The 142,984-nt window shown below is 40.0% G+C and overlaps 3 protein-coding genes across 8 annotated transcripts; 1 reads left to right on the top strand and 2 right to left on the bottom strand.

Annotated features, from left to right (window-relative positions):
- Positions 1-2,748: 2,748 nt before the first annotated feature.
- ELOVL7 (ELOVL fatty acid elongase 7) lies at positions 2,749-28,321 on the bottom strand. Of its 2 annotated transcripts, XM_061351156.1 has the most exons (8): positions 28,113-28,321; positions 16,482-16,571; positions 13,908-14,098; positions 11,392-11,472; positions 10,925-10,981; positions 8,698-8,803; positions 5,802-5,938; positions 2,749-4,527 (listed from the first exon to the last, which is right to left on the bottom strand). In XM_061351156.1, exons 2-8 carry the CDS (start codon positions 16,543-16,545, stop codon positions 4,324-4,326), a joined length of 840 nt encoding a protein of 279 aa, XP_061207140.1. In that variant the 5' UTR covers positions 16,546-16,571; positions 28,113-28,321; the 3' UTR covers positions 2,749-4,323. The 2 variants fall into 2 exon arrangements, with proteins under 2 accessions (XP_061207140.1, XP_061207138.1); XM_061351154.1 differs by lacking the exon at positions 28,113-28,321 and having other exon boundaries at positions 16,482-16,844.
- A 30,158-nt stretch (positions 28,322-58,479) lies between these two features.
- On the bottom strand, positions 58,480-89,698 carry ERCC8 (ERCC excision repair 8, CSA ubiquitin ligase complex subunit). Of its 5 annotated transcripts, none has more exons than XM_061351147.1 (12): positions 89,547-89,698; positions 87,229-87,324; positions 86,980-87,081; positions 81,398-81,521; positions 80,269-80,350; positions 79,618-79,686; positions 77,537-77,603; positions 74,588-74,691; positions 70,197-70,321; positions 66,228-66,425; positions 60,454-60,540; positions 58,480-58,754 (listed from the first exon to the last, which is right to left on the bottom strand). In XM_061351147.1, exons 1-12 carry the CDS (start codon positions 89,621-89,623, stop codon positions 58,686-58,688), a joined length of 1,200 nt encoding a protein of 399 aa, XP_061207131.1. In that variant the 5' UTR covers positions 89,624-89,698; the 3' UTR covers positions 58,480-58,685. The 5 variants fall into 5 exon arrangements, with proteins under 5 accessions (XP_061207131.1, XP_061207132.1, XP_061207133.1 ...); XM_061351148.1 differs by having other exon boundaries at positions 74,588-74,686; positions 79,667-79,686; XM_061351149.1 differs by lacking the exons at positions 86,980-87,081; positions 87,229-87,324; positions 89,547-89,698 and adding an exon at positions 81,732-82,105.
- A 125-nt stretch (positions 89,699-89,823) lies between these two features.
- NDUFAF2 (NADH:ubiquinone oxidoreductase complex assembly factor 2) lies at positions 89,824-142,236 on the top strand. Its single transcript, XM_061351146.1, has 3 exons — positions 89,824-90,010; positions 132,091-132,180; positions 142,129-142,236. The coding sequence occupies exons 1-3, from the start codon at positions 89,884-89,886 to the stop codon at positions 142,191-142,193; spliced, it is 282 nt and encodes a 93-aa protein (XP_061207130.1). The 5' UTR covers positions 89,824-89,883; the 3' UTR covers positions 142,194-142,236.
- Positions 142,237-142,984: the final 748 nt, after the last annotated feature.

Genomic DNA, 142,984 nt, shown 5'->3' with positions numbered 1-142,984 from the left:
TTACTTGTTAAACGAACATTAACTGCCCTCTGTTGTTTGCACTTCCTCAGCCAGTAAATGGCTCCGAACAGGGGCCTGGGTTTGGAAAGCAGTCAGCCCACAACAGCGAAACACTTTTTTGGTGAATTGCCACCTGGACACAGAGAATACAGCCTTTTCGTTAATTTGGAATACAAATAAAAGAAAGAAAACCACACCAATTTACAGGACTCGATTTATTAAGAGAGGAGTAGCTAGCAAGAGCAGTGCTTCTCCTCCACCAAATCCAGGGGGTACAGAATTTCAATCCAATTCCCCTCACTGTCATTAACATTCACTGTAACATAACGGTTTTGCTGACTGCTGCACCCCTCTCTCTAGCATAACTCAAATGTATAACTATCATTCAGCATGCAAGGTGCACAACTGTTAGGCAGGGAAAAAATGTGACTATCCACATCAAGACTGCACTATTCTCACCGACTGCAACATTGTGCGTTTACTAACATCAGAGGAGAGGAGAGTTTAGTACCATTCTGTATTGATATCACTAGCACAGTTACATAGTTACGCTGCATGAAACCTTTTAGGATACATCCACACAGCTCCCTGAAACAATGCATCCATACAACTAGATAAAACAACTCTCTTTCTCCAAATGCCTCGTAACTCACAGAAAACTAAACCAGAGCGCAGGAAATTATGCAGTCGGAATCTGAAATGGCACTTGCTGACAGCCCACAGAATGATCAGCATCTACAGTTTATGCTCCTGATTACTAATTTTTAGTCTCAGACAACTGCCTTCGGAGGCAGTTGGCTAACTGTACAACTGCTGGACTGTTTTTCCTGGCTCTTTTCTGTTCAGCACCTGCCCATGTGCAGAGATCCTTCCTTCTGACTGTATTTATTCTCAGCTTCTACTTAAGCCAAAGTGATCCTGAGCAATCAGTTGCAGATCTAGGTCCCAAACCGCACATCCGGGCCCCCACACCCAGCTGCAGGATGCACTCCTCCCTGTAGCAGTGTGGGGTGGAGGAGGGGTGGGAAACTGCAAATCAGAGACCAGAATTAGGACTTCCCCTGCCAGCATGGGAGTCATCTGTAAGAATAAGGAGCATTGTCTGCTTCCATCTTGTATTGGGTTTGCATGGCAAGGTTTTGGTATTGGGGGGCTACAGAAGCTTCTGCCATGTTCAATAGAGCCAATGTCAGCTGGCTCCAAGATGGACCCACCACTGGCCAAGGCCAAACCAGTGACAGGGGCAGCATCTCTGGGGCAACATAGGAAGTGGAAAAAGTTCCTGTGCAGGAGCAACTGCAGCCAGAGAGAAGTGACAATGTGTGTGAGAAAGAGCTCTGCAGCCACCAAAGCCAGTGCTGAAGGAGGGGAGGAGGTGCTCCAGTGCCAGAGAGCAGGGATTCCTCTGCAGCACCATGGTGCAGCCCATGGAGGAGCAGATCTCCACCTGCACCATGGGGGACCCTGTGCCAGGGTAGAGGGGTGGCCAAAGGAGGCTGCAACCCTGTGGGAAGCCTGTGCTGGAGCAGGCTCCTGGCAGGAGCTGTGGCCCTGTGGAGAGAGGAGCCCACACTGGAGCAGATTTGCGACCCCATGGAAGGAACCTACACTGAAGCAGTCTGCTCCTGAAGGGCAGCACTGGTGGAAGGGACCAACACTGGAGCAGTTTATGAAGACCTGCAGCTGTGAAAAGGACTGGCAATTTCATGGAGAACTGATTCCCTGTGAGATGAACCCCACAGTGGAGCAGGGGAGGAGTGTGAGGAGCCCTCTCCTGAGGAGGAAGGAGCAGCAGAGACAAGGTGTGATGAACTGATCACAGTCCCATTCCTCATCCTCCTGCTGTGGGGGAGAGGAGGTAGAACAAATTGGAAGTGAAGTCCAGGAAGAAGGGAGAGGTGGGGAAAGGTATTTTAAAGATTTGGTTTTATTTCTCATTACCCTACTCTGATTTGAGTGGTAATAAATTCAACTGATTTCCCCAGGTCAAGCCTATTTTGCCCATGATAGTTAACTGCTGAGTGATCTCCCCCTCTCTCCCTTCCTTGTCTCCACCCATAAGCCTTTCATTGTATTTCTCCCCCTGTCCAGCTGAGGAAGGGGAGTGATAACGTGGTTTTGGTGGGCAGCTGGCACCCAGCCAGGGTCAACCCACCACACACCTCCAGAGGCAGCAGTGGAGCATCATCCATGCTACAATGCACAGCAGCTATTACAGCCTTTCAGTTGAAAGCCCTGCATTTCCCAGGTATGTTTGAACCCACAGGCTCAAGAAGGCCTAAAGGAACCAAACTGTCCCACTTTTTTCATTAGTACTGAGTTAACAAATTATATTAAAAAAAAAAAAAAGCAGCATTCAAGCTTTAAAAATACATCACGAAAACTCTTTCAGACTGCTTTAAAAAACAGCACTAGGTCTCCATCCTAAGATCACCCCCTACTTTGGAAGCCACAGGCATATACACAGGGTGGAGGCTGGTAGGCTTTGAGACTTGGAGTCGGTTATGGCATTTGCCATTGAAACCATGTGTGGCCCCTGATCAGCACCTTAGCTGACCTGGATTCTGTGCTAAAGCACCTCTTCGCATGCACTGACAGGGAGCCTAAACTCTGCGCTGAGAATTCTGGGATCAAGCATCTAAAATTCAGGGGTCAAAATACACATCCCCTGCTATCCAAATCCTTTCTGGGATTTAATTTCAATCTGCCATGACAGCTGATAGCTACATTGATTAAATACTGGAAAGCTAAAATATAAATTATTTTTTATTTGTTTTATAAAGACAACTTGTATATAATGTCATAATAAATCATTTGCAACTCATGTCCAAGACAAAATTTAAATCATTTTAGCATTAACAGTGCACCATAAATGGCAGTATCCCCATAAAAGTATCCAGGTAACAAAACCTACTTTCTTGGAATTGTACAACACACCGGCAATTAAAACCTGACCCAAAGTTTTGGGTGTTTGAATATTCCACAAATAGAACAGGCACAGAACAAGCTTCTTTTCTGTTTTTAGTGAACAGAATAGAAAACAGTACTTTTAAACACTTCAACTCCACATTTGCAGGTCTGTTGCATGCACCAATTCCTTAATAAATTTATACAGTACAAAGGCAACTTGCATACAAATAGCTAGGTCCTTTGATTTCTATACATGTGTAACCCTGACAAGCTGCTTAAGCATGGAAAACAACATACTGGTTAATTCTACAGAGACTGGAGTCATGCCCAGCCACTACTGCCTGTCTCACTCTCAGTAGCCCAAAGAATGACACATATGTTTTTGCCTAGTTCTGCACAAGGTAACTGGTGCTATTAACAGAGAAACTTTGACCTTGAGTGCTTAAAACCAAACAATAACAACAAAAAAAAAAGACCAGCAAAAATCTTTCTAGGCATGTATTTCAATAGATAATGGAAATGGAAGAAAGTAGACACAGTACAAATCATACTAGGTGATACTCAGGCTTCAATCAAAAGTACTTTTTTTAAACTTACTTGACAACTAAGATTTTAGCTACTGAATGACAAGATTATTCCCCCCCCCAAACAGCCTAAGCTCCCAGTATCAAAATATATCCATAGATACATTGAACAGTAAGTACATTAGGCTACTCTGGAGAACAAGTCAGTAAGATTTTTTGATTATCACACTATAAGACACTTCAGATAATCTTCAAATCAGCAGGTTTCCAATATTCAGAACAATATATTTGTGAGTACAACATTAGGTGAATTAAGTTACCTTAGACAGTATATCCAAAAATCTATGATGTTCAGATGAAACGCCACACCTTGACAGATTAACATACAATCCTTCCTTTAAAGTTATACAGTTTGTAAACAGATGTAGCAACGTTTATGTATTAACTTTATTAATAATAAGCTTGAGATTCTGTAAAAGGTACTTACTGAAGGTTTATTCTTTTAATAAAAAGCAGCTGACAGTCTCAGCATCTCACAACATTTAAGATGAAGCAATACCTTTCTCTCAGTGTTCAAAGTACTCAGTACTCATCATACACAGTTTTCCCAGTGAACATAGTTATTTTCAAGCATCTTCTAGAGATCATCTATCCATTGATTTCTTACACAACAGACATGAACAAGCTGTTGAAAAAAATCCTTTAGAGATCCCCACGGCTTTCCTCATCCCCCAAATTCTGAATCCCAAATAACTTATGGTAAAAATACAAATTCTGTTTTGGACGAAAACATACAAAATATACACTCTGTAGTGTGTGCACCCAAATATCTCGATTGTCAAGCAGTTTGACGAATATGCTTTCTTGATGTTAGAGATGAGAGTGTGTTTCACTGATCTTTGCTGATCCCATTTTTTGCCATCTTTGGTAGTCGTTTTCCCTTTGTATAAGCGTGGTACCAGAAGTGGAGAAACAAGACCAAAAACAAAGAGCCATACACCCAGATAATAAACATGAAAATTGGATACTGGTATGGACAATCATCCATGAAGTAGATTTGTACAATATGGCCTGTAATCAAAACAAACTGGACCTGGAGGAAAAAAGTGAAGAAAATAAATACTTTTTAAATAAATATCAGCCTTACTACAGAAGCACAACTTGCCTACTCTCCCTCCTGGGGGAGAGCTCTTTTTAAAACTGACAGAGATGAACCTTTAAAGCCCCTCTTCCAAATGTTACTTTACTGAAAAACACTTCCATATAGAAAAAAAACAGAAGTCCTGAGACAAACTGAATTATAAGCAGCACTGAGAAACCCATACTAGGCAAATGGGAGTCTGCCCTGGCCAGTTCTGAAGACAAGAGATGGGAGATACTGTTTGACTAGTGGAGAATGGGAGGCTCCTTTAGAAAAACTAGCCAGAAAAACCCCACCTGACCAAAGAAAACCACACACATGGAAATACAACAATTACAGGATTACAGAACATGAATTCCCACCTAGCCCACATACTAGCATGTGACATGGAATACTTCAGGTCCCAAACAACAATTTAATGGACAATTACAAATAAAAGTTTCCAAATGAACTCAAAGTTAATAATCCACTGGTAGTTTTTCTGAGACAAAAATACTAAGCTATAAATATTCAAGCTAAATAGTTCAGTTTCACCTGGTTATATGAGCTATTCCATTAACACCAGACCTGGTGCAAGCAGCCAGCCATGACTGCTTCTCCCTGCTCCTTTCCCTCCTCCATCAGTATCCTTGCTCAGGCCAAACTAATGGTTAAGCTGGAAGCTAAATTTTGAAAATTCAGCTGTTAAAAAGGCCAGGCATGACAAAGCACCCAGAGTGGTAACCTTCTGAATGTGATCCAAGGCTAACAAAACACTTACTGTAATTACTGCAAGGGAGAGTTTTAATGCTCTGAAGTTAGAGAGAAGCAAGTTCTCTAATCACACATTTTCTATAAAAGAACAGACATGAAATTCTGAAGAAATACTTCTTTTTCCCTTTTGTTACTACTAGCCATATGTAGTCTGTACATCAGTTTTGTTTCCTTGGTGTAACCTACATTCTAATCATTTCCATAGAGGCAATGAGATTTGTAAATATATTTACCAAGTGCTGCATACCTGAAAAGCTCATGTGTCTAAATCTGTGATTATAGTGAATACTGAAGTCAGCAGATTTAAGTATATAACTGAGGAGAGCTCACTCTCATTTCACTCAAACTCAGGTAAACCTTGTACCAATTGTAAGCTACACACCTGAACATAACTAAAGTACAAATGTACTGCATTAATTATGTGTTAGCTACAATCAGCTTTGAGAGGTGTTTATATCAAACAAATTACTCACAAGTTGCAAAGTGGTCATGTATTTTTTCCACCACAAATATTTATAATAGGCTGGTCCCAAAGAACAGATTCCATAATATGTGTACATGACAACATGGACAATACAGTTTAGCAGTGCATGAAATGTTCCCAAACCACCTGCAATAAAAACAAACACAGTACCAGTATTATTGCACCAGGTATTTAAAAAGCTACCTCAGGTCCTAGTGCTTTGTTTTGGGGTAGAAAAACCATGTACCATAAACCCTATAGGCTTTGATTAACCCACAAGGTATTTAACCTGAATTGAGTTGACACCAATTCCGTGGGATCATATCAGTTTCTGAGCATTTCCAAAACAACAAGAAAACCAAGGTGATTGAATTACCTGTAAAAGATTTTAGTGGAATTTTTTGTTCTTTTGGTTCACTTTTTAAATTGTTTTTTATTAAAACATATACATGATGGAGATTCAGAGAATATAGTAGAAACAGTGTTACTCCTGTTTTACACCTGTTTGCTAGACATCACACTGAACTTTGCAGAACTCTAAAGGATAACTAATAATTCTTTCCCCAACACAGATTTCCAGATTCCCAGGGAAAGAATCACAATTTTACATAGTAAGTTTTTGGAATCTTGACCTAAGTGAGGATCTCACAAATCCATCATCCACCACAAATTATTCTTAGAGCAAAAAGGAAATGTAAGACCAAGTAGCCCTATTTATGGCAAACTCATGACTGAAACAGGTAAGATACAAACATTTCACAAAGGAAGTAAAGAAATACTTTTCCTTTTCCATTGGATCAACTATGGAGTTAAATGATCCTGCTCAAAATTGTGTTAATTTAATGAACACCAGAAATTATAGGTAATAATGATCCAATAAGTGGCAGCCAGCAAAGTATTTTTAAAAGAAACATGAACATGAAAATACCAAGCATCAGAAGAAAGCGAGATGAAAGAAAAACAGACATTTAGAGAGAGGGGAAAGAAAAAAAAATAAGCCAATTTTCCATTAAGTACCACTCAAGTTAAAAAGAAAACATCTCTTGTGATTTTAGTAGCTCACACTTATCTTCCATCTTGATAGACCATAACTCCCCCTGCCGTGACTGTAAACTTTCTTTGAAACTTAGCTATTTATATTTTTAAAAATAATTCAAGTGTTCTTACAATTCAAATATATGTACTTCTTTTGGCTTGCACAGTGAATATGGAGGAAAAAAAAAAAACAACAAATAGTTAAATCAGAACAAAAGGAAAGAACACCCAACTAACAGTACAAAAATATGCCTCAAAAAGCACCACCATATATAAGCTCCATTTTATAATCCTCTTGTTTGAATCAGAGAAAAAAAGGAGGAAAAAAAAAAAAATAAATCGAAATCTCTATCCAAACCCATTGTTTTTTTTACCAGGTTGAGTATTTGATCAGTGCCACCATTTAGAAGGACAGATAGTGATGAAACTGAATACATGATAATCATCAGCAGGACGGAAATTTTTGGAAAGAAAATTAAGGTATCAAACAGAACAATATTTGGAAAGATTAGTGTAAAGATAAGCAATACAGCTGTAGGAACAAACACAGCTCTGCATATATACGAATGACTATTATTAGCAGAGAACAAAATGGTTCTTGCATACTTTGCTGAAAGTATTTGTCAAATTATCATATGGGAAATCTGAACCTGATGCAAAATCAGAAGCCTGTAGCTGGTATATTGATCTGATGCCTAGATAAAAGGCAGAAAGTTAATCACCTATAAATGGAAACTTTTTTGAGATTGAAGAGGAGGGATTGTTAGTTGTTTGTGCTTTTTTGTGTTTTCCAAACACACTTAACTGTATGCTGAGAAAAATACTCACAATTTCATCATTAACGAATTGAAATACCAGTTACTCAGCAAATTTGAAAAAGACATGATCAAAACACCAGATTCCTATTAACAATAACTCAATAAATCTAGCAGAAATGTATTCTTCTATATACTAGGAAAATCTGCACACCAGATATGTTCAAGAGTCCATCTACCAATTCTATGGACTGCTTCCACTTGTTTCTTTTGTATTCATGACAGATCAGATTTAATAAGCAATGGTTCTCTTCATCAATTTGTCACCCATTTTCTGGGGGGAAAAAAAAAACCTCACAAAAACCCAAATGTGCCAGAGAACATGAGTGAAGAAACATGTAAAACCCTTCTTTTTCAGGGGCAACCCCCCCCCCCAAAAAAAAACTAAAAACAAACCCACAGCCTCACAGAGACAGATTGCTAAATGACTGCATTTCTCCACTCAGTGCTTATCAGGCTAATCTCACGGCAACCTTTGTTTATTAATGGTGCACACTAATATTACAGCACAGGAAGATGTATGCATAGACATATAGAGCAGGAAAGGAGAAAGTGAAGATAAGATGGGAGTAGACAAATACTTTCAATTCAGTACAATTCAAATAAGTTTCTGTAGTCAGCAAGATCCATAAAAATGTTTCTGTGGTTTTGTGAAAGTCAAAGTATGGGATGTAAATATGCCCAAATTACACTACCTGAAACCAGCAAAAATAGCTACAAAGGGGGACAAATGGCTCTGATGTCATTTCAACAGTCACCTGCCTCATGTCTTCCTTAGCACTTCTGATTTTGCAGTCATGTCTCTGCATATGTTAAGTTCTCTTTCCTTCTGCACCCTTCACCCCCCCAAGAAAAAACAACACTGCCCAAAATACTGTCAAACAGGAAAACTGAGTATTCCCCACCCATTTAAATAATTATGGTGATCTCAGATGCTTCATGAAATACCACAGACATCTAAATTTTAAAACATCAATGTTTGCAAGGTTTTTTTGTCTAGCATAGTTAACTTTTACTATCAGAAGATATGTACAACTTCAACTCTCTCTCCACTACCTGCAGCAAATTTGACTCCAAACCACCAGGTCCATGGCATGATGGAATGATGAAAGACATGCAGGAATGTAACTTGGTTGTTTTTCTTACGCAGCACAAAAAAAATCTGAAACAGATTTTTAATGAACAGAATGTTACAGTAGATAATCAAGCTGAACATACTTAGAGAAAACTATGCATTAGTGCTAGCTGCCCACTACTATACATTTAGCAATTCTTCAGTCAGTCTTGGAAGAAGAGGAGAAACTGAGGCTCAGAAGATGCAGACTAGTTTCCAAAAGTAATTAAATTCGCATGTAAAATTCAGCTATGGCATCTCAAAAGCCAGAGCAATGTTTGAAAGCAAATGTCCAAGGTTGAACCATCACTTACGTGTGCAACAGACAGCATAAGATGGACTTGCTTAGATTGAGAAGTATCTAGAAGCACCAGATTTTAAGTCCCCTGAGCTACTAATGCAAGGCCATTTGGGAAAATTAGCCAAAGGCCTAGCACCAGACACAGAAAGCAGAAAATATCTGGTTAGAAAAAAAGCACTTTTTTTATGAACACTGACTTGGTTATCCTTGGAAAAAGACAAAGTTGAACTGAATATATGCACATCTTCTAGTTATATTGATGGGACACATTTTAAAGGACAGACATTGAGGGAAGTGTAAACGGAAGACAGGGCAAGAAAACTGTGTATGAAGTCAGGTCATGCAAAGGGGAGTATCAGATGGCAAGCAAATATATACAGAAGAAAAGAAGTCTGGTGTGTCAGGGAAAACATTTGGGAACAACTGACTTAAATACAGCTAAGAAATTATTTTTGCAATAAATTCAAAATGCTGCTGAGAAAAAAAGTACCTGATTGGGTAGATTAAAACAAAACAAATTAAAAAAAAAAAAAAAAGATATTTCAGGCCCAGGACTAACTAAAAAGGAACAGTCTAACCAGTGGGTAGGTAAGTAAACAGAGGACTAAACTTGTCAGGCTTTTCCAGTTTTAGCATTCCTGGCCCTTCCATTACCATTCCATTTGGCTCAGTCACTTAAGATCTTCCAGCACTGAATCATGAGTATTTGCAGATGAAAGTTAGATGGCTAACTTTGCTCACAGGATGTGTAATATCCTAACTGCTCATGAGACAGCTCCTGAATCACCACTGCTGTGCCCCACAGAAATTAAATCAGAGCTGATTCCAACACTCTGAAGCTGGCTTGAGAACAGCTAAGCCAACCCTATTACAGAATCAAAGAATCACGGAAGAGTTAGGATTGGAAAGGACCTTAAAATCATCAAGTTCCAACCCCCCTGCCATGGGCAGGCACACCTCACACTAAACCATGTCACCCAAGGCTCTGTCAAACCTGGCCTTGAACACCGCCAGGGATGGAGCATTCACAACTTCCCTGGGCAACCCATTCCAGTGCCTCACCACCCTCACAGTAAAGAGCTTCCTCCTTATAGCCAAACTTCCCCTGCTTAAGTTTGAACCCGTTACCCCTTGTCCTATCACTACAGTCCCTAATGAAGAGTCCCTCCCCAGCATCCCTATAGGCCCCCTTCAGATACTGGAAGGCTTCTATGAGGTCTCAACGCAGCCTTCTCTTCTCCAGGCTGAACAACCCCAACTGTTAGGTGTTGGTCTCAGGGAGAGGGGAAGCAGATGCTTGCTGGTGGCAAGTGAGGTCTGCAGGCTGTTTCAATGCATTGCTGCTCAGACTTAAAAAACGGGTTAGAGTGCCAGCCTGACACCAAACACATCTATAGTCATGACCTTCAAGATATACACAGGAATTTAAAGCAGGTATGTATGGCAAATTTATGCTGCATCCAGAGCTGCTGATGCAAATATCCTGAATGTGGAAGAAAAAATGTGAAGATGACATGGAAAAGATTCACCATGATAGATGTTCTTTTATCTGCAGTGTTGAGACAGCACTGCCATAGCACAACAGGTTAGTGTACTCGGCTGTTAAACAGCCAAGTTATCATGGCTCCCTAAGTTTTTAAAGGTGTGTTCCATTATTAACATTTTTCCTGACAATCAATAAATGACAGTGTAATGGGACAATAAGATGAGAACAGACAGTAAGGGTAAACACCTTGACAGTATTCCACTGATTGAAGACTGAAGTCCTAAATAAAAATCAGGTTATGCTTCTCAGTCCCAACAGCACCTGTTCTTCTACTGTGAAAAGGAAACATCAATACTTCTTTTATTAGGCTATAAATACTTACAGTGTCCAATAATTCAATGAACTTGGAAAAGTAGTAAAGCCAGCAAGTTCGTACCATCTGCAAGAGTAAAAGCCAAAAATTGTTAAATTGTAAGAGTCATAAATAAAACTAAGCAGCTGCATAAAAAAATAAAGTATATAAAGAAAAGTAGTGGATGAGTAAGCGGTATCACAAGGAATGCACTAAATGTTTAAATATACAGTTTGTTTGTTTTTTCTTTAAAAACACAAAACATTTAATCCTGAAGGAATTTTAAAACCAGGAGAAACAAGCCAACAAATACATTGACTTTTTCTTTCTACCAAACAATGAACCCCTCCAGTTAATTCACATTCTCCACATTATGCAAGAGGCTATTTCCATTTAGTGCATTCCACTCTACTGCAATGCATTTGGTTGTACAAAACCCATTTCTAAACATAAAGTCAGTGTAGCATAACAATTAAGCTTTGTGTTTAGCGACTTACTCTCAGAGCTGTAGGTGACCTCGAGTAGTCAACAATATCACACCGGAATGAGTACCCTGTGGCCCAACCCGACATAAGAAACTGAAGCAAAAAAAAGGGAAAAAAATTAAAAATTTAATTACTTCAGGATTAGTTTCGCAATCACTAAGCAGAAGCAGAAAACAATATTAAAAACTTGTTGAATTCACACCCATGTCCATCACCTACCTCTGTGTGGGCTAGCTACCCACTAATCCTTCGCTGTTGCAAATTAATCAATTTCTAACCCCAGGACCACACCTATAGACAAGAACTTTCCTCCTACACCCATAATTTCAGCACTAGTAACTGAAGAGGAGAAATAGCTGCATCTCAAAACCAGTGCTAAAAAGGCAACTTACTGTATAAATCAGACCACAAAAACAAAGCAAACATTTTGATAGTTTTTGAAAATTGCTATCACAGTCAACCACCTTAATACCAAAAAGAAACTAGCACAGCATCTTAATGCTGTAAGAAAACCAGCACAACAGAAAAATATGGCTTGATATTATGAAAGACAAGGAACTGTATATTTTGTATCATAGTTTTAAAATTTTCCTTAGTTAAACAGCATGATTCATTTAGTCTTTCACCGATATAAGCAATGAGAATTAGGGGTTTATAATCAAGAGCATATGCATGACCAAAGGACTGTCTGTAACAAATATAACTTAATCTTTTCTCTTGGAATAAATTAAAGCTTGGCATCCACTAGGACTACTCTATCTATTCGTAAAGTGTTTCTCATCCATTGATCATCATCGTCCACTCATGCATGATAGCAGGGAGGTTCAGCTCTCTTAAGAGATGGATGGGTTTAGTCCATTTAACTTCCTAGAAGAATCAGTTGCTTAAATAAAACAAGATTTGAAACACCACCCAGACAGCACAATACTAAAGCACCCACCAAATGGCTTAGTTCCAAAATCAGCTTTCTGCTGAGCACCAGACAATAGCAGAAATTCAATCCATCAACACTCTATCCAAGCATTCTTTCATGAAATGGTAACATGGAACTCTGTACAGCAGACTAACTGAATTCTGTGTCAGTACCAGACATTAACAGAAGCTTACTACTGTTTTTCGGTCTTGAGGGTTATACCAAAACCAACCTGGCACTAAATCACAAAAGCTCAGTGATTTTTCAAGACAAAGTCTAAAGAGCAAACATGGACATCTTGCCTACCAGTTTCTCCAAAACAACCATGACACAAAGCAGCTGCTCCTGCACTGCCTTTAAAGTGCTGTTAAAAGAAATGTCACATAGTTCATTGTTAAATCATGATGAAATTTATGCAAATTGAGCTAACAGAAAGGTATCCTGCCAATTTGGTGCAATCTGACAACTTTTCATTACTAGTTTGCCAAACCTGAAATAGCCACACAGACATATTTAACACAGAGGGTCAGTACTAGCGATGCTTCACCAAAGAAATGTATGAGACTATCATCATTCACACTATTCCTAAATAGCTGCACTTTAAATACCAAGCAATCAAAAAAAAAATATGCCAACAAAAAAAAAACCCAACCAAAACATCAACAACCAGCCAAAAAAAAAAACAACCAACAAAAAAAAATAAACTCCCAAATATTCACCCACAAACACCAAAACAAAAGAACCCAACCAACCACCAAAAAACCCCAACCCAACCAAGCAGAAAACTCAGCAGACATTAGCTGTCTTAAGGATTAAGGCTGCAAATTAAAGATTCTACCTAAGTTGTACCTTCAGTCTACACCAAAGATTCTTAAGTCATTCAATCCATAACACTATACAACTCATTAGGATTTCCAAAGTCTAATATTTTGCTTGAGCAATGAACTACAGCAAATCTCAATTCCTTTTTAGACAACAGCATTTGCTAGATTTGGGTAAGGAAAAATTAATGTTAAAGACTTTCTATGTTTGGGTTTTGGGGACAGGGGTGTTGTTCTTTTGGTTTTTGTTTGGTTTGGGGTTTTTTTCTTGTTTTGGTGGAGTTTTGGAATTTTTTATTTTTGGGGGGTTGTTTGGTTGTTTTGGTTTGTTTTTTAAGATGAAGACTAGATTTTGTTAACTTCTGTCATTTAAAGGGCAGATCCATCTGAAAATTATTTGATAGCAAATATACCCCATACAGTGTTTGAAAAACAGTCTTGATTATGATGCGGTAGGACAAAAATAGTTACAACAGACTAAGGAAAACATTAATCTGCTTTACCTATTACAGCCCAGGGAAATTAAGTAAGTTATGAGAATTTTTAATTTTTTAAATTACATATAATGACACATAAGATATTTTACAATCTTTCCTTCTAGGTATGACTTATTCCCCTTTTTCAAGTATCACCTGAACTAGTGTAGTATATTGCTTGGAGAAATATAATTACAGCAATCAGAATAATAGCTTTTTGAGAAGTGCAGAGTGGGAATTTTGTTAATAAATTTAAGAGACGTTAGTAGTTAGCAACACAAAACATATAAATACATTACAAATAAAAGTAATACTTACTTCATAAGTCATATATAGGGAGAGGGCCACCACACTAAAATTATAAAACGCCATTATCTGCCTCAGTTCAAAAGGTTTCTTATTTTCCATGATTCTGGGTCCCAAAGAAGTGACAAAATAAATGTAGGTTACGACGATAAAGGTTGTTGGAAAAGGTGAAGACATGAGTGGCCATCCTTCCAGCCTTGGATCTATAGGAGGGGAAGAAGAAAAAAAAAGACAAAAGTCAGATCTTTCCAGGACTTACTAAATCCTAAACCAGCTACAGAAAGGTAATTAATTCTTAATAGCTTTTTATTTTCACTGATCATGTTATTTTATTGTAACTGATCATGTTTCATTGTCCATCCATCTCAAATCCATACTGACTGGATAACAAGATTTAGCACCTGTAGGATTCAACACTTCTCTGCATCAACTCCTCACATACAGAAGAAACAGAATCATGAGTGGCATGACTAGGGCTCTCCATGAAAATGCTGTGCTTTCACAAATGAATGGGGCTCAGAGGGCAGCGTAAGAAGGCAGTGTACAAGCAGATCACCGAGGCTGCTTTTCCATGTGAGAATTCGTTCTAGAAAAGCACGAACCTTATTTCATGGGTTCAAGTCACAGGGAGCAGCCACGCTTTTCAAGATCCTTGAGCTTTAGAAGCCGCATGATGTTAAAAATAGTAAGCAAAAAGATTTTAAAGTTCAAAGACCTTCTGTTCCATAAATTGGTATTCATAGTTTAGTATTTGAGGTTTTGTGCCTTTCACTGCAGACACGTCGTCACTTTACAGCACCATAAAACACACTTTCATATTACAAGCCTCCAAACAGCAAAAATGTTGCCAGCTTCTGTCCAGTTATCCCAGACAGAAGTATTGCAGAGTCCTCCTCCTATGCACATCCCACTCCCTCTCCCTGCAGCTGAGGCTGGCAGGCACTCCTAAGCTTCACCACAACACCAGTGCACCCTATTGTGGCCCATCACTGGGTTCCAGCTCAGCAAAGACTTCCATATTTCTCCATAAGCAGGAGAACGGATATGTGCTTCGTGTTCTTTTAAAAAAAAAAAAAAAATATATTAGTTTTAGTTTTTAAAAACCAACTTTTGGAATATTAATTTCTGAATGACCCCAAACTTAACACATCATAGAATGGTTTGGGTCTGAAGGGACCTTCAACAGTCATTGGGTTCAACCCCCAGTGATTCAGTAAACTGATGCTTTCATTTTGTAGCTGTATTTTGGGGGTGAAATTATACCATTGCAATTTTCGTTAAGTGCTTAATTCATCGCCAAATGTCCGAAGTCTGTGATTGTTCAACCTACAGCATTCAAGCAACATACCACCTAAGATACCTTCTGATTTTGTTTACAGCCACTGGAAGTTTTAAAACAGGTTGAGGAAGAAAGCACATATTATAATGCAGCTCAGTCTGTCATGTGCCCAGCGATGCTGCCCACAGACCAACAAGGATTGTGAAACACATCACTAGGCTCCTGTATGTGTTGAACTGCAAGAGAATCACCAGCTCTTCACAGCTGACTGCTTTTTGTGCATCCACCCCTTCCACTACTACTACCAAGATTATCCCAGTGGTCTTCCCAGCTTGATCCTGACGAAACAACCTCCCAACAGTTTGCCATGAAAAGCCAAACAGAAGCACTGCTAGGCAGGGGGATAAGGAACTCAAATTCTGAAGTCATGTACACTGCAGCAGAAATGCTCCACTATCCAGCTCTATCCCAATCCACTTCACCCCAGGAGTCACACTGATAGAACTCCCTTCTCACTTGTATGCTGTGGCTCTGCAGAACAGGACAAATGGTTCTCAGCTGTACTGGAAAAGATAAAATTGTAATTTTATTGAGCAAACCTTAACTGCTTCTCAGGTTTTCCCCAGGAGTCAGCTAATCCCTGTCACTATGTGCCTAGCACAGTGAGGAACATGTCTCTTCTACTGTGACAGATGATCTCAAGTCTGGGGTTAAGACCCATCTTCATCTTTTTTTGGCAAGTATTCAAACTACAGAACAACAACATTAAAGCACAGTTTCATATCTGTTACCAGCTGCAATAAAAGACTTTTTCAAAACAGAATTGTGTCAGAGTTAATTACTTTGAGGATTAATTTTTGAGATACTGTGACTTAGCAAGGTTTTTATTTATTTTTTTTTTACTTTGCAAAAGCAAAATACCACACACCTAGCTCAATTAAGTGAAAAACACCATTATTTGGTAATGAAGAAGAATTAAACCTTTGCATTCAGAAGCACAGAAAAAAATGTAAATTGTACAATTCAGGTAAGCCAGAAATTATTACAGAAGAATCACTGTCTGCGCTTAATTCAGTCTAAGGTTAAACCCATAAACTTGATGGGTTTCGAGTTTTTTTTCTTTTTTTAAATGCACAAAGTAGCCTGTTCTCCATAGTTCAGAATGTCAATAGGTAACTCGGTAATTCTTAGAAATATTTACAGGAAGACAAAGCTACTTTAAGTTGATAAACACTATACCTGGAACATCCACGCACTGCTATTCAGAATTATTGAAAGTTAATAAGTTTAAGACTTAAATGACTCACCGGCATCTTTAATCCATTCATCATAGAGTAGCACAGCCTTTGATGTCAGATTGCTAAAGGCCATTTTCACTTAAGATTTTATGATGCTGCCTGCAGGAAAACAAACCAAAACAGAAATACGGATTTTTATTTTTTTTTTAATCAATAAAATAAAGGTCAATAAAGCGGTTTGGAAAGGATATTCAGAAAACAGAAAGGAAAAAATATAGGGGGCCAACAGAGCACCATATGTGAAATACAGATCAGGGAGCTTTTACTCACCACGTCACACTATGCTTACAGCTAATTTATAGCTGAGCTGTTAGGTACAACAATATGACTTTGTAATCTCTACATACCAAACAAGATGGTTCCATGCTCTAAAGTGTTATCTCAAGAAACCATGCTGTGTTAACTATTACAGTTAAGGGGTAAATATAAAAAGCAGCTGCTTAAGTTCAGTTTTATTACATCTCCACTTGACAGACCAAGTCACTGTTATGAGATCAAGTTCAGCTTTCCAACATTTAGTGTTGAAAATGTTAATATTTCTAACCAAGAAGTATTTCTAAGGTAGGTGGGAAGGAAGAAAGGTGCCAATATGTCTGCATACTCCTTTTAAACACAGGAGCTATGCTACAATTTGCATGCAAATCACACCCTGATGAATCAACTGTTTCCACACCAGGATCATGAAGTGTCATGGTACCACTGGTAATATCATTAACTCAAGAGAATTATCTAGCATATCCAGTTTGCCTGCAGCACCACCTACATATGTAAAACTTTTCAGAGAAGTATGTTTATATGAATGCTGATTTTTCCTCCAAAATCAAATACTAATCAGCCCTGCCCTTGCCTCATTCCACTTTTCAAAAATCCCAAAACATTTGAAGAGTGTCTCTCCTATTCCCACTCAGGATCTCACTTTGCCATATGACTTCCCTCTATACCCCTGTGTAATCCTCACACTATTTAGTCACACCTTTGTTAGTCCAGGCTGCAGCACACCTTGATAACCAGCTCCTTTGCTCACACTGCCCTTCTGCATCTCCTTCAGACTAAGGCAGATGGAGGTTTGGAGAACCAGTTCTAACCTCATGATGGTAATGCATATCTCCTCATATCTCCCCACTGTCATCTTCTTACTTATCCTTACCTTAACACTCCAGAAGAACAATTTCACCCTTATCTCCATGTCTATAAGCACCCTCCTGTTCACTGCCACTTCACAGGAGTTTTAGGTGCCTCAAAAGTACACAACACCCACCCTTCATCACAAGATGCAACACAGACAAGCTTCTCTTCATTAGAGTTCATCTGACCTACCTTTTCCCAGTTCTCACTTTGCCAGCAACCAGTTCTGCTTGCACCTCCTGTGTGTCTGCTGAACATCTGAAACCACCACCAATTTTGTGTCCAGAAAAATATTCCCTCTCTTAGTCTTTTTAAAGTTCACATTTTCCAGAAATACCATCCTCCAGTATCAGCATTTCCCAACTCAATGTCAATGCCTTTATGCTGACCATTTTCACATGCCCTATGTTTATATTACAATGTTTGCTACAAAGCTCTATATTTATGAAGGTGCTGACAAAATAAGAAGCAGCATGGGATATCCTCTTCCTTTTCTAATGGAAACTTAAGTGGCCCTCTTCCTTTTGGGACCAGCAATCACATGACACAAAAGATTTTATGGTTAAAGACAAATTAAAAATATCCCTGCCATTTTGCTCCATAAACGAAATTATAAATTACATCAAGCATATGTAAAACCAATCCTGTTTTGTACACAAGTATTTCAGACTGCCCAACTACGACAGCCAGGCATCTCAGCTGTAACTGGTGCTGAGGGAAGTGTTACAAAATCTGTACTTTGTAAATACTTATTTCAGTAATTACATTGATTTCAATAAGTTATCTTTAAAATCCAGTATTGTCATTTCAGTCTCATGAGAACAGTCTATCAAGAGACAAGAAATGGCAAATAGAAGGTACCTTGTTGAGGAGTTATGAGAATATTCTACCAAAGTCTACAGGCACCCTGTGCAGAGCATGGCTCAATATTTATTAAATATATGCACTGAATACAAACATTATATTTAATCAATTCTTCAATAATAAAAATAGTTCACTGATTTCACTGCCAGTCAGTTTTCTCACTCTCATCTGATGGTGTTACTGGAACCCAGTCAGACCAGCTAGCTCAACATGCTGACCAAAACCTAAATGAAAGAAATAACCTACTGCTTCAAAACATGCTTCCAAAAATCCAGAACATTCTGTATGAATGCTGGCTCAAAAAGAATTGCCATTTATTATGTGCTTTGGGCATTGATTGACTTTTTCTCCCTTTTACAGTACAAACCTCTCATCCTGAAAACTGCAACCTCACAATTAGACAGTTCTTTACATTTATCACTTGACTTGTTGACATCATTTTATTTTTGCATTAGAAGTCCGATTAATGTTCTGTCAGTGTTTAAACAGAAACTCTTATGACTGCAAGGGACTGGGACCTAATGCAAGCTTTTTACTCAGAACCAGCCTACTTCCAACAGATTGCTTCTGCTGCAGGCAGCAGGTGAAAATAGCAAATCTTCACATTTCCCAGCCCCTGCTATGCTGATGGAGAGGCATTTGTCCCACCTCCCCTGACTCCAGCATTTGTAGTTCTTCCCCCTTTAAAACATTTCACAAGAGCTAAGACATCCTTCAAGGCTCTCAGCCTTCAAGATTTCTTTTCTGTTCATAACCAAGCAAGGAAGCTCCACAGCAGATGCTAAACTTTTTCTGGAAGTTTCTGCAGTTTAGTTACTATCCTAGAAAGAACCATGCACCAGTCAGAAAGCAGCCACAGCCTCAACACAGACTGACTGATCAATTACCTTGAATCTGAAGGTAAACAAACTACAATAAGGTAAAACTATTTTAAGAGTAGGGGTAATGTCTGCCAGAAACGCAGTGCTCTTCAGAACTTTTCTACAGTTAAAAGATTCATTTTAAATCAACTTTCATACATAACACTACTACTTTGCTTTCAATGTGCTTTACAATTCTACTTGTTTTCTTAATTAGGTACCTAGTTTTCCCTTGGAAGCCCATTTCTATGAACAGATGTTTGCATTACACTGCTAGCATTTCAGGATTCTTTCTTTGTTAACTATCGACAAGTAGGGTTGATTGCAGCATGAAAAGTATTTTGTCTTATCCTGTTACACTTAGTTCACAAATTCATATGTACTGGAAAGTAATCGTTTAAGGCTTGTTTGTTTTTTTTAATAGATGCATAAAAAACCCCCACATGCCACACATAAGATAAGCAATTAGCTTGTGCTTCAACAAAAAACCCACAACCTTTTATAACAACTGCTTTTTTACAGTACAACACATTGTTAAGGAGTAACCTGCTAACACTTTGACCATAATGCAATTTTCCATAACACTTAGCAGTTTTGAAGTCTACAGACCCTATCCTCTAATATGAGACTGGAAATATTTGGCCTGTAGGGTAAAGACTTTGGGGCAGAGAAGGACACTTGATAAATATACAACTTTAGCTCTTCATTACGTAAACTCACCTGAACATTAATCGTTTGTATAACCACAGTTTCATTAGGAAAATAAATATTTAGTTTTCATACCTTTTAATGTACTTACAGAATCAGCACATCAGCATTTTTATTTCCAATATTCCACTTTCTGTTTTTAACAAAATTAAAAAATGCAACTAAAATGCACTAACACTAGGGAATTTTATTCTTAAAATAGAGTGTCTAGAAAGTTCACATTCTCAGAATTAGGGAAGTCACAAACCAGATTCATTTTCAAAATCAGGTTCTTTTAAATGACATATTGGAAGAAATTTACATAAACTTAAAAAAATGCACTCATGTAACTTCGGTCTGCTTAGCTTGAAAAGTTCTTTAGAACACAGATGCAGTTCTCTCAAGGATATGCATTTGGAAAACAAGCCCTGAAATCACCCCAAAAGCATATGCAATGTACTCAGCTCTTACAAATAAATTAGGGCTATTTTTCTTTTCTATATTTTTATTTTAAAATGCCATTGGAATAGTAATATTGTTCACCTAGGTTCAAGCCTGCTGCACTAACATAATTTCTGAAGGCGTCTTTAAACAACTGTATCCTTACCATTATAAAAATAGGGAATGTAAGTGAGGCAAAGGAGAGAAATGCTAAAAGACCAAAGTAATTTGCTGGACTCTGGTCCCCTGCAGCTCAGCAGACAGCTGAAAGAGACCACTAACTGCAGTTAAGGCATCCAGCTCGGCAGTACCAGTTTCAAGTGGCACTACTACTTTTACTGAGGAGGCAAAGGTAGCTGATAAGATCATTTACACAGCCAAAAATGCCACAGATACCACACCAAACTATATGTGAATGTCTCATGATGACAAGTAGTATGTAACAAGTTGCTGGAAGTGCTCAAGTTCAGCTAGCACACAAAACTACTAGTGATTCCTGTTATGGGAATTACTGGTATGCCTCAAACATTCCTTATTTTAAATGAGAACATGAAGTTTCTCACATTCCTTTGCTTAGCCCACACGACAGATATTTGCCATTCTTGATGCTCATTTATTCCCCCTACATATTTTTTAAATATTAAAACAGATACCAAGATTTGCTTTTAAATAATAATTCTACAAGTGTTTTGTGTTGATGGCTACTGAACAAAACAAGCAAACAAAGGAACTTGTCAAAAAACCCAAGTAAAGTGAAACAATATAATGTAAGCTCTGTCACTTCAGAAAACAAATTCCAAAACTCAGCAGGAACTTAAGAATTTGCACTACAACTTGCAAAGCTAATCACGAGAAAGACAAAAAAGCTACCTTTACAGGGACCCCTATATAACAATACAGTTCAAACTTCAATGAAATAATTTCCACGCAAGGCAGACCCCACAAGCAAAGGTTCTGGAGAATTTGAAAAGCAGGCAAGCAGGTAATGATGGGGGCACCCTCCACCCCAGAGAGCCCACTGGAAGACGGGGAGAGTCTGTAGGAAGCATTGACTTACACAGGTCTGATTTCAAAATGTTAGCTTAAGAAATGACAGTAATACTGGCTTACATATTCAGGCACAGTTATGAAACTTCCATGTTTCAGAATCACTTGGCATACTTTTGTTAATTCTGCTCTTGAAGTTCAGAGGGTAATTAAATCAAGACATTTCACAGATGGTATCTTAAGCTTTACCTGGGAAATACCAGCTCTGCCCTTCCTATTTCCCACGGCTGTGTGCCTACATAATTGCTGTTACTCTAGCTACATTACTCCCATATGCCATTTGGCAAACAAATACAAACTGCCTTACATTAGACGGGTTACTCACCTATATTCTGCAACAAAGTTTTATACTTAGCTGGATGCCTCCTGTTGTTGGAGATTTCATTCAGAGAAGTTTCTATTATCTTCCCCATCCTTCATGCCTTCTGTCGACCACCCTTTTGAAAAATTCATCTCTTAGGCAAATTGGTTACATCCTGCTCAGCATTTGGTGGCCTTTTCTTCTTTGCTAATGTTGCCGTTTAACACTGTTGTTCCTGTCAGATGGCAGTTCTGCCCAAGTAAGTGACAAAAGACGGCAAGATGACTCTATACTGCAGAGGTACTTTGAGAAACTTCCAAATTTTGAGAGAGGTACTAGTTGCTACCTTCATTAAATTTCAAATTCGGTTTCTGAAGCCAGTCCGTTTTAAAACACCAACCTTAATTCCTCCGAAAATGCATCAACAATCTCTGCACGTACGTTTTAGAGTAGACATGAGGGAGAGAACAGCAGATTTTAAGACAAATATAATTTCCTTTTTTAAAAAAGTGGACATCCTAAAAACAGGTTAAAGAGTTTTAGAAACTATATTGGAACATCTACTTGTAAAATCACTCATTGGCAGTATTCAGTAACAGATCAACACATTTCTGTAGACATCCTTACTGAATTATTTACACAGTATCTCTTTAATGATCTGCTTTTTAAACTAGCATCAACTCTCTCATTCACTTATGTGAATCGTCTGTTAGCAGCAGAACTAGTGAAAACACGTTTCATTTCAATCACACTTCCGACTGGTTTTCTGCCAGACTAATGGATTTCCTATTCTGATCTTGCACAAAATAAAGCCCAGTTTGTATTTCTTTCCACACCTGCCTATAAACTGTTAAAAGAACTGACACTGTAGACTTCATAGCAAAGCTGAACATTGGCAACAGGGACAAAAAAGCTGCTTCCTGTGAGAAAACTTTCAGGAGTACAGCCTCATTTTGTGCCCAATGCTCAGCCAGAATCATAACAGCATTCCCCTGGTTCACATACACTGATCAATCACCAGCAATAGCTGAATGGGGAAGCTTCAGTGTGCAGTCCGACAACATCACTGCTGGCAAGTCTGGCAGCTGCAGGATGTGTCACAGCAGCTCAAAGCTTAGTCTTCTGGAAAAATAAGCTATTTTTCAGCCAACCTGCACCCAAAAGCATTGAGGTTCACACAAAGTAAACACTGAGGTAAAAGAAATGCAATGCTGTAGGCATCGAGAAAGGTGACACTAACAATCCTGTCTTAGATCCCTTTAAGCTGATAGTGAAATCATGTAGGAAAGACACAGGATTATCATGTCCAGTCCTGCTTACTCATAGACAATCATGTACTAGATCTGTTGAAGCTTACACACTGTACCACAACAACTCATCACTCTGTCCATCACAAGCCACATGGGACACTACAACATGACAGCCACAGCCACAAAAATTACATTGGGCTACAGCAAGGCAGAAAAAGATCTGGCATCACCAGCATCTTAAATGCAACACTAGGTGTTGCAGTGACACATGCAAAAATGATCTCAGGGATTGATGTCCTACATCACATAGAAAGACACATCAAGTCCAAACAGTCCCTGCAATCATAGCCTGGAAGAAAGTTTCTTTATAAGTGAGAACCCAGTTCAAGACCTGAATGCAAGTTACCAGTTTAACTCAAATATGAGAAAATCTCTGGGCAGGCCCCTGAAAAGATTCCCAGTGTCAGTTGGGACATGAACACCATGAAATTAAGTGTATCTTCCCCAGTTTTCTCTCCCTCACCATGTTCCCAATGTTTTAGAGGAAGGCAAAAAGATAAGCAGGCAGAAAAAGCTCCTTGACTTTTAATATATTACTAGTGCTCCCCTGTCTTTACAAAAACTCTTTACTTCAGCATTTCCATATCAGACATCTTGCAGCCAACTAGTCTCACCTGCCTACTCCTGTGCTGCAGTGAGTGGCTCCTTATCCTGGGTTCAGCAGTAGCAGTAGTTTTTTCTCCTTCTTAGTAGCTGGTGCAGTGCTATGGTTTTGACTTTCAGCCTGGGAACAGTGCTGATAACACCAATGTTTTTAGTTGTTGCTCAGTAATGATTACTCCAACCAAGGACTTTCTGAGTCTCATGCTCTGCCAGGAAGGGAAGCTGGGAGGAAGCAGAGACAGGACACCTGACCCAAATGAGCCAAAGAGGTATTCCATACCACAGCACGTCATGCCCAGTATATAAATTGCGGGCAGTTACCCGCAAGGGCTAGATTGCTGCTCAGGTCAGGCTGCGTATCGGTCGGTGGGTGGTATACAGAGCGGCTGTATTCTCTTTCCTTGTCATTATTATTATTGGTGGTAGCAGCAGTGGTTTGTGTTATACCTTAGTTACTGGGCTGTTCTTATCTCAACCCGTGGGAGTTACATTCTTCCAATTCTTCTCTCCATCCTTGCAGGAGCCGGGGGAGGAAGAAAGGAGGGAGTGAGCAAGCGACTGCATGGTTCTGAGTTACCGGCTGGGCTTAAACCATGACACTCCTGCACCCAGCCAAGGGCAGAAGCTCTTCTCGCTGGTCCCACAGTGCATGATTTGCACTCCTTTGATTCCTGCTCAGTGACGCCAGCTCAGGAAGTGAGCCCTGTGGCACATATCACACGACAACTTTCACCTATGAGTCAAAATAAGGTTCACATAGGATGTAATTATTTTTATTAATGCAACTTCCATTAGCTACCGATACATCATACCCTTACCAAATACCTTAGGGAAAGTACTCATTCAGTAACTGGTCATATCTGACCCAGGTTAATCATCTCCTTACCTAAAGGTCTTGAATAGATTCTCCTTATCCCTATTTGCTTACTATGTAACTAGAAAACTTTGTGCAGCATTTCAATCTTTCTTTCAAGACCAGATCAACTAAGGCTTGGGTCACTTCAAACAGGTTTTCACAAAATGAGAAGCAGGGGCTAGACAGCAGTAACACAATCTAGTATTTTCAGCTGTGATACACAACCATGTTAACTCCTACATCCAGTACTCCCCATTCATTCCTACAAGCCAGCATCTTCATAATAAGGTGAGCTTTACCCATTCTGGGTTTTATTTTCCCTCTACAGTAGAGACAGCTCTAATTTAAGACTTGTTTACAGCTGTGGTGTTTCTAAAGTACATACACATGGTTAGTAACAAAGCAAACCAGAATATAAAGCTCTGAAGTAGAAGATAAGGAGTGGAACTCACCTGCTCTGCAATGATAGCGCAGCCTAAACTTTTAAGACAACTTACAGGTAAGCCCTAAAAAGGCAGAGGGAGTGCAAATGATAACGAAATACTTTGAATGAAAGGTCTCAAAGATGGCTGATAACATCAAAGGTTTGTGTTTTATGAGACTAAAAATGAAGGGGCACCCACAAACTAGGTCTAATGACATTTAATTTCTTCTCACTGTGGTGGTAAAGATTACTTGTTTTGAGTACATGCTGTAGTTACTTGTATGTTCTGGTAAGACTCTTCAACATTCTACAAGACAGATAAAAGCATTCTCGTATCAGTTATAGAATCATAGAATCATAGAACAGTTAGGGTTGGAAAGGACCTCAAGATCACCAAGTTCCAACCCCCCTGCCATGGGCAGGGACACCTCGCTCTAAACCATATCACCCAAGGCCTCATCCAACCTGGCCTTGAAAACTGCCAGGGATGAAGCATTCACAACCTCCCTGGGCAACCTATTCCAGTGCCTCACTACCCTAACAGGAAAGAATTTCCTCCTTACATCCAATCTAAACTTCCCCTGTTTAAGTTTGAACACATTACCCCTTGTGCTAGCACTACAGTCCCTAATGAAGAGTCCAAATCAATACCATATCAATACCTTCCCAGTACACCCGACAAAGCAGGCCACAAGCAACACAATCTCAGCTAATGTTGCCAAGGTCTGTGATCAGTCTAAAGCTCTCTCTCTTTACTTCTTGCTGCTACCACTAACCAAAGTCTGTATCATTGCTGAACCTCTGGGCAGGATGGCTTAGAATTGATTCTGGTTATTAGCAATATTGCTTATAGCTATCTGCCTGATTAAATTCACTCATGTCAAAATACAAAGGGACATGAGTAAGACCGTCCCCTTCCTTCAGGAGCAAGCTGAATCACTGAGTTGGCTCTGTCATCTATCCTCATTAACAGTTAAGAGTTACTGCATACGACTTAACTTCATATGAGAAACTCGTATATCCCATTAATTACAGTAGAAGTAGTTTGCTACGAAGGACCCATAAAGAACTTAGTTTGTGTTTATCCATCACTTAACAGAACAGTGACATAAATTGTCATTAAATAACTAGAAGCAGGGGCTAGACAGCACTCCATAGAAGTTAAGTAGAAAGAGATATGCAGAGCTAGACTTCACCCTCCAGAAAAGAATTCTTAAAACAAATGGAAACAAGACTTGTTACAAAGGTAACATCTTGACAATCTACAGGAATGGAAAAAACCACACAAGCCTTATTTCCAAAGGCACCTTAGAATCATAGAATAGTTAGGGTTGGAAAGGACCTTAAGATCATCAAGTTCCAACCCCCCTGCAATGGGCAGGGAAACCTCGCTCTAAACCATATCACCCAAGGCCTCGTCCAACCTGGCCTTGAACACTGCCAGGGATGAAGCATTCACAACCTCCCTGGCAACCTATTCCAGTGCCTCACTACCCTCACAGGAAAGATTTCCTCCTTATATCCAATCTAAACTTCCCCTGTTTAAGTTTTAACCCATTACCCCTTGTCCTACCACTACAGTCCCTAATGAAGAGTCCATCCCCAGCATCCCTATATGCCCCCTTCAGATACTGGAAGGCTGCTATGAGGTCTCTACACAGCCTTCTCTTCTCCAGGCTGAACAGCCCCAACTTTCTCAGCTGATCTTCATATGGGAGGTGTTCCAGTCCCCTGATCATCCTCGTGGCCCTCCTCTGGACTTGTTCCAACAGCTCCATGTCCTTTTTATGTTGAGGACACCAGAACTGCACACAATACTCCAAGTGAGGTCTCACGAGAGCAGAATAAAGGGGCAGGATCACCTCCTTCGACCTGCTGGTCACACTCCTTTTGATGCAGCCCAGGATACGGTTGGCTTTCTGGGCTGCAAGCACACACTGCTGGCTCATGTTCATTTTCTCATCAACCAACACCCCCAAGTCCTTCTCTGCAGGGCTGCTCTGAATCTCTTCTCTGCCCAGCCTGTAGCTGTGTCCAGGATTACCCCAACCCAGGTGTAGGACTTTGCACTTGGCATGGTTAAACTTCATGAGGTTGGCATCAGCCCACCTCACAAGCGTGGCAAGGTCCCTCTGGATGGCATTCCTTCCCTCCAGCGTATCAACTGAACCACACAGCTTGGTGTCATCGGCAAACTTGCTGAGGGCGCACTCAATCCCACTGTCCATGTCAGCGACGAAGATGTTAAACAAGACCGGTCCCAACACCGATCCCTGAGGGACACCACTCATTACTGGTCTCTAGCTGGACATTGAGCCATTGACCACAACTCTTTGTGTGCAGCCATCCAGCCAGTTCTTTATCCACCGAGTGGTCCATTCATCAAATTGATGTCTCTCCAATTTAGAGACATCAGGATGTCGTGGGACAGTGTCAAACCCTTTACACAAGTCCAGGTAGATGACATCAACTGCTTTACCGCTGTCCATCAGTTCTGTAGCCCCATCACAGAAGGTCACCAAATTGGTCAGGCAGGATTTCCCCTTGGTGAAGCCATGCTGGCTGTCACCAAGCACCTTGTTGTTTTTCATGTGCCTCAGCATGCCTTCCAGGAGAATCTGCTCCAAGATTTTGCCAGGCACAGAGGTGAGACTGACTGGTCTGTAATTGCCTGGGTCATCCATTTTCCCCTTCTTGAAAATGGGGGTTATATTTCCCTTTTTCCAGTCATCGGAAACTTCACTTGACTGCCATGATTTTTCAAATATGATGGCCAGTGGCTTAGCAACTTCATTCGCCAGCTCCTTCAGGACCCGCAGATGGATTTCATCAGGTCCCATGGACTTGTGCATGTTCAGATTTTTAAGATGGTCTCGAACCAGTTCCTCTCCTACAGTGGGCCCAAGGTCTCCATTCTCACAGTCCCTGCGTCTGCCTTCCAAGAGTTGGGTGGTGCGGTCAGAGCCTTTGCTAGAGAAGACCGAGGCAAAGAAGTCATTCAGAACCTCAGCCTTCTCCAAATCCTGTGTAGCTAGTTCACCCGAGAGCTTCCTGAGGGGGCCTACGTTCTCCCTAATCTGTTTTTTATTTACCTTCTAAGTAAGTAATCAATGGCAACATACCTGTAGCTATCCAGCACTGCAGAAAAATAAATACAGAAAAATCAGACCATAAATTTCCACCTGTGGCAGACAAAGCCAGACAGACATTGTCGTCTTTTGTAACAGGAAAACACAGCAGAAAGGAGTTTCATAGGAAGGGGAGACAAAAAAAATACAAAATTACCTTAAGAACACAATACCTTAAGAAAGAAGGGATGTGCAAGTAAATTGAAAAAAATCCACCATTTCCAAGAAAAGAAGTATTTTTCTACACTCCCATCTTGCCTATAGCATACACTTAGCTACTGTCACTGCAGCTGCCATGACAAAATGACATTGCAAAGTCAAAGTCATTTACAGAACTTTTACTGGATCATCTGTAGTCTTGCTGGATTCAGATTACTGGTAAATAGTAATGCTGGTAACACCGCTGTGGAGTTCCAAAATACTATTTTGTTCACTCTTTAATGCAGCAGCTTACAAAAGCTGAATTGCTCCCACACTGCTTTTATGCTGATGTGGACTGATTTCCTTTACCATTGTTTCCCACTGCCTTGTACTTGCTCCACCTACCCACCCTCTGGGTCCTAGGCTGATATCCTAAGCAGCAAAATAACGCATTCTTTCTGCTCCAATTTTGATTGTGTTGCATTAGGCAGGCATAAATTTTAAAGGCAGCTGACATAGACCTGACATCCTCCCTTACTAGCACCTCCCTTTTCTTTAAGCTACCATGCAACATAGCAGACATGCTGTTGAACACTGTATACATCAGCAACTGCACCCTCCCTAGGAGGCTCTTCCAAAAGAAAGCTGGAACCAGCTGTGCCAGCACCTTCTGCAATGACCCGCACAGGACAACCATGAACTTTGGGAAGCTTGACACAGGCGAAGGCTGCACAGAGGGGAGATGGCTGAGCTTTAGGGTGATAAAAGCCATTTTAAAGGAAATCTCTGCTAAGTGTTTTTAAACTAGTCTCAGAACACTCTCCCCACCCAAGGAAATGTGTTGACAGTATCATAAAAAAAGCTGCTGCTCCCAAGTTCAATCTTGGCACATTAAATACCGTTACAAATGTGCTTTTTGGCCTGTTCCAGGAAGCTACTGCACTGCCACATCCTAAATCTTTCCAGTCCAATCGGTACAGCTGCAGTTGGAGGTTCCAAATCACTGAAGGATACGCAATGAGATATAAAGGCCTTAGGTTTGGGGAGGTTTTGTTGTTTAAATCAACATTCTTCAGCATGATGAAAAGTCCAGTTAATCACTACAAAACATACTCCTATGAGTATCAGTGTCAGACAACCCACAAAAGTACGTCATACTGTTGTTTGGAGACTCAGGCCTCTCAGCCAGAACAACTAAACACAGCAGTAAGAACATGAACAGCCTTCAAATTTCTCCTGACACTCCTGTTTTTTCTCCTGCATTCCAAAGATGATCTCTTAAAAAAAAAAGAGAAATAATCAGTTTATACTTGACCAGAGTTACTGCAGAATTGAAATACGGTTTAAGAAATCTAGGTGAGATGGAAAAGCCAGGTGTTTTCTAACTAAGTGTCAGCTGCACTCTGTACTCAAGGGAGGGATCACAGAGGAATGCAGGACAGACAGCAAAGAGACATCTGAATGTTAGGGACACTGGGAGGAAATGACCCTGCAGACTCATTCTGTAGTCAAAGCCGCGTGTAAAGGTTGCATTTTGCTTATACTTTGAGTTTAGGGATGAATGCATGGAAATCAGTGTATTACAAAATCCCAGCTGATTCTATCTGAAATTTGAGTAAGCTTTTGGGTAGCTGTCTTGGATGCTGTTTACACTACTTCATGGCCAGTAACTTTCCACAGCACTTTCCCCTTTCGAGGTGACTGCACCTCTTGGATGGTGACCCAGTTTGACAGAGGTCAGGCACACAGCAGGAACACAAGAATGGGAGCACCCTTGCCTTGACTCTGTATCAATAGCACTTCCAGAAATGCTCTTTTCCACTTGTTGTGAAGGTACCCTTCTAAGGATCATAGAAGTGTTGGACTTCCAGACGGTTCACATGGAAGCCCTGGGGGTCAGGACTCAACAATCAGCATGGCATAGGAATAATTGTAGCTGCCTACAAGCACTAGAAAGATGACACATCCAGTGAAGGTGATTCAAGGACAGTCAAAGGCCTATGGAGACAAAAGAAAAAGGTTGCTCCACTGGCAAAACAATGCCCCCCCGGACAGTATTCAGATGACAGTACACCCCCAAAGCTCACATGAAAACAAAACTCTAAAGACTGCTACTCTAAGACCATTCACTGACTTGGTAAGCAAAAGTGTCTCACAACATTTCTTAAACCAGACCTTGATACAAAAAAATCCAACTTTAAAAATGTATCAGTTCTTTGCTCGGTTTCCCAGCAATCAACAGGCAGGAGTTTGCATAACAGAAAATGCAAAGTAGAGGCTGATACTATGAGAAAAATATATTAATGACATTACACAGCTGTGAAGGTTTTTTCTTCTGCTGCAGATCTAGTCAGCTACAACTTAATTCCTTCGCTAAGAGGAATTTTTAGAAGTCTTCATTGTTTCGCATTTTCAGGAAGCTCAAGAACAGTGTATAAAGCAGCATTATGGAGGCTGTGCATTTGTAACTGTAGAGCCTTTTAAAATCAACTTAAAACATCAAATTATGTTCATTCTTCACAGAAGAACAGAATGAAACCCTATGTAGGCGTGTTAATCACAGGTATGTTGTAAGGATTTTAAATCTTCTCTGGGTATTTTCCACTACTACAATAGAATGTAGTTTCTGCCAGCTTTCCAAACATTCAGAGACCACTCAGCACCACAAGACAGCTTCGTGGTTTAAAATAGATCAGCATGTAGGAATAAACCAGCTACATCTGGCCAAGTCAACTGCACTTGTTTTTTTCTTCTCTTTCCAATCCTGAAAGATTGCCAGATACAAATAGCTCAAAAAAAAAAATGTATCCCATCAACAAAGTGCATTAGGCAATGGATGTGCCACATCAGAATAACACGAGACAATAATATACTTCCAGTGCAGCAGCTTGGCAAGCAGCATAGTACTCAGCCTAATACTAATGTTCCTGTAAAACACCAGTATACAAGAAACAGACAAGTGTCTAATAGTCTACTCAGCATGCAACAGCAGTAGAAAAGAAGAAAACTGGACCGTCTCCAGAACAAAGTAAGATTAGGCTTATATATCACTGTGCATTTAAATTATCAAAAAAAGTCTTAGATAGCATTTTTTCACGTACAGGTCTCAGTGCCCTGCAGAAGAGGTCAGCATGTTTAGTTCACTCTCTACGTGGAACACTCAGCCACCAAAGGAAAAAAGGCACCTTTTCCACCTGTCAGCACTGTAAAGGTGTGAACAAAATCAAAACGTTGGGTACCAGTTCAGTATTCCCGTCACTGTGCAAAACTATCAGGCCACGCACCGCTTTCTGAACCTAAAGTTACTTTCCCACTGACTGGAACGGAGGACTGAGCCTCTTCCCAGTGCTGTGGTCTCAACAAGTGAACCAAGCTCACATAATTTCAATTAAGTTTTGTCTAATGCTCCAGTACCTTGGATGAAAGCAACCGATGGCATGCAATCATACCTCACAAGGATATACATAAAGTCTCCGCAAGTACACCAAACTGCACAATTCCCACAGCTCCAGAGGCAATTTTCTATCCCGTATTTTTAAATGTAGTTCAGAGGGGGTATCTAAGCTGTTTGGTTTTAATATACAGTAGCAGTCTTACTTGAGATTGGGAAAAACTCCAGATCAAACCAGAACTTGGAATGGTTCAGGCCATGCTCATGAAACCTTTTTCTGCAACTTTCAGATGTTTCACAATTGATCAGGTTATCACTGATAACTTGATCACTGATGACTTTGGTTTATGAGAAGCAGTTCCAAGATAATCTGAAATTCAGCTGGGGGATTTTTCACCAAGTAAGATTTCAAGCAGTCATTAAAGGACCTGCTGAAGGGAGGCACAGAGAGCTCTATCTAGCAGCTTCTATGTTTTGTCTCCAAAATGTCAAGAGGCATGTTAATGGTTGGAAGTTAGAATGAGCAAACTTCCTGAACACCAAAGCTACGCGTAAAGTTATTTAGAGCCTTGCCTTACAGTTTTATCACTCCTTTGCGTAAAACAAAACTCAAGCAGACTCCTTTTTAACAATCTAAGCTGGTACAGAACAAAAGGTGCTTCAGAAACAATGTTGCTAGCACAATAGTAATAATTTAAGTGATCAAAGGAATAAATACATGTGACAAAGCTTCTGAGGAACACAGGTCAGAAGGAGTTTTGTGAAAGGTTTAATTTCAAAGATGATGGTGAACACTGAGCTTACTCCATTAGACCATTGTCTTCTGTACAGTGTCTTCTATACATCTCAGCCACAAAAGACAAGGGTGGACAGGGCATCTCTAAATGGCAAATTAAGCTTGCTAGACCCATTCTGTACAATTAGACTTTCAAGAGTGAATCTTTTGTATCAGTACTGGAAAGACAAGCCACAGAATGCCAACTACAAAAGTGACTGAAGAATGTATTTAACCCAGATATTTTCAACTGTACATCTAAACAAACAAAAAAGAGATTGTAATGAATGCTGTAAGTGCAAATGTTGTAAAATACACTACAGCATTCATTTACATCTGAATTACACCTGAATCCAAGTAGTTTTCACCTGCACTGAAGGTGGCAACATTACCAGCTACTACTTCTCTGAACAGACTACAGGTGTTTCCATGCTGCCCACCCCCATGTGATACAGTAAAGAAATACCACAGTATTTACTTAACAGTAAATAAGCACATCTGACCAATTATCCTGATACTCTACAGCCTAAACCTTTTCATTGAAAAGAATGCAAAAACCATTTCACCAAAAGAAAACCATTTTCAGGCACTTTATATTTTAAAGAGATAAAAAAAAAAAAAGAACAAGAAAAAACCCCCCACAAAAACAGAACAACAAAACCAATCCCAACAAAACCAAAAAAAGAAACCCACTACTTGTCACCTCAAACAACTTTCCTGAAAGAAAGGGCACGGTACCAATGTGAACCATACCCTTACTGTAAAAGCATAGAGAAAAGCACTGAATCAGTTTTTTGTGACTTTGTTTTAAGCCATTTCAGGACTAATGATACAATGCAAATTATTTCCAAATCAACAAGCTGATCTTTGTGCTTCAGACTCCAACGAGAGTTGTCCCCTTCTTTTGTTAGAAAACAAAGAATAAAAGGCATGGAGTTATTCTTAGTAAGCCATATTTTCATCTTGGACATACTCATAAACCCAGAATACTGTCACAGGGATAGGAGCATTCTCTTGGATTCCAGTCCAGAAGATGCCTGTAGAAACTCAACTTTGTTCACTGTATATTCTGCTCCTCCGTACAGGTTTTTGCAGGCACAACACAAAGTTATGCTCATTCACACACTTTTGGTTAAGTACTGCTTTTAAGAAAAAAAAAAAAAAAAAAAAAGAGGCTTTGAATAGAGGCTCCAGGCATGGGGCCCAGTGTGCAAGGCACCATATCAGTATGAAAGATAATCCAAACTACAAAGAATCCACAAGGAAATTAAACGCACGCAGGCGGCGTATAGGAATTCAAAAAGCTTCTACAAGCAGCTTCTCTTGTGCACAGCCTGCTCACTCAGAGCAAGTCTGTTTACAGAGTAAATCTGCAATTATAAGTGCACTTTTAATGGTAGCAATGTCATTTTAATCAACCTCTCCCCCCATTACTCATATCTGCTCCTATTTCAACCTTGACTTGTGCTGGAACAACCATTTTTCTGGCTGCATAATAAAATAGATTAGGAAACATGTCCAGGGTGGGGGAGGCAGCCTCACAGGAAAGGAAAGGGTATTTTTAACCCAGACCAGTTCCTCAGTGCTTTTCAGCACCAGCCTTCACCGAGGGTTATATCAGCACAACAGAAAGGTGACACAAGGGCAAAAGCACTCGGGATAAAAGAAATGCTGGTGAAACTACAACATCAGGCTAAGCTGGTAACATGAGTGGAGATAAGAGTCAGAGTTCACTGCTTTTACCATGATGAGTAATACAGCCCTGACACAGCTAAGAGGGGCAATTTGAATTACTCCTGGCAAGTAAGATGATTCATAGAGTTTATTGCCACCTATATTTGTTCTTGTGACATCTGTGCCATTCTGCAGATGGAATCCAGAGCTTACTTTGGGCTGGATAGGGTTTACAAGTAGTTTTTAAGAGATTAGTTTTGTACACTAGCTCAAGATTTCAAAGTTAAAAATGCTACTGAAATTCAGTTCCTCAGATTCTCATCCAGAACCAAGATAATAACCATGTAACTTTTTAACGTGTGCTGTTCTAAACTGCGTATTCTTCTCACATGACTGAATTTACGAGCTACTTACAGGTATTTTCTAGTCAACATCTTTAGTGATGTTTCATGTAACCATAAGCAGACAGAACAAAATACGTGCAAAAAATAAAAATCAAGACTTGCATCAACAGGTACATGGAAAGCGTTTTACTACATAGATTAAGCAAAAAAAAAAAAAAAACAAAAAAACAACAACCCACAAAAAAGAACCCCACAAACAAACCCAAAACTGTTCAACACTTCCAGTTCAGTGGTCAGCATTAAACACTGAAACCAAAGAGAAGAGACACTTAACTTGTTCTGGTGTGTCCTATAAGCATAAAGTTAGATAATTAATTTGAAATAATGTTTTTTTGCTTTTTGGATCTCAACTAAGTATCAAAAGGATAGAAATAAAAAAACCTTTATTACGGCACCTGCAGTTTTGGAAAACTTGTAAATTGAACACCAACAACAGGCTACAGAAAATAAAACTACTGCATGACCCTCAGAAACATCTCACCTTTTAAAGGAACTGCATTTTAAAAAGTACAATCAGGCTTACCAAATCAATTCTTTTGTTAATGCTATGATTTTGTTCAAATAATCTGATATTTTCAAGGAGTGAAAGGTTTACTTTTCACCATTTAGGCTGTATTTGCCCTCTAGATGCAGCACTGAGCCTGGGTACAGAAGATAGGCCCTTGGGCATGCATCTGGGACCTACTCCCTAGCAATGTTCAACAATGCAGTGTAACTACCCCATTTCTAATTAACATGCGAAGTAATTTTAACTGAGCAGAAAGATAACAAAATTAAACCTAAAACAACTGCAAAGTTTTTGTAACATGCTGTAAACCTATTTCATGGCAACAACTCTTCCAAGTGCTGGAACAGCTTCTCTTCGAGTTTCCCATTGCTTAGCTACCACCCCTTTCCAAATCAGGGACAGCTTCCAAGCACAGGTCAGCTTCCTCCTAAATATTCAGAAAGGCTGACCAGAACTGCTGTTTGAAACATCCATAAATTGCAGGAGATGAAAACATAATCAAATTTGTCAGTTCTCACCTTTAGTATGTACTTGGGCAATGGGGAAACTGATAAAAACAGTGCACACGTGTGTGTCACCTGCTGTGACTTCAGGAAAGAAAACCAGAGCAGTAAGAGCTGCGGCGAGGAACAGGGGAATAGCATGTTAGGTTACATGTCTTCAGCTATCCAGGCTTTGGGAAGTAGCTTAAAGCTTCAAACATCCACTAGCCTGAAGTCAAGTGAGTATTGGACTATAAATCATTTTTATCAAGTCATGCCATGCCACTGAAGATGACACCACCTCATGTATTCATCTGTGCCTATGTACCATAGCTCTACTACCCATATTTTACAAACTGTCCTTAATCCACTTAGACAAAGCAAGCAGACAGTCAACACTAAATCATCTCATTTTGGCTCAGGGCAGACCAGGAGCTCACACCAGCCTTCATTAGGAGAGTTAGACTGCCCGTCTCCAAGAGCCATGTCAAGGCCGAGATGCATCAGGAAGGGACAGACAAACCTGAAGCCTACCAAGTTAGAACCAGAATATGACAAACACGACTTTACAAGCAGCTAATGAAGATCCAGGGAGGGATCCTTGCTCCCCTCCACCTCCTGCACCCAGCTCAGAGGAGACATTCTCCCACCTTCGCCTCCACACACTGTCGGTCCCACATACCGCTCACCCCACTGCCTTGCTCAGCATCTGCCTGCACCTCCCAAAGTCTCTGTGCTAAGCAATCGGACAGGGTGGGCAGGGGAAGAGATAAGCGTTAGACCAGAAACACTGTGCAGAAGTAGGCTCAAGAGGAAGCGCAGGAGCCCAAGGTGAGTGGAGGAAAAGAAAACAAGTTTCCCGATTTAATGCAGTGGAGTGAAACAAAGCCCGGAAGTGCACAGCATGGCAAAGGGAGCAGCACACTCAGCAAAGGCCACCGAGTCATGTCAGGATACAGAAATGTACCTCATTAGTTCCTTTACAGGTATGCAATTAGTTGATAGGCATTTCATGGTATTCAGTGAGCTTCATAACTAGTTAAATCTTATTTGGCATGTATTACTTGACTAATGCCATGGCATCTTTCCCGACACATTCCATGAATATTGCTTCCTGTACCATAATCTGCCTCACTCCACTGGTAAATAAACACTATTTAATAGAAAGTTGGTTGACACATTGCAATGAGATTGCAAAGTTACGGAATTGTAAAGCTATGTTATTCCCCACACTTGCAACAGAGATGCTACCTAGGAAGACTAAAAGCCTACGCCTGGCTAGGGTTTCGTATCTTAGGTCTCTGCACTTTATCTTCAAGCAAACGTGCAATTACAAGCACTCCCTTTCCTCAGTGAGGCGTTCTGAGGGAACATCCACACTGCCTAACACCATGCTGATAAACAATGACGCTACCTCCACCCGAGGCAGATCCAAGGCAACCTGAACGCTTCCCGGGCGGCATCCCAGATGCTGAGCAGCAGAATAAGCCAGGCAGCACGCTGTTCCCAGCCTGCTCCCCACAACCAGAAAAACTCGTTCAAACTTCTCCCACATGGCAACACTCGGTGTGGACCTACACACAGGTCTGGGAAGGACTGAGTTTCAATGGAGCAAGGTTTATGGTTTGCCCAAACAGCTTTTGTTAACTTATCTTGATTTCCTACGCAAGCAACCAAAGAAATCAGTAAAAGTTGGTCTGCAGCCTCGCTATGCATTTTCAAGCATCACACAATTCTGTCTGCAGAGACACCCGAAACCCAACCAAAGTATAAATGTACTTAAAACGCACCTACAAATCAAGTAACAACATACTTCCAATGTTTGAACAACACACACAACACGCTGCAGAGGGCAAGGCCAAAAGACTGGCCCAATGCAGCCATGTCAGCCACATGAGCTAGCACCCACCTGCCTCTTCAGCTCATGGCACTACTTTCGCAGCCAGTCCCAAAGGACAGACTCACCAAGCATGGAAGCAGAGGAGGCCTCTCTGCAAGGAGGAAAGAGGCAGCAAGCCAGACAGTCACCGTCTCAACCGGCCAGACAACACCTGACTAGACATGGTCTCTCCAGCCGCATATTTTAATACCACCATCTGAAGAACGTGGGCCACACCTCTCCCCTGGCTGCCTCCAACCTTTTGCCCCTCCACTTCTTGATTCCTGGGACCGCTCTTCTCTCTGGGAGGTGAGGGGGCAAGAGGAGGTATTTTACAAAAACAAAACCCCCGGTGCAGCCTCCTGTGCAAGCTAGACGCTATCCCCATGCTTCATCCTTGGTGCAACTTGCTCTCCTGCACTGAAAGATAAGCTCAGTGCATGTGGGGCTTAACTAAAGGGCTTCGAGGGACAGGCAGCACTGGGTGTGGGACACAGCGCGTCTGGGGGAACAGCAACCGCGAAGTTGGAAGCGCAGACAGAAACCCTGGGGGCCAATCACGGCAGGAAGGCTGGGGAATAGGCATGGCGGGACACGGCTCGAGGGCCTGGGGGTAAGGAGCAGCAGGGACAGAGACCGGGGATGCGGCTGCAGCCGGTGGACGAAGGCGTGGAGGGAAAAGGCACAGCCGGGAGTCCGCGGGAGAGACGCGAAGGATGCGATCGCAACCAAGGAGGTTAGGAGGTAAGGTGTGCAGGACGCACCCCAGGGCCCAACCCCAACCCCAATCCCACCGCGCCCAGCCCTGCACAACCAAGCGCGGGGCAAACCTCGCGGCAGGACGCCGGGGCTCCCTTCCCTCCCTCCCGCACCACACGGCCGCGACCCGGTGCGCGGCCCGCTCCCGCCGGGCGCACTCACTCACGCACTCAGCTCCTGCAGGCAGCGCAGGGAACCCTCACCTGTCCCCGCAGCCGCCGGCCAGCAACTGCGCGGCGGGACGGCGCGCGCTGAGGGAGAGCGCGCCGTGGGGGCGGTAACTGCCCCGCCCTCCCCCGCGGGCGGCCCCGCCCCCCCGGCGGCCCCGCCCCTCGCCGCGCGCCCCCCCGGGCCCGCGGCCCTGAGTCACCGGCCCTGGCGCTGCCGCCCGCTCCGAGCCGAGCCGAGCCGAGCCGAGCCGAGGGGCTTCGGGCGCCCCTGGCCAGCCGGGACCCGCCTGTTGAGCTGCGGCTGCACCGGGACCCCTCTTTCCGTGCGGAGCGCGCAGCGGGGCAGCCCAGGATCGGTGGCAGCCGGGGGTGAGCCGCGGCAGCACCGGGGAGACGTAGTAACTGTTTCGAAAAGTGAAAGCATGGCTGGTCAGCTTCAGGTCGGTGCTTTGCGGCATACCCCAGAACGACTGCAGTACTCTTCTCTTAGAAGCTGTTGAGGATGAAGATAACACCCCAACGACCCCGGTCTAGAGAAGTATGGGGCACACAGAAAGGTGTTGGTGGGTTCGTAGAGTGTAAATAAGTGCTGTGTTTTTGTCTCTTTAGTCCACAAAAAGTTAGAAATAACAGCTTTCGAGATGTTTAACATGGAGGCAATAGTTCGAGTCAAAAGAAAAAACCTAAGGAGCAGGGAGAGGGCATGAAGGCAATCTGAACAGGCAAACTCCTTTTATGATGTGCAAGAAAGCACAAGACAAAGGGACTGTAAGCTGATGCTGTGAAATGAATACATAGCCAACATGCAGGCGCAGAAAGGGCCTCTGAGTTGGAGAACATAGGGAAGCTCAAACCCAGATTTGGAAATCACAAGAGGCAGAACCAGTATAGAAAGCTTGTTATGAGTGTGGAAATACTATGAGGCTGAAAAAACAGGTGGTGGCATGGAGATGGGTAAACACTGCACTTGTAACAGGGATTGTGCAGAAACTCCACATCAGTGAGTGATTGATTAGGCTGGAGACTGGGAGGAGGACCGTAACATTCTGGATTTGCTTCATCTTCCTATTGGAGTTGCTGGGATTATGACAGGTGAAGAAATCCTGGCGCTTTTGAAAGAGCATCTTAATAAGATCACTGGGTTTGGTCAAAAGGGATACATAGAAATATGATAATCCATTGAGCAATACTGTATGTCTCACCTAGGAGGGAGAATATCACAAAATAAAATTAAAACATTCCCCCACTTCTTAACTTTTGGAAGTCAGAGCCTTTTCTTTGATTTCTTGGTTTGAAACCATTTTTTCTAAGGCATCAGCCATGAAAAACTACAAACAGACCTTAGGAACCAGTAGACCCCTGCTCAGATTTCTTGGGAGCCTTAAGGCTAATAAGTCCTGACTTGTCCAGAGGGATGCAGCTATGTGGCTGAGCAAGCAACTAATATTCCTCATGTGCTGTAAAATCTATTTTGCCATGCCTGATAGGGCTGCCTTGGTCGAGACAAAATGGGACACTGGGGAGCATAACAACAAAAACTAAGTAGGTCACCTGTAGACTTCAAAATGCAAGGCTGTTGTCATTAATGGAAGAAAATAACAATTACCAGATGCAGCTAACAGCTCTAGCACATTTGATGCCAACGGTGTTAGCAACAACATTTCTGCTCTCTTTGGAGCCCCATAAAGAGAGTAAATGGCCTCACCTTCCATGTGCTTCAGGAGCAAAGGTAATTTGAATCATCAAACAAGCCTGGGTTGTTGAGAGAGGACAGAAATAATGGTTGACCTGCTCATGGCAAGTAAATGATTAACATGCAGGAGGGGAAAGGCAGCATAAAGGAGAGACGGTTGTGCCCTGCATGCACAGCGAAAGCAGAGTCACACAGGAAGTCAGAGATGTAAATTGTAAAAACAGACAGCTGGCAGCAACTCAGGTTTTTTCAGTGCTTAGCACATGAAATCTGCACATGAGATTTATTGTAAGTAATCTTTCAAGTTCCCCACATTCACCATTGCAAGAACAGAACAAGAGGGAAATGAATGTAGATACTGGAGACAGCTCTCCAGATTTTACAAGATGATGAAGGCTTAACTCCTGATCCATGCTGGATGGAGAACTGTGCTTGTTGCCTTTGTTGCCCTACTGGAATCCACATAGCTCAGACACTGCTTCTCTACTGACTAAAGGATGTTTAGATTGTCATGATGTTGGAAAGGTTCGTGTTTTAAGAGGCTCTTAGAGATGAGTGCTCTCTAGGACTATATCTGAAGCCTGAAGGGCTGATCACCAGGAGAATCTCAGGAACCACTCCCTTGTGCACCAACTGTGCTGGGAGCTTTTGCTGAAAGAGTTCTAACCAAGCAAGATAGTCACCTTAAGAACAGCAACAGGTATCTGCACATCAGTCTTCAAGAGATGCAAACACTACCCAAATCTTGTTTGCCAGCTTTGCTTTGCTTTCCTGGAGAACATCTGGTTTGCCTGTGGACCTGTGCTGGGGTTGAGTCACAGCTGACAAATCTGTCCCAGGCAGGCTCTGTTGCAAGTGGCCCACATCCCATGTCTGTAACAGCACAGTGTGTTGCTGTGTTTGGCAGCTGGACTGGAGACAGAAGGGCTTTCCTGATCCTTCTAATTTTCCAGATAGAGTTACTTTCAAACTTTGCTTACTCTTTACTGCAGAAAAGAATTGCTTTTACTACCTAATCCCCTGAGCCAGAACAGCGTCCTTTGAGGCATTCTAAACTTTTCCCTACTGAGGTCTGTTACAGAGAGCCAGGCATGGGTCCTTGTGATGGTGGTGGTGATCTTTCAAGAGCAATTTCCAAACGGCAGAGAGATGCCTCTTCACACATGTATCATCACCTTTGCTGAGGCACAAGGTGGGAACTTGGCACAGTCCTGCTCATCTATCTAAGGATGATCTGAGGTGTGCAAGGAGGTTTTCCTCCCTCTGTGGACGTACACTGCAGGTAACTGTGCAGAAGTGAGTAGCTGTTGCTGGATTTGCATGGTTTCTTGGCACCATAAACTTACCACAAGCCACTGCAGTATTGTGAAGTCAGATCTGTTTCAACAGTTACACATTTACCTACATGCTGAGCTCCAGTTTTGCCATTTAACAATGGTGAAATTCAATAAATTCTCACAACTGTGACAAAGCTATTCAGATAGGGAACTTTCCTCAGGAAGCCACTTATTTCAAGTGACAGTATTAAAGTCATTAGGTTCTTACCATGAAAAATGGTTTTACTATTTATGCAGCTGAGACTGGTAGTAGGCAGGAGTGAACAAAGGTTCTCCAAAAGAAAAATGGCTATTGCAAAAGCAGAAGCAATCGTAAGTGTATGTAAAATATCTTTAAAGGGGATGTTTAACAGAGGTAGTGTCATGCTGTCATATATTTATGATACAAATAATTGATACACATATATACTACATTCTGCATTATATGTATATATTTTAAAGTTTATGTATAATGTGTATATGGTACATACACATTATATACATAATACACAGGTATCAATTATTGTATATATAAATACACTTACAATACATATGCACACACAGTCTATAATACAGATTATTACATAAACACTATGCTTCTGAAATGAAAACTGATAGTGACACACCTCCTCAGAGTGTATTGCTTAAATGCAGGTTGATTGCAGCTCAGTCTATATTAGAAGGACAAATTAAGTCAGCTGCAAAATGTGCATTGCAGTCAGCCAAAGAAGTCTACTTAATGCAATGAGACAACCAAAGCCACAACAGTTGGCCAGACTATTCCCCAAAATCATAAACTTGCATCACCAGATTTTCCATTTTACCCTATCCCATCTCTGGAAACGATATGTGAAAAAAAAAAGCCAACCTCACTAACATTGTGAATATAATCTCCAATTTAAAAATGTATAAATATGAAGATTTAAAAGCTTGTTGTGTAGCATAGATAATCTTCAAATGAACACTCACTCCAAGCACATTCCATAGTACTACAGACAGTGGCTGTTTTGGAGCCACATCATCTTACAGCTTCTCATAGCTGAGAATTCTAATTCACATGCTCTCTGTCAACTCTTTTTTTATATAAAATTTATAGCTAAATCTTTCATAAGTCTGATTTTGTCTGTGTGTGTTATGGGCAGTGATGGGAGCAAATGTTTTACTCTGTAGAAACTCACACAGACAAAGCTAAAGGAAGTAGTAATCTTTTCAGGTGCTGGAGGGTTGTGAAGTCTGTTGTACCTAGGCCACAACATTATGCCATAATCACAGCCTCATCCAAGACCTGGGTGCATAAACATGTCTGGAAAAATAAGTTCCTTTTACAGAGCAGTGCTTTATGACTGAAAAATCATTCTAACATGTATCAAGAAAAAAGTGTTGATCAGCTGAAGGATAGAGAGGCTCTGCAGAGGGATTTGCACAGGTGTGCTGGCTCTGTCACAGCTGTGCTGTGGACAATGGTATGAGGTTCAACAAGGCAAAGTGCTGGGTCCTGCACTTGGGTCACAACAACCCCATGCAATGCTACAGGCTTGGGGCAGAGTGGCTGGAAAGGTGTTCTGCAGAAAAGGACCTGAGGGTGCTGGTTGATGGAGCTGAACATGATCCAGCTTGTGCCCAGGCAGCCAAGAAGACCAACAGCATCCTGGCCTGTATCAACAATATTGTGGCCAGCAGGGCCAGGGCAGTGATCATTCCCCTGTACTGGGCACTGGTGAGGCTGCACCTCTAATCCTGTGTTCAGTTCTGGGCCCCTCACTACAAGAGAGACACTGAGGTGCTGGAGGGGGTCCAGAGAAGGGCAACAAAGCTGGTGAAGTGTGTGGAGCACAAGTGTGATGGGGAACGGCTGAGGGACCTGAGGGTGTTTAGTCTGGAGAAAGCTGAGGGGAGACCTTATTGCTCTCTAGAACTGCATGACAGGAGGTTGTAGTGAGGTGGGGTCGGTCTCTTCTCCCCAGTAACAAGCAATAGGACAAGAAGTAACCGCCTCAAACTGCACCAGGGGAGGTTTAGATCGGATATTAGGAACAATCCCTTCCCCAGAGAGGGTCCTCAGGCATTGGAACAGGCTGCTTAGGGAATGGTGGAATCACTGTCCCTGGAAGTGTTCACAAACTGTGTAGATGAGGCCCTCAGTGACATGGGTTAGTGGTGGTCTTGGCCACCACTATGGGATAGTTGTTGAACTTGATCTTTCAGGTTTTTTCCAACCTAGTTGATTCTGTGATTCTCAATGGTAAGCACAGGCAAAAGGGTATCCAGCACCATTTCTGTGAATATATTACAGCTTTCTCTGTTTGGGGTTCCTGTCTGATTTCAGACAAATCAGGTTATTTTTGTCCCCATTCTCGCCATGACAGTAATGTCACTTGTGCTTGGTAGAGGCTACAGATTACTAAGTTACCTTGAATCCAAAGATACCAACTCATGCTCAAGGAGAGGTAAACCGTGGAAAAACAGCCTTGTGGCAGACATTTTTTTCAAGGATTCAGAAAAGGAGCTACAGGCAAGATACATTTTAAATGGGTTAAAGTAAGTACTGTCACTTTCCTAATAAGGGTTCCAATAAACTCAGAAGAAACCAACCTATTAAGTGTAAGAACTTGCTGATTTAGATTAATTTTTAATTGTAGGCTGGGAAGTTCAAGAAATTTTTAATCTTGCAGCATGATAGAGGAGTATTTGTAGTTCATACTGTGTCGTCACAGCTAGGATACATACATAAGCAAGCTGGATCTGAAACAGCTTCTTCACTGGCAATATAAGACCTGTGGGATGACCCTGAGAAGAATCTTTTCTGAGAAAAAGAAATCCCATAAGCTAATTACCAATAAATCAAAGTAATCTGAATTACGTTTCACAGTTAATTACACTTCTTCTGTGGTCTCTCATACCTATAGTACTAGCACAGACGAGGTATTTTAAATTAGGTTTTTGAAATTAAGAAAAAAAACAAATGACAAGACCAAAATAAGAACCAACAGAAAACACAAACACCCAAAGAACAAAAAAAATCTTCATTTATGTATTTGTTTTCCTAAAATATTTACAAGACGCATTAAGGACATTTTCCATTACCATACATAAAAATATGGAAATCCAACAGCTTTCTTTTATGAAAGGATGCACTGTGCAGGTCTGTAGTTACCTCCATAACCTGTTAAGAGTCACAAAAGCAGTCTCACAGGGCATGTTCAGATATATTCAGGTAGTGCAAGTGTGCTGCAGAGGAGCAGTGGCAGTCATAAAGAGAATACTGGAGTCACAGATGTGTTCTAATCTGAAGAGTGAGGGAGGACTGCCTGCAACTCTCTGCAGAAAGGCTGGTGATGTTTCTCTTTGGAGGGAAGTAGACACCGACCAAAGCAGCTAAATCAACCACCTACGTGTTTTTTACAAGGACCAACCTGCAGCATCCTAGAGATGCTTTTCCCTGGGACAGGTTGCAATGTTCCAGTCCCTACAAATAATGAGCTGAAATTAGGGGAAAATAGTGATGAATGCAGGTCAATTATAAAATTAAAATAACATTTAAATGCCAGGTTTTCAAGATAACTATTTTGTACCAATTTTAATGAACAAATGCTCTAAGTGTGGGAACTATTAAGTTGCTTCTTCATAAAAAAAGTATTGCACTGGGTCCAAGTGAGCTAAGAAGCAGCTAATGTTATTCCAGAAACTGCATGTGTATGTTAACCTAGGGTTATGAAAAAGCTAATGAAGCCTCCCTTCCATTTTCCTTATTTTGTGGGTACAGTCCCGCTCTAACATAGCCAAATGGCTTTCAGATCAAAGCTCTCATGTTCTTCTGCTCAAAACACTACCTGAACTGGCAAACAAAAGTATGCAGCTAGGCACGTAGCTATGCCAACGAATGGAAATGGGAAAGGGAGGAGAGGCCTGAGGTCTGCCTAGAGAGGTTGGGAGATATTTCAAAAGCAAACAAAACTACCAGTTTTAAGCAGAAGATCTTGATGAATAATATTGAATAAGCAAAAGTTTGAGGAGTTCAGTGTAGAGACAGGCTAGGATAAAGTCCTGGCTTGGAGAGCTGTGTGTGGAAGAAGGAGCAGTGTGAAAGCCATTGCCCTCACAACTCCTGCACACTGGCCCACGTGGAGCAGCACCTTCAGCTCAGGTTTCAGGAGATTAGGACTCCACAGAAGTGAGCACTGGCTTTGATGATGTATCACTGCTGCATGGAGGATTTCTGGACATACACACTGTGTGTGTCCTGGGGAACAAGCTGGGCTCTTCCTTTCACTCTATCAACTGGAATGGCTCCTTCATTTATTTCCTCCATGTGCTGGTTTGGCTGCAGTTAATTTTCTTCATAGTAGCTGGTATGGGGCTATGCTTCGGACTTGTGCTGGAAACTGTATGGATAATTCAAGGATGTTTTCATTATTGCTGAGCAGTGCTTATACATAGCCAAGACCTTTTCTGCTTTTCACACTACTCCACCAGTGAGTGGGCTGGGGATGCACAAGAAGCTGGGAGAGGAATAGCGAGGACAGCCAATCCCAACTGACCACAGGAATATTCCATACTATATGGCATTGTGCTCAACAATAAAACTAAGAGGAAAGTGAGCAGGGGGGCCACTGCTTGGGGACTGGCTGCGTATCAGTCTGTTGGTGGTAAGCAACTGTTTTCATTTGCATCACTTTTCTTTCTTGGGTTTTATTTCCCTTTATTTTCCTTTTCATTACATTTTTATTATTATTTCAATTATTAAACTATTCTTATCTCAGCCCATGAATTTTCTTGCTTTTATCCTTCCAGTTCTCTTCCCTCAGCCTGCTGGAGGAGTGAGTGAGTGGCTGCACCATGCTTAGTTGCTGGCTGCAGTTAAATTACAGTACACTGTCTTCATAGTTCTTGTGCCTGTACATCTTAATACTTGAGTAGCCTTGTGAACTACTGAATGACTTTACACCTTTTGACTGGCATTTCTTTTCTCTCTGGCAGGAAAAAAAACTTTGCTGGCACAGTTTTCAAGCCACTGGAATATATAATAAGCCTTCCTCCGATATAAGAGGTACTAGTGAGACCTTACACATGCTTAAGACACACAGAGCAAGCCTCCTAAAGTACTGAAACCCATAATACAACACAGGAGTTCTGATAAGCAGCAGTATAGTTCTTATACACCACAGTTCTGCATGTCTCAAAGGTATTTACATTTAATATAGTAGCCCATCACTGAGTTGTATTTAAATTACTTTGATATACTTCATTAGTAAACCTAAACCTGAATAGTTACCAATAGTGGCAGAACCGGATGAAGCAGCTGTTTCAAACTTTCATTTAGGCCTTCAGGTGTGTTAGCTGTCTGCAAAACAATTAGATATTCTGGAAACTTTCTTTATAAAGAATGAAAAATAGCATTCAGATGGCAAAGTTCCATGCAACTCTAGAGATGCATTTTTTTTTTTCCTTGGGAAACAATTTATGCTCTGCGCTGAGAATACACAATATACTCCAAGCAAGTGCCAAACGTGACCATTTCCCACAGAAGACGTGCAGAAGAACTGCTCAGTATAAGGCATCTGTTGAATTAGTGGCAGTGCAAAACCATGGAACAGCATTGGACCAATTGGATACACAGGATGCTTCAACATAGGCTATACTGCATGACTTGGGTACAAAAATAGTCTCTGGGACATATACTTCACCTGGAAGACCTAGTGATGGGCAAAAGAAAAAGAACTTCATTCAAATACACTATTTTATAAAGTCCCAAACCTTTTCTTTTTTTTTTTTTTTTCGTGTTTGCTAGCATGAGAAACATAATCAGCTGGTTTCCTGAGGTGTGAGGGAACAGTGTAGGAGGCGATAGCAACAGTAATTAACTGTTGAGCAACAGGAGACACTCCCTACTGACTGCCACAAAACATGAGAACTTGATACTCTTACCATACACCTACTCTTTGGTGCATCTTTTATCACAGCAAACATGGGCACTCCAGACTGCTGCATTCATTGTGCCCTGTTTATCTACATAAAATAGGAAAAAAACATATTAATACAGCAACAAAGTAGTCCAGCCATGGCAGTATTAAACTCCATATAGTTTAACTGATGTAGGTGAACTGATGCAGCATGCCAGCAAGATACACTAGCTTGTGCTGTGGTTGCTCACATAAGCTGAAGTTAACAGCTCTGTATTACATTGCAGAACAGATGTAACCTAAGTTAGAGAAGGATTCTGTTTTTCCTTCCTTTTCCCCAGGCTACTCCCCTTTCTTAAAATGGCACTGACAGGCTAAATATCTATCACACAGACCAAGACGCATTTGTGTGGATGAAAAGTAAACATTGCAGGCAGGCATTAATAACTACAGTTCCTTCAGAGGCCATCCTGAACTACTAACAGGGAAGATTAAGAGTCAGCTTTAAATTTTAAATACAGGTGGAACTGGCTGGCTACCAAATGTAAGTTTATTGTTGCCAATGATCTCCGGCAAGACCGTAATATATTTATTCATGTATTATGAATAACTTTTTGAGCTAACTTTTCTAAAAATATGATTCCAAATTTTCTTAGGTTGTTTTAATAATTCTGTTGGAGGCTAAGACCTGTAACTAATACAAAGCAAGTATCCTGTTAAAGAAATACTTTGCAGTCAATGGAAAAGTAAAATGCTCAGAATCTTTCAAAAGTGGCCACTGAGAACAGCAAAAAAAAGTTTTAAGAAACCCCCTTTCTTTGTTCCCCACGTTAAACTATTTCGTATTAAACAAAGACATAATATTTTTGTTGCTGAATAAATTATCCCATTCTTGTTTAAGCATGTTGCTCTAGATTACAAAGATGTGGCTGTAAAAATAACTGGTTGGACTGATTTAAACTGCTGATTTTAATCTCTGATTTGGCATGAGGAAATTTGCTCTAAACCTGTTAGGATTGCAGATGCACCTCTGTGCCATAGCTGTAAGGCGGATTTGTAATCTTCCAAGTGTACAGATCTCAGTGACTGACTGAAAGTCTCTTATTTGGTCAAAAGCTAAAATGCATAACTAAAAATACCCTAGTTTCTTTCTGCCTGAGTTTGAAAACAAATGGTCATAAAATTGAAATTAGAAGCAAAGCTGTAAGCCTATGCAATTAAAAAATTCTTTCATATGTAAATAGAAAGCTGTCTTAAAAGCCCCAAATATTTTTGTCCACTCTCCTGGGCTTGGTGGAATTTGGCAGGACTAGGCGTGGGTAAGGGTTGTCAGCATGGTGGATTACATTGGTTAGCTGCTATCTGGTCAGAATGTGTGGGCTGCTGGTTAAGGTTACCTATGCAGCACATAGATATGATTAGAAGGGATGAAGCTGTGTCATTATGCACCTGCCTGAATTCATGGCCACTTTTTATCCTCCATTCACACTGCTTTTATAGCTAAAAAGCATGGGAGGGTGGAAGAGGCATGTCCATTTCATAACTCAATTCTAAACACACAAAAGGACTTTATTGATATGTTTTACATACTTTGGTTTGTTGGGTATTAGAAGCATGAACTGTGGTCCTCTGAAACCAGTATACTGCCTTCAAGAACATCTCCCCTGTGCCAACACCTTAGCACACATCTTAGAGTCTAAGCACATGGCCTATACTGAAGCTCTCTTTCTTTATGGACTACTTTAACCATGTTAGTTCCTAAGTTCTATGTGCCAAAAATGTGTATCTGGGCAGTTCCAGTGGTCTAATTTATATGCCTATAACTTGACTATGTATCACAAACTTTACTTGTAGACTTACCTATTCATTGTGGCAGATACTAGGCCAATGTGCACTGAGAAGCTTAAAATTATCAACTGTATGCACTAAACCTTTACCTTCATTAAAAAGTGAGTTAAGAAGAAAACAGGAAACTATCCTCCAATGGTGCCAAAGCAGTGGTAACTTAAACACATTTGTATCTTGTGCGCATATGTTCTTCCACAGAAGAGTCGGAGAGCACCTCATGTTGTGCCCAGCTCTACTAGAAAAAAGAGCAGTTGTGATAGGTGATTCTACCCTAAGGGGAACAGAGGGCCCCATATATGAACTTGATAGGCTTCCCCTGGGACCAGAGTAAGGGACTTCACCAGGAAACTCACTTGTCTGTTACAGCCCTGCGACTACTGTCCTTTATTAGTCTTCCAGGTGGATGATAAGGAAATCGCTTCAAGAAGCCTTAGGGGCTCAAGAAGGACTTCAGAGCCTTGAGGTGACTGGTTCAGGGTTCAGCACTGCACCAGCTACTAAGGAGAAAAAACGACTGTTACAACTGAACCCAGGACAGGAAGCCCAAGTGGTGTTCTCTTCCCTCCTGCCAGACACAATCAGTGACAGTGGTGACACCAGAGAAATCTCATTAATTAATTCCTGCCTCCATGACTGGTGTCAGCGCCAGAATTTTGGGGGTTTTGACCATGAGTCAGTCTACATAGCACCAGGTCTGCTGGCAGCAGATGCGGTATGCTTGTCCCAAAGAGGGAAAAGGATCCTAGCCCAGGAGCTAGCAGGGGCTTTTATAGAGGGGCCTTTAAACTCAGTTTTAAGGGGAGGGCAATAACACCAGGCTATCTAGACATGAGACACAGGGTAGCGTGCTACTGTTGGAGCCCAGATCCACAGGACAACTTCAATGCACCTATGCCAATGCCCACAGAATGGGCAACAAAAGGCAGTAGCTGGAAGCCATTGTGCAGCAGAGAAATTGTGACAAAATCACCATCACAGAAACGTGGTGGAACGATTTGCATGATAGAAGGGCTGCAATGGATGGCTAAAAGCTCTTCAGAAGGGACAGGCAAAGAAAGAGAGGTAGTGGGGTTGTGTTGTATGTCAGGGAGTGCATCGACTGCCTTGGACTCAATGTTGTGAGTGAGAAGGCTGAATGTGGATGAAGATCAGGGGGAAGGCCAACCAAGCAGATACCCTTGCAGGAGTCTGTTATAGACTACCTAGCCAGGATGAAGATACAGATGAAGTGTTCTGCAAACAACTGGTAGAAGTTTCATGATCCCCCCTTATTCTCATGGGGACTTCAGCATATCAGATGTCCCACGGAAGTACAACACAGCAGAAAAGAGACAACCCAGGAGGTTCTTGGAGGGTGTGGAAGATAACTTCCTAACCCAGTTGGTTAGTGAGCCAACTAGGGGAGGTGCCTGGCTAGATTTGCTGTTCGCAAACAGAGAAGGACTGGTGGGTGATGTGATGGCTGGAGACTATCTTGGGCGAACTGATCACAAAATGACTTAATTTTCAATCCTTGGAGAAGCCAGGAAGAAGGTCAGCAAAACCTCCACCTTAGACTTCTGGAGGGCTGACTTGGGCCTTTTAGGATGCTGGTTGGCAGAATTCCTTGGGAAACATTATTAAAAGACAAAGAGGTCCAGGAAGCCTGGATACTCTCCAAGAATTCAAACCTTAAGGCACAGGAGCGGGTGGTCCCTATGTGCTAAAAATCAATCCAGTGGGGAAGAAACCAGCCTGGCTGAACAAGAAGATACTGCTTTAATTCAGAGATAATCTATCAGCTGTGGAAAAAGGGACTGTCACCCCATGAAAAGTATAAGGATATTAGGTTATGTAGAGAGAAAGTTAGAAAACTGAACTCCCAGATGAAACTAAATCTGGCCACTGCCATAAAAGATAATAAAAAGTACTTTTACACATGTATTAGCAATAAAAAGAGGGCCAAGGAGAACTGCCAATCTCTGCTGGATACAAGGGGAAATGTGGTGACCAAAGATGACGGAAAGGCTGAGGTATCTAAGGCTGCCTTTGCCTCAGTCTTCAGCAGTCACACCAGCCATCCTCAGGGTACTCAGTTCCCCAGGTTGAATGGCAGAGATGGGGAGCTGACTGAAGTTCCCATAAATCCAGGAGGAAATGGTTAGTGACCTCCTGATCCACTTAAGACATGCATAAGTCTTGGTTACACCCAGGAGTGCTGAAGGAACTGGCAGGGGAGCTTGATAAGCTACTCTCCAGCATCTATCAGCAGCCCTGGTCTAGTGGGAGCAGGGCTAGTCAGCACAGGTTCATGAAGGGCAGGTCCTGCTTAACCAACCTGATCTCCTTCTGCAATAAGGTGACCCTCCTGGCTGATGAGGGAAAAGCTGTGGACATTGTCTATCTGGACTTAAGCATTTGACACTGTCTCCTACAGCAGTGGAGAAACTGGCTGCTCATGGCCTGGATTGGTGGATTCTTCACTGGGTCAGAAACTGGCCGGATATCTGTGTCCAAAGAGTGGTGGTAAATGGCATCACACTGAGTTGGTGACCGGTCCCTAGGGGTGTCTCTCAGGGCTCAGTGTCAGGACCAGTGTTGTTTAATGTCTTCAGTGATGATCTGGATTTGGGGATTGAGCATACCCTCAATAAACTTGTGGGTGACACCATGTTGGGTGGGAGTTTTGGTCTGCTGGAGAGTAGGGAGGCTATGCAGAGGGATCTGCACAGGCTGGATCAATGGGCTGTGGCCAGTGGTATGAGGTTCAACAAGGCGAAGTGCCGGGTCCTGCACTTGAGTCACAACAATCCCATGCAGGGCTCCAAGCTTGGGGCAGAGTGACTGGCAAGATGCTCAGCCAAAAGGGACCTGGAGGTGCTGACTGGTGGAGCTGAACATGATCCAGCTTGTGCCCAGGCAGCCAAGAAGACCAACAGCATCCTGGCCTGTATCAGCAATAGTGCGGCCAACAGGGCCAGGGCAGCGATCATCCCCCTGTACTGGGCACTGGTGAGGCTGCACCTCGAACCCTATGTTCAGTTCTGGGCCCCTTGGTACAAGAAAGACATTGAGGTACTGGAGTGGGTCCAGAGAAGGGCAACGGAGCTGGTGAAGTGTGCGGAGCACAAGTGTGACGGGAAGCGGCTGAGGGACCTGGGGGTGTTTAGTCTGGAGAAGGCTCAGGGGGGACCTTATTGATCTCTACAACCACCTGAGATGAAGCTGTGGTAAGGTGGGGTTGGTCTCTTCTCCCCAGTAACAAGGAATAGGACAAGAAGTAACTGCCTCAAGCTGCACCAGGGGAGGCTTAGATTGGATATTAGGAAAAAACTATTCACAGAGAAGATGGTCAGGCATTGGAACAGACTGCCCAGGGAATGGTGGAGTCACCGTCCATAGAAGTGTTCACAAACGATGTAGATGAGGCCCTTAGTGGTTGGACTTACGATCTTAAAGATCAACCTAGTTGATTCTATATGTGTGCATACATATATAGCTCTGTATTTCCATTCAAGGTAGGATCATGACTGTAACACAAAGGTAAATGTAAGGGGGGGGGGGAAAAATCGTTAATTCTATTGATGTTACCGTATCTAAGACATTTTCAGCTTTACAGTGACAAGTGTCTTATATTCTGGGCCCTAATTCTGCCAACAACAAAAAAAAAAAAACAACAAACCCCAGATGTCTTGTGTGGGGAGAAGCCTGGCCTGACTACAGATCCAAACAATATAAGAAAAGGTAGCAAACAAATCTCTATGGTTTCAGTCTTTTCAGCCTGAGCCTAGAAGTCAGTACCTGTGGGATAAAGAAAAGGGCAAAGGAAGGTAAGCACATGGTGTTAACTTGTTCTTCCAAATACTAGTGAATTAACCATATTTAAATTCTCATGTGCTAATGCTTTATCTAGGTCTGCTTACAGGAGGGGGAAAAAAGAACCAGGTTTTTGCTTGGATGTCTCAATTCTTTCTGAGCATTATAACCTAGATATGAATAATTACAGTCCTATCCTACTGTCTCTATGGAATGAAACTTTCACTCAAGCTGAAAAAGGCTTGTTTTAGGCTCCCTGGATTTCTTCAGCTGGGCTGGCTCAGACTGATTCCCACCTCCATAGTCTGCTTAGGCTACAAGGGAAAGGAAATTCTTTGATCTCTTATAAGAACAAATAAATTCTTTTCCCTTTTTTGGTACCTGCTATATCAAGCTCAAATAAAAGTCTCTGCTTGGCAGGCAAAGCAAATCTTCCAAGCAACACTCAATTCCCGGAATGGCCTGAAAAGATGAAAGCATTTCTCTACATATTCTGATACAGAGTATGACTACTAAATCCCACTACTGCTACTGCGGTAAGAGTGCAGTCTATTCCAGCTCAAGTGCTTTCTTTACAGTCTGAACTTTCTTACTATTTTTAACAAGAACTAAGAATGCAGCTATCAGCTAGCTGCCTCTCAAATGAGCAGCTTTACTTCAGCATGAATACAACACCCCTTTTAACACCTGACTGGATTTTCAAATGTGTTTTTTTTCTTCCCTTACTGACATAAGGATGGGAAGTGCAATTAAGTCTATAGTACACCACTTGCTGTGTTTCTGGCTCTGAAAGAGCTCTGATAGTATAAAAAAACATTCTGGAAGCACAGAAGCAGAATAGGCAGGAATGAAGAGGAAGACTCGGATTTAATTATCATATTTAACTTACACATAAGCAAGACATGCACAGTTGCAGCTGACACCAGTGGCTTGGTTCTTTCCAGTGAAAAGTAATACACAGCATACTTTCACCACCCTTCAAAATTTTTCATTTTGAAGTACCAACACTTTACTTAGTAATTGAGTAAAGCCATTATAAGAATGCAGCAGAAATAAAATACAGTATTTTTTTCTGGAAAAAAATTATGTATTTACAGAAAACAAAGTACTGAAGGAAAACATGACAAATACATCATCATTCAAAGTAGAATTTTCACAGAAATTTGCATTTGAGATGTTGGCTAGTACCAAGAAGTTTCAAATCTTGCAAACTAAGACCCACCTATTGGCTACTGCCATAACATGGAGGACTTGCAGGTGCTGGATTGAAGAAAAATGTGTCTGGATTCTTGCCTGGATGTGACAGATGTTTTTCATTTCCCCAAAAAGACAACAGTGAAGAGGGAGAGTAATGACATCATTATACCAGAACAGAATTTGGAAAGATTTCTGTGTAGAAAACACTAGCTGTTAGTAGGAGTAATAAGCCCCCAAGGCAACTAATTTCTATTTTGAACTGTTTGGGACAGCTTTAGACATTAAATGAAAAGGGATGCCTGGATGAATAGATACTAGGGAAAATAATACCCAGCCCACCTCCCCTTAGCTGAATGACATGTCACATTCATGATGCAACTTACACAAAACTGATACACAAAAAGTTATTCAGCAACAGTATGAAAATGAGCCACATAAAAGTGTAAAAGAAAGTTTCCACATTTCCAGATAAATTCAGGGGATTTTTGGAAGAATTCCATGGGATACAGCCCTGATGAGAAGAAGGGTTCACGAAGCTGGTTGATTTTCAAGGATGTTCCATCCCCACATAAAAGAAACAAAGCAAAGATGGAAGGATGTACCCATACATGAAAAAGGAGCTCCTGAGAAAAGTCAAATACAGAAAGGAAGCATACAAGAGGTGGAAACATAGAAGAATATAGACAAACTATTTTAGCACACAGAGATAGGGTTAGAAAAGCCAAAACCCACCTGGGGTTATATATGGTGAGAAATATGAAAAGCAAAACTAAAACCTACAGTATACCTATAGGTATAAAAGCAGCAAGAAAGACTCCAGGAAAAACATGATCTTGCTGCTAAATGGGGCAGTGAAATTGGACACAAAGGGCACAGAAAAGGCTGAGGTACTCAATGCTTCTTCACAACAGTCTTTAATGGTAAGACTGAACTTCAGCAACCCCAGGTTCCCAAGACCACTATTAAGTCTGGAGCAAGGAAAGCGCACCCTTGATGGAAAAACACTTGCAAGAGCTGGTCATGATGTCATTGCAAGACCATTTTCAGTTATCTTGGAAAAGTCACAGTACACAGGGGAGGTTTCCAAGGACTGAAAGAAAGCCAGGGTCATAGAATCAAAAATAATAGTATGCTTTGGGTTGGAAGGAACCATAAAGATCACATTGTTCCAACCCCTTGTCACAGGCAGGAACATCTTCCACTAGACCAGGTTGCTCCAAGCCCTGTCCAACTTGGCCTTGAACACTACCAGATATTGGGGCAGCCACAGCTTCTCTGGGCAACTTGTGCCAGGGCCTCATCAGCGTCATAGAAAACAATTGCCTCATCTAATTTAAATCTACCCTCTTTCAGCTTAAAGCCATCATCCCCTGCTCTGTCACTAGTTGCTCTTATAAAAAGCCCTATCTCTAGATTTCCTGTAGGCCACCTTTAGTCACTGGAAGCTGCTCTAAGGTGGCCCCAGAGCCTTCTCTTCTCCAGGCTGAACCAGCCCATCTTTCTCAGCCTGTCTTCATGGCAGAGGTGCTCCAGCCCATTCTGCGACTTGGGCAGTGTGACCGGAGATCTTGCTAGTGAAACTTGCCTCTGTCTTTAAGAAGTAAGATCCATAAAACACAGGTCAGTGAACCTCACTTCCATCCCTGAGAAGGTGATGGAGCAAATAATCCTGGAAACCACTACCAGATGCATAAAGGACAAAGACTGTAGCAGTCAGCCTAAATTTATGAAGTGAACATCATGATTTACCAATCTGACAGCCTTCTACAATACAGTATCCAGCTTGGTGCATGAGTAAAGAACAGTGGATGATATCTACCTCTGTTTTAGAAAGGTTCCTGACAGTCTCACATCACACCCTTACAGATAATCTGACAAAGTAAAGAATAGGTAAGTGGACAGTAAGACTGAAAAATGGTGAAGGGTCAGGCCTCGAGGCTTTGCAACCAGTGACACAAAATCCAGTCACTAGTGGTGTATCCCAAGGGGCAATACTGAATCCAGTCATGTTTAATATCTTCATTAATGACCTTGATGATAAAACCGGATGTGTCTTCAACAATTTTGATACATGATATGATACAAGGTGATACGAGACTGGGTGGAGTGCTTGTTACACCGGATGGTTGTGCTGCTATCATTCAGAGATAGCAGCAGACTGGACAAATATGCAGACAGGAACCTCATGACATTCAATACGTGCAGATGTCAAATCCTGCATCCAGGGAGGAAAAAGGCCATGGACCAGAAGAGACCAGGGACCAACCTGCTGGAAGACAGCTCTGTAGAAAATGACGCAGCACTCCTAGTTGCTACTAAAGGGGCAGAAATGTGCCCTTGCAGCAAAGGCAGCCAACAGCAACCTGAGCTGCATTAGGAAGAGTGATGTTAGCAGGTTGAGGGAGCTGATTCTTCCTACCAGGCGAGGGTGAAAGAGCTGGGACTGTTCTGCCTGGATAAGAAAAGGCAGAGGGGGATCTTACGAATGTGAAGAAATACCTGATGGAGCCAGGGAAAAGGACAGTATGGAAGTCAGACTCTTCTCCGTGGTATCCAAGAATGGGGAAGACACAATCACTGCAATCCAAAATATGGAAAGCTCCGTTTAAATCTCAGAGGAAACTTTTAGTCTAATAATGCTCAAATACCAGAACAGGTTTGTAGGTTGTAGAGATACTCACAGCCTGACTGGACACAAACCTGAGCAACCTGTATATATGACTGTTTTAAGCAGGGAGGTTGGACTAGATTAGTTCCAGTAGTCCCTTGTAATCTCCATAACTGTGGTACTTAAAGCACAGGAAAAGAAATTAATTTGAGAAAATGTCATTCAAAGAAAAAAACAACCCAAAACCAACCCACAACAACCCAAACCCAGGCAATTCTTATTTGCGGGTTTAATTTTTGTATCACCTTTTTTTAATAAATGTAATTTTTCTACCCCTCCCATTTTATATACCGTCCCTTGCCCAGCACAGATCTGGTTATGTAGTGGGATTTGTTTAAGATCAACACCACTTATAGTGACATTACAGATAACTGAAAACTGACAAAATAAATTCTTTGATAACTAGCTCTATAATTTATTAAGCACATTTTTAGAAATTCAAATACCAAATACATGCTTTCCAGTTTGCATATACAAATCATATGCACAATTAAAACATGCAAAAGGGTCATCCAGACAAAAGTCAATGTGCTGTATTTTCTCAAAATTTATTCGCCAGTTTTAGAAGGAACAGCCACCATTGCTAATGAAAACTAATTTGGAGAAAAAACAAATAGAAAATTCTTTTCTCTATTCCTGTAAAGTGACAGCGTCACGCTGGTTCTTAACTCCAGCCAAAACTTCTGGAAGTCTTCCACCCTGCACCTATCCACTTAATAGTGGGTGTTTCCTAGCAAAAATGCACTACATACGAAGCTTTGTTTAATTACAGCATCTCTTGATACGCCCGCTCCTTACTTGGTATCATTTTTACAGTGCTACGCTGTAGATTGACATACCTTGTATTCATATTGAAATATAGAAGCACAGTGAATAAAATGTGTACTAATCAGAAATAATATACACTACACAAAGATTAAATTACTATCTTTCATTTATTTTTACAATACTTTTTCCTTGTGTACGAAGTTGTGGTCCTAGTATCTGCTCTGCTTTGGAAGGAAGTTCTTACCTATACAGCTGCATCTACAGCTGCTGGGAACCTCTAATGCGGCTCTCTGCTTCGTGACTGCACTATGTCTGAAGCACAGACTAGCAACTGAGATGAGACAATAACCTCACAAAGCTTCTCCTTTCAAAACAGAGCAAATTCACAAATTCAGAAGTTTGGAGGGCTACATTTGATATTCCTATCTTGAAGTGTGATTCACTCTCTGCCTTGTATTGTACCTCAAGCCTGTGTTTGTGCACGAAGTTTTCATACTGGCTAGGGAAGTGTGAGAGATTCATACATGGAGTCTGACCTTAGAACCTGCTAACAGAAGCAACAAAAACTCTAAACTACTTTCTATTCTTAACTTTCTGGGACAGATTCAAATACTAGCTGATGGGATCACCATATAAATACTTGAATAGATGATCTCAGCTATACCTCTTTCTGAACTGAATACTGCATTTGTGCAGAAACTTAGGCTAACCTGAAAATGCAAAAGAACAGACAAAATCCCGTTGGCTCCCACAGCCAACATCCACTGAAAATGAATGCCGGTCTGTTTCATCTAGACACTGATAAAAATAAGATGGAAGTATCCCTGAACTAGTCTTATTTCAGGCAAAATCCTCTGTATCATGCCTCTTGGGAATGAAGGTATTACCTCCTTATATATTAGTGACTCCAGAAGCAGTGAAATATTTACTGTTGCCAAGGGACTTTTCTTTCATCAGATATTCAAAACTGAATAAAGAAAACCAATGTATAAAAGTCAGTAAGTATGAAAAAGCAATCCTTTAAATTTAACAGTGAAGGAAAAACACAGAACAGTGAAAACTCATTTCCAAAATAACTTGCCCTAACAGAACTGTACCAAAAATCCAGTTGTAATTTATAAGACATTAACCAAATCTGTAGATGAAGCCTGTGAACGCAGTGCCTGAGCGTCAACTGCATATCAGCACATAATTGAAATTCAGCCTTCATCATCACTGCTGCTCCATGCGTCTTCATATGCTGGATTTAAATGCTGTTGAGGCAGAGCCTAAAGAAAACAAAAATTCACTTAGGGGTTTGCTTAATTAGAAATACTAAAATCAAATAGAGGCAATGCTTATGGCATTTCTCAAATTACTATATGAAGACAAACTGTTGTGTCTCTTATGAGTATTGGATGTTTTTTAGCTACTTATTTAGCATTCTACTGATTAGAGACAGAATGAATGATGAAAAGAAATAATACTCTATTTAACTCATATTTCTACAAAAGAGTATCTGGAGCACTGACTAGAAGTGTTTGGTACAAAGCACAGCAGATGGACATTACTGTGTTTGTTTTGTATCACTGATTTTAAGTCATTATTTTGTTGGCCCAGCATAACTGAGCATACTGTCTCAAGAAGCAGCCCTGACCTCTACCCACATCAACAAACATTTCACACTTCAGACCCCAGGGTAAAGCTAAAGGGTTTGTGCAGCTAGGTAATGCACTGAATCACAGTGACTTGGAGTAGAACTTTTATTTCTATCCTGGATTGCTGGTCATATAGGCACTCAAATGGTTGTTGCAGTACATGAGAGGGATCAGGAACTAGTGGCCTTGAACAGCAGAAATGCTTCTCTTCAGAGGCGATGCTCATCTAGACATTCGCAAAGAGCAGCTGTAGCTTAACAGATTTCAACACAATGGCACATTTTACATACCTTCATCATATCAATTTTAAAGGGGCAGTTCTAATCAGAGCTAGGTAAATAATCTCACTGCTCTCTGGTTTTTGTTTGCATACCAAGAAAAAAAAACAATTCACACTCAGCAAAATTCTCTGTTATATCAAAAATATTCTTTTTAGGTCAACTGAACACATCTTGGGTTTGGGGTATCTAAACTTTGAATGCTATTTTTTTTTTCTTCTTTGCTCAAGTATAGGATAGTTTTGAAACAGGTTGTCTTCAAAGCAAAATAAGCATTTAAAAAATTTTATCCTTATTTACCCATCCAAGATGGAACATTTCAGAAATTTTGAAAAGTAGAATTTTTGTATTCTATGATCCAAAACATTCACATAGTTTGTTTTTTTTGACATTAGCACAGTTTGCCAGATTCCAGTTCCGTTAATGGCTTCAGTTCCTTAAAATCTGTAACTTTTCCTCTTCCAGCTGCTCACTGAAATGTTTATTGTCCAGCTCTAATACTAAGAGAGATAAAGTACTGTTTTGGAAACCAGTGTTACAGATTATCTTCCTAGTAACAACCTGAATTTCTTGCCTCAGGCACTAAAATAAGCTTGCTTAGAATCTTCTTTATTAAATTTCTGCATCAAAATGTTTGTGTATGAAATGCAGTACCCCTAATTTTACTGTTTAATGCACAGCATGTTCTTAAACAACTTAAAATCACAGTTTTTGGCAGCTCTCCAATTCTTAAATAGCATAAACTACGGAAAACTGTGTGGATATTAAGGAAGCTAAATAGACACTGACAGACTGATAACCAAATTACAAGTACTACTTTCAAGTAACTGAAAAGTGGGAAGTTTGCTAAAGATATTACAGACTCTGAAAGAAAACACCCTCCTGAAACTCCATGACAATTAAAAATTCCGCAGAAATAATAGACAACTCTCCTCGTAATTAGGAATTATTACAGATTTTGATGGTAAAACACAATTCCTATTTAATTTACACACCACCTCTCCAAGTATAACACCTGTGAAAAATATAGTTCAAGCTCACAAATTCATTACCTTTTCAGAAACATCATCAGGAACTGGCTCACGAAGAGCTGGTATCCATGCAAGGATATTGCGATCTCTGCTACCACTATAAAGTTCCTTTAAGAAAGTAAGCAAAAATTACTTTTACATGAACTTATTGAACAGTGACATAGATATAATGCTGGGAATAAAGATGTCTGAAAGATTTATTTTAAAATAAAGATAAAAATACAATCTCTAATTTATACTGTAATCTTGATAAATGGTATTTTAAATAATATGCCACAATATAATTTTTCCCAGATTGCTCACAAAGAGTACTACCCACATTTAAGCAAACTTCACTGCTTAAATTCACTTTTATTCTTTGCTCTCTCATATTTCCTGAGAAGACATTTCAAGTTAGGAAGCTTAAGAAATGATTTATGTTCAATAGAGAAGAGGAAAAAAAAGAGTGGGGGGGAAGAGATTTCTTATTATAATTAAAAATATGAATCAACTCAAAAGCATCTAGTAACACATGTTAAGATTACATACATATGGAACAAAGAAACAGTAAGTAAAAGTTTTTTCAGTATGCCTAGGGAAGAAAAAGAACAAATAAAGGACATTTTGAACCTTGTACTCTGTAGAGAAGGCAGAGATCAGAAAGATCAATTTATTATTTTTAATATAACTAACTATGGTAGCAACTAAGGACTGAGATCTGACTGTGCAAGGCACCCTGCGAACACATGGAAACAAACAGTCTCTACACCAAACAGCTAACAGTCAAATACAGCTTAATTTTTTTCATTCTTTATTTAATGAAACACAGACTTCTCTGCCACTTCAAACTAAGGAAATTTTGCTAATGAGAAATGCTTCACCAACTTTGCAGTAAATTTTGCACTAATAATGCTTTCATTTTCCAAAGTACTACTTAAATGAATGTGGATAAAGATATTCTCATATGCCTTCAATCTTGAATCATACTCCTGCATGTTATATGCGATGTCTGATAACATGTATTTCCATGAATTTAAACTGCCTGAGTGAAACATAAAAGTATTTTTTTGGTATTTGGGCTGACAATAAGAAAGCTTTACTTTAAGCATATTGGCTTTCACACTTAAACTAACAACTCTGTGCATATGGGCACACTACTAATACATTGATTCAATGTAATGTCAATAAATTATTTCAGTTCTGTCTTTGCAGAAAGTTGCTTTATTATGCACATTTAATTCTAGAACTGCATGAATTACATAAAAAACTCTAAGGTCTTTGATATCTGAAATCTTGAGTGATATCTGCATTATAATTGTTCTGTAATAGGGGAGAAACCAACATATAAAGAAATATTATGCTGCTGTTCCCACGAGATCTTCGGCTCCATTCCTGTTGGGATAGTCATTGTGTCTTTTATATTTTTATCCCTTTTGTCTCATGCATCTCTTTCCATCCTTGTGTTTTCTCCATGCCATATTCTCCAGTTCTGGTGTCATCAACATAAGTGACACAGAGCTGTTGGAACAAGTCCAGAGAGGGCCACGAGGATGATCAGGGGCTAGAGCGCCTCCTGTATGAAAACAGGCTGAGAAAGCTGGGGCTGTTCAGCCTGGAGAAGCTGTGTGGGACCTCATAGCAGCCTTCCAGTATCTGAAGGGCCTACAAGTATGCTGGAGAAGGACTATTTATTAGGGACTGTAGTGATAGGTCAAGAGGTAATGGGTTCAAACTTAAACAGGGAAGTTCAGGTGAGATACAAGGAAAAAGCTCTTTACTGTGAGGGTGGTGAGGCGCTGGAACAGGTTGCCTAAAGGGGAGTTTATGCTCCATCCCTGGCACTGTTCAAGGAAAGGTTGAACAGAGCCTTGAGCAACGTGGTCTAGTGTGAGGCATCCCTCACACTAGGGTTGGAACTGGATGGTCTTAAAGTCCTTTCTAACCCTAACCATTCTACAATTCTATGAATTACACTGACAGTGCAGGAACTTAGTGCCTAATTCCTATAAATACTCATTTATGTGGTAATCTTCAAGACAGCTGACCTTGATTAAACTGGTCCCATGCATTAAGTTGTTCTTACACAAAACACATGCAAGATTAGTGTTTATTATTTTATGAGAAAAATATTCTACCTATCTTGCTAAAGACATGTCAAAGTTACACCAACACACAAGTCAAATCCCACTCCATCATGTCAGTAGTCTACTCAAGCCTCCTGTCTTTGAAAGGATACAGATTATCATTACAACTTCAAAACCTCTTCCCACACCAAATTCTCTGCTTGTAAGCAATGTCAGTGACATCAGCATACTTCCATTTAGTCTTTATTACCACTTGTCTCACTTTCTGATCCTGGCATTGCAAGATCATCAGTTAATATTCACTGCATTGAGTAATATTTACAATTAATGATTACAGCCTGAAAGGGTGACTCATTCCTAAAGTTAGCCAAAAGAAGTGCCAGTATGTACATGATGCAGTATAAGATATACACATACATGGTACTACATGTTTATGGTACAATATATGGAAATATTATGCTTTAGGACTCCAAGGAAAGATTGCAAATGAAACCTGATTTAACCAGTTATGTTTAGTTATTAGCCTACCACTGGATTTGCCAAACACCTTTGTAAATGTCATTGGTATGTCTTGAACAATAGAAGTATCTATAAATTTAAAACAAAATTGTTTCCTGATGCATGCCTAATCTTATGACATGTTATTCACACATGGTGATTTACGCCATTCCTTGTCTGTTTATTTAAATTATTTTAAGCAGCTAATATGGCACAATGGTACCTAGTATATTACATCCAACAGTAAACATCATGTAAGAGATTGCACAATGAAGATTACCTCTTCCACACCACCCTTGAAATTACCGACCTCCTATTAAGTTAATGGCTCTTATTAAAGGGTCAAATTCTGCAGTTCTTATTACTCAAGCAGACTAACATCTTATTAACTTTACAGAGATATTTACGTAAGAACAATTTAGGCCAACAATAACATATTGGATTTTATGGCTCTATTCCAACCTTCTCAAAAGAGACATTAACTAAACCTCACACCATTCTGTGGAGATAGCACCACACAATACCTCAGACACAAACCTGCTAATTAATTTGGACCTAAAAAACTAATATCATTGCACTGCAAATAGGTAGTTGCTTATGTATCAGTGATCATATTTGATTATATGGTTTTGAGCAAACAGAAGAAGCTTCTCACCTCAAGTATGTAATTGGTGGAAAGATGAAGTTCCTTTTAGAGCCTACTCCAGGTATGAGTTAAAACTAAGGTAGTAATTAAAACACAATTAATGAACAGAAAGAACATAAAGGACTAGCAGCAATCAGAAGTTCTGAGCAAACAAAAAAGTAGTAAGAATGTCTAAGGACCAAATGTGAGGGTGGGTAGGACAAAAATCACTCAGCAAGGTTAAAGACAGCAGAAAATGTTTAGAAGACTATCAATACAAGAAAACTCTTAACAAGAGACTCAATACTAGATGGAAATGGTAGAAACTATAAAGAAAACTTGTAGGCCTTGTTTCCTATGAAGATAGTGTTCTAATTTCAAATGTGCTAATAAGTGCTAGAAACCACCTACTACATATTCCACCACTAGATGCATAACTTAGAGAAGCTTAAAAGAGTAGACCAAGCAGAAGTCTTCTTAGACAAGATAATTATGTTTTAATATGTTTTGAAGCACTATGAAGTTAGAAGTAAACCAATATGCCACTTGGGCAAAAAATAAAGTGGAATGATACAGATACAAGTGAATTAACTAACTAATATTTCTTTCATTCTAAAGAAGACAATGGAACAGGTGATCAAACAATGCAGTTACTGCAGAGTTAAGATAGTTCAAACAAGATCATTCAACATGGTTTGCTACAAAGCAGGTTTTCTTAAGTAAGACTGATTTTATCTACAACTAGTACCTGAAAATAGAAACGCACAGCTGCGAATAACTTTCAAACATATTGACTTAATGTTGCTTGCAAGAGTAAAATAAAACAGGTTACTATACATTTTACAAATTGCTGCATTCTCAGAAAAGGAATATTAACTGGGAAATCAGAGTTTCTATTGTAAGTAAATGAAGACTGATGGATGTACTTAATTGTCTCAAGACAGAATGAGCTAACTAGAAGTACAGGTGTTGAACACAGTCAAAATAACACTACTACTACCTATGGTGTTGGCACACTGGCTGTAGCAATGTTATTCCGCCAGAGTTTAATACAACTTAATGCAGTTTAATACAACTAAAAGCAGAGTAAAGAAAAAAAATGAAAGAAAATCCACTTGTGCTTCTAGAACATAGAACTGAACTCTGAAAAAGCATGACTCTGAAAGAGAATCAGGAACCACAACAGGTATGTGAATCAAGTGTTTGTCAACATAAACCTATAGTCCTAGCGGCTGACGCAGTTCTTGCGTGAGCATGCACACGAGTGATCTTTACTAAAAGTCTTAAAAGTCAAGATAGAGACACTAAAGACATTTGCATTTCCAGGGCCAGAAAACATGACTTGTAGTGAGATTTAATGAGCCTCACCTCTTCAGCTTATCAAAAAGAACACCAAAGATGACTTAATATAAACACACTAGCAATTTTGTTGGGAAACTGTTCTTAAAAATACAAAGGGCTTTTTAAACTAGTCAAGAACAGTGCAGAAGAGATATGCCTTAGCTATAATGTGACTATTCCACCTTTCAGTGGATCTCATATCTCACTGCCTATTCATGCCAGGCTGCCTTCCAGGGCTAGCAAGGCTTATTAACTTGGGTTCTATTGGTCCAGCCGTAAGATGTGTGGAACTTTCAGTGAAGTCCATATCAGTGACAGGGAAACGTTATTTCAGTTAAAGTTCCTGGACTCAAAGCAAGGGCTACCAGATTCACTTCTGTGATACACTGTATGAGAGGTCATGAAAACATATCCATATGCCCTTTCTGCTTAATATTTCAGAAACAGATGAGAAAGGAGAAGCTGGAACTTAAGTGCAATCCTCAACACCTGAGGGCAATTATTTAAGAGCCTTAAAAGCCATACTAACATCTGCCCTGCTCTTGCCATACCACAATCCGTAAGAACAATCTGTTGCAATGTATCTCATAATAAATTAGACAGTTATCCCTAAGTCTTTTATTACAAGAGAAAGGTTCACCACAGGGGAGAGAGGGAAATAAATAAATAAATAAATAAAGGCCTGGGAAAGGAAAAAAAAAAGGCTGGCACCAACCTAAGTCTTTGCAATACTACGATATTTCTTAGATGAAATGTTCTCAGCTTAATTTAAGAAGCTCACCATGTTCCCAACGCTTCATCCAAACTGCTCATAGATTTACTGACTAGTATAACTAAAGGCATTTGAGCAAGATCCTCTGCAAAGTACTTGAGAGGTCCTCAGGACTGACAGCAATGTTAGTACACTTCAGCTACATGTACTTCTCTTTCTAACTATGATTAGTGTTGGGTATCTCAGAGAAAGGCAAATGCCTCCTCTTCAGTCTTACAGAAAACAGGCAAAAGCTTTAATGCATACCATTTATTAATGACAGTATAAGCCAAAACAAATCATATAGGTTTATTGAAAATTTATGTATGAGACAAAATGCATACTGGAAGGAATCCAAGATGGAAAGGGTCCTCCCAATAACTAAGGCAATTTTTCTTGCTTGACACACAGGCCACAGAACTCCCTCTTATGTCAAGATCTTTGATTAGAGCATATTACTGTTTGGCAATCTGCATAAATGCTTCAGGTTGTCTGAAATAGCTTGTACTTTACTTACCTGAAAATTAGGCTGAAATACACAGCAGTTGACAGCAGTGTAATGCCCTCTAAGCATAGTTATCAGTTCTCCTGTGAAAACTGTGTAAACAGCAATGGTACTACCATATGGTACAAAGGCAAACTCTGGATCACAGCCACAAGAGACGGTGAATTTGAGTCCCTTTCTGCTTTCATTGCAGACTTTCCCATAATTCACCTGTAAAATGACAGATTATTCAGTTAGCTATTAACTAAAGCTACAGAAAATGACTTTACAGTAAAAGGTCAAATTAATTTCTTCTTTAATACCCACTACAAGTAATTTTAAGATTTGCAATATTACAACTCTTGAGATTTCCAATTACAGACGTCTATCATTTTTCTGTTCATTAAATTTCACTCTCCTTAATATCAACCTTAAAAAAAAAAAAAAAGAAAAAAAGGAGAAAGTTGTGTCTAAAACCAAGGAGTTTCACACTTAGAAACTGAATTTGCACAGGCTGTTGTGTGCCAGATCTACACCAAGCACCTAATCTACCACTGAAATTAGAAGTGGTACAAAATAACTGCCTCAGGTATTTTCCTAGATGATCCAACATAATAATTTTTCTCAGATATTTAAAGAACTCCCTATGCACAACAGTAGGTAAAACATAAAATCATAGAATAGTTTGGGTTGGAAGTGTTCTTCAAAGGTCACCTAGTCCAACCTCCAGCAATAAGCAGAGACATCTTGAACTATATCAGGTTGCCCAGAACCACATTCAGCTTGGCTTTGAATGTCTTCAGGGATGGCACATCAACCACCCCTCTGGGTAACCTTTGTCAGTGTTTTACCACCCTTCACTGTAAAAGTCTTCCCCATGTCCAGCCTGAATATCCCCTCTTTTAGTTTAAAACCATCACCCTTCATCCTGTCACAACAGGCCCTGCTAAATACTCTCTCCCCATCTTTATTTTAGGCCCCTTTTAAGAACTGAAAGGCTGCAACAGCGTCTCCCTGGCATCTTCTCCAGGCTGAAGAAGCCTAACTCTCTCAGCATTTCTTCATAGGAGAGGTGCTCTAGCCCTCTGATCATTTTTGTGGCCCTCCTCTGGACCTGCTCTAACAGGTCCGTATCTTTCCTGTACTGAGGACTCCAGAGCTGGGTGCAGTACTCCAGGTGGGGTCTCACCAGAGCAGAGGGGCAAAGAAGACTGGTACTGGAAGCTCCTCTGAGGCCTCCCCAGAGCATTCTCTTCTTCACACTGAACCCCAGCTCTCTCAGCTGTTCCTCATGGATTACTAAGATACAGCAGAAGACGACTAGGTAGTACTGAAAACAACTGAAGGGCAAGCAGAAGGATGGCATAAGTAAAGGGCAAAGCAAAGAGATTAGGAGAAAGACTTATGAAGGAGAAACAAAGAATAGCTTGCTAAATTATGGTCTAGTTAAGCGTGTGTGTGGGGGAATAAAAAACAACAGCAACAAAAAAAACAAACAGCCTATCTTCTAGCCAAAGCCAAATCACCACTGAGATACTCAGTACTGCTCCCTATAAGGGAAGCTAGGATAAGAGCAAATGCTACATTTCTAAGCCCTGGCCTGTGACATGTGAGAAGCCTTGAAAACAGAAGTACTGTAAGTCATATAGCTCATTAGCATCTGTTTATTTCAAGCTCCAATACAAACAATCTCACCAAAGGCTGAAAGTGAAAAGTTTCCAGACATGCTAGGATATATTCCAGTTGGATATATCAGTCTAATTAGGTCCTATCAGACATCAGGAACGCATACATGAGAAAATACAGAAATACATTAATGAGAACAACATAGCTTACCTCTAAGCAAAACAAAGCATTAGAATTTTGTCAAAACTTTCTTCCATGAAGAAGTTCACTATGAACACCTTAAATTCATATATTATGATTTAATGGTAGTATTCCTTCTCATAATGGTGTTTTAAATTAAATTCATTAATATTACATAGCATTATATACAAAATATTTTGTTCTCAAATAGTACTGTCCTACAATACTCTTTCTTATTAATTTCATATTAATTTCTTACTGTCCTCTTAATTTCTGCTGCAAAAAGCAGAGATCTGATTACACATACAGTTTAGCGAAGCTCTCTAGGTCAATTTAAAGCTTCTTGCTTAAATCTCAAACAGGAAAACTGCTTCCTTCTATTTGATTCCTGCTATGCTCAGTGAATCAGGACTTCCTATTCTTTTTATGATAAAGGATGTATGCAAGATACACAAGACTGCAACATTAATTTCTCTTACTAGCTGAAATGATCCACTAGGCCCCAAATTCAGCTCATTGCTAAAAACATTAAAAAAAAAAAGAAAGAAAAAAAACTAAAAAACCCCCACCCCACACTGAGATCAAAAGGACTGGCACTAGTAGGGAAAACAAAGGCACTATGATATGACATGTACATGCATTTGTCTGCTGGTGCCTTAAAATTAGTTTAAGCAATACCTCTGGGCCATCTGTGAAAAAACAGTACTCTGGACACTATAACTCTAAACTTTCAAAATCAAGGCAGGATATCAAGCTATTCCACACCAAAAAAAAAAAAAGTAAAATAGCCTATGAAACAAGTTAACAAACTAACAGGCACAAAAAACTAGAACATACTGATCCAGCTGGTGACAGGAGAGTGAACAAACCTTATTTTCTACTTTTGTGATGGTGATTACAAGACAGGAAGATGTCTGTATATGAAGTCTTGAGAACAAGCTGGCAAATACGGGTAGCAAGGAGATAGAAAAGTTCTTTCATTTAAATGTCTGTAAAGAATTATTCTTGCTGTGTTCTGAAACTCAGCAGCAGAATTAAAATATTACTAAGGTAGAGTAAAATCTCTTCCTTTTCTGCTAGCAGTGACAGACCATAACCACACCTGGCTACAATCCCACAGAAACTGAGTTATCTATGCATATTTTGAAAGAAGAACATACTATATTTACTGAACAGAAAATTAAAACAGGAACCTTTAGCAAACAACAAGGAATAGGAAGGGCTGGAAAAGCAGCGAAGATTAATATTCCTCCCTCCCCATCTGGTTGTAATGAAGATGTAGAGGAATAAATACCTTTAAGATTGCTACAGGATTTCACAGAAGAGATTTCACAAAAATACAAAGCTGCAAGAAAGCCAGGCAGTCAATCAGGTATGGACAACTGCCCTGTGGCTAGCACACTGACAACTAACAGCTAAAAAAAGTATATAAACATTTCTACCATTAGTCACTACATATTAAGACTTTCACTACTGTCTGAAGTGTTTTCAGCTGCACTCACAAAATGAATTTAAAGTTATGTCCTGGGTTCAGCAGTAGCAGTCATATTTCTCCTTCTTAGTAGCTGGTGCAGTGCTGTGGTTTTGACTTTCAGACTGGGAACAGCGCTGATAACACCAATGTTTTTAGTTGCTGCTCAGTAATGTTTAGTCTGACCAAGGACTTTCTGAGTCTGATGCTCTGCCAGGGACGAGTGGAAGCCGGGAGGAAGCAGAGGCAGGACACCTGACCCAAACTAGCTAAAGGGGTATTCCACACCACAGTACGTCATGCCCAGTATATAAACTGGGGGCAGTTACCTGCAAGGCCTAGATTGCTGCTTGGGTCAGGCTGGGTATCGGTTGGCAGGTGATGAGCGGACAGGTGGGGGGCGGGGTGGGGGTGAGCGAGCAGCTGCGTGGCTGACTGTGCTTAAACCATGAGAAGTTACCATATTTAATCTTTAAGTAGACCCAAGTTCTTGATACTCTTTTTTTACTAAGTAGAAATAACAAAAGAAATAACAAAAGAAATTTGAAAAAATAAAAGCTCACTCAATCTTCTAATGATAAGATTAAGCAGCTATACCCTTTATGAAATGAATATCCAAAGTCGTAATGACAATTGCACAAATTATAAATCTTCTAAGTAAAAAAAGGCAAGTAAAGCTTTACTTAAGGAAGTAAAAACATAACTGAAGATGCTCCATAACTTACTAATGTATTTTCTCCAGTGAAGCTGTTCCAGAGTCGCATCCGATCATCTGTACCAGTGGTTAACAGATGAAGTCCATCATTTGTATAGCATAAACCATTAACTCTCCCAGTGTGAGCACTGTTTGCTGTAGGAAAAAAAAAACACAAACAAACCAACCTGCTTCAGATTTCTGCAGAAGAATTACTATTTGTATAAACATTTTTATTTCAATGCATAGTACTGAAAATGTTATTTAAATGTCAATGTATCAGTAAATTAATAATTTTAAACTCTTGGTTTATAAAAGTGTCTGTCTGGCGATCACTCGCTAGTGGTGTTCCTCAGGGCTCAATTCTAGGGCCAGTTCTGTTTAATATATTTATCAATGATCTGGATGCTGGAGCTGAATGCACCATTAGAGTTTGCTGATGATACCAAACTGGGAGATGTCTTGCAGAGCAATCTAGGTAGACTGCAGCATTGGGCAATGAATGGGATGAAATGTAACACACCCAAACACCAAATTCTGCACCTAGGACAGAGTAACACAGGGCACAGTATGAACTTGGAGAAGAGTGGCTGGGGAGTGGCCCTGCAGAAAGGGACCTCTGGGTGCTGGTTTGATGCTAAGCTCAATAGGAGTCAGCACTGTGCCCTGGCAGGCAAGAGGGAAAACCGTACCCTGGGTGCACCACACAGTATGCCCAGCCAGTCAAAAGAGGTGATTCTCCCACTGTATTCAGTGTTGGTGCAGCCTCCCCTGGAGCCCTGTGTGCTGTGCTGGGCCTCACCATTAAAGAAGGATGTGAAGGCCCTCGAATGCCTCCAGAGGAGGACAACAAAGCTGTTGGTAGCGCTGGAGGGCATTTACTGTGAGCAGCAGCTGAGGACTTGGGGCTTGTCTAGTTTGGAGACAAGGAGGCTGAGAGGTGACCTCACTGCTCTCTACAGCTTCCTGAGGAGGAGAAAGGGAGAGGGAGATGCTGGGCTCTTCTGCCTGGGATCCAGTGACAGGACACATGGGAATGGTTCAAAGTTGCACCAAGGAAGGTTTAGATTGGACATTAGGAAGCATTTTTTTACTGAAAGTGGTCAAACCCTGGAACAGGCTTCCTAGAGATGTGGCTGATGTCCTGAGCCTGTCAGTGTTTAAGAGGCGTTTGGATAACGCCCTTAATAAGATGCTTTAGCTTTTGGTCAGCCGTGAGGTGGGTAGGCAGCTGGACTAGACAATCATTGTAGGTCTATTCTATATTTTTTATAGAGTACTATCAATTAACTCCACTTAGTTCATCCTGCAGTACTGCACATTCTTACATATATTCAAGTAGCTAAATTCAACCCAGTGCTACCAAAGCAAACCTAATTATGATGCCCATAAATGAACTCCCTGCAAAATGGACAAGGTATCACTGCATTATACTGCAGTACACAATTCAGACATACCTCTTAGGTAAGAAGTGTTAACTGTTTTCCAAAGACTTTATTAGAAAAAGTTAGCCACATTTAGTTCAGCTAAGCTACGTTTCAATGTATTTAATATCCTAGTCTACGTGATTGCCATTAGATTAGTCAAAAATTATCTTGAATATCTCAGAGAAATAAAGTTGCAAAGAAAGTTGTGTTTAAATAAGACATCATGACACTCAAAGGAATGGCACCAATTATCTTGTGAATTACATAGAATTCAGATTTTCATAAAACAATCTGCCCAGATTTTTTCTTATTTCATAATCCATAGATTTCTTTAGAGCATTTTCATCTCAGTAATTTCTTGAATTTCAATAAAATTTCAAATTGTCAAAACCAAACCTTGATATTACAATTTATACACCAGAGAGATTATAGAACAATTATCAATTATTAAAGCAGATACTTACTGCTATTTCATGTCCTCTGACATTTTAGAAAATTAGTTTGACTTGAGAGTTTTACATGTATTTTTCTACATACAATTTAAGTTACACGTACAAGTGAGACAGAGTTGTACGCTTTAATCACTACAATCTATGCTACAAGAACCCCTTTGTTCAGAGGCATGAAACAGCTCCTACTCTACAATTCAATTCCAAATACTACGTACTTTTACCTGAAAGCAGCAATGGCTCAAGTACTTTTTCGGCCTGACAAAATTATGTATTTTTTGTCCAGAACTGACAAAAATAATGAGCTATAATTTTAAGTTCAAAACCTTCCCTTTGAATTAGGGTTGGGTTTTGTTCAGGCTTTGTTTTGTAGGTAAGGAAATGTGACCTGAAGATGAATAAAAATATTAATGTTGCATTTAGTAACAACTGATACAAGGCACCATTAATGCACATGACTGCACTGAAATAAGAGTGTAATTTAGCTTCCTGTATAATGAAATATAATCATAAATTTATACTCTGTTGTATACTTTATGTAGTATAAAAGGAATACAATTGATTTTACAGCACCACATAAGAGAATATTCTAGTCGCTTGCAGGGAAAGCAAGACTAATTTAAACAGGAAAGGAAATGTGCTTTGGTGGGTTTTGTTTCTCCTGTCTGTTTTTAAAAAAATGGCAGCTGACAATGGGAACAGCTTTTGGGACAATGGCAGAAATTAGAGACAATCCCTCCTCCTCCCACAGATTCTCAAAGTAATACTAAACTTTTTTGTAATACTAAAGAAATTTCAGGGTTAAATGCAGCTGCTACTTCTGGGATGGAATGTGGTTAGCATGCACACAAGGTACCCTACAACAGTTCTTCAGGCAACCCTGCAACCTTAGCACATGCTACAATAAACCAGAGAGTGGAGCAGAGTGAAGACACTGTGGACAGGCTATTACAGTCCCTGAAGGTAAAGGAATAGGAAGACACTATGTACTGATAAATCTCTGAGCAACCGACAGACAATGATTATAAAGTGAGAGAATTTCACACCAAAATATGTATGACTAGAGACACCCAAGCTCCATAGGTGTTTAGTTAAAACTCCATAGGCATAAACTTTAATATATAATTACAATTCCATAGTTATTTAGTTAAGAAATTAAAACCTGTATTATCGTGAAAGACCCTGAAAGGATCAGGAGACCTGAAAAACAATAGTGAGTCACAATGAGAACTGACAGCTGGAGAAGCTTTGGCTTCTGTAGGCTGACAGAAAAACAAGACTGAGAAAAACTAGACTAATGAACCTCTAATCAATAAATAGTCTCACTGAAGTCTGCTACATCCTGATAACACCAGGATAATTGTCAAAATATTTTTCATGAGTCAGAAATAGAAGATTAGGTGCCCTTTTGGTAAACTTCCCTCATTACAACCTCATTTTAACACTAAAAGTCATACCCATAGGTCCAAAGACCCCTGCCAAGGTCAGGAGACCCTCCTAGGACCATGCATAGTTAGGCATTTAATAATGTAATCCTTATGCACATTAGCAGTAAAAGGAGGTAGGGTGGTAGTGTGGGAAGTTACTAATTGACATTAAATCATATAAGTATGCAAAATTAAGGGAGTGTGTGTGTGTCTGAAATTAGGGAAGACTCCATTGTAACTACTGGGATCAGTTGATGGTCTGAACCAGTCTTCTCCCCCAGACAGGGACACTTATTGGCTAAGAAGTGTACACATTTCTCCACTTTTAATGACTGGATTTTAGCTTTATGCATTATTTTGAATGGCTTTATATATTATTTTCATGTTGCTTATTTGAGTTAGTATATTATATTGTTGCCAGAAACATTTGAACCTTAAAACTGTCAAAATTATATAATAAAAGTGCTCAGTTAAGATCTATTTTGTCTTGAGCTTTCAGATATTTAAATTGGTTAAAAAACTTAGAAAATTTTTAACTTGATGGGTGAATCTGTTGCTGTGTACTCTGAATAAGAGAGTAGGAATCACCTTCTGATATAGTGTGCTGTCCAGTGGAGTGCCTGCAGAAGACTCTGATAGCCTAATCAGCTAAAAGAGTCTCAAGGGTGTTGTTGTTCCTGGGGTAGTAATAAATGCATCAAACTTAGAGGTGAAGGGGTGAAATCCTCCCCCTTATAGGGAGATAAGCCTCTCACTGGGGTAAAGACACCACCTTAACATGACACGGCTTGCAAAATATGAAACAATTGCCTCATCTCCAACAGGAGTGAATTCTTTTGTCCATAAAACAGATGGCAATTTTTTCCCATTTAAGGGGGGGAAGCATTTAGAATGATACAATACCACTGCCAAAGACATCTCTCTAAGCAAGATCCCCAATGACAAACACTGCCTCTGTAACAGAAGTAACTGAATAAAATTCAATGGCTGGTGTCACACAATAGACAATAACTGGATTATCACTACTGTCCTTTGCTAGTTTTAGCACTCAATACATCTACGAAATATGAGACTACTTCTAGCTACCTAAAGATTACCACCACTTATATTCTGTATTACCTGCCTCCGAAGATGCTTTGGACTTTTCTCCATTGTGCTGATCAAGTGTATTCAGACATCCAGATGCTCTCCTCACGTCCCATAATTTCACTTTACCATCTGCACTAAGAAAAACAGATTTGCGTACATTAAGGAAATTGTATGCACTCTAGTTCAGTAACTATCTCAAGCCAACCAACCTGCACTCACCCTGGTTCAGCAACTATTCTGAACTACATATTATGCAGTCACAATCAAGCCAATAGTTTAATGAAAATATTTTTGTCAGAATTCAGACATGAATTTACAATTACTCATACACATACCTAGTACACTACAGGCACCTAAGTTAAAAGTGAACCTTTTTTTACAATACAATATACTTGCCTCTTTGTTAGTAGCACAATACTCTTACATGCCCACACAGACTAGAAATAAACTTGCTAATTCTTCTGTTGAGTAAACCGTAGCTACAGACTCCATCACTATCTGTAACGATTGTCTGGGAACTAAGGCTCTTGCTATCACAAATCTATAGTATGACTGCTACAGAAGTTGGCTGGTGACATGTAGGCTGGACAGGTCTATATGCTTTGCTGTCATACAGGTTTTATGCTCTGTTCTCACGCACTGCTATGGCACAGAAACAGTGATTCTTGCTTTTGTATAAACTTTCTGGCTTTGTCCACCAGGGTGGCACAAGGAGAGAAACCCCAAGTTTCAGGCTGCTGTGATTCATTCTGGTTCCCAGGTCACCACACGTTCATGCTTTGCTAACCCTTTGTCTTTGCCAACAACAAAAGTAATGGTAACTCTTGGGACTACATACACACAGACTGCAACACTGCAGGCAGTGCACTTTGTAAAGCACCTTGAAGTGCAGTTTGATTTAAGCATTCCAGTAGTATAATTTTGTATGCATCCCCAAGATTCCCAGTTATAGATGAGAATTAACAGAAAATACTATTTCCCATGCACTAAGTCATCAGTGTAGATATATTTAGTGAAACTATTTGGACACTTCCCAGCAACTTAATTGTCCATAAAGAGTGCAGTATATGAGGAATATAAATAGTATATTAAAACTGATCAAAGCAAAACTGTTACTTATGTTCTGTATTTGACAAAGCTAATGACTGATTTATTCTTTTGTGCTCCCCTGTACACTACAGACCGATTCTATTAACTTTCAAGTGATATTCCAACTGAGTATGCAGACAGCATATTACTTTACATCAAACAAGTATTCTAGGAACATGAATAGAGATCACAGAACCATAGAATGGTTTGTGCTGGACCGGACACTAAAGAACATCTCATTCCACCCCCCTGCCATGGGCAGGAACACCTTCCACTAGACCAGGTTGTTCAAAGCTCCATCCAGCCTGGCCTTGAACACTGCCACAGATGGGGCAGCCACAGCTCCCCTGGGCAACCTGTGTCAGTACCTTATCACCCTCACAGTAAAGAACTGCCTCCTAATGCCTGTATCTGAATCTATGCTATTTCAGTTCAAAGCCATTACCCATGTCCTATGCCTAACTGTCCTTGTAAAAAGTCACCCTCCAGATTGCTTGTAAGGCCCCTTTAGGTACTAGAAGGCTGCTATAACGTCTTCCTGAAGCCTTTTCTTCTCCAGAGTGAACAAAACCAACTCTCTCAGCCTGTTTCCATAGCAGAATGCTCCAGCCCTCTTATCATCTTTGTGACCTCCCACTGCACTCACTCAAGCAGGTCCACGTCCCTCTTGTGCTGGGGCCCCCAAAGCTGGATGCAGTGTTCCAGCTGGGATCTCATGAGATCACAGCAGAGTGGGAGAATCACCTCTGCTGACCCGCTGACCATACTTCTTTTGATGCAGCTGAGGATAGTGTCTGGGCTACAGGCTCATACTGCTGGCTCACGCTGAGCTTCTCACCAGTTAACACCCCCAAGTCCTTCTCCTTAGGGCTGCTCTCAATCCATTTTCTGCTTAGCCTGGATTTGTTCTTGGGATTACCAGGTACAGGACTTGCACTTGGCCTTATTGAGCTTCGTGGGGCTTGTACTGGCTCACCTCTGAATTAAGGGGTTTGACATCAGAAGGCAAAGGTATGCAATTTTTATATCAACTTAGTTAAATTTCACTCTCAAGTTATCAAGTTATAAAATGGCCATTCATCTCTGCAATTCAAAAGAAAAGACATCCCAACATGAAACTGGGTAATGTCACATTATAATTAAAAGCTAAATTATGCAAAACTTCTAGGAAAGTCAAGAGGATCTTTTAGACTGAAAAAATAAAAGGCCCAGGAATATCAATATACAATCTATATTCACAGAAGTACTTGCAGCTTGGAAAGTTATTACCCATCAGCTAAGCTACCCAAGTTATGCTCTTTGATATTAGCAGTGGCTAATCAGAATGGTACTTTGAGCTAAACATTTTACTTTGTTGTAAAACACATCAGCAATATGAGTGCTAATAAACAATAAAAACTAAGTGTCTTAATAATGTTCTATCATTTTCATATATATTTAAATCCAATTACTATTTCAGAACCCTACAATCTTAAACAGGCGAAGTTCAGATTGCATATAAGGAAGAAGTTCTTTACTGTAAGGGTGGTGAGGCACTGGAATGGGTTGCCCAAGGAAGTTGTGAATGCACCATCCCTGGTAGTGTCCAAGACCAGGCTGGACAGAGCCTTGGGTGACATGGTTTAGTGGGAGGTGTCCCTGCCCATGGCAGGGGGGTTGGAACTTGATGATCTTAAGGTCCTTTCCAACCCCAACTATTCTATGATTCTAGTAATTTGGATCTCAGGCTTTTTTTCTAGGCAAGACCTACAAAACTGTGACTAAGTTAAAGTAAATGATGAAAATAAACTTGAAAAGTGCATTTAAACTGTAAAAAACACAGAAAATGAACATATAAAGTTCTACCATCAGACGTTTTTAGCACATGTCACAGTCCAACAACACCCTTACCTTCCTGTTGCCAAAACATATTCATGACGTGAGGACCAAGCCACTGCCAGTACTTCCTGCCTGTGACCTAAAAGTTAAATGAAAAGGCTTATACACACCATTTTATTTAACTAACTAAAAGTAAAAGCAAGTACTTCATTTTATAGAACCCACCAAACCAGAACAATTATCTAAACTGTAATGTGAATTCGAATTTTGTGAAAGCGTATTGTTTTGTGCTAGAGGTTGTTTCCTTTCTTCTTCTTGTTCAAGTGGAACTGCAATTTACTTCTAACACTTTTATGAAGTTTTATGTTTTCACTGGTGTTTTCATATGCAGAAGGTACTTTCCAGTTCTTTTTCTTCAAATCCTTTCAAAATGTTTAATAAAAAGTACATTTACCTTATGTACTTAAGACTAAAACTTCACCCAGCTCAAATACTCTTGTCCTGAATACGGAATATTTTTACCTTAATTAGGTCTGAAATACTAAGACATTAAGATAAAATGTCATGCCCAGTGCTGCTTAGTGGATAACTAATATGTATTACGTACATAGATACACACGCTTTGAAACCTGGTAACTTTTTAAAATGATTAATATAATTTCATAAATAGAGGCAATGGGAGTGTAAGGTGTCTTAGATGGAAAGGTGGTAATCATGCTTCATGTAATACTAGAAATACATTGTTGAAAAAAAAAAAAAACAACCCTAAGTTAAAGCAAATAGAAGTTTAATAGAGTTTAAAACTATGTGAACCACCTTGTTCCTGGCACATCTTCTAGTAGCTGGTTTTCCATTACCTGAAATAATCTAAGGACCGTGATGCCCGGGATAATGGAAAAAATATCCATAACACAGATACTACTGGATACAATTGGAAGGCTCACGGCAGACACATTTGGATCCATTGAGTAAATTACAGACAAGCATTTACCTCTATTTTGGCTGCTAGAGTTAGTCAATGTGAAAAAATGTTCATATCTATTTTCCAAGACACTATTGAGTGGTTCAAGTTCTGTAAAGAATTATTATGTTCAGTGGAAGACAATCTCCTTCTCCTTGTTCCCCTAATACTGCATTCAAGCTAACTATATCAGAAAAGACACAACCGGCTTGTTCCTGGAAAGCACTAACTCTTCTGTCAAAATTAAGTAGCTCTGCTGGAACAAAACTGATTCTTCAGTGAACAACTTTTTTGTCTGCACTCTCTGGTACTCTCTGTTCTAGAAACAGACCACTGACACACCTCTTGCAGCAAATTTAATTCAGAAGGATTTGGTGACTTAAGCTCTGCATTCCATGAAAGCACCTTTTAGATTTGAGCTGGCCAGTGAAGAAATAAGGCTGCATTTCCACATTGCTGTCTGAGCTAACACTCCTCTAAAGTTTCTGGATCAGATCTGCCTCTTGCTCTGCTGGTTTGAAGCACAATGATTTACTTTGTAATTGCCTTCACTTGAGCATTTGTATATATACTCATACTCCAAAAAGTAAACATTAAAAACATTGAGTATAAAAATGAATGGCTTACAGAACAATAAAGCCCCTGTGTTTAGTGAATTGGGTAAATGAAACGGATTAGATATCACCCTTCTATAGCGAGTAATAACTCGCCAGTTATATAGAAACTTCTAAACAAAGCCATGCAAGCACCTCCACAGGATATTTTGTTGAAAAGAGTGATTTTGTGTGTGTGTGTGTGTGTTTGGTTAGTTTGGGTGTTGTTGTTTTTTTTAAAAACAAACCCAATCAAAATCTCACCAAAACCCCCCAAAAACAGCAACCCATATCAAATTTCCATGAGCACAAAAACACTGCCTATGCTTAAACATGTAATAAATAGTTATCACTATCGATTAGATCATGAAAATGCCTGAACATCTGTAATAATTGTTCATTAATTAGTATTTGTATTACCCAATTCATTACCACTAACACCCAGAAGAACCTTTTGCCACTGTGTAACTTTCACAACTGGCAATAAATAAATTAGTCATGTTACTTACAAAGAATACATTGTATACAGTGTTTCTTTACAGGACTTGTTTTACTCAAAGTAGTTATTGTTTAACATTTATGTTTCAGACTAAAAGTACCCTGAAGAATGTGAGAAGAAGATCCAGACTTCAAGTCACAGAGATGTACTTTGGGGCTTTTGGTACCAACTGTAACAAGAAAAACAAAGACAGCTAAGAAAAATAAAACCCAGCATTCGAGAAAACAATAAAAAGATCTTAACAATAAGAAAGAAATAGAAGAAAAATGTTAGCTGCATAATGGTTAATTTAGTCAGAACAATGGGTTCTAGTAACGGATTTACATTTTTAGTCCAAGTAAACTTCCTATATAACAGACAACTTAGAAACTGGGGGTAAACAGGACAGTACTTAAGAAACTTAAACATTAAAAAAAAAAAAAACAACTTTTTTTTTTTTGCTAAACGTAGTTCAAATGTGGACATGCAAGCAACATGCACAGAGCTCATTTACACCGTTTACTATGTTTGGATCTAATGAAATTCAAATGCTAACTTATGTAATGAAAAGTAATCTAATTATAGCTAAGAATTTCTATCTGATGCATTATTTCAAAAGAACCAACATGATATTTTCATAAACACCTAACTAGCCACTAATATTTTATCAAGGAACAAAGACAGGGAGAGGAAAAAACCCTACCAAATATTACATCTGCTTATTACTTTAAGACCAAAATACATACAGCATTTCTTAAAAACACATACGTACCTGCTACTAAACAATGATTTGTAGCAACTGGAGACATGTGATGGCTATAAACTGTCCCTTTAAAGTGAAAGGCATCTGCAGACTTACAATAAGATTAATTTAATCACATCACAATTTATCATAATTAAAATTCTCATTAAGAGTTTTTCAAGTAACAGCTACAAGTAAGACTAATACAAATATTACTTTTTACATACTAACAATAAGTCTCCTGATTAGAAACCATGTCACACAAACATTGCAAAGTAAGTATATTTCCAAGATTAGAACAACTACGCTGGAGCTCTGAGATGACTCAAAGGAAGGACCAAGAAAAATGGCTATTCAGAGGCATAAATGGAAATTATTGAAAAAAAGTTAGCAAAGAAAAAAAACCACCAACAAATGGGAATGTTATGATATAGAGACAGAAGGCAAGAGAAGGAAAGTGCTTAATCTAAATTTAGAAGTCTCTTGTCATTCACAAACATCACACACTATCTTCAATTCCTAAAGAAAAAAAAAGAAAAAACCCAACAAACCAAACAAAACCCCACTCTCCCACAAAAAACAAACAAACAAGAAACAAAACAAAAAAACCCAAACCAACAAAACTGAAACACACAAAAATCCACAAAAAGACCACCACAGAAAATTATTTAACATTGTAAATGTTAAAATTACAGGAATATTGTATGTGCTTTCATAATTGGTGCAATTACTTTCAGGAACAGTTGCTTTAGTTGTCCTATTCTAAAATAAAGTGTATTTGAAAAAAAACCCTTAAAATTAACTTTTCTGTGTTTTCAAATACAACATTTGGTGGCACAACAGGTCAATCAGTCTTCACATGCTCACTGCTTTAAGTGATGCCCACAGAGCTACCTGGGAATTGAACTGAACTTTTGAGTTATGAAAAGATTTAGTAACTGCAAATATGGCTTCACATCTGACAAAAAGAGGTCAAAATTTATTCTCTTACTCTGTCCCTGCAATGATAACAATGACGACAGACCTGCACTCACAGTTCTAACAATTTGCTAGTTTTCATCCTCTGGATACTTGGTCCTGTTGAGCTCTGGGAGAACTCCATTTGTGGAATGAATAATACGTATACAAACAAGCCTGTAACTTGTAGAAATTCTCTTACTTTTAAAGTATTTGTATCCCATATTTTCAAGGTTTTATCAAACGAGCTGGATGTAAACATGCCAGTGTCATGAGGATACCACTGGACTGTCTCCACACTGAATTTGTGTACATCAGGATGGCTCCTAAGATCAAGGAAAAGATTCCAGTTGGTTAGCGTCTTGATAATCATCTTATAATTGTCTTGGTATTTGATGACAAGTTGAAAACGTAGCTTAAACTTCTTAAACGAAATTTTGTACTGAAGTATTAAAGAATTAGTTGTTTCAATTTTCTATCAACCGATGTTAATTACTTCCAAGAGCCTTTGTTTCAAGAAACTACAGATTATTTACCTTTTTAACCATGCTGTTGTGGGTTAACTGTAGGCAGCTAAGCACCACCACAGCAGCTTGCTCACACCCCACATGCAATGGGATGAGGGACAGAATACAAATGGCAAAGGTGAGAAAACCTAGTTAAGATACAGGCATTTTAATATGTAAAAGTAAACAAAACAATAAAAAATAAAAAAAAAAAGAGGCAAGCAATGCAAAAGCAATCCCTTAAGACCCAGAACCTGAGAAATGACAGCTCCTTAAAAACTTTCCCCCTCAATTTTGTTGCTGCACATTATGTTTCATGGCATTGAACATCAACATCCCTTTGGTCAATTCAGGTCAGCTGTCCCAGCTGTATTCCCTCCTAGCCTTTTGTCCACTCCTAGCCTGCTTGCTAAGGGAGCACAGTGAGGAACAGACTCTGTGTGACACTGCACAAGCACTATTCAGCAATAGCTAAAACAGCATGCTAGCAAGATCAGTCACAAATCCAAACCATAGCACCATACAAGCTAGTATGATGAAACTGAACTCCATTCCAGCCAGATGCAATACACTTGTGAAAATAGTCCAGCTGGCTCCATCTACAGCTCAGAAGAGCTCAGATTTCTTCACCTCAGCTCTTATCTTTGCATTGCTCTCTCAGGTGTCCTGGCCTCCAAAGCGGTAACTATTACAGGGCTATCGCTGTGTAAACACAGATGCAGATCTTCTGTACAGATCTGGCACTACACCTAAGCTAGTAAACTTTCCTGCTCACTTGGGTTGCTAGAAAGCACAGAACGTATCTTTAAATAGTTTGCCATAAGCCAGCACTGAAGACATCAAGTGGGGACTATTGAGCAACTGCTGAGCTCTCCTTAGTAACTCCTGCATCACTTATCTCTGAGGCATACCTGAGAGCAGCCTGTTATTTTGTCATAGTGCCAAAAATCAACAGATCTTAGGCACTTATTCTACAGGTGGATCAAGCTAAAAATCTTTGCAACCTGCAGCACCAGGAAATCACTCCTGACTCAGAGCAAACTTACTCTTGCAAAGGCTTTTGTATGCACTGTGCAGAAGAATTTAAAAAAAAACAACCAAACAAACAACCTCCCCCCCCCAAAAAAAAAAACAAAAACCAAAAAAAACAACCCTAAACTCTTGGAACTAATTATCCTGGTACTAAGAGTACAGGTGCTCAACACTGGACTGTGCTCAGCACTATGTGAAAGCAATTATTTCTTCCATAATCCAGAGGGTTTAGGAATGAACTAAAATATTCTTGAGAAGCTCTGCAGGAATAATCTTTGATCTGGCTAACCTTAGTAACAGCTACATGTCACTAGGCCCGACTTCATCTCTCAGGGCTGTATTTTATACCCATTTTCTCCCATTACACAGAATATCCCAAACTTTTCTACCAAAGTACATAATTAATTCTATGGATAGTAAAGTCACTGACACTCATTCCTCTTTGAAGGATTTTCAGTAGGAGAGACTAACTTACAGACAAGCATCAGCTGTATATTACTCAGAAGCTAGCATTGTTCAGCTTCTCTCAAATGTCAGTTTTCGTCACAGAACACCATGGATCCCATAAAAACATGTAAAGCTCTGTGTGCTGACTCCCAGTGCAACACAGAAAGGTCTTGGTTTTGCAATAGTGGCCCTACATTCTAGAGAGAAACACTGGCTAAATCACAGCTGGACATCAGGATGCACTAAACTCAGCAGGCCCAGTTCAAGGTCTACACATAAAGAGCTTCAAAGGGCCTCTCCTGTAAGGAACTTTGGGACCACAGTTGCATTGTGACATTGTAAACTTGGAACACAGGTTAACTTTAGCAACATGACATTATCATATACTTCAAAGACCAGAGCCAGACAGTCAGATGGGAAGCATTTTTTACTGGTAACTACAAATTCATTTAAGATGTCAGGAACTTCGTATGAGTAATACTCCAATATCTGAAGCTATACCCATAGCTAATTAGCTACACTAAGTATTTAAAATGTAATAGAAAACTACATGAAAACTGGGAACAAATAATTGAGGCAAAAAACCCTACTATAGTAACTTTATGCAGAAATGATAGCCTAATAAGCCTATCATTACTGTGTTACACAGAATCAGATTCTACTAATGTGATTTATGTCTCTACTCAATTGATAAGGAACAAACTTGCCTCGATGCATTTTAATACCTGCTCAAGAAACAGACTACAACTGTGTTCATAAATAGAATTTTCAAGTAAGGAATATTTCTACTGACCTAACTGGAGTTAATGATAGTGTCATTTTTAGCCTGGATTTGCCAGTTTCCATGCTGTCTTCTCACCATGTATTTCTTCAGTTTGCTGTATCTGTTTCAAAATTCATCTCTATTTTGAGATTTGGATACGTATAGTTCTTACTTGTTCTTAATTACAGTTTTAATTAATTTTGTTCAAGAAATCCCAGCCATCAAACTCTTACCAAATGCAGCTGACTTGCAGTAAATTCTGGTTTTGAGGCATATTCTATTACCCTTTTTTGTTCTTATGGCCCAAGATACCATTTAGGCCTTTTACTGTTACAAATCTGTCCTATTCTTGTCAGTCTTACTCATAAAGCTCATAGACCTCAAGTAATTTGAAGACTACAAAAAAGTAAGGGAAAATGTAGCTACTAATCTTTCACACAGTAGGACGTAGTTTGTGAATCTCAGGTAAAGCCCTCACCTACTAGATAACTTTGCTATCTAAACACAAGGAGAAAAGCTTTTCCTAGAAGACTTAATGATCACAACAGAGAACGTTATACTGCCTGCAGTGAAACCCAGACAAGTCAATAAAGGTTTGAGTCTTTGTATAGATTACACACAGTATGGCAGTACCCTGTTCTTCAGAAATGTCTCATTTTTGTCAGTAATACACCTGTCTTTCACAGAATCATAGAACAGCCAGCGTTGGAAAGGACCTTAAGATCATCTACTTCCAACCCCCTTGACATGGGCAGGGACATCTCACACTAAACCATGTCACCCAAGGCTCTGTCCAGTCTGGCCTTGAACACTACCAGGGATGCAGCATTCACAACTTCCTTGGGCAGCCTGTTCCAGTGCCTCACCACTCACGTCAAGCATGTCTTTGTCAAACATGGTCTTAAGAAGTCCTGTATTAATTATCTTTGCATCTGGTGAACCTAAAATAGTTATTAGTAAAGCTGGAGCAGGCAGACGGGAAATAAAACGACTACAAATCTGTATTAGATTTTTCTTTTTTCAATCAGACGAACAGGATTATGCAAATATAATTTTCCTTTTGCTTAAACATGTATTTATTCAAAGCTACACATGCCGTATATTCTTGGGGGATGCAAAGAATATTTCTCCAAGAGGCAGTCATTGTATGTATATTGTAACTGTTAGGCAAATAAAGAAAAAACAGTTATTCCTGCTACTTAGTAAATCACATAAATCCATACAAAATTTACTGCCTTCTTTTTGCATACCAAAACACATATTGCATCCTGCTAGCCTTCACAATTTCTGGCACTATTTTCTACAGTCTTTTATCCTTAGACCGCAGATGAAGACAGGTCACCGGAGCGGTCTGCCTTAGTCGATGAGGAATGGGTTAAAGACCAGTTGAGCAATCTGGACATCCAGAAATCCATGGGTCCAGATGGGATGCACCCGCGGGTGCTGAGGGAACTGGCGGAGGTCATTGCTAGACCGCTCTCCATCATCTTTACCAAGTCTTGGGAAACGGGAGAGGTGCCTGAGGACTGGAGGAAAGCAAATGTCACTCCAGTCTTCAAAAAGGGCAAGAAGGAGGACCCGGGTAACTATAGACCGGTTAGCCTCACCTCCATTCCTGGGAAAGTGATGGAACACCTTATCCTTGGTGCCATCTTAAGGCATATCAAGGATAAGAGGGTTATGAGGGGCAGTCAACATGGCTTCACCAAGGGGAAGTCATGCTTGACCAATCTCGTAGCCTTTTATGAGGAAATAACACGGTGGATGGATGATGGCAGCGCGGTGGATGTGGTCTACCTTGACTTCAGCAAAGCGTTTGACACGGTCTCCCACAGCATCCTTGCAGCTAAATTGAGGAAGTGTTGTCTGGATGATCGGGTAGTGAGGTGGACTGTGAACTGGCTGAAGGAGAGAAGCCAGAGAGTTGTAGTCTATGGGGCGGAGTCTAGTTGGAGGCCTGTATCTAGTGGAGTGCCTCAAGGGTTGGTGCTGGGACCAGTATTGTTTAATATATTCATCAATGATTTAGATGAGGGAATTGAGTGTACTATCAGCAAGTTTGCTGATGACACTAAGCTGGGAGGAGTGGCCGACACGCCAGAAGGCTGTGCTGCCATCCAGTGAGACCTGGACAGGCTGGAGAGTTGGGCGGGGAATAACTTGATGAAATATAACAAGGGAAAGTGTAGAGTCCTGCATCTGGGCAGGAACAACCCCAGGTTCCAGTATAGATTGGGGAACGACCTGTTAGAGAGCAGTGTAGGGGACAGGGACCTGGGGGTCCTGGTGGACGACAGGGTGACCATGAGCCGACACTGTGCCCTTGTGGCCAAGAAGGCCAATGGCATCCTGGGGTGTATTAGAAGGGGGGTGGTTAGTAGGTCGAGAGAGGTCCTCCTTCCCCTCTACTCGGCCCTGGTGAGACCTCATCTGGAATATTGTGTCCAGTTCTGGGCCCCTCAGTTTAAGAAGGACAGGGACCTGCTGGAGAGAGTCCAGCGCAGGGCAACTAAGATAATTAAGGGAGTGGAGCATCTCCCTTATGAGGAAAGACTGAGGGAGCTGGGTCTCTATAGTTTGGAGAAGAGGAGATTGAGGGGTGACCTTATTAGTGTATATAAATATATAAAGGAGGAGTGTCACGAGGATGGAGCCAGGCTCTTCTCAGTGGCAAACAATGATAGGACAAGGGGAAATGGGTACAAACTGGAACACAAGAGGTTCCACTTAAACTTGAGAAGAAACTTCTTCTCAGTGAGGGTGACGGAACACTGGAACAGGCTGCCCAGGGAGGTTGTGGAGTCTCCTTCTCTGGACACATTCAAAACCCGCCTAGACACGTTCCTGTGTAACCTTATCTAGGTGTTCCTGCTCCGGCAGGGGGATTGGACTAGATGATCTTTTGAGGTCCCTTCCAATCTCTTAACGTACTGTGATACTGTGTGATACTGTGATCCTTGAAATAAGACCACACATTAATTTGTCACACAAAAGATGTTACACTACAAAATTTTAATAGAACTTTTGAGTACCTACCTTCCCACAGAACAAAGTGCTTTACATGTGTAACTCGTTTCTTTGGTCAAGTTTTCAAGATCGTAAAGCACAATAACACCATCTGACCCACCAGATAACATGCTGAAAGAGTTAACAAAGCACATAAGTTACAACACTCATGATCTCAGTATGCTCAATATGATTGAGTGTTCAACAAGAAAATAAATCCATAGTACCAACACAGTGAAGTAATCATATACATTTTTACCAACTAAAATGCATACTTACTATCTTCCTTCAACAGGCTCAATATCAAGGGTGTTGATACCACTCCCATGTATTCTTTCCACATCTCTATCTTTATTTAATTCCAAACTTAGAACCCTTAAAACAAAACAAAACAAAAAAACAAACCATAAAAATCCCAAAACAGAACTATGAACAAGTACGAACAAGACTAGCACAGCAGAACTGCAAAATGTTCCTACGTGCTCTGAACAGCTCAAACCACAGTTTCCCACTTCCTCAATGCACTTAACCGATCCCTGTTATTTTTTCCAAAACTAAGACAACAGATGCAATACAGGACTGAAAATAAGTCCTGTGAACTTGTACGGGAAAAAAAAATTAAAATATACTTTGTTGTTTGGAAGGTAAGAGAGAAATAAAAATGTAGAATCAGCTCAAAGAAATAGTAAAACTGCATTTGGGGATCAAGATATAAAACAAAAAATGGGACGTAATTTGCAAACAGTGAGCAAAAGCAACATTAAGAAGCAGTTGTTTTAGATGCAACAAATATTAGTTCGAAGCTTCCTGGTGTACCATCCTTCCAAGCTTCTGTTCACTTGGAACTAGGGACACCTAGTGGAGGACAAATTCATTCCTTGGAACTACGGACACCTAGTGGAGGACAGATTCACTCAGTTCAACAAATCACAGTATTTCCTTTAAGGAAACAATGTTTGTGTGTTATGTTTTCTGTAACATTAAATAAAAATTACACTATCCACATGAAGTTCCCAAGGCAAACTTTTCTTAACTGCAATTAGGATTTCGCACTACTTAGTAGTAGCCTGTATCTATAAATATGCTAATATTACACGGCCAAAAAAGAGACAGATTCTGCTTCCTTTAGACATGTTACCTGATACAATATTAGCCTTACAAGATGACCAGAGCTTCCCACAGCACTATTTTGTAAAAACTGCTATCAACAAAAGTGTAACCAAGTAGATCACTGAGAAGCTGTAAGGCCAAGTGCCCTTACTTCGCTTCAGCTGCAAAAATCTTGATGCAAGAAACATAGGCAGTTACAGGCAGACCCCCAATAGCATGTCTGCAGGCATGCTTCAAAAGCAGTGAGTCATTTAAGCTCCTTTAAAATATGTTAAATGTAAGTATGCAAGAATTCACCTAGAACAAGAATTCTGATGTATACAAGATACCTAGTTTAAAATTTTTGAGGTCAAGACTGAATTTTAGTGAAGCAATAAATCCCCCAAAGGAACTGTTTTAAAACAAATTACTTTAAAATTCAGTTATAAATACAATCTACTGAAGACTGTAGATTATTTATATTTAAAGTCAAAATTAAAATGCTTAGGATGGGAAATGTTAGGTAGACAGCTGTCCAAGTAACATAAATCCTTCCCACTATGCTTTTCTTAACAATGAATGCTACACGAGTGCTTAGAGCACAGAAATGAAGTAAAATCGTGTTGTCAAAATGCACATAGAAATAAGTTTTCTGAATTACTGAAGTTAATCTCAATTTTTTAGAAGAACCTTTTTACAATGACAAAGCCCCAAAAGCTACAAATGAGCAACACAAATCCTTCCTGCTGCTGGAGGTGTGTGAGTGACTGAACTGAGACTTGCTTTATCTCAAAATACAGGTACAAAACTGATTCTCTGATAATGAACAATTAACACATTATAATCTTTAGCAGGAATATTAATAAGCTTCTCCATACAATCACCACTTTCCACAAAAGCTGCTGGGAACCTAAGAAAAAAACACCCCTTCTGCAACCTGCCAAGTTTGGGAAGAGGAAGGACAAACTGCAGGGGCACAAGCATCACATCCACCTTGTTTTTCACAAAGCAAAGTATAGCCACACACACATTAAAACTCCTGGCGAAGCTGTTACGGTAGCAACACACTGGGGTATAGCTCCTTGCCCTGTCCCTACTCATCCCACCCCACGGCTGCTGACCCCCACAGCTGAAAACCCCGCGGGGCGCTCCGAGGAGAGGCACCGAGGACATAGCGCAAGCTCTGCTGTGGCCTCCGGAGGCTGCCGGCTCCTCGCGTCCGGAGCACTTAGAAGGGCGGAGCAGGACAGAGCTCCGCCCTAGGCCGAAGCCCCTTCTCAGGCCTGCCTAGCACAGCTTGAGTCGGCGAGGACTTCCGAAGCGACAGCGCCGGGAGCTGCCACCGCCTCCGGGTGCTCCTCGCGCACGCAGCGCAGCGCAGCCCCACGCAGCGCAGCCCCACGCAGCGCAGCCCCACGCAGCGCAGCCCCACGCAGCGCAGCCCCACGCAGCGCAGCCCCACGCAGCGCAGCCCCACCCACCCCGAGTTCCCCACCGGTCCCCGCTACCTCCGGGTAGCCTCGGCCCGGCGCAACCGCAATGGATCGTCGAGCCCGGCCTGACGAGCCCAAATTAACCCCAACATGGCGAAAACGTGAAGCCACTCTACTCTGCTCAGCCATTTTGGGCCAGGGGTGGCCGGCCCCCACCAATGGTGAGCGGTGTTGCTGGCATGCCTGCTACAGATGGGCGGAGTCAGGCTGTGTGCTCGATCGGGCAGGTCAGGGCACGGGACGGCGCACGCGTATGACGCGACCCGTCGGGGGTGGGGCTTGAGAGGCGCCGGCGGGTGGCGGGTTGTGGCGCCGACCTTGGGGGCCGCGGGAGGACTCCTGCGCCGGCGGGATGAGCCGGGCTTGGCAGGCGCTGCGCGCACTGCGCCTGCGGCTCTTCGGGCCCGACAAGGAGCTGGTGGGCACCGACCAGTTCGGCAACAAGTATTACCGGGTGCCTAAGCACGAGACTCGGCCAGGTACGCGTGGGGGCCGGGAGGCGGGAGAGCCGCGAACGGGTGCCTCCGGGCCTGTGGTGGGGGTGGCGGTGGCGGTGGTGGCGGCGGTGGCGGCTGGTGGCTGGGGTCAGGGTTGCGCGGGGACCCTCCGATCTGCTGGCGGAGAGCGGTGCTGGGCGGTCGGTGTCCGTGCCGCAGCCGTTTGCAGTTGGGTAGGTCTCTTACAAGTGAGGGAATGAGTGCGAGGGACCGGCGGTAGGCCCATCCCGTGCGGCTCGCTTCGGGATACGTGTTCGGTTAATCACTGGACTGGTGCTCCAAAGCAAGAAGAAGCCTAAAGCAAGTTACTGAGAGATTTTGGAGCATAGTCATCACCCTGTAGTAGGTAGGTAGGCAGCAATAAACAGACTGACTCATCTTAGAATCGTAAAATCATAGAATAGTTAGGGTTGGAAAGGACCTTAAGATCATCTAGTTCCAACTCCCCTGCCTTGATAACTCAGAGCACTTCTGCGTACGTTTTTATTAACTCCAGTGTGTGTGTTCACTGCATTCCGAGGAAAAATAGTTTTCTATGTTTCTGCATGTGTTCCAGGAGCCTGGGTGCTCTGATAGCATGTCCTCACATCACTCTCTGGAGATAGTATGCTTACACTGCAGAGCTATGTGTAATTTATTGAAGGCGGTATCCCTGAGGATGTCTCAGTACCCATGCTTTAATATTTAATAGTCCTGTTTCCTCTCCCTGCACAGATTTGTTTATCTGTTTGCTGTTCTCCATGTTTTATATGGTCCCAGCAACTAGAGCACAATTGTATTCTTGTATCCTTGCATTCTTAAGAATACAAGGAGAAGCAGAAAGTCTGAGACTTAAGTCACTACACTTCCTAAAGGAAAAGGAGGGAAGGAAGGGGCGCAGACCTTCCCTTCAGAAGCATGTAATGGTTTCTTTGCCTTCAGGGCAGTTCCCCTGACCAGTTTTGCTGTGAAACTTCATGAACAACTGACAGTGACTTAAAGCAGGTCTGCTGAAATAGCCATCTGGGAAGAAGATGTGAACACCGTTTTCTCAGCAATGTGTTTTTCCTCTGGATTAATCATAGACTCATAGAATAGTTTGTGTTGGAAGGGACCTTAAAGCTCATACAGATGCAGTCCTCTGCTGTGGGCAGGGACACCTTCCACCAGACCAGGTTGCTCAAAGCCCCGTCCAACCTGGCCTTGAACACTGCCAGGGATGGGGCAGCCACAGCTTCTCTCAGCACCCTGTACCAGTGCTTCAGCACCCTCAGAAAAATGATTTCTTCTGAATATGTAATCTAAACCTACCCTCTCCCACTTTAAAGCCGTTCTGCCTTGTCCTGTCACTACATGCCTCTATAAAAAGTCCCTCTGCAGAATACAGCAGGCTTTCTGTGTCTTGCTTTCAGCTGTTGGTCTTATCTCTGTTGGGGTTCATGGTGACTCTGAGGGGCATATAATGTTTTTGTCTTTTAGCGTATAAGAAGCAGTAACAACTACAGTCAAATTTCTCGTGTGTGATTATTGCAGTCCTTAATTACCAGTAAAAATGACTTGTTTTAGGAGAAATACTGGCAGACTTTTTCTTGATAGTTGAATTTATGCTGCCATGCCTTTTACAGTGGAAGCTCTCTCTTGAAACTTTCAAGGCTGATCTCTGTATTTAGGACTTAAGTACATGGTAGTTGTAGTGTCAGTAAGAGGGCAGCGGAGGTGGGGCATTGAACTCAGCAGGAGCACAGATTAAGAGACTTTTAAAATTAGCAATGAATTGCAGTAGTTATATCTAAGAACACATCGTAGTAGCCTTTATGTTTCCCGGTTTTCACTAAAGTGAACTGTAGGAGGTGAAGTTGCACTGATTTTGCTGTGTGAGGGAGGGCTGGTTGTTAAATCCTCTGCAACTACAATATGGCTGAAGTCTGTGAGACCAGCACTGCTGTAAATCTTAAGGCTTTTGCACATTAACTTTATTTTTGTGATACAGATGATACAGTGCAGGTCTATGGTATTATTGGTACTGGATTGGATGTTATTGGATTTTCCTCTCATTCTCCCATTTGTCTTTGCCTAGACCTGATGAAAACTATGCACCACCAGCTTGCACTGATGCAATGTTTTACTGACATCATAAGGTAGACAACTTTTCCCTCTATTTTTTTTCTCACTGCTGCTAACTTTTCACTATTATTTATTTGATCCTTCTATAGAAAACTTTAATAAGGCAATGGATTAAAATATAATAATAGAATCATAGAATAGTTAGGGTTGGAAAGGACCTTAATATCATCAAGTTCCAACCCCCCTGCCATAGGCAGGGCCACCTCGCTCTAAACCCCCTGGGCTACCTGTTGCAGTGTCTCACCACCTTAACAGGAAAGAATTTTGTCCTTATATCCAATCTAAACTTCCCCTGTTTAAGTTTTAACCCATTACCCCTTGTCCTATCACTACAGTTTCTAATGAACAGTCCCTCCCCAGCATCCCTATAGGCCCCCTTCAGACACTGGAAGGCTGCTATGAGGTCTCCATGCAGCCTTCTCTTCTCCAGGCTGAACAGCCCCAACTTTCTCAGCCGATCTTCATGCAGGAGGTGCTCCAGTCCCCTGATCATCCTTGTGGCCCTCCTCTGGACTTGTTCCAACAGTTCCATGTTTTTATGTTGAGGACACCAGAACTTCACACAATACTCCAAGTGAGGTCTCACGAGAGCAGAGTAAAGGGGCAGGATCACCTCCATCGACCTGCTGGTCACTCTCCTTTTGATGCAGCCCAGGCTTTCTGGGCTACAAGTGCACACTGCCAGCTCATGTTCATTTTCTCTTCGACCAGCACCCCCAAGTCCTTCTCTGCAGGACTGCCCTGAATCTCTTCTCTGCCCAGCCTGTAGCTGTGCCTGGGATTGCTCCAACCCAGGCGTAGGACCTTGCACTTGTCATGGTTAAACTTCATGAGGTTGGCATCAGCCCACGTCACAAGCACGTTAAGGTCCCTCTGGATGGCATTCCTTCCCTCCAGCGTATCAACCGAACCACACGGCTTGATGTCATCAGCAAACTTGCTGAGGGCGCACTCAATCCCACTGTCTATGTCACTGACAAAGATGTTGAACAAGACCGGTCCCAACACCGATCCGTGAGGGGCACCACTCGTTACTGGTCTCTAGCTGGACGTTGAGCCATTGACCACAACTCTTTGTGTGCAGCCATCCAGCCAGTTCTTTATCCACCGAGTGGTCCATCCATCGAATTGATGTCTCTCCAATTTAGAGACAAGGATGCCATGTGGGACAGTGTTGAACGCTTTACATAAATCCAGGTAGATGACATCAACTGCTTTACCGCTGTCCATCAGTTCTGTAGCCCCATCAGAGAAGGCCACCCAATTGGTCAGGCAGGATTTCCCCTTAGTGAAGCCATGCTGGCTGTCACCAAGCACCTTGTTGATTTTCACGTGCCTTAGCATGCCTTCCAGGAGAATCTGCTCCAAGATTTTGCCAGGCACAGACGTGAGACAGGTCTGTAATTGCCTGGGTCATCCATTTTCCCCTTCTTGAAAATGGGGGTTATATTTCCCTTTTTCCAGTCGTCGGGAGCTTCACCTGACTGCCATGATTTTTCAAATATGATGGCCAGCGGCTTAGCAACATCTTTTGCCAGCTCCTTCAGGACCAGTGGATGGATTTCATCAGGATCCATGGACTTGTGCACATTCAGATTTTTAAGATGGTCTCGAACCAGATCCTCTCCTACGGTGGGCCCAAGGTCTTCATTCTCACAGTGCCTGCGTCTGATGAAGTTGCAAGCTAGACCTGGCATAGAAGTGGGAATGAGTAGGATGAGCTGTTAGATTGAGTAAGATTATATAAGATACCTTGAAGCAAATTGGAGAGCTAGAACTTTGTCCTGGACAAAGCTAGAGTTACTAATACTTCCTAACCATATTTGCCTCAATTTTTCTTTGCCTTCTAATAGTTTGCTATAAAGCTTTTCAGTTCATCTGTCAGCCAAATACATATTATCTGGTAAAAATAATGTATTTAAAAAAATATTTAAAAGCACAGTAAGAAGAAATAAAATACAAACCCTAGCAAATGGCTAATGTTATATTCACTCCTCCATTGCTTCTCTCTTTGCAATGAAAGTAAGTTAAGGATTCTTACAATTTAGATTTATAAATGTAAATTTGAGATACTGAAAAAATTACCGCATTTTACACAAATGTATTCATTCACGGTTAGGTAATTCTTCCTTATTGTTCTTTTTCTGTAACTACAGGACAGGATAATGTGTATCAAAAATACTACTACTAGAATTTTGGGTGAATATACTACTTTTGAAAATACTACTTTTGAAAGTCCTGTTTTCTGTTAATTTACTGATGTATATTTGACACTGTGCTACCTGTGCCTCTAGATGATCTAAAAAAACCTAGCCACTCAGCATCAGCAGAATGAAAGAACTCTGAAAGAAGTAAGAAAGACTTCCCCACACAAAGAAGAAATTGATGGTGAAACTTTATCATGAAACTTTGCTTTTTATTCTGTTCATTTGTTCTGTGTTATATTTCCTGGTGGAACTCACTGTTACAATCAAACACGACCGTTGAGATGTGAGATGTAATAGTCATTAAGGAGGGAGGAAAATAAACAGAATTAAAACAGCTTCAGGAAAACAGGCCTCAATACATTTGGGAAACCAATAGGAGAGACCCTGTGAATTGCTAAGAAGAAAACTGAAAAGCTATACAGCACAGTTCATAGCTGTACCTCCTCCAACTTTTAAAGGCATGAACACAAATTGCCCTCATGTGGATGAAGGCTAAGAAGTATAACAATAAATTGACCTAGCTAAATCATGAGGTTTTAGTGACCTCAGAAGTAAAAAACCCCTCCATGAATCAGATTAACTGATAGGTGCTGGCAAAGTAAGAGGAACAAGCAATAGCTTGTAAGTATATTCACAATGTAGTGAGTGAAAACTGATGTGAAGTTGTTGGTGTGACAAGATAGGTTCTTACCAAAATTGTTTTCAGTGTGGACAGTACTTTGACGGGGTTAGACCTTTTTGTGTGCAAAATTTAAGGCTGTCAATGATGAATTTGCTGTGTGGCTGCAGAGCAGGTTGAAAATTATTCTTGGAATTGTCAGAAATGATAACCTGTCAGCTGGAGGGGAGTATCCACCAGCTGTCAGTTGAAGTTCAGAACTTTCAGAACTACTCGAAGTTTTAATTAGTGATTCTGGTGAAGATCAGGAATGTATTTCTATTACATTTGCAAGTTAAACTGTGCAGGAGGAAACTGAGAGTAGCTGTGAAGGTCTTACGGGAAGTCAACTGTCATATAATTCAACTGGGGGATCAGCTGGCATCAAGCTGTGCTTATTTCTAAACAAAGGGCATGTGATTCGGTGGCATGTACTTCAGTAGTACAGCATGTATCATATTTGTGCTGCTACAAATTTCATTTCTATGTTCTCTTGGATACCCATTTTCTCTGTTTCCATCCTACAGATCATTATTTACTTTCCTTGAAGAAAAAAAAACCCTTATGAATTTTTATTATTATTATTAAGATACAGTCTTACCTGCCTCCTGTGGCAGTGCCTTGCTACTTTGGGTTACTGGGATGCAGGGGATTCTATATCCATTAAATTTTGCCACCCACAGGTGACTCACTTCCACTGTAATGTGTGCTTTTACTTATGTACATGTCAATCAATCCTTGTGGTGTCACTAGGGAAAAGATACTAGGTTTGGTCTATTCGAGGGCAGGGAGGTGTGCCAGTGCTTTCACAGGTTTGTATTACCTTGTGGCTGAGGATATGTCAGTTTGTTCTGTTGCTAGGACAGCGACTATGGATGATTATGTGCATAAAAGACTATGTAAAAAAACAGTGCAGGATACAAACAGCACTGGAAAAAAATTGTTTGTAGAGGCAGCCTTGTAGAGACCTTCCAGAGAGCTCTTGTGTGCAGGTTCCATGGTGTCTGCACCATGGTTTTCTGTTCTCTGGATTTGGAGAGGACCGAGTAGCTCTAGCACAGTGCCAGGCCCAACATGCTTCATCCTTTTGTACTGTACTTGAGCAAATAAGCTCATGCAGAGCAGACAACTGTTGCTTTCCTTTTCATGTTTTAGACATTGTAGGTGTATCAGGACCAGGCTGGGCTTTGTTTCAGACCAGCGGGAAGATACCACCTTCAGCTAGAGGTGAGAATGGATGGAGTGTGTAGTACATGTGCCTTCTTGTTCTTCAACCAAAAGCTCGCTGACAACTTCCTTTTGGCTTTCCCTGGCCCTTGGCAGAAGTTTAGAATACAGTTACATGGAGCCCATGATGCAAAGAATTTGTTATTTAGTTTCTTTCAGTTGTGAACTGTTCTCTCCTGTACTCAAGTCCAGAGTCCAGGGTGCTTGGACTGGGGCTTTGTCTGCATGAGTAAGGAATAGTAGGAGGTGATCAGTGGATACAAGTGGTTGATTGATGTTGAGTTTCTTTACACCTCCATTAGAGTTTATTTCAGATTAAATTTAGTCTGTTTACCAGGATTGAACTTCCACAGTATATGTAATTTGAGGAGCTCAAAAACGTAAAGTAGGTAGATGCCACAGGTGTGGCTTTCACATTGCCTTGGCACCTAACATCTTACTGATTTTTGAAATGTTTTTAAGTGAGGATTTCTTCTTGGGGGGTGGGGGAGAAAAGCTAAGTTTTGTACACAGAAACTACTTTGAGATCCAGATCAGCAGGTGGTAAATAGAGGCAGCACAGGATTGACTACAAAACCACACTTCCTTTGAATCAAGTCACTGCTGTAGAAATAGTCTCACAAATATCCTAAACTGTGGGATGTCCAGGTCAAATTCAAGATGTATCAACTGTATCCTGAGACCACTTTCACCTGTTGTAGTCACAGGAAAGTTATCTTGCATTCCTGATTTTGACTCTCTAGCTAATTAGGTTGTTAGAAGAACTGGCTACTTGAATGCATTTCACTGTGATGTAGGGAATCATTGTGAAGATGTAAGCAGTAGTACCAGCTGTCAGTAACAGGCAAAGGTTCTGATTTTAACAGGTGCTTTGCCTTATTTTAAAAGGGTCTAATAAGGAATGGCAGAAAAATATGAGCTTGTAAAGTTTTCATAGTTCTCCTGGGTGAATATAGAAAGGCTTGGCAGTTTGGAGTAAAAGGGAAGGGAAATGTAAAACTGAGCTGTTTGAGTCTGATTGTGTTAGTTTTATTTAAAGAGAGAAAGTGAACATTGAAAGTCCCTGGACTGTAAGAATAAAAAGTTGTCAGATTCAGTAAAGATAATTGCTAGAAGTAGAAAAGGCGTTAGGGAAAATTTGAGTGTTAATACAGAGGGGAAACACCCTGAAAAAGAAACTGTTCTGCCCATAGGTTTATGAAAGAATTCAGAATTAGAGTAGTTAATTTTCTGAAAACATGGAACTTCAGACATGGTGGGACTGACGGTACATTGTTTAGTGTTTATCAGGGATTTTTATTTTATTTCTTATTTATAAGTGGGAAGAAACTGTCATCTTCGAAGTCAAGCCAAACCTTTGCCAATATGGTGAGGTAGGCTCATTTTGAAGAAAAGATGACTCCGTGTTTAATGACAATCTGCAAGTGGTATTTTTTTTACAAGCTAATCCTAAAGTGATGACAGTGATTAAATGGTACAACTACACCATGCATGTCATGAGACAAACATCCAGCATAACGCATTAACTCTGAGATGACTCTTCAGTTGCCAGTCCTGAAACTGGATGTGAAGGAAGGTGGGAATAGACAGTGGGGTAGTAGTGATTGATGACTCATTTGAAGATCTCAAACAAGTATTTTGCTAAACAGGCTAGCTTTATCAGCGTAGTGCATTTATTTTTGTTATTGTGTAACATACTGTCAGAGCATTGCCATATCTTTGCTATGTGATTAATTGTTCTTGCTGCAGAACATGGAATGATACTTAAAATGTTCAATTTTTTTTAATTACAAAGCAGATTTCTCTAAGAGTTTGTACATTTATTACAACTAAATATATCCTACAGGAAGTAGCTGATTCCATTTTCCATTGAAAATAATTTATAAGGACTCTTAATAACCAATTTATTAATGCAGGAAAATAAGAGGCACTAAATATTTAAGATCTGGTATATATTTCTCGTATTTTCTAAAGGCTGATTAATGAGCAGCTTATACTTAAACTTTTTCAGTATCTTCATTTGTCCTCTCTATTATAATGATTCAGAGTTAAAACGAGTTCTCTCTCTGAAATGCCAGCATCTGCAAGTTTTATAGGAACAGTAGATCAGCAACAAGGGTAGTTTCTTTTTAAAATAGTGTATTGATGCTAAAAACATGGCTTAAGTTTTATGTTCCCTTTGGGGAAACAACAGATTCAGGTTTGACTTGATTTGGAGCTGCAGCTTACCAGAAGGAGCTGGAAAAGCCCAAAGCATTCTGTATTCCATAGGCAGGTTTTTATGATGCATAAACTCTGTGTTAGGGAGCATGCATGGCCTGAGCCTGTGGTGATAGGAGCTTTATGAAGGAGGCTGGCAAGCTAAACAATTTCTCAATATTCTCAGAAATGCCATCAGAAATTACCAAGTTTCAGCTGTAAATTTTGTTGCTAATAATTGAGTGCCGGCACTGATTTCTGAGGGGAACATTTTGATCTTGTCAAATGCCCACTCAGTTTACATAAAAGCCCTGTGTCTTGTGAACTCTTTTCTCAACAAACCAGAATTGTGCAAATAAGAATCTGTGCAAGGAAAAGATACCAAGTGTTCAGGTGTGTGAAACATGTGGGATGTCCTAAATTTTATTGAATCCAGACTTGAATAGAAATATACATGTATTTTATGAACGTTGGAAAAAGTTTTGATGAGAATAAAGGAATTCTCTATGATTGTTTTTGTACCTGCTTCTTTTCTGTTTTAGATAGTGGCCTGTTGCCTTCCTGTAATCAGAAGTGTGGATTAGAATTTCTACTTTTATTCAAAATCTCCTGTACATTTTTATATTGCAGACTAGACTGAATCATTCCATTTAATGCTTTATAGTGAATAGGATAGAGTGGAAGATCTCTCCAAAATGTTATCCTCTGTGTTAGAGCTCTTGTTTTCTTTTGATTTTGAATGTTACTTTCTCACTAACAGGAATGAAGTTTGAGGAAGGGCAGAGACTGATTCTGATCGTATGAAGCATTCATAAACTGATGGTCAAGTGTTGCAGATAACTGGTACAGAATGTCGCTGAACATAAACCTTGGATATTCAAGTGTTGGTGGAAAGCTGATAAACTCATTTTGGTTTTACATGTCTAGTGTTAAGATAATACTGGAACACAGAATTTGAGTTTTGATTAATGAATACAAACCCAAATTTTAAGACTTAAATACTTTGGATATGGAAATAAGTGTATTGTGGAAGTGTTGGGGTTTTTCACAAACGGGCTTTTTATCCAGATACATACATACTCTCACATCCCAGTAGCAGCTAGTTACAGGTTTGTCCAGATGGTGGCAACATTGTTCCAGAGTGGGTAGTGACTGACATGTACACTGAATATTCCTTTTGGGTGAGACTATGGAACAGGGAAACCTAGCTCTAAAGTAATTGTATGTATCTGTGTTTGTACAGAAATAATACTGCCAGCTTCTAGGATGGCAATTCTTGAATGACAAAATAGCTTTTCAGTTTGGTTGATAACATTATATGCAGAAAAGCAATTACACTGTGAAGAGCTCACCACATATTATAAAGGTATTAATATTTGAAAAACAGTGTTTGGGTGCAGTGATATATTTTTTCTTCCAGCTGCCAGAAGTCAACTGACAACAGGCATGGTATGTTAATCTCTCTGACTTGAAAACCAGAAATAGCAATAAGTAGTCATGAGGGCAAGCAGTAACTTGCATACTATCTGTCACTATGGCCATGTTTGATCTTGAGTGTCTATATTGATATTAAACTGACCTTGTTCAATATTGCCTGCTACTTTTAAGTTTTATATGCTGTATATTTGTTACTTATAACTATCACAGGTTTGATTTGAGAACCTGTTTTCATTCTCTCAGTAGCGGTGTGTGGGGAGATTCTGGTTTGGGTTGTTTGGGGTTTTTTAGAGGTCTGTTTGATGACCAGAAAGTCATCAATAATAAATAAATAAATAAATACATTGGGTCAATAGCATTCTTCTACTGTGTATAGAGAAAAAAACAGTATAGTACATAAGAGTTAAAATAACTCTAAGGAAGCTCTACTGTCTTGATGGAAATTGCTTGCACTTCGTTTTCCTAGCTGTATATTAAAAAGCGATTTAACTCACCACTACATAATCCCATTGTAAGTTAGCACAGGAGAGCCTGTTGTGGGTTCACAGCCACAGGAGGACAAATTGTCCCAAAAATGGGGCTCTGTTGCTTTTGAAACTGTCATCTTACCCACATTTCATCATTGTAACACAATCGCTAGAGCTATGAGTGCAAACATGATTGTTAAATCAATCAGGTTTAATGGTATATCATCATACCTGCTTTATGGCTGAATTTTATCCCTTTCAGTTTCATTATCCTGAAATATAAGGAGAATTTGGCTTATTTTTCTGGCTCCAAAGGAGGAAAAAAAAAAATGCATCATTAATAGGTACAAGAAGAACACATCACCTACTCTGTATAAGGCTTTAAGGTTTGAAATTGTGTTGGCAAACTAAAGAGCGAATTTAACACAGAAAAGGCTGGAATTGTGTCTATAGCTGGTACAGGAAAAATTTTTCAATATCTGTAATTAATGTCAGCTCATTATTTATATGAGTTAGACTTAACAAGTTTATAAATACTGACCAAATGCTTTGTTATTTGTGATTGTCATGTGAAAAGTTTCCATGTCCACTTTTGATGGTACCTTATTTAGTATATCTTTTTTTCAAAACTGTAAATTACTGTAAAATAAAAGCAAAAAGAAAATGAGAACACTTAAATAGAACTGGTGGGGCTACATGATTTTTTTTTTTTTTTAAAGACATAATAGAAGGCTAAAGCGGTGAACAAGAGTGCAGCTGAGAAACCGTAATAAAAGAGAGGTTAAATGAAAGGAGCTGAGGAAGGCTGGCATGCTACCCTGTGGGCCACTGTAACCTTTTCAGTTTCTCCTGAAGAATAGAGGCAGTTGGGAATTAGGTTTGACTTCTGCTTTGTACAATAAGTTTTTTGTGTTCTTTATAGATCTTTAAAATACCGAATAAAGTTTCTGTCATAAGAGGCTTGATAGTTTTAAGGTCAGATTTGCAGAGATAAGAGCCTCTTTGCTTTGAAGAGAGGGAAGAATCAGTTTCATGTTCTGCCTCTAGGTACAGGAGTTGCACAGAAATGAAGAATATATAAAAATGAGTGGGACAGGTGTAGGAAATGGAAATCATGAAATAGGGAGATAAGATCTTACTTTCTAGGTGTCCCTTGCTTATGGCCATGTGCATGTGAAATGCTATGCGTTATCATTCCATCCTTCTCAAAGCAAAGGACTAATCTGGTCATCTGGAAGCCCTATCAAGGGGAACAGCAGTCAGTTTGAAATTTGCTTCCGATGAGAGGTCAGAGAAAGGATTGATTCTGGCAGACTTCTGCAGGCAGTGGTCAGTGCTGTAATAATTGAAAATATCACAAGCTTTGGAACTCATGAAGTGGATGGACTAATTGATGTTTCATACCTGTAATGTATATCAAACTCAGGGATCAGGAAAAGTTGGTCCACAGAACTACAAACAGAAAGATAGAGTGGAAAGATACATAGCACTGTGCAGTAGGATGTCCACTGCAAAGCCTGAGGAGCACCCTGAAGATACTAGCCACAGCAGACTTCAATCTAGCAGAGCAAATGTCCTTCAAAGGAAGTTACATCCAGTCACTGATATCCAGAGAGAAAGTCAGAACTGATATTGGTGAAAGTGGCATCACCTCAGCTAAAATGTTATTGTTCTAGTTAATAGAATGCGGGAGCATGATTATATGAAGCTTCATTGCATGTGTGTCATCAGTATTTGTACAGGGGGGTGTTTGGAAGCATATTGGAAGAAAATGCCTGTTCAGCAGGTATGTGCTTCTGCATCTAGTAGCCTGTATACATTGGCCTGAGATTTATTCCAGTCTTGCATCAGAAATTCCTATAATGCGGACTTTCCAAATGCCATGGTTTTCTAAACAGCTAAAATTTTCCATACCTTCAATAGTAGATGTGTAGTTTCATAAGTTGTTTATTTGCTTTTCTATAAGGAGGTGTCAAAAAACTCCAAGACATAAATCAAGGTTTTTTCTTCAGTGCTGGGGAATAATTATTTCTTTGCTATGGAAGAATCTTAAATTAAGACAATCTAACAAGGCAGTTTAGAATAGCAGAACACTGCTAGTGTTTCCTAGTCTTGCCCACTTCTTTTTCACCTTTTTCCCTATTTTTCTCCTTTTTGCTTAGAGTTATAGCAGTGGCTCATTGGTATGGTCAAGAATGCTCAAATTTAACAGTTGTGACAGGAAGATATTCTATATACTATTCTATGATTCTATGATTCTATATACTGTGTAGTAAAGAAAATTGAGCTCAGTTGCTCCTTCATACTCTGTTGGATAGAAAGGTAAATGCATCTGCTACCCCCATTTGGTCAGAAATATTATTTATTGTGTTTTGCTATCTGGATCAGGATGCACCACCCAAAGGCTGATAGCAGCCAGGGTGAGGTTCTGCCTAAAGCAGGGGAGAAATTCGTTCAGGAGCATAGTTCATGTTTGATTAGTATAAAGGTTAATTACATAGGTTGATTATGCAGGTTACTGTTGCACTGTTAAACTTAAGTGAGTTGAATTGTTGGTATTGTTTCTCTAACTGTGTGGAGCATAAGAGAGGAACTGAATGTTTTCTTAATTCAGCATCATCAGTACAACAAATTTGCACCCACAGGAAATTTCCTTTTGTAGCCTGCTGGCTGGTTCTGCTCCTGTAATGCAGACTGGGTGATTAGGAGTTGAGCAAGGGGAAATACATTTCCCAGTCATGCAGAGTGGCAAAATCCAGCGGGATTGTGGGTCTCAAGGAGATGCATCCAGAACAGCATAGGGTAAGGAACACTTGTTTTGCTCCTGTGACCAAACTGATCACAAAAGGTTCCGTTTATTTATTTATTTGTTTATTTTAAGAAGTGGAAAGTTTGGAAGGCACATCTTACAGTAGCAATGTTTATGGTGAAAAAAAAAGTAATTTTAAAAAGAACTTGCAGTTTGAAAGAACTTTTAAGGGAATTGTTTAAGATAAGCTGTGTTTTTTGGTACTTCAGGGAGGGGTGCAGGGTGTTGGACCTGTTGGACCTGTTAGACCAAGGGCATTGGTCACTTCAGCACTACTTCACTTTAGATTGTCTTGGTGGTACACACTTTTACAAGGTGGTTCTGCTGTTACCTTTTCAGGCCAGCATGCAGCCAGGGCACAGTGTGTTCAGTGTTACCTTAATTTGGTTTGTATCTAGCAGCCTTTATTATCCCCCTATCAACAAGCATTTATTCTTTGTTGAAAGAAATATAAAAAAAAACAGGTTTAGTGACGAAGAGCTTCATGCTATACAAGAGTTGTGAAAGGTTCAGTTGGAACAAGAAAGATGCCTCAGAGCTGGGTATTACCAGGAGACCCTATAAACCGTTTCAGTGTTCTGGCTAAAAAGTGTTATAGTTGTTTGTTTAACCATCAGGTCTGGTACTTTGTGTTGTCTTTTTCTAGTATACTGGCTAGAAATTGAAATACTCAATGCTCATTGGTAGTCATCACAATATTGAAACAACGAGGGTTATTTTAAACTTCAGATGAACTCATCTTCTAGAAGCTTTAAAAAAGTTTGCCCTGATGTCAACAACTTCTAATAGTAGAACTATGAACGTCTCAGTTACAGTGATATGACTTGTATAAGTGAATGTAATGTGTTTTTCTCTACTTTTAGTCAGTCAAGAAATATTAGTTAATAAATGATGGCTTGGTTATAGCCAGGCCCATCTGTTATGGTTTCTCTTTTTCTACATCAGATTTTAAGAAACAGACTTTGAATGTTTTTCCCTAAGAAATTAGAAGGAATTGATTCTGTTGAAGTCTGTTAGCAGCACAGAATCACAGAATCATAGAATAGTTAGGGTTGGAAAGGACCTTAAAATCATCAAGTTCCAACCCCCCCGCCATGGGCAGGGACACCTCACACTAAACCATATCACCCAAGGCCTCATCCAGCCTGGTCTTGAACACTGCCAGGGATGGAGCATTCACAACCTCCCTGAGCAACCTATTCCAGTGCCTCACCACCCTAACAGGAAAGAATTTCCTCCTTATATCAAAGCTAAACTTCCCCTGTTTAAGTTTTAACCCATTACCCCTTGTCCTATCACTACAGTCCCTAAAGAAGAGTCCATCTCCACCATCCCTATAGCCCCCATTCAGATACTGGAAGGCTGCTATGAGATCTCCATGCAGCCTTCTCTTCTCCAGGCTGAACATCCCCAACTTTCTCAGCCTGTCTTCAAACAGAAGGTGTTCAAGTCCCCTGATCACCCTCCTGGCCCTCCTCTGGACTTGTTCCAACAGTTCCATGTCTTTTTTATGTTGAGGACACCAGAATTGCACTCAGTACTCCAAGTGAGGTATCACAAGAGCAGAGTAGAGGGGCAGGATCACCTCCATCGACATGCTGGATTTTGATGCAGCCCAGGATACGGTTGGCTTTCTGGGCTGTGAGCACACACTGAAGCCGGCTCATGTTCAGCTTTTCATAGACAAACACCCCCAAGTCCTTCTCTGTAGGGCTGCTCTGAATCTCTTCTCTGCCCAACCTGTAGCTGTGCCTGGGATTGCTCCAACCCAGGCGTAGGACCTTGCACTTGTCATGGTTAAACTTCATGAGGTTGGCATCAGCCCACCTCCCAAGCACGTTAAGGTCCCTCTGGATGGCATTCCTTCCCTCCAGCGTATCAACCGAACCACGCAGCTTGGTGTCATTGGCAAACTTGCTGAGGGCGCGCTCAATCCCACTGTCCATGTCACTGACAAAGATGTTGAACAAGACCGGTCCCAACACCGATCCCTGAGGGACACCACTCATTACTGGTCTCCAGCTGGATGTTGAGCCATTGGCCACAACTCTTTGTGTGCAGCCATCCAGTCAGTTTTTTATCCACTGAATGGTCCAGCTATGAAATTGATGTCTCTCCAATTTAAAGACAAGTTTAATTCTTACTGGGCCTTAGCTTTCCTAACCTGGTCCTAGCTTCCCAGACAACATCCCTGTACTCTTCCCAGGCCGCCTGTCCTTGCTTCCACCTTTTATAAGCCTCTTTTTTCCTTTGAATTTTCCTCAGCAGCTCCTTCCATCCAGGGATGTCTCCTGGCCCTCCTGCTGCACTTCCTTCTAGTTGGGATGCAACACTCCTGAGCTTGTAGCAGGTGATCCTTGAATATCAACCAACAGTCTTGGCCCCCCCTGCCCTCTAGGGCTATATCCCATGGAACCTTACTAAGCAGGTTCCTGAAGAGGACAAAGTCTGCTGTCTTGAATTCCAGGGCAGTGAGCTTGATGCATGCTCTTCTCACTGTCCTACGAATCTCAAATTCGACCATCTCATCATCGCTGCATCCAAGGCTGCCCTGAAGCGTCACATTTCCAACGAGCCCTTCCCTGTTGGTGGGCACAAGGTCAAGCATGGCACCTCTCCTTGTCAGCTCCTCTATTACTTGCAGAAGGAAGTTGTCTTCCACACAATCGAGGAACCTCCTGGATTGATTTGCCGGTCCGTACCGTCCCTCCAACAGGTACCAGGATAGTTAAGTCCCCCATAAGAACAAGGGCCTGTGAGCGTGAGGCTGTTCCTATCTGTCTATAGAGTGCTTCATCCACAGATTCCTCATGACCAGGCGGTCTGTAACAGATCCCCACAGTAATGTCTCCCATCGCTGTTCTCCCTTTAACCCTGACCCATAAACTCTGTTAACTGCTCACCAGTCCCCAGGCAGAGTTCATCCTCTCCAGCCTGTCCCTAACATAAAGGGCAACTCCCCCTCTCCACCTGCTGGGCGTGTCTTTTCTAAAGAGTCTGTAACCTTCCATTCCAACACTCCAGCCATAGGAGCCATCCCACCGTGTTTCTGCAATGCCTATTATACCCCTGTAGACGTGCACACATCTCTGATTCCTTGTTCCCCATGCTACATTTTTATAGAGGCATCTGACCTGAGCTCCAAATGAAGCCGGCTCATTGGCTGGAGTGGCTGGAGTGGCTGGAGTATCTCTGCATGGCTCCAAGCATTTATTATAGGTGTTGGCAACTGACTGGGTGTGTTGGGATGGAATGATGCCTCCCCAACATATCTAATTTAAGGCATCCTTGACCAGTCTGGCAAGCCTCCTACCAAATACTGCTCATGTTGCGTGTCTGTTGTCTTGCAGAATTTCACCTTTACGTTATTCTTGCAAAAGACCTACTGGGAGAGCTCTGTATGTAAATGTATATTTAATTTGATGCACATGGCATTCAGTATTTAAACTGATTTAAAACACAAACTGTAAATACATGATTAAGCAATATGCAAGAAATATCGGACTCTAGAATTGCTAAGAAAACCTCTACAACCTGTTCATTGTACCATATTCTGCAAAACTACTTGGCTGTAGTAGAATTAACATCCAGGTTTATTGCCGTCATACAGTAAATCTCTGATCTGAGATCTAGAACCTAGTATTTCTGTCAAAAAAAAAAAAAAGAAGGCAGAGTGGTTCTCCTCCTTTGTCTTGCTTATGTCTACCTTCTTACACTGGCCTCTCCTTCTTTATCATTATTAAGTATTTGTGAAGCCTTGTGCTGGGTCTGTCATCTGTCTAACCTAGTGTGCTTGCTTTTATCCAGCAAGAGTAGTTACCTGGTCTGGTTCATGGTGCAAGCTGTGCAAATTTGCAAAAAGCACCCAGCTACTGCTAAGCCCAGGATGGATGGGAACAAGGCAGGTCACCTGCTTTTTTTTTTTATGTTGAAATGCTAGTTGAGCTGCTAATTATAAGCTAAACTCATTATAAAGATTATAAAATAATGAAAAGAATACTTTGGAATTGAGTTATGGTTGTTATTTTATCTGTCTGGGATAATTTCTTTTTTAAGTCAGTGTAATAGTTTTGTATCTTTGTAAGAATTTCTTCAGGTGAAATAGAAACATTTGTTTGTGCTATTAACATGTGCCTGATACTGACATATGGGTATTTACTAATTAAAAAAAGAAAAGAAAAAAAAAAAGGAAAGTTTGCTTAATCCATTCTTGATTTTAGTAATGAGAATAAGTATCCAGAAGCAAGTAATGACTTTGCCTCAGTGTTATGCATCAAGATTTCCTATATTTCTTGAAATTTTCAAGTGGGAAAATGATAGGTAGTTTATTAAATCAGCTGGTTTTGTGACATTTCTGTCATCTTAGATGAAAAAGACATTCCATGTAAGCAGTTTCTGAGCCAGAGCTGGAAAACGGGCAACTCCTGGATTTACATCTGGCCCAGATGTGTAATAGTATGGGATAAAGTCCAAAAACCTGGAGACAAGATCACTTGTGAACCTGAAGGTGGAGTTGCTTGATTTGCGTAAGTTTGAAAGGGTGAGATCTTGTTCATACCTTCTGTCCCTCAAGTTGGCAGTACACTCATGAGCCATATTTCTGCGCCAATTTAGCTCAGCACAGTAGAAGAGCAAGTAGTCACATGAACTATGAAGCTGGGATGAAGGAGGAAGGTGGAACCTTTGAGCTGAAGGTGGGGAGGGAGGTCACTGACTCTGGCTGGCAGAGCCTGAGACATGCCAGGGGAGCACATTCCTCCTTGTGTAGCTTCATTCATCTTCAGCGTTTTTATAGGATTGCATATGTGATTCTGATTTCTGTTTTGTGTTGGAACAAAACATGAACCTTTCATATGAGAAAGAAGTGGTAGTATTTGCTGAAATTAGTGTAATGTAGTTTTTTGTTAGAATCACAGGTTTTTGGCAGGTGCATTAAGTATTTTTCCAGTCCTGGAAGAAGCCATTTAACCCTGTCACCAGAAGAGAAACCTGCCAAATTGAGGATTGTAACAGACTTCGTAGAAAGTTTCTGTTAGTGGAATTTTTACTAATATTTGACTTGCCTTCATCTGGAAGGAAGGTCTGTATGGTCTGTGCAGGCCACATACAATAGTAAGGTAATGCTCCTGAGGAGCTCGTTGTCTGTGCCAGGCCAGGACTTTCCTTTGAGGGGGGAAAAAAGAGGCTCAATCTCTGCAGGTCATACTAATTTTTAAACTTTTGCAAAGGCCACAGTATTCTTGAGTGCAATTAATTCATGTCACTCTGTCATCTGGAACAGGAATATAGGCAGACTCTCGAAGAGAAGTAATTAAACTGTTTTCTGTTCCAATGTTCCAAGGCAATTCAGTATAGTTCATAATACTGACATAGTCTCTTCCACATCCTTTAGTTGTTCACATCTTGCCCTCAGGAAAAGAAAGGCAGCTATTCCAAATCAGAGTTAGAGGCCTTGAATGCCTAACCACAACTGTCTGCCAAAGTAGTCTCAATGTACCAGAAAGGCAGCAAGAAATGTGCTAGTTGTGTAAGTTGCATAGTAGCAAGCTAGCTGTTGTATGTTTGGTTTGCCTTAATAACATTAAAGCAGCTAGTGAGCAGACAGTTTTAGTAAGGAGCAAACATGAGTGACCCACGCACCTTGGAGCCAGCTATAGCCATTCCTGCAAAAGAAAGAGATCTTCAGGCAGTAACACATCCTGACCTCCCTCTTATACTGCTTATGTACAGTAACATACATTCTCTTTTTTGTATAAAGAGAAGTCACCAAAATATCTTGTAGTAATGCATTTGTAGATTGTTAAAAGTACATAAAACATCAGGTGTTTTAATATGAATTAGTATGTCATTACCTAAAAAAGACCCTTCACTGAGTTTTATCATGTAGCTGCATAGCTGTAAATACTGTTTGCCATGGGAGAGAGTCACCATATCACAACCAGTGTAATTCTGGGGGAGGGACAGAGAAGGGGCAAACTGTCAAAGGGGAGAGTTTTCACCATGGAGGCCTGTTGCTATGAAAATATTGCTGCAATGCATCATGGACTTTACCATGAAGAGCAGTAGGAATACACAGCTGCCCTTTTCTGAATTTCCCACCTTGCCACCCTCTCAGATAAGGAGAAGAATGAATCAGATGGTGGGTGAAGATTGTAATGGATTTTAATTATTCCTTGCCGTAATTTATTAATCTGTTCTGATGGAAAAACTTACGTTGAATGCTTTTTTTTTGTTTTTTTTGTTTTTTTTTTTTGTTCAAACTGTTTCCAGAATCTTGTGTAGCTTGAAAAAGTTGAATTGTCCTCACTTAAACGTTTGGAACAGCAATAAGTTAATATATTAACTGCTTACCAATATCTATATACTTTTATGTACCATGTAACTTGAATGCATTGATTAATCGATCTTGTGTCAGATTTTTAGTTTGGTTGCTACCCTTGGGGATATGATAGAAATGCTTAATCAAAGCTACATTATTTCTGGTAATCAAGACAAAGGAACCAGTGATTAAAATACATCAACTTGCAGACTCTGGCCTCTTTGGAGCTGAAAGGCATTCTGTTCTCTTCCTCAGGTGTTCTTGGATCCCTGTAGGTATGTTATTCTGGGTGCAGAGTTCATGAAAGAAATCTTTGTGTCATGGAAAGGTATGACATAATGTGAAGCGGGACTAAAACTATTTAAATGTAAATAGGGAAGTAAGTGGAAATAAATCATATGAGCTATAAGGGAATAAACTGATAATTGTGGTAATTGCACAGTGGAAGCCAAAGGCAAATTTGATGTGATGCTTTGTTCAGATGTGTAAAGTGCAATTGGTGAGGGAAGGGAATAAATTTTGCCTGCTTTTCTTTAAAAAATGTTTTTATTTGTTTTTCTTCTGTGGGCATGTCCTGAGACCAGGCATGGCTACAGCTGGCTTTCCGCCTGGCTAGGTGGAAAAGATGTATTAAACAGGCTAGATAACATATTGTTGGCATTACTTATTGCTTTACAGGTACCATGTCATATTTTCTGAATATTGATCAGGTGTGGATTTATATAGGCTGCTAAGAGGATTATGGGCACCTGCTCTTACGCTGACATTGCTTGGTGTAATGCAGTAGGAGTGATGATTCCTTATAATTGTTTCTGACAGCCTCCTTTACTGTATCTTTCCTCCTTCAAGTGTTTTTTAAAAACGTTAGGAAATCTCAAATATTTCATTTTCTCCTTAGGCAGTTTCATTATCTGTAGAGACCTGTTTTCTTCTACATCCCACCAAATATCATTCTTTAGAAAGAAGTGCGTCTTTCTGAAAGTGGAAGAATACAGAAGAATTATATTAGGAGAAAAAGGAAGTTCAGTTGCTCTGGGCTGAAATGTGTTTGTTTATATATTGTTATTTCAAATTATTGACCTTGTAGTAGGAAAACATGCTGTAGGACTACTTCAGAATTTGATGTACTTTGGGCAGAGAACAAAAACCATCTCTAGTTTTATCTTATCTCCCTGGCTATTGCAGCACTATTCCTATCCATGTGGTTTACATTTATTTACAATGTACTTTGAATTTATTACAGATATTACTTTTTTTATTTGTAAGTGTATTATGCTTATGACCCATGAAACCGTTGTCTCACATTTCTGAGTACCTGATTGGCCACTGAGATGGAAAGATAGTCTTTATCCAGTGTTTAAAGTTGATGCATAACATATATAAATACAGACAGTAGTGGTCATCCTCATTAATAAAAATGTAATTCAGCTGCAGCTGAACTGAAGGTTTTGGTTTACGCATCATGGCAAAATAGAAGGTAAAGAAAAATTCTACAATTAGTTTGTAGGTATTTGTGGAGTTCTTCTGTCTAGACAAGGAGCTATGTATTTGGGTTCATCGGTGCAGAACTGTATGTATGTGATAGAGGAGTCGGTATGTCTCAGGCTGTTGAAAGGCAGAGAAGGGGACAGTTTGCAGACAAGTTTGAAACTAAGTAGCTTGTAGCCAAAGTGAAAAACAGGGCCCTGCGGAGGGTCTGAAGGCAGAATTGAAGTGCTCACAGTTTCTGACCAGGAAAGCAATCTTTGCAGCAGTATTTATAAATTCGTAAGCAGGGTGGGATCTATATGCCAAGTCAAGAGAAAATAATGTTGTAGTAATTGAGCCTGGATGACAGATTTAGCAGTGTGGAAAACCAGGGAAGTTTTATTGAAAAAAATCTCATGCAGAAAGAACCTGTACGTTGGAGACAAGTCCTGAGTACAGACATGAGAGCTCCAATTCTAAAACAATACCAGAAAGAAAGGAGAATTCATCATGATTGCGTGGAAAGCAAGGAGAATAAGATCTGGTTTAGATACAGTGATTTTAATCTAACTTGTGCACATCTATTTGGAGATATCAGAGGTCTTAAAGCAGAAAGAGGCAAGACTTGAAATTCTTAGGAGAATTTGGTTTTGTGTATGAAATGGGTGAACCCATTCAAAACAAATTTGGAGGGTGTTTAGCAATAATTCAATAATTGGAGAAAGAGATTGGCATTATGTTATGGCATGCTGTACTTCAAATATTTGTCTGAAGGTTGGTTTGTGCTGCAAAGATTGCAGTGTCTCCAGAGGTGAAGCATAGAAAGAGAAGAGGGGATCAAGGACAGTGAGTGCCATAAGGCAGTAGCATTGGAAGTACTGCAGTATAATTGCTAGTTATGTATTTCTGAGACCAGCTGTTACAATTGCAAATCTTGTCGTGTACTGAAGCTCTCTAGCTCATCTTGCCGTTCAAATGCTGATGCAACAGAAAAAGGTGGAAGCCAGTGAAGTAGTGTAATAGAGAAACTGTAACTGTAGCAGGAAAGGGTACAGTGGAGGTTTTTTGAAAGCAGTGTTGTTGACATACTGTATAGATGAAGCATCATGAAAGGCCTAACATGCGTGCATGAGAAATAAGGTAAAAGGGGGCAAAGACTTGGATCAAATCAGAGATTTCCCTCATAATGAATACAGTTAGAAGGAAATGGATTTAGAGACATTGAAAGTTAAAAAAAACCACCAAACAACAAAAAAAGGCACTTATCGAAAGGGGCTTAAATACTGATATTTAGGGTTCTGTCCATTTATACTGCTGTTTGAAGCAGTAAGACGATTTGGGGGGTGGGGAGAGAGGGGAGAGAACAGAAATATGTAGACATTTGGGATTTAGGAGAATCGTACCCTTCATAGTTTTTTACTTTTTTCTTCCAAATAGGGAAGTGTGTTTCTTTCTCACATTAATGAACTGTGCATTAATGCCTATTCTTTCTTCAACATTTAGTTTGAGGTATTGCATAAATGTGTAATGCACTAGGAATCAGTTTAATCTCTGCAGCAATCATTGTTTTTTTGAATGGTGCACCTGTTTTGTAGATGAAAGTAACTTTCAGCTTAATTTGAATTATATTGTAAGTATTTGTCCAATTAACAAAAAATGAGAAATTCCGTCTGTTCAGTTGTTATCTAGAAGAATGTTTTATCTCTGAAGCATATTATCATATCTAAAATTGACAGCATAATCTGTTGGGTTTTGGTTTTGTTTTTAATTTTGCCCCACTTCCCAAATGTCTAAGAATAAGTAATTCTCTACTTAAAACCAATGTGCCTCAAATGATGATACTTCCCCCCACCCCCGACTCCCCCCATCATTTCTGTGGTGCTGCAGTGGCAAAGCCAGTTATGACATGCATGCAGTATTCACTAGATAACTGCACTTACTTCCCTCTCAAATCCTCAAGCCATAAAAAGTATAGCAACCATTTGTGCTTTATTTTAGTAACAAGTCACAAGTAGCAATAGCATCTAACCCCTTTATGAATACCCTGCTCCTCTGTAGCTGGCATACTGCTGCATAGCTGCATGTGCTGCTTTTTCTCAGGGCAGCTTACCAAGGCATGTCTCGTGGCTTGCCTTCTGTTGTGCTGAAGCAGCACACAGATTATGAAGCTGGTATTTCTGTGAATTTAGACATTTTTTCATTCTTAAATGAAAATCTGTCGTTTATTGACTATTGCTTTATTGTGAGCCTTTTCAAAAGAGGTCCAGATTTATTTCTGAAGAGTTACTGACTGACTGGAACTTTTATCTTACCTTACTGTAGTGAAAGTTCACAGTATAGGTTAAAATCATGATATCACTACTTATTATTTTCAAAGTGTAAGTATTTTAAAATTACGGTGTTATCTTGAATTCTTTTGTAATAGAACACCTCATGACTGCTAAGTGAAATGGAAACTGTTTACGGGAGGGAATTTCTAGGCAAGAGTTGATAGTCTGCATAAATAAGATGGCAAGTGCTTGGATTGACACTGGCATAATGGGGTTCTGATGTATTTTATAAGTGAGGGATTGAGGACACAGAGATTCTGAAGTGTTTCTGTGATGTACTGGGCCATTTCAACTGTTTTCTCTGACATTCTGTGCAGTGAGGTTCAGGAATACATTGACTTTCTATTGGAGCCTGTGAGGAGATACGTAGTTGGAGTCCACCTAGATGAACCAAATTGGGGGGGGGGGAAAGAGGGTACTATGATGAAGAATGAACAGAGTAAAAAATTATGACATTGCTAATTAGGAAAAGAAACAAAATATAATGATACACCTGGACTTAGCTCAAAAGAAAAAAATATTACTGGTTGCATCTGAAGATTTGCATAAGTGTGGATGAGTAATAAATTGTTGAAGATTAATTAGGACTAAAACACAGTATTTAATTCTGTGTAGAGAAAAAGAGCCTGCAACTTATAAAATGGGAGAGGCAATGCAAAATATATTTAAAATACACAGTGGAAACTGCCACTTGAATATTGGGTTTTTTTATTAATTTTTTTTAAGTACAAGAAACATTGATGTGTGTGCATAGATAGATAGATAGTTGGATAGATAGGGAGATAGATTTACACACCTTTTGGTATTGCAAACATGCAGAAAGTCTTGGATAGAAGAATCCACACAAGGAAGTGCACACTTTTTTTCCATTTCAGTGTTCTCCTTTTCATACTTTTTTCAGCAGGACAGTACTCTGAGCCTGCTGTTTGTGATGCAGATTATAAAAGCAATTAGATTTAGAGAGCTTTGACATCTGTCATTCAGACAAAGACAAAGCTGTCTCTAAAAGGACAAAAAGTTTTCCAGTTGTAATGTTTCTTTTTTCCATTCTTGCTAGTATCCAAGTGCTTTTCCATTCAGGCACAAGAGTGTCACAGTCGACAGCTTGTCACTGTTGCAGTGTTAAGCTGTTCTCTGTGTATTAATCCTGTGTTTCCTTGTTAATATGACATGAACTGTGGACACTGTGTTGGATCATAGAATGATTGCGTTGGAGGAGATCTTAAAGATCATCAATTCAAACTTTAAAGCTCATCCAGTACCAGTCCCCTGCAGTGGGCAGGGACACCTTCCACTAGACCACGTCAAAGCCCTGTCCAACCTGACCTTGAACACTACCAGGGATGGGGAAACCACGACTTCTCCACCTGTGTCAGTGTCTCACCACCCTTATAGTAAAGAATTACCTCCAAATACCTAATATAAGTCTATGCTTTTTCAGTTCAAAGCTATTGCCCCTTGTCCTGTCCCTGCCTGCCCTTGTAAAAATTTCCTCTCCAGATTCTTGTAGGCCCCTTTAGGTACTGGAAGCTGCTCTAAGGTCTCCCCTGAGCTTTCTTTTCTCCAGGCTGAACAAGCCCAACTCTCTCAGACTATCCCCATAGCAGAGACAGCTATGAGACAGCAGCAGAAGCAGCTCCAGCCCTCTGAGCATCTTTATGGCCAACTCTGAACCTAACTCCAACAGCTCCACTTCCCTCTCATGTTGGGGGCCCCAGAGCTGGACACAGGACTGCAGGTGGGGTCTCAGAAGAGTGGAGTAGAGGGGGAGAATCACCTTTTTCAACCTGCTGGCCACACTCCTGATGCAGGGTTGACTTGCTGATCACTGGCTCATCCCACTGTCCATGTCACTGACAGATGTCAAACAGCACCAGTCCCAGCACCGACCCCCAAGGAACACCACTCGTTACTGGTCTCCACTTGAACATTGAGCCCTTGACCACAACTGTCTGAGTGTGATTATCCAGCCAATTCCTTATCCACTGAGTGCAGAAATTATGAAAGTTAATGTTCCGAGAGAAGATACGCCTTTTATGCTGTATGGTGAATTAACTGACAATCCCGCAACTAATACAGTTTTAACTACCGTGTATTTTCTCTTTTGAAAGCTGTTTATCATTTTCATTTCAAGTCTTGCTTAAGCTTCATGTCACATTTTCAGGAAGGTATTTTTAGAGTTTTTTGAGTGTAATGATTATCTTTCTTAGACACCGTCATGTTACAAAATCCCTTGTGAGAAAGTAGTTGACAGTTACAAAACCAAAGAATAAAACAAGCCCTTTTTAAATTTTTCTAATTCACTTCACTTTTGCCTGCTTCTGATACTGTCTGCTGTATTTTAAAACCAAAGTCATCTTCACAAGCTTAGTAGTGCTACCAACCTTTCTGAGCAAAACTTTGCTATCTGTCTTGCCGTTTATAAAGTTTTCCAGTTGTCTCAGGCAGAAGGCTAGAAAAAGGAATCTTCATGAACTCCTGTGTGTGTTAGGGGGAGGAGGTGTTATTAAATTAAAAACAAAGCTGAATCAACTGTTTAATATTATTGGCCTTTGAGTAGAAAAGCCAAGGAAAATATTGTGGTGAAATTTTAGCCGTGGTCATTAAGAGACGGAGCAAGGCAAGGCTTGTGGATAGAAGGCAGTATTTCTATTAGAGCAACCAGTGTATTTTTGGAAAAAATAAACAGACTTATTTTGAGCCCAGAAACATATCTTCAGTTCTGAGTCAGAAATCAAGTATTTCAATGATAAATATGTGAGTCTGGGGGCATCTGGAAGGAGACTGATGTAATCTAAAGTTGGTCTGCCTTAATGCCATAAAAATTACCATTTTTGTTTATTTGTTATACTTCTGACACCTTGCTGAATTGTAAGGTTAGTGTCATCCTAGGTTTATTTGACTTCTGACATCACTACTTGATACATTACACTAGCAGATGACTGAATTCCCCCATAATGCAACTTTTTATGTAGCGTAAAATTCTAAAACTGTTTTGCTGAGAGCTGTTTTTGAGTGCTGTTCTTGTTAAGCTTGCATATGTAATTGATATAATATGACTTTCAAGGTTATATTGGAAGGAAGAAGGAAATCGCGCTTGTTTAGTAGCTGTAACTATCATGCTGAAGATGGCACTGAAGAAATATGTAGCATATCTTATATTGTGTAAGATCACATTTGTTGGATTTGTACTACAGTGAGTTTTCTTTGTGCAGCTCTGTGTTGCTTATTAACGCTGTTTTCAGTTCTCAATTTCTTCTGTAAGTTTTGAAGTACTTTGGAGTTACCAGTTTTGGTAGGATGCCTGGAAGTTCACGTGCCTGAGTCCACACAGAAATTGGAAAATTCTGTGCTTTCATGTGTTAGGTGGAAGTTTAATCAGCTTCCTTTGGAAGTGCTTTAGGCACTGTGTTTTAGTAAAGCATCGTGGCCTAGGACTTGGAAGGTATAGATAAAATGGAAGCAATTGTTTTTAGAAATAGAGGTGAGGTTTTGAAATCATGTCAGACAAAGCTAAATCCTAAAACTGGACAGGAACAAGTGCCCAATAATGGTGAATTAACATGGTTAGGATGGATTCTTGGTTCCTGTCCTCTGCATGTGCTACAGCAGCTCTGTCAGTAGTACTCTGGATATTTTGAGAAACAGATTTTCTTGTTACGGCTCCGTTCCTTTCTGACAGGCTCTGTTGATAAATGTAACCAAATAATTCAATATTGAAGAAGCTGTTATAATGAAAGTTTTATTATAATTATAATACATTCAGTAATTACGATTCCTGCTATCTACCCAGCAGAATATGTAGCTGTAGTTGGGTGCTAAAACTTTTGACTGGAGACTGTGTGTTACAGAACATTTGCTTCACTATATAAAATTAGTGGTGTTGGAGCAGAAATTGGCATGTTTTTGTTTTGCTGTTAAAGCCAATAAATGCATGACCATGTGAAACTGAAATAAAGTCCTGACATTATTTGATCAGGGATGTCGTGATTCAGTGAAACAAAGCCAGAGATTTGTGAAATAATGTTGTGAGCAAAATTGAGGTTTCTTTTGACACAATGAGCAGAGAATTTGCATTCTAATAATAGAGAGTTTATAAGGGTCAGTTTAATAAGCATAGTTTAAAAGGGAGTCCAGTAGTATTCTTGCTCCTCTGATATGCTTATTTGCTAGAGCATAAGATTTCAGCTAAGCTAGTGCCAGTCGTTCCCCTGCTGCATACCAGCATTCATTCCTTAGGCCTTTTTGAGACAAACGTGATTTTTTGATTTAGATTTTTTGATTTAGACTAGTTCTGTTGCATATGGTTTTGGTATTGGGTTGGTTCTTTTTTCATATTTAAGGTTAAGAAACCAGTCAGGGAAATTGTATAGATCATTTGGATTTGAGGTTGCAGGTAAGCAAGGGAGGCCAGGGGGAGGACATGACCAAAGAAACGCTGTCGTGACATATTAAGAGTGATAAAACTCAGTACGTTGAAAGTCTTGTGCAAAGAAATTATTCTGTAGCTACTCATTTTTGAGTTTCTTTCCTCATTCTGATAATTAACTGGAAGTTTGGTGTATACAAAAAGAAGGTGGCCCACTGAATTTTCTGTTAACTGGAAGACAGTATTTTGTTGGAATATAGTATTTGTACTGAAACATCCAAAACAGAATCATTCTTTTCAGTGTTAGTAAAGTACAGTTTATTAAGCTCCGCTTCCATGCCACCATAATGTTTATCCCTGGAGAGAAGAAAACAAATACAAAGCAAGTTTTTATTACATGAGTAGACAGATCGTCTTTATCAGTGAATTTCTCTTTGTGAATGGTATGTGCAATGGAGATAAGAATGTGTAACTTTTTTTTTTCTTGCAAATTGGAAAAGTAGTATTGTTTTACATATTCATGTTAGTATCTACAGAAGAGAAACAAATATGCTAAAGCAAATTGCATGAGCTGCTATAATTTACTGAATAGGTGGTGTGTACTTTCTATGCTACTGTAAGAAACAGTAATTGAAAGAGAAATTGTATTTTGTTTTACTATATTTACTACATACATTTAATGTAAGTCGAGATTTAGAAGAAACAAACTGTCTCTGCAAACTGAATTTGTTCTCTTCGAATATTGCCCCATTTTGACATTGTAAGAAATGCTTTAGGTTTTATTGCAGCTAATTTTAAGTACTGTAAGATGAATAGCAGGTTGAATGAACTGATTTGAGAGCATTTGGAATATTGAAGGCCTTTATATTTCCTTCTACTAAAAATAACAGAAAATGTCATCTAATTTTTTATGTAAAAGAAAAGAAACAGGTAATTTTTCATGGGTTATTATTTAACCCTTTCAACAGCAGAGCGAGATAATGAGAGGAAAAATTACTTGTCTCAAACTGGCACTATATCTGCACTAGGTCTACTTTACTGCAGCTCAAACTCTAACATGAGAAGATTGCAGAAATTTACAATTCAAAGTGCGTTTCATCAGGGAGAAATCCACAGATTGTTTTGACACTCAGTTAGAAATTCAGCATGAAGATGGACGTCTCATGAAATTTGCAGCTGCTGATTGAATTTATATTTCCATAAAGGCCATCAACAGTAGCAACCTGCAGGGGAAGTCAAGGAAAAATGACAAAAATTGTGAGGCTAGCATTTTTTCCTCAGTCTTATAGTAGCAAATTACTTATAATAAGGTTCTACGCTGACCAGGATTAAAGAGAAATGCAGGTAGCCAGAAGGGAATGATTTCTCAGTTTAACTGATTTGAACTAACAATGTCTGAATTTGATATTTAAACATATGTTTAGTCATTTGTACAGTATGTAAAATGCGCAACTGCAAATCAAAAATGTCCTTAAACTGAAAAATGAGACTTTTAGTGGTAATTACAGAAGGCTTATCTTACAGGTAATTTGATTTTAGAATAAATTCCCAGGATAGAAAATTAATGATATAGAAATGTGTAAAAGTAGGTCATCTTTACTAGGGACAAAAATCTCATCTCATTCGTCTCTGGCATGTTTCCTCTCATTCATACATGCACAGATAGGAGAGGATGTGTAAGATCTGAATTCATTTTTCTGAGCAGCAGCTCTCATTATGTTGATCTTTTAAAAGGCAAACATGCTTTCACAAAAACAAACCCATGTTGTCAAAACAATTAGTAAGAAATGCTATTGGAACAAATGCTATAATAAAATTTAACAGATTTTTCTTTTGTTTAGAAGGGTTTACATATTACTGTCTATTTCTTTTTTTATGGAAGGAACAGGGCAGGAGGGAAAGTTTCTTCTTAAAAGAATGGTAGAATCATCATCATTGGTATCTTTCTTGAGAGATTCTAGCTCCCATAACACCTTTGTTTCAAAACACCTGCACATCTTTAGAGTATGGGAAGGTTTAACGTTTAGGTGTTTTCTTTCATCTTGGTGTTAGAGAATTCCATGTGCAACTTGCAGTGGATACCAGAGCAGCTGTACTCACAAAGTTGAATTCATAAGCCTTTCCTTACAGTTAATAGCCTGCATCTGTGCCATTCTTAGCTGAAGTTCCGTCATGTCTTGCAAGCTAAGGAAGGTCCACAGAAATAAATTTTGAGGTCAGTAGACATCTGAATGTTCCAGAAACTGATAACAACATTCTCTGTAGCAGAACAATAACAAGAGTTATGCATTACTATGGTGAGACACAAGTCATGTAGTCTTGATATTAATATGGTTTCCTAGTGTATGGGGATAGTATAGGTTGGGGAACGACCTGTTAGAGAGCAGTGTAGGGGAGAGGGACCTGGGGGTCCTAGTGGATAACAGGGTGACCATGAGCCGACGCTGTGCCCTTGTGGCCAAGAAGGCCAGTGGCATCCTGGGGTGTATTAGAAGGGGGGTGGTTAGTAGGTCGAGAGAGGTCCTCCTTCCCCTCTACTCGGCCCTGGTGAGACCTCATCTGGAATATTGTGTCCAGTTCTGGGCTCCTCAGTTTAAGAAGGACAGGGACCTGCTGGAGAGAGTCCAGCGCAGGGCAACTAAGGTGATTAAGGGAGTGGAGCATCTCCCTTATGAGGAAAGACTGAGGGAGCTGGGTCTCTATAGTTTGGAGAAGAGGAGATGGAGGGGTGACCTGATTAGTGTATATAAATATATAAAGGAGGAGTGTCACGAGGATGGAGCCAGGCTCTTCTCAGTGGCAAACAATGATAGGACAAGGGGAAATGGGTACAAACTGGAACACAAGAGGTTCCACTTAAACTTGAGAAGAAACTTCTTTCAGTGAGGGTGATGAAACACTGGAACAGGCTGCCCAGGGAGGCTGTGGAGTCTCCTTCTCTGGAGACATTCAAAACCCGCCTGGACACGTTCCTGTGTAACCTTATCTAGGTGTTCCTGCTCCGGCAGGGGGATTGGACTAGATGATCTTTTGAGGTCCCTTCCAATCTCTAACATACTGTGATCTTAGAACTCTAACCAAGTAAACATTTTTTACTTCTGTATGTAATGAATGGTGACATTTTGTGAACTTGAGATGTTAAAAGTTATAGAACTACATGCTAACTTGAACGATACTTAAGCTCCTGTAAGCATTAATATAGCATTCTTTTCATTCTTTTAAAAAGCATATTACTAATAATGCCTGCAATTTATTTCTTGGCTTTTACTTCAGTACCTTTAAAATAAACATTAAATATTGATATATGTAACATATGTATCTTAATAGATACATTGAAAAGCACACTAGAAATTTACTGTAGCTATGAACTTGAAGGTACAGGAAAATACAATGGCTGATGAGCGTAAAACAAAATCTTATTGTAAAGCATCAAACTAGTGAGTCAGAAAAATGTTTAGGAAGTTGTTTCTAAACTGGTGTGCACCCTTTTTCGGATACCTTTTTCAGATATCTTCTTTTCAGCCCTCATATATTTGAACAAATTAGGATACAAGATGTTTTTTTGCCTATAAACTGTTTACTCAGCTTCTAATTAAGGATTCTGAGGGGAAATGCTATTTTAATAATTTATATGTATCACAAAAGATGGGGCATAACCTCTGTTTTTTAGAACTGAGATGACATGTTTTAATTCAAGATGTATAACCCTACCATAATATTGTAGACATGGAGTTTGTCTTTAAAGCCCTCTTTAATAATGTTTTTTTCTTTCTTACAGTATAAGTAAGGTAAGATTTGTTTATGCTGTAAGATATTCAAGTTCAGTTAATTTATCTGAGTAAAAAAATTAATTTCTCAAGTTGGAAATAAGTTATGAAAGCATACTTTTAGTGGAACTCACTGCTGCAGTATATATGTACTACATCACACTGGTATTTTGAAGCACAGGAAATCTTTGTAATGGGTTTTGAGCGGTAAGTTCAATGTACCATGCTACTTTCTCAGGTCAGGCAACGTTCATGTTCTTCATCTGTTCCAGTACCAATTTTTTTTCATCTCAAATATGATTCTTTAGAATGGGTTAAAGCTCAATCCAAGTGGAAAGTCTGTGTTTTCAGACTTGAATACTGTTCCATATCAGACATGAATAAAATACCTGGATGCAAAAGATGCTTGCAAGATCTCATCTTCAGCTGCCAGGTCTGTGGCTGCGCACTCAGTTAGGCAGCAATGCCCTGTGTGCACACTTGAATGCTGCGGACTAACATGATTTGCCATGTTGGTGCCTATGCCATTGCAGCCCTTTAGGTTGCCTTTTTCAAGATCTGAGGGAGAGGAGTCCCAGGTACCACTTTACCTAGCTGTGTTGACCCTGATTGCCTCATCTCACAAGACGTATCTTTGTCATGGGTTTTCTTATAAAGGCACGAAACTTCCTGTTAGGCCCACCTGTGTGATGAAATGGAAAATGTTTTCTTTTCTGGAGGGCCTGGCAGACTCTACCACTACCTGTGTTTACTTTATTTACTTGAAGCTATACAGTGTTTCTCTTGACTCTGGTAGGCTACCCACAGTGGGCATCCCTGCAAACCATTTGTGTGTTTGGGATCACGGTGTAGTCACCTGTCCTGTTGTATTACAGTTGCTTCCTCCTCTTCCAAGGAAGAGCTCTTGATGTTGCCTGGGATCACAGTCATGCCTTGTCTTGCCTAGCAAGCTGTCCCTCTGACTCCACACTAGCCTGATCCCTTTAACAGCCTTCCTTTAAAAATGGTCTTCTGGTGGTTGTCACCCCACTGAAACTGTCAGTGTAACACAGGGTGGACTGCCAGGGTCACACAAGTGATCGTCTGTGAAGATTGCATCAGGTTTAGACCCTGTTCTCTGATATTCACCACCACAACCTTTGTCCTTGAGTTTTCGGAGTATTTCTTGTTTTCTTTCTAAACCCATATTTTAACTCATGAAGAGTAGGTTTTCACCTGCTGGATGAACTGAGAGGCTTTTTTTAAACAGAATAAACACGTTTAGCAAATCTCAAGCTGACTGTGACACCTGCAGGAGGGATCGGGAGCTCAGTCTTCTACTCAGATTTCCAATCACACCACCAGCTTGAGAAACCACATTTGCATATTTGGAGGGGGACCACCTTCACCTTTAGTGTATGACCTCTGTACACATCTTGCTTAGATGTTAACTTGCAAGAGTTCTTGTGTAATTGCTTTAGCAGGAAGAACAAGCAACTACAGTAGGGTTTGTTATGTTACATAGATATATCTGTATTCTGCTTTTTCACCCGAGTCTGTGTGAGACTTCTTTTACTGAAAGAACTAGGTGAGGTTTATAAACACACACCTTCTCTTATGTTCTTAAAATGCTGTTTGGAGTGTATGAATAGTGCAAGTGCAGTTTCAAAGGATAATTTTGTAATGTATATGATAAAATGAGTAGCATATAAATTGTAGGATAAGGAATAATTTTTAATGCTGTTTAAAAGAAATATCTGTAGGATATGCATATATATATGACATGACTAATATAGCTCAAAGGACTAGTTACTTTAGCTAAGTTTCCTTTTCTTCAGAAGTTGCATTCTTGTGTGACTGTGGCTGAAATACGTGAGTGTTCTCCCCTATACTTTCTAACGCAAAGCAAATACAATAAAATAGCAGTACTAGTGTTCTTTAAGCTTTCAAGTGCTATGCACAGTATTAGCTGTTATTGTGTTCAGACCTTGTGTATAACTGAATTTTTTCTGCAAATCTCAAATGCATAGCACTTTTATAATATTTATTAAAGCATACTAAAAAGCAGAAGTAACATTAGCTCCTTGAGAGTGTATGTGTAGCTAGCTGTAATAATTCCATTTATTCTGAAAAAGTAAGAGATGGTAAATGAGCATTTTCAGGTGGCTTATAACTGGAATATAATTAATCACCCAAACCAGACTGTAATACTGCTGTCTTGGGTTCATATTGCTTAATTAATAATTGCTTAATTAATTATTGTTCTCCACAGCTGTAACTTTCATGTCATTTACAGTTCATACCCTTACCGTCATTTGCCCATTTCTCCTCCCTGCATGTTTACCTTCTTGCATTATGTTTTTATTTATAGAGTACAAGCTATTGTACACTTTCTGTCTGCTTGCTAAATTCCCTTTATACACGCTAAATCCCCATTTTAAGCATTTTTCATGCATTTACAGAAAATATTCAGTACTTCATTCCTGGATTCATTCACATTTTGACAGTAATTGGTAAAAAACTGTTTCTTGAATCTGATGAACCAAAACAAACCCAAAGAACAGTTGGGAAAAAGCTTCTGCATGCCAGAGCACTGAGAATCCATCAGCTGTCCAAGGAAGTGGCATTTGTACTGATATCATTTACACTTTTGTTGCAAAAAGAATGTAATGTTGCATATATCTAGTAGGTTTACTGTAGATTTGTTTATGAAACAGTGGTTCTTTGTTTAAGGTGAAGTATCTGTTGGCTTCATGCTGCCTTGATGAGGTAGAAGGTACAAGGCTCTCCAGCGAGCAGGGAATGGGAACTGGTGTTAGTGCATCCTGCTGCCAGATGAGGAGAGCTCGGGGACTAAAATGGCAGAGTGAGTGCAATAAAATGCCTTTTATTGTAGTTTGTCTGTCTGCTGAACGAACTTGCTTCTCAGACAAACTACAATAAAAGCTATTTTTTACTTAACTGCTAGAGTCTCAGATTTCAAAACATAAGGTTTGTGTGACTGTATAAAAAAGCAATAGTCTCTGATTCCACAGGAAGTTACAGGTTCAGCTTTTTCAGATTATTAAATTTGCCACTCCTAAAAAGAAAATACAGAACACAGGGTGCCGTTTTTTCATTTATGATGTAGTCATAAGTGAATACATGTTGACTTCTCAGCAGCTCATAATTATCCATAGCCTTCTAATTTTATTAAACTATTTAATGTTAGAGAAACACAGTTGTAAGTATCCCGTCTGACTAGCTTCAACGTCCTACAATGACAAAAGGTGCTTAAAAAAGGCAAAATTGCAAATTGCATACTGAGTGTGAAATTGACCCTCAGTAATGAGAATGAGTATGTTTAAATTTATTTGTCCGTACATACAGAAAACCTGAATCTGTGCTTTTAAAGTTTTCCTGTACTTTCTACATAATGTTATTCTGCTCTTGTGAGACCTCACTTGGAGTATTGAGTACAGTTCTGGTGTCCTCAACATAAAAAGGACATGGAACTCTTGGAACAAGTCCAGAGGGAGGGCCACGAGAATGATCAGGGGACTGAAGCACCTCCCATATGAAGATAGGCTGAGAAAGTTGGGGCTGTTCAGCCTGGAGAAGAGAAGGCTGTGTGGAGACCTCATAGCAGCCTTCCAGTATCTGAAGGGGGCCTATAGGGATGCTGGGGAGGGACTCTTCATTAGGGACTGCAGTGGTAGGACAAGGGGTAATGGGTTAAAACTTAAACAGGGGAAGTTTAGATTGGATATAAGGAGGAAATTCTTTCCTGTGAGGGTGGTGAGGCACTGGAATAGGTTGTCCAGGGAGGTTGTGAATGCTTCATCCCTGTCAGTGTTCAAGGCCCGGTTGGATGAGGCCTTGGGGTAATACGGTTTAGAGCGAGGTGTCCCTGCCCATGGCAGGGGGTTGGAACTTGATGATCTTAAGTTCCTTTCCAACCCTAACTGTTCTATGATTCTAAGATCTGAAATGACAGTTAAAGTAGACTTCTTCCCTAGAGACCTTTCAGGCTGAACTCGTAAGGGTACTTTCAGTAAGTTCAGCATTACCTCCTGTAATTACCTCTGGTGTCCTCAACATATAAAGGACATGAAGCTGTTGGAGCAAGTCCAGAGGAGGGCCATGCGGATGATCAGGGGGCTGAGAAAACTGGGGCTGTGCAACCTGGAGAAGAGAAGCTGTGTGGAGACCTCAGCAGCCAGCTATGAGGGAGCATTTACATGTAGAGAAACCCTGAAACCACCCTTTTAATCATTAGCTGCTTGATAATCAAGTGTGAATAAAAGGAAATTTTGAGATGTTCCTGGATAATTTGTTCTGTCCAGAAACACTTACTGGGACATGAACTGACACTATGTATAGTTCTTCACCATTTCTTTAAGAATAACATACTCAAAATGGAATCATTCTAATAATCACTTTTTTGATCTTTGTGAAAGTAAAGTATTTCTCAATGTGTGTGAGCCCTAGTGAATCGGTGTATACACATGGACTGCTAATCTTCCTGTGAAATAACGTAGAATAGCGGTACCAAGTATTTAGTACAGTTACTAAGACTTCAGGTTCTGCCTTCCTGTTCTCTTCTTGCTGCATCTGAACCATGTTTTTAACTTTTGTACAGGATTGACTTCCTGTTCCCAGTGTGGATGGCATGTTACATTCTGTTTGCATGTTGTAGGTATACTTAACTTTGTATGCATTTGTTTACCCAATTATAGCTTTTACAATGCAGTGAATTTGAGCCTTGTTTTACTTTCTGTCTTTGGCTGCAGCTGATGGTTTGGGAATTTTTATGGGAAGTGATGAGGGAGTTTTATTCTTCACTTATTTGGCTGTAGAGAAAATACTGTAGAACATTTGGACCCAGAGAACTCTGGGGTTTCCTCATCTTCTGTTATATCTAAGGCTAGATTTAATCTTGATGCTTGGTAGGAATTTGTCATGTCTCAAAATGGCTATCCTCATTTGTTTTAAAATCGTTTTAGCCCTAAATGTTCTGACAAAATACTCTGTTTTTGAGTGAGCAGTTGTATTTTTCTTACTGCTATCTAAATACCCTTCTTTGAGACAAAGTGCGATTTTATGTTTTTTCTTTTCTTCAGCAGCACAGCCTTTTGGAGATAGCAAACAGTATGGTTTGATCCTTGTCCATGACCTAGATTTCTATGGTAATGACATAGCATTGTAATGGAACCCATATCCGCAGGAACAGTGATGGCATCCACATCCTCGAGAACAGTGACAGAATAGATTATTTCTGAAGTAAATGCATTTGTCAGAATTACAGATGAATGGACATGGAACATTGCAAACAGTGGTCAAACTCAACTTGGCAGTTAAGTCAGTAACAGCAGTGTTTTAATCAAGTGATTCCTGTCACACCATATCCATTGAACTAACACCTCAGATGTTAGTTTAGAAACATCTATAGGAGCTGGAGCCATATCTTTAGGTTGGCATGTAGATATTAACCCAGACCTGGCGAGATGGCTTTTTTAGATTTACACTGAAAAAAAACATCTTCTGGCCTACTAAAAATTTAGAGCCCTCTCAGCCCAAAGACTGTACTTGGGTTGGGTTTGCTGTTGCCTTGCAGGAGGATTTTAGGGCAATATTTAACAAAACCAGAGTGTGTCAGAATTATTCTGGAAGATCTAATGCAGAATTGGACTGCCACGCTTGTGGTAAGCAAAGCTTTTCTTCTTCCAAATGTTTTAATCTGATGTTTTAATCTTCTTCCAAATGTTTTAATCTGATGTTTCACTAACCGTCTCTTCACATGAGACTGTATACCAAAAAAAAGTTATTTTCTACTAGCCTCTAAATCCTTGTGTTATCCTGATGCATTTATATTTATATTTATTTATATATATGTGTGTGTGTGCATGTTGTTATGTATTTTTAAACTTCCCATTTCTAGGTGATTCAATTCGGAGATGGGTAAAGTGATGCTGGCAAACCCAGTGCATGGTTTGCACTGAATATTTTGCAAGTTTGCAAAAGTTTCTCTCTGATCTGACAGTGCCTTTTTGTTTTTGTTTTGTACAAATATTTTATGCTTTCTGACTGTGGCTTGATGGCTTGGTTCTGTTAAGCTTAGTAGAAAAGTCATTAACTTCTATGTGTGGTTTTCCTTTATTTATCATAAAAATATCCCCCCTGCCAGGACCAATGTAAAAAGGGGTGTATCCCGTTAACGATTTGCTAGGATATTCTAGACTTTTTGATGGTATTTGTAAAACAGAAAATGTAAATATAACATTTACTGTAAAGTTTTTCAAAGACTTGAGCTTTCCATAGCAAAAGTTCATTTAACTTAGAAAATATGCTTATTCATATTTAAGCAGACATTTAAGAGACATTTAAATACAGTTGGAAATGGTAAAATTTTTGGCAGTTGGAGCAATCAAGCAGAAATATGGTTTGGAATTTAAAGAGAAAGTGGGAGACCTGTTTGTTAACATTTTGATTTTTTTTTATTCTTTTTATTTCCAGTCATTAATTTAAAATTACTTCTGGGAAAGTATTCCTGCTAACTTTTGCTTAAAGTTTGATTTGAGAAACATTCTTCAGTCCATTTTAAACACTTTAGTTCTAAAAGGTACTAAGCTCTTAACTAACCTTACACAGTTTATGGTTGGTCTTAGTAAACTGAAAGTGGGGGGTGTATTGAGAAAACATCTCTTTCTGATTTCAGTGAGGTCTACTTTTGTAGATCCTGGACGTAGGTTTATTTGGGTTTTGTTTGCTTGCTGAGTATGTGCTCTGATAGCTCAATTGCTACATTGAAAATAGTTCATAAATAGTAAATAGTAAGCCTTGTTTGCAAAAACTCGATTGCTTAGTATATGCTTATAAGACGGGCAGAATCTAGATGGCATGAAGAGTCAGATTTAAATTGACATAATGGATTAAAATTTGGGACAAAATCAGCCTAATCATACCATAAATCGGAGCAAAGAAAGAACAATTATTTTGATACATAGTGGGGCATAGTAATAATGATAATTAATAAAAAATAACAAACAATACTGAGTTAGTTTGGCTATGATACTGACACTGTCAGCTGGCATTTGTTTTGGGAGGTGAAAAGGGTCTGTGAGAATGGTACTGCATGTGAGCCTTTAACTTTGAAAGTATGTGTTCCTGAAAAGAATAGTCTTGACTTTGTACCTTCCATAGACATCTACAACAGGATAAAATAGAAATCTACCCAATGTAATGCTGGGTTCCGTCAGCAAGGGCATCACCAGCAGAGGTGAAGATGTAGTATCCCACTCTGCTCTGCACTTGTCAGATGACACCTGGAATACTGTGTTCCAGAATTCTAGTGGCTGGAGAGGGTCCAGAGAAGGGCCACAAAGATGAGCCAAGGACTAGGAAGCCTTCCCTATGAGGACAAGCAGAGAGAAGCGGGTTTGTTCAGTCTGGAGAAAAGAAAGCTTAGGGGACACCTTATCACCATGTTCCAGTATTTAAAGGGTGGCTACAAAGACAGTGAAAGTTCACATCAGTGCCATGCAACTGAAATTCAGTCCATGTGTCTTAAATTAACAAAGGCTGTATAGTTAGCCTGTGCATTTAAATATACATAAATATATATTTCTTTAATAAAGTGTTTCTCCCATGGACTCTTACTACGCAGCAATGCAAATCAGCAAGCCAGAAGAGTTCTGATTCTGAGTTCTCATGAACATCTGAGATTAATTCAGTTAATTTGGCGTCACATCTAGTTGGCGACTGGTCCCTAGCAGTGTCCCTCAGGGCTTGGTGTTAGGGCCAGTGTTGCTTAATGTATTAATTGATGATCTGGGTGAGGGGATCAAGTGCACCCTCAGTATGTTTGCAGACAACATGAAGTTGGGTGGGAGTGTTGGTCTGCTGGAGGATAGGAAGGCTTTGCAGAGGGATTTGGACAGGCTGGATCAATGGGCTGTGGCCAGTGGTATGAGGTTCAACAAGGCAAAGTACCAGGTACCGCACATGTACCACAACAACTCCATGCAATGCTACAGGCTTGGGGAGGAGTGGCTGGATGGTTTGCCTATAGAAGAAGGGCTCTTCCTAGAAGAACCTGGAAAAATAAAACGTTTTTAGCATCTGTGTGTATCTACAGTTAACCATGTTTTTTGTTGTGTAAATAATACTTAAGTTTCTAGGCTTCATAGGGCTGTAGAAAATTAGAAGATAAATCATTAAGTCATTTGCTACCCCGTCACATTTCACTATTTCCCTTGCTGGCTTTTGCTGTCCCTTTCTCATGGCAGCAGGCTGTCTAACTTCTGTTAAACACTTTTGTTTTCAGGCTTTTATACAAATTTATTTCAGTCATCACTCATTAACTTTCAGATTGACTGGGACAGAAAGCCTTAGAGAAAATGCGTATAGTAAGAAAGTATATAAATCTAAAATGTGTTAATACTGTATCACTTGCTGAAAGATCTGTCCCCTGCTTAAGACTTCTTGGCCATTTGCCTTGCTGTGACTTCTGCAAAGTTGCAAATCTTGGCTACTTCAGTGTTTTGTGTAAATGATGGTGTATGTGACTATTCTGTACATTTGGTAAATTCTTTCTGAAGTAAACTGCTTTCTGTTTTATGAGTGATTGGCTGTTTTTCTTTGGATATGTTGTGTTTTATAAAATCCCATCTTGAATTATTAATGGTTCTTCAGTTTCTAAGATCTAGCGGTCACATGAAAATGGGGTTAATTTTGCAGTTAAACTGTTGTTCCTGCATTGCTATTGGTGATTGCTTCATATGAATACACTTACAAGTGAACTTTCCTTGCAGCAGCAAAGACCAGAATATTTATTTGAAAACATGGGAATGAATGAATATAAAACAAAATAGTCAATATCTAGTATGAAAGAACAGGTCTCTCAACTTGTAAAAGGTTTTCATTACATCTAAAGAGGCTGCAGTGTAATCTTCAATAGGAAAGTCTATGTAAATTATTTGTCAGTGGTAGTCTGCCAGAAGAAACCTATGGGACATGGCAAATCAGACACTTGCAGTTAATTAACGTTGTGTGTGCATCACAAATGCAGAGAGGCCTAAAAGCCACCAGCACTACTGTGTGATGATTCTTCAAAATAACATCTTCGAGAAATAATTCCCCAAGCCTGGCTCTACAGTGTAATTTGACTGTGGGATCTGGAGAATGAATTTTTTACAAGTGTCTTATGAAAGCTTGCAGCAGGATAGAAAGTGGTGGATTTTCTTAAAAGTAGATTAGTTAAGAATATTTTATTTGGGAATGCAGAAAGACAACATCAATCACAAGTTGTGGTAGCAGGTAGAAAAATACATTTCTTTGTTACTCTTCCTTCTGTCAGTTTATTCGTACTGTTCCACTGCGCAGGACTCAAAATACGGGCAGCTTCTTAACAGGTGCTGTGCTAACAGTAAAATCTAGTGACTTTCCAGTAATGGCAAAGAGTGTTAATTCTGAGACTTACATAGAATCAGACCGAATTAGATTTGTCTCCAGGTTTTCTGGAAATCTATATGGGAGGAAGATAATTCCATGTTTTTTATTTGCTTTGGAGATAAAGGAGCTTGAGAAATTGAATTATCCTTGGTATTGTTGAAATGAAATCATTTTGAAGCACGTTTGTGAGTTATCTTCAGCATATAGGAGTTGTCTATTTATAAAACAAGCAAGTACAAATCATTGCTGAAAATATGCTACACTATTTTCTTTGCCTAATAGCATATCTGAAGCAATAAAAATGTTGCATTGCTTAAAAATAAAAAGAAATATTATCAAGCTAGAGAAGGTACATAGAAAAGGAATCACAGCTTCTATACAAGTTCTTATTTTGCTGTATTAAAAATAATAATGAACAATAGTATGCAGTTTGTTAATCAGAGATGGGTGAATTGTAAATTCTGTCAGTTTTAATAACTTTATTTGAAATACTTGTTGTAAGCATATGGAAGGGAAGAATTGCATGAATCACATCATTACGAAAGAAAGTATTTTGTACAGATACTTGTGTTTCCTCAAAATATGAAATTTCTCCATATCAGCCTTCCAGGAGGGGGAAAATCTGGGTGAAAAAGCCTGGAGAATGTTGTTAGGGTTTTATTCCCTGTGAAGGGTGGGTTGCTTGCACATCTTTCCAGTATCTGCTAATTTAAAATGCAAATTAAAATACTCTTTTCACTGTACGGTAGCATGAGATCTGGCAGTCAGTCTGCTGTTTGCTACTTCACCGCTTGAACCTTGAAGCTTTCTCTTTGGCAGTAGTAAAATCTGTGGGTGAGATGTAGATCCAGATTCTCCAAACTAGCTCCCCTTTCTGTATTGTGAATGTTCCCGATCAGAGGGTAACACACAGGTTTTTAGTTTTTAACATGGAAAATACTTGGTTTGCAAACATATGTGGAAAGGCTCACATGAACAGAACAGTAGTCGGGGGCGGGAGATTATGTGGCCTGAGCACTTTGCAAAGCGAATGAGTGAACTTTCAATGCTTATTTTTGACCCAAACACTGCACCAAGTTTCTGATCCCTCACCAGCAATGGTGTGGAAGATATCCAGGTGACAGTTGTTAGAAAACTTACCAACACTTGTTCGGGGAAACATTCTCAAAGAGAGGGATAAACAGAGGTGGCTAACTCACTTGTGTGAGTAGTACAGTTCTTTCAAAACAATAACATAGCAATTTAAATATTATGTAGAAATATATTTAACTTTTTTTTTTTTTTTGCTGCAGGGCATATTATACAAGAAAGAAGATTTGTAGAGCCAATAAATCGTCAAGCATATCAGTATCAAATGGGTGACTTTCCAACAGAATGGGAAGGTAAATTCTGAATATTTTGGGTTTGTTTCAAGATAATTTTGCCATTGAATGTTGCTTCAGTGTTTTTAATGGAAAGCCTGACTGTGTGAATAGGTTGTCTGTTATCTGTCATTTTTTGTAATGCAGGCTTTTGTTTAACTGCATAATTATTAAGAGTTCTTAAAGTAGCCCCTTTACAAATAGGAAAAAAAATATGTTTAGGAAATTGGTACTTAATAAAAATGTAAATAAAGCCTCTATGATCATGAATTTCTCCTATTAAATGTGAAAATACTTCTGCCTGAGGGGGATCTGATAGAATAACCAAAGCTAAATGTGAAAAACTTCCTACTTAGGCCTTCACTACAGTGAAGGTCAGTTGAATTATTAGTGGCATAGTGATGGTAGCATTTGGTTTCCTGTACTCCTCCTTACACAATCTTGTAGAGAGTTGAAGAACCTGTTAATAATTAACCATTTTTTCCCCCATTGCTAGTGATGAAAATCGTGTCTGAAAACATGGGGCATATAAAGAAGTTTAGAGACATCAGGGAAGTTCTAAGGGTTAGCTGAGCAGCCCTTGGAGAAGGAGAGAGAGCAGAGAGGGAGCATGTATTGCTCCTTGAGACTGCAGGAACTTGAGCCAAATGTGGGGTTAAACATGGCTTAAAACCCAGCACTCTATAGCTTAAGCAAGGAATCCCTGAGATAGTACATAGTTTGCCTGTTGTTCAGCCTGCTTTTTGGGGAGAATAATATCTAGGCAACTCAAATAAGTTGGTAGGTTTTAAGCAAGCAAACTTAAATTTTAATCAGTATGTAGTTAAACTGTAGAATACCTTGTCATTGAATATTCTGCTTGCTGGAAGTTTGCATGAGTTCAGAAAGTGATTAAAAGAATTTATGGAAGAAAAATCCTTCATGTACATAGATGGTACCATGGCTTAATTTGTCAGCGAACTACAGTGAACTGAAGCAGGCTACAGTGCCTTTTGAGGAAATATCACAATGTACTTGTGTCGTGGTTTAACCCAACCAAACAGCTTGTTAACTCACTCCCCCCCCCCCTTCTTGCCCTCCCCCTACTCTCGGAGGGACGGAGAGGAGAATCAAAAAGAATGCAACTCCCACGGGTTGACATAAGAACAGTTTAGTAACTAAGGTATAACACAAATCACTACTGCTACCACCAATAATAGTAATGATAAAGGAAATAAAAAGGGAAGAGAATACAACAGCCCATCACCAGGCAACCGATAACTTGCCCCCCAGCCCGACCAAGCACCGACCGATACCTCCTCCAACCCTGCAGTCCCCCCTCTCACCCCCTTCCGGGTCACTCTCCCAGTACATCCTGGGCATGACGTGCTGTGGTATGGAATACCTCTTTGGTCAGTTTGGGTCAGGTGTCCTGTCTCTACTTCCTCCCGGCTCCCCTCCTCCCTGGCAGAGCATGAGGCCCACAAAGTCCTTGGCCAAACCAAAACATTGTTTTTCAGCTCTGTTCCCAGCTGAAAGTCAAAACACAGCCCTGCACCAGCTACCAAGAAAGAGAGAAATGACTGCCACTGCTAAACCCAGGACAACTTGTTTTACCTCATTCTTTTTACTTCGAGTGCACTGTTTGCCCCTGAGGGAGATGATACTGAGCTAAGAGAAAACTTTGGTCTCATTATATACCTTCATGGAGTCAATAGAGAAATATCAAATGTTCCAATCTTTCATTTTTATATTGTCATTAAGGTCCTTTCCCACCCTAACTATTCTATGATTCTGTGTTTTTCTTTTTTTATCCACTAAAGCTTATATTAATAACTAAAAGCTTCTAAAATACGTTTCAACCCTATTAGCAGCATTTGCCAACTGTGGTGAAACCACAGTATCAACAAATACTGCTGCAGTACCTGCAGCTGGCTGGCAAGTCTTAATCTAGTTCATCCTGGTTCTTTATTAGTCTGAGTTAGCCATCTTCTGAAGGAGAGTTAGCAGCCTCCTCTACTTGTCCTTACTAAATCACCTGGTGCTTGAATGGGTATCTACCTAATGCAACTTTCTGAAGGTCTACTTCCTCCACCAGAAGTTCTCCAGCCACTGCTAGTCGTCTTAGGTCTGTGTGACTGTCATGCAGTCACTCTGTTATCACAAACACTGAGCATATACAAAGCCTTCAGGTAAACGTTGCCCTGCTGTGTGAATGAATCATCTAAGACCTGCTTCTGACTTTTAAGAGCTGAAAAGTTGAATGCATAGTGTCTGCCTGCACATGGCTTCAAATAACAGCACACAACATGGGCAGTCACATTCTGTCAGATGCGTGTGAGCTAATCACAGTTTCACAAAGGGTCTTAATCAACTTGCTCTATGAATCTGCTCCTCAGGACTGCTGGAATTGATGTAGCACCAGCAAGCTTCTATTATATCCCTCTCTGGATACCTTATCACATATCCATGTGACTTGACAGCTTGGTGCATGGGAGGGTACAGCGGTCCAGAGGGATGCTTTTGCCAAGCATCAGTCAATGGTCAGGTACCCTGCAATATGGACTTGCCAAAAGCATGCAGCTGCTGGGCATGAGATGCACTTCTGCAAGTCAAGGCATCTTATTGAGGGCTGTTTTAAAGAGGACAAAGACAATTGGCCAGTCCCATTCTGATGAGTTGCATTTACACTTCCAATACTTGATGTCCACAGCTTTGTAACTGCTGGTTTTTGTTTGGGATTTTGTCATCACCAAATAGGAACAGTTCACAGAGAAAACAAAAATTTACGATATCAGATAGGTAACAGTTTTTTCCTGTTAAGTACTAAATTTGTCTAGAAGCAGAAAGAAGATATACACGCATCTTTTACCCCATCTTGTACCTTCCTTAAATGTGTGTGTAATTCATGTTTCTGACAGATCAGGTATGGCAATTCCAAGAAAACAAGGCCAGCCTGTATATTTTTGTCCAGTGCCAATTTAAACATTATGAATAGTTTTGTGGAAATAAAACAATGTTTAAAAGCCAAACTGGTACTTCTGCTGTGGATGTAAAGGCTGTTCAATAACTATTGTGCCTTTGCTGCATTTTGGGATGTGAATCATGGATGTGGGATGCTCTGAAGTTCACTTCATCACTACTATCTGCCTTCTTTAAAATGAAAAATTCTCAGTGAGTAAGAAATGGGAAAGAATGAGAAGAGTAGAGGGTTTAAATAATACTGTAGAAGTCAGTTATCTGAGTGGGAACCGTTAATGGGTTTTAGATGTGCTTTGCTGAAAAGGCTCATTTCAATTCTGACTCAGTTTGTTCCTCTTTGAGACCTTGAAGTTTCCCAGGCACACACCACCTGTACTGAACTTTTACTCTCTATCTTCTGTCCAGACTCTTGAAAATTTCCCAATGCATTCTTTCTGTGGGTGTTCACTTTATAGTTTGTGCTATCACGGATGCTAATCATTCCAGCAAATAGTCTGGAGACCCTGCAGAAGGATTTCTAAAATACCTGTTGTTTTCTCTGAATAGTAAAAGATGAACCCAAGGTTAGCAAGCTGTATAATATTTCTTATTTCTGTTTTCTCTTTGCTCTTGGAAATTTTGTGCATTTTTAGTGTTCTAAATCCTCTCTGCTGGGCACATGCTTACATCTCCAGGGGCCTTCTCTCCAAATCCCCTGTGTGCACTTTGACATCTGTGGCCCCTCTGCTTCAGTTTTGGCTGGTTCAGCAGTAACAGCTCCTTGCCTAGCCTTCTCAGGCTTCTCACTTTAAGGACTGTGCTAAATTTTCTGATGCCTGTTTTCTTTTTCTAGGGATCCGTAAAGAGCTGCTTTCCCTGTGCTCTCTTTGTTCTGCCGGGATTCAGTTTTTTAGCTTGTAGATAATCTTTAATGGCCACCTGATTTAAAGGCAGTCGTCTCACCCCCCTTCCCTCGTGCTTGTTTACCTACATGACATTTTGTGACTAGAAAAGAAACCTCTTGTAACCAAAATGAATAAAAGTACAGTCGCTGGAAATACTTAGGGCATGAGTTGTCTGAGGAGAAGTTGCACAAAACCAGGGTCAAGGGATTGTTTAAGGACTGGGAGCAGGCTGTAGTGAAATTAGTCTGAGTTTAATCTCATTGTATATCTAAGACTTTCAGCCTCGTCAGCTGGTAAACTAAAGGGCTGATTTTGTACTGTGTCTATCAAGTTATAAACATGTAACAAGGTAACGGATACGAAGTAGAAAGCTATAAAGCAAGTAGATAAACCAGTCAGCCAGATTACAGACTCAGTCTCTGCAAGCTCTTTCTCTGACTCCAGAGAGGATTTGTGTATTAGTCCTGAGAGTTTAACAATCATAGGGCCAAGGGCTTACTCCTGAAGGGCTCGCCTGGAATGTTTCTCCTGAATGTTTCTGTCTTAGTTTTAAGTGAGCCACAGGATTAAATTTCCTAAATTCTCAGGCGTGTGAATTTTACAAAACTACTGAATGTCCATTAAGGATTTGTAAAACTGAAATATGCTCAATGTGAAAAGAACAGAATCATAATCTGTGTGTTATCCATATGTCGTGGTTTAAGCCCAGCCAGTAACTCAGAACCACGTAGCTGCTCGCTCACTCCTGCCTTTCCTCCCCCTCTCCTGGGTGGATGGGGAGGAGAATTGAAAGAGTGTAACTCCCATGGGTTGAGATAAGAACAGTCCAGTAACTAAGGTATAACACAAATCACTGCTGCTACCACCAATAATAATAATGGAAATGACAAGGGAAGAGAATACAGCTGCTCACCACCCACCGACCGATACCCAGCCTGACCTGAGCAGTGATCTAGCCCTTCCAGGTAACTGCCTCCAGTTTATATACTGGGCATGACATGCTGTGGTAAGGAATACCTCTTTGGTCAGTTTGGGTCAGGTGTCCTGTCTCTGCTTCCTTCCGACTTCCCCTCCTCCCTGGCAGAGCATGAGACTCAGAAAGTCCTTGGTCATTACTGAGCAACAACTAAAAACATCAGTGTTATCAGTGCTGTTCCCAGGCTGAAAGTCAAAACCACAGCACTGCACCAGCTAAGAAGGAGAAAAATGACTGCTGCTGCTGAATCCAGGCTCAGTGCTAGGTATTTGTACCTGAAAATTAAGTTAATTTTAATTCTAAAAATCCAAAAGTGTGTTTCCTTTTGTACTGTAGTTTTGAATGTAGAACATAATCCGTAGGCACAACACAAATGCTACCTATATTTGCTTAGGTGAAGTCTCTTATATTTTACTGTGAAGTGGTAGCACATACTTTTCTGTAGGCGATATGGATGAGCACAACTGATAACCTTTCTGTAATGTTAGCACTGAATGTTCACCTATTGTAGAAAGTGTAACTTACCTCCCTGGGACATGTCAGTGGCTCTCCTGAGAGGAAATCAGTAATTTTACATATCTATAGAGATGCAAGAGATTGCATGCTTCACACCGCATCATTTTATTGCCCATATACTCCTACTTTCTTTTTTTTTTTTTTTTTTTTTTTTCTTTTTTCTTTTCCTCTTTTTCTTCATTATTTCTTTCTTGGTAACATTTAGTGATTAGTGGGAGTCTTAATTTGCATACTCACATTTATGGTCATTACAGTGTATTCTGTGCCAGTAGGAGTCTTAAAGTTCAATGAAAATCTCATGCATTCTAATAAGAATGCAAATGAGTGCTGATGAAAGGATGTGGACTCTAGGTAGAAATGTCCAGCTATCTTGCTAAATTCCTTTTAGACAAAAGTAACCTTACAATGAGTACAGAATGCAGGAAGTGCCAGCCAGATAAAATTAGAAGCAGCAGCATAATTGGTTTGAAATGGAGGCAATTTTGCCAAAGCTCTTGGGGGCAGGGAAACATGTTTTAGTTGCGCTCAGTACATACATGTTACCTTCTCTACCAGATTTAAACCATTCTGGCTGACAGTGATGGGGGCATTTTCTCTTATTAGCATAGGGAATGGGAGTGTTCATGTGAAAATCTTTTCCAGCCAGAACTGTCACTGTTTGCTTTTTAATTAAATATATGCTTGTGTGCATATGGCCTTCAAATAATGTATAATAAAGCACCTGCCTGTTTTGTTTCTATCAACAAATATTTAACTGTGGAATAAGTCCCTTCAGTAATTGAAACCTGCATTGACTAAAAGTGTAATGCAGAGCACAAAGGATGAAAGAAAGGTGGGAGAGCTTTTCCTTTGCTAAAGAGGTGGGAGAAAAGTGGGAGAGCTTTTCCTTTGCTAAAGTTGTGGAAGAAAGGTGGGAGAGCTTTTCCTTGATAAAGTGTATACATTGACTATATTTTTCAAAGAGAATGCAAAATGTTTTGTTATCAAGATATTATTTGCTTAAATTTTGTTAAAATTAGTGCTAATTCAATAGTAAATCACTGGTTATATTTTTGCATGCATTCATTCTTCCTTTAATTATTACCATGAATTTCCCTTATGACTGAGTTATGAGGTGTTGGTGGTTTTTTTGAAAGTTGTTTCCGAAGTTCAAAATATTATTGATAACTTAAAAAAAAATTGAAAGGCTTTTTAATTTTTTGTCGGGAAAAACAGATGAGAATTAAATATATTAGAGTACTCCAGTTCTTCTCCCCAAAGAGTGAGGACTTGACAGATAAATTATTAGAAAAATATATTGCTTTTAAAAGACTGGTAAAACTGTTCAATGCTAAAGTACAATATACTGAAATATACTAAATTCAGGTGATGTTTTCTTTGCTTTTAATTTTGTAATGTGTCTTGAGCTGTGCTTTACATAGAGTATTTCAGAAATGGATTTGCACAGAGGAAATATTATATATTAACACTGACTTCATCTCATGGCTACAAAGAGATTTTAGTAATTTCTATTACAGTATTTATCACTCAGCTACATAGCATTAAATTTAATTTAATAATGATTTCCTAATGCAGCTCATCAGAAATGTTAAAATGAATTTACCTGTAATAATTTGGAAAATGGTGTCCAATCTTTGTATCAGCAAATTTTATCAGCAAGGGTTAAACTGAAAAAGTATTGTAGTCCTGACTTTCACTAGAAAGAAGGAAGGTTGATAGCTCCTGTAAACCCATGCATTCAAATGGTTTTTATAGCTGGAAAGAAAAATAGCACAATGTTATAACTGTGTGCATTATTTAATGAATTTAAATAGATACAGTCTGATAGTGGAATGTTTGATACAAGAAATCTCCCTAAATTAAGGATTGGTTTGTTGCTTTTGAGTGTTGGTACTAACTGGGATCTATTAATGAATGAAAACGTGTTGCATAATGTTCCTTGCTTCGCAGTTCTGTTCACAGGATGCATGTCATTGTGTTACCTTTCACTGTTCTGTCTGTGGCTTGTTAAACTGAGGCAGATAATTAAATGATAAAATCTTTTGGTAGAGGTATTTCATTAATCTGAAAATTGTGAAATAACTGCCTAAAAGTCCCATCTATTATTGAAAGAAAATCTATTACAATGGTTGTATTTCAGCAGTTGTTTCTGACTGCAGCTTAACTTCTCTAGGATTTCACACAGCTGAAGTTAAAATGTGGCTAGTTTTGGTTTTGGAGTTGTTTTATTTTGTTTAGATACTGGCAATTTAAAACTAATGAAGCAATTTTTAGGTGCTGAGAGATGTGGAACTGAAACCAGTGGTATTCCACGTGACAGAAGCAAGGCATGGCAAAGCAGATGATACTTTGTTGAAAGCAATCCCTTGAATTTTGAAGGTTTAAAACTTATTTTTCTATGAAGTATTTAAAACTACTACTTTTTCCTTTTTAATCCAGCTGTCTAATGCTTTGGTGCCTAGTATACAACCTTCGCTATACCTGATACTGTACCACTTTCTTGCTTTTCTGGATGATGTTGGAACTGTTGCTAAGCACAAAGAAAGATGACTTCTGTCAAGAGGAAAGGCATATGTGCTGTGATTTTGTCTAATAGCACTGTCAGCTCTTTTACAAAGATTGTCTACAAGGCTTCCAGTGGGAAATGTCAGTCCAGTCATGCCAGTTTAAGCTCTGGTCTTGCCAGATTTTGTATTTGAAATCCTCATAAAGGATTCAAAAGTGCTATGGGTACATGCAAAATGTTTTCTGGTTCTATAGATTCAATTTAAAGTAATTTAGTTGTATTTTGGATTATCTTACTAGGCTGTCTTTCTTTCTACCAGCATAAAACTTGCAGGAAGGATGATGTTGACTGTTCAGTGCTCAGCTGCTTCTCCACAATAACAAATTTAGGTCTAACCTTTGTTAGGACCAAAAGACTTCTGAGAAGAGCTGGCAGTAACTGCTTGTGAAAGATGTTTGAGAATGGTATTTAAAAGAACACTTACTCAGAAAGTGTCATTTGATAGACAAGAACCAAAAGTAATACCTTGTTTTGTATTATTACAGGTATTTTACCATTAACCTTGAGTTAAGGCTGTTGGCCTTGTTATCATGGCTAAATTCCAAGCTGTGCAATGCCATTTTGCCTGCCTTAATTCTGTTCTTATGTTAATTGGAAGCTACCCTCCTAAAATCAGGTTCATAATGTTGTTGAAAGAGAATGGTGTTAAGTGTTTAACTCTACGTGTAACTGCATTTTCAGTAGCGAGGTGACACTGACTCTGTGCAGCTTTTGGTGTTCTGGGCATGCTGTCTGAATCATTCCCCAGTTCTCAAAATGCAGCACAGATGGTATTAGAAAATTCAAATTTGGAATAATTCCTTCTTAAAGCTGAAACTTCATAGACAGCTACAGGTCAGACAAGAATTTGACTGGGTGATAATGAAAATGTCATTTTCATTCTAATTTTCAAGCACAGTAACCAAAGTCTTAATTGTCTAAGCAAATACACAAAAGAACGCTTTGCCATGTCTTGGCACTTGGAACTGGCTTTCCTTATGTTTGTCCTTCTGTTCATTACTGGCCACTTGCATTCTGCTACTTGTTCATTTGAAAAATATGAGCAGAAAAGACTGTCTGAAAAATATACAACCAAGTACCTACCAATTGTGTGGATAAAAAGGCATGAAAAAAGCTACAGTAGTGATACTTCTGAAGAGTGATGGATATTGTCTTGTCCACAGTTTTACATAATTTGTTTGTCTAAATAATGCCTGTTGTAGCTAGAGCTATGCCTAATAATTCATAGACTGAATGAATTGGAATGGAATATTGATGGAGTCTGCAGTAGGGCCCCTTTAGATTGCTGCTTCCAGTCAGTCCCATGCTGACCATCAGTGTTTGCAATGGGATGGGCATAAGCATATTGATTTTGGTTCGTCGTGGAAACCATCAGCCACAGAACAGTTGTCCTTGCCACTGCTTTCATCCCTCTGCTCTCTTCCAGCATGAGTTGACTGAGATGGAAGGAGCTTCCCCCTGATTATGGATCCTCCCCCTTGATGCAGTGGGTAACCCCACACAGCCATAGAACATGGTGCAGGCAGGGCTCTGCAGCCCCTCAGTCAGGTTTGGGGCTCTGCCTTTCATCCCAAAAAGGAATCCTAGTTGGCACTAACATAAGTAGGGTTTTGGCTTTAACAGTGCCTGAGGCATTTACAGGAATCCTTTTTCTCCAGAGAGGTGTAAGGTTTTTCATACTTTTCACCAGTCAGCTTTCTCAGGGTGAAGCTCAGCTCTGTGTAGAAAGCTCAACAACCGGCAGCGGGCTGTGAGTGCTGGTTTTTAAGCCCTGTTTTGGCAACCAGTGTGGTATGTAAACTGTGCCCAAGCTTTCCTCACAGACATGATTTCTTTTTAATTTTCCTTTTTCCCCCCTCCCTTCTGTAAAGACTGAGAGTATTTAGGTGGGAAATAACATGTTGGGTCTTTATATTTTAGGAAATTTTATGGCTTGCCAGGTTGTGGCAAATTTCATTGTAATTTTTACGTCAGCATTTACTTTCTGTTACAAATACATCATAATTGAGTTTTAATAGTCTCTCTGATCTTTGAAATAATCCATTTTATTTTATTTTATTTTGCAGCATGGATAAGAAAAAAAAGAAAGAATCCACCGACCATTGAGGTGAGAGAGATGAAGTGTCTTTAAATTTTTAATTGTAATTAAACTACAAGAATTAATTTATAGTGGACTCATCTATCCAGTACTTTGACACTTTTGGGCAAGAATTTAATATGTTGCTTGCCTAATTAGATGAAATAATACACAGACTAGATCTCTAACTCTTAGGGAGCACAAAAGCAAATGGAAATACAAACTCCAGTATTCTTTAGTTGTTACTTTTATCTACATGAATTCTTCTAAGATGACCTATGTAGGTTCTTTTAAGGTGATCATGGCCATGCAAGAGTTTCTTTAGTTAAACAAATTCTGAAATTACTGCTATGAATTTTTTAGAATAGGTTGTTTGTGTATTAATGCAAGGTTTGTTTCATGATAGTTGACATTAAAATGCAGGTTTCAAATTCAGTTGCCAGTGGATTTATCTGTACAGGAAAATAAATTGCACTAGCATTTTATAGTGCTAATGAGGTGGGGGAGTTGAAGCCATGGATTTTTCCATGAGTGGTTTCTAATGGACGGAAGCAGAGAAATATCCCACTGTCTGTCATACTGATGAGTTTGTGAAGACTGGAACAGTTTGGCTGTTGATCTCTGTGTACAGATGCATGCACATACACTATTTGTCCTGGATTTGTATGACAAGTTGCTAAGCACCAGCTAGGAACCAGACAGTAGAGGAGGCGTGGTTTACTACAGAAGATTCAAGCTGACATCTACAGAGGCAGACACTTGCAGCAGGAGTAACTGTGTTGAGTTCAGTGAAGCTGTGTTGGCATGCTCTAGTCAAAGACTTGGTCACTGAGGTCTGGTCTGTG

Source organism: Neopsephotus bourkii, unplaced genomic scaffold (genome assembly GCF_033783945.1).
Source record: "Neopsephotus bourkii isolate Nb327-2 ecotype Australia unplaced genomic scaffold, CSIRO-AGI_Nbou_v1 NB_559, whole genome shotgun sequence".
Taxonomy (NCBI): domain Eukaryota; kingdom Metazoa; phylum Chordata; class Aves; order Psittaciformes; family Psittacidae; genus Neopsephotus; species Neopsephotus bourkii.
Note: the sequence above shows the minus strand (reverse complement) of the source record. Positions and strands in the feature narration are given on the sequence as shown.

Coding starts and splice junctions, on each gene's coding strand:
- ELOVL7 (XM_061351156.1), bottom strand. CDS start 16,545: ATGGCCTTTAGCAATCTGACATCAAAGGCTGTGCTACTCTATGATGAA. Junction 11,473..13,907: donor CCCTATATATGACTTATGAA/GTAAGTATTACT, acceptor TTTTTGCTTCAG/TTTCTTATGTCGGGTTGGGC. Junction 4,528..5,801: donor ACATGACCACTTTGCAACTT/GTGAGTAATTTG, acceptor TTTTTCCTCCAG/GTCCAGTTTGTTTTGATTAC.
- ERCC8 (XM_061351147.1), bottom strand. CDS start 89,623: ATGTTGGGGTTAATTTGGGCTCGTCAGGCCGGGCTCGACGATCCATTG. Junction 80,351..81,397: donor GGGATACAAATACTTTAAAA/GTAAGAGAATTT, acceptor TCTTATTGTAAG/TCTGCAGATGCCTTTCACTT. Junction 66,426..70,196: donor TCACTGGAGAAAATACATTA/GTAAGTTATGGA, acceptor GTCATTTTACAG/GTGAATTATGGGAAAGTCTG.
- NDUFAF2 (XM_061351146.1), top strand. CDS start 89,884: ATGAGCCGGGCTTGGCAGGCGCTGCGCGCACTGCGCCTGCGGCTCTTC. Junction 90,011..132,090: donor TAAGCACGAGACTCGGCCAG/GTACGCGTGGGG, acceptor TTTTTGCTGCAG/GGCATATTATACAAGAAAGA. Junction 132,181..142,128: donor CTTTCCAACAGAATGGGAAG/GTAAATTCTGAA, acceptor TTTATTTTGCAG/CATGGATAAGAAAAAAAAGA.